The sequence below is a fragment of the Rattus norvegicus genome, chromosome 6 (genome assembly GCF_021556685.1).
Source record: "Rattus norvegicus strain SHRSP/BbbUtx chromosome 6, alternate assembly SHRSP_T2T, whole genome shotgun sequence".
Classification (NCBI taxonomy): domain Eukaryota; kingdom Metazoa; phylum Chordata; class Mammalia; order Rodentia; family Muridae; genus Rattus; species Rattus norvegicus.
The window spans coordinates 37,959,052-38,102,140 of NC_141539.1; the positions used below are offsets into that span (position 1 = coordinate 37,959,052).

The window sequence follows — 143,089 nt, forward strand, 5'->3', positions numbered from 1 at the left end:
GGCCGAAAGCTTTTGTCAGGGGCCTGGGCGAGAGCGAGGCCCACGAGGTTCCCGATGGTGTCCATGACTTTCAAACGGAGCCGCAGCGACCGGTTCTACAGCACCCGGTGCTGCGGCTGTTGCCATGTCCGCACCGGGACGATCATCCTGGGGACCTGGTACATGGTAAGGGCTGGCTGGCAGGGCCGCTCCACAGGCCAGTGCGCCTGCGCGACAAGTGAGCCTGGGGGGCAGGGGGCGGGGACGTGAAAGTTATTGGGGCGCTACTTTTTGGGGTGCTTTTAACTGTGAACTGAGGCCGGGGACTTTACGAGACGGGGCTCACCAGGATTTGGGAGGCGACGGGAATAGGATCATTATTTCGGGTTCGGGAAGTGCACAACCCTCACCCCACCTCCTCCATCGAAACAATGATTGTCCTCAGTTATGCAGCGGGTTCGGATGTTGTTTTGTCCGAATGGAAAGCGAAATCCAGTTCCGATGATTTCTAGAGTTTTTGCTGAGGCGTTTGGTGATGTAGCCAGAGAGGGCTCTGTTTTGAGTCTAGACGTTAGCCAGGATTTACACTGGGTCAGATTTTCCACAATACACCCCTCTCCCTGCCTGTCAGGTGTTTTTTTCATCTCAAGGCCGCCTTGGTTTGGAAGAGATGTTTATTGAAAGCCTACTATGTTCCTATTGACATTTTCTGGGCTCCAGGATCTGTATGATTCTGTCACAGCAGATGGACGGGCTTGTTGGCTCCTGATTCGGTAGAAAGTCTTTTTGAGATTTTTTTTTAAATTAGTTCCCAGTATCTGTTTGTATTGTACTTGATTTGTTGCGATTTCCAAAACCGTGATTTCTTTTAAAGGTAGTTTTAAGCAATTAAACTGTGCCGAAGCTTTGAGGAACTTAGTGTATTGTCTGTGTGACCACTTGGATGACTTTGTGAGATTTCGTCGTGGGGTGGGGTGTGAGGGTAGGAAGTAGCGCTAGAGATACTGTGCAGTTTCTGATACTTACGTGAAGAGCAGAGGAGGAAGAGGTTTACCCCGTCCTCTCTTCCTTCTCTTACTCTTCCCCGCCCAGTGTCTTGAAGTCATTAGCAACTTTGGCAGAACACCAGATGAAAATCTTCCTCCGGCAGATGGTTTCACAGTCCACCCCAGGGGACTATCAGACCTCCGCTGGATTGCTGCTTTTGTCAGTCTTTATCCTTAGTGTACATTAGAAAAGAGCACCGGGACAGCCTGAATGTGGGTTGGTTTGCTTGTGCTGAGGTTATGTTCAGGTTTTGGTACTTTGGTACTCAGAAAGTCACCCTACTGCTTCTGTAGCATTAATTACATCACATTTTCTTTAAGAAACTGCTGTATTCCCGGACCTGGATTAGTTGATGGCAATCAGCTGGGTTGTCTATCTAGCTTTCCCTCACTTGTTTTCCTTTTTGCTAAGAGTGTGGATTTTTCATTTCTTCTTTCCTTCAAGGTCTTCCATTCTCTTAAATGATTAATTCCCGTCTTACCTACACCCTCCCTGCTTTCTCCCAGAAAATGACCTCTCCTTGAACTTAGCTAAGAAAATTTGGATTAGAGTCTGGGATTCTTGCCTGAAAACTTCATCTTCCTGTTTCTTCTTCAATCTCTCCACTTAAAAGGGCTTCAAACCCTTTGAAGAAGAAAACCAAAAAACAAAAACCAAAATACCACCCCTTCAGCCATTCAGATCTATTGGCAGCATTTCTGTACACTCTTTGTTAGGCGGAGTTTTTGATGCTGTAGCTTTTGTTTATAAAAATGAACAGGGAACTCAAAATGCAGAGCGAAAAACTATACCAAGGACTTTTTCCTTTTTTAATTTTTTGTTTATTTTTATTTCACTGTGTGGGTGTTTTGTCTACATGTTTGTCTGTGGTAACTTAATGTTTATGGAGGCCACCAGAGGCTAGATTCTCCTAGGACTGGAGTTCCAGATGGGCGTTAGTGGTGTAGGTGCTGGGAATTGCACTCAGGACAGCAACCAGTGTTCCTAGCTACTAAGTGCACTCCCTCCCCTCCCTCTCCCTTCCTCTCCCCCTCATTCCTATGTCACCCCCTCACCCAAAGGACCGTTTTTGTTTTTTGTTTTTTAACAGAGTAGGGATTGAGGGGTCTAAATCTGTAGCACAACTGAAGCTCTTGGTGTGAAACACCCCCCCACCCTTTGAAAAGATGCTGTTTTGCATCAACTTTCAGGTTAGAATATTGTAAACTGCTTCAGTTGATTTGTTTTAATTCATGTAAGAGATTTATTGCCCGTCTTCAATGTAAAGGTCTCTGAGGAACATACAAAGGGGATAGATCACCCATATTGCATGACTTCTGTATTCCTAGTACTTGCTGTGTGATAGATTCTAGTTCTGCTTACTTTGGTCATGACATCATCCCTTAATGGTGATGGTGCTACAAAGAACATTGTAACACAGCCAGGAAATGGGACTTACAGTCACAAAAGAGAAAGGTACACAGTGATGCAGATTCTAATCAGATTAAGGGGAGGAAAAGAACATTTGTTTTGCTTAGTACATTATTATTGGTGACTTTAAAAAGTGTACAAGCCTTAGTTGTACAGTAGTTTGAAGACATACTTTCTGCTAGTTGGGGTGCACTTAGGAGATGAAAACAATATAATGTATAATGCCTCCAAATGAAGAGGTCTTGTCCAAATTATGCATTCTACCGCCATAGCAGAGACACAAGATGACTACAGCTAGAATGACCTTTCCTCCTTATTTCCGCCTTCCATTGTTCCCTTCCTAAACACTTTGTCATGAGCACTGCTGCTTGGTTCCAGTATGTCTCAATCTGTGGGAGAATAATGATGAGCCCGGTTGTCTGGACCAAGGCCTGCATTTACCATTCTTTCTGTGGTGTTTGAAACTTGGAGGCACAACCCTTCCTTCTGCTGGGCCTGGACACATGACTGATAATGATATCATTGATTTCTTGAATTAACATTGATTTTTTTTTTTTGTTTTTGTTTTTGTATACCATCATGTATGCCAAAGGATTAATTGAGTGGAGAGTATGAGGTGGTAACAGGAGAATCAGTTCAAACTCAGCCTTGGCCACATAGGATGCTAGCTCTAAAGCCAAACCAAACCCTTAAGTGCTAATGGTTGGTACTCAACAATAGTTCTGTGGGACACAAAACCAGAATAGAGTTTGCTGATGGTTTAAATGTGAAAGACGTGCTTAAGGAATATGTGACTTGAGAATGAGTTCAGGCTTCAATTTGTACATTCCTCAAGTTGACTTCATTATCATTTGAAGCCAGATTATTATTATTATTTAACTCTTAGGAGATAGGAACTCATTACGTACTAAATCATGAATATAGCATTAAAAAGCCTGTTTCAGGAAATAGCCTTCATGATACAAATGTCTATTTTTTTTTTTTTTTTTTTTTTTTGGTTCTTTTTTTCGGAGCTGGGGACCGAACCCAGGGCCTTGCGCTTCCTAGGTAAGCGCTCTACCACTGAGCTAAATCCCCAGCCCCCACAAATGTCTATTTTTGTTCTGTACTTTTTTCTTTCTTCCGAGACAAGGTTACTCTGTGTAACCCTGAGATGTCCTGGAGCTTGCTCTGTCGCTCTGTAGACCAGAGGTGGACTTTCTCATGGATGTTTTAGCCTTAAGTAACCTAGTGTTAGGAAGAAGTGAAGTCAGATTGCTCATGCCAGGGGCCGTTCACCCATTAGTCCTGGCTCTTTAAATAACTAGAGCTGACAGTTCGTGTCTTCCCCACATTGTTTTGTGATTTCAGTGCTATGTCTTCCCTCTGTAGTGTTCTTCTGCACTTTGATTCACTTAAAAATTCTTTTTAAAATGTACTATTACTATATGCATTCTTGTATGGTGTGTGCACAGGTGGAGAGGGTAGAGGGCAGGACAGCTTTGTGGAACTTCTTTTCTTCTGCCTCTGTCAGTTCTGAAGGTTGAACTCGGGTCACCTGGCCTGTGTTGCAAGTGTTTTTATCCCCCCTGAGCTAATTTGTGGGCCAATAATTTCACATTTTAAGTTAAATAATCTACTAAGGGAAATCTTCATATTTACAAAAGTAGTGGAACAATGCTAAAAAAATCATTGTTCAGCTATTTACGTTTCGCCAATTCCAGGCAACTCTTTATTGGTTAAGGCATGTGTTTGCATGGTAAGGCGCTCTTTACATCACAGATCATGGATGGCTTTCTTCAGTGTGGGTGTCTGCACTGCGTACTCACTGTACATGGGTGTGGTTATCTTTTTCCTTATTTTTCTTCCATCGCAAATGTCCTTTGGGGCTGAGGATGTAGGTCAGTATAGAGTACTCATCTAGGGGCTGGAGATGTTACAGAGCTCAGTTGATAGAATGTTTTTTAGCATGCATAAAACACCGGGTTTCATTTACCATGCCACATAAACTCGACATGGTGGCATGTAACCTGAAATCCTAGCACTTGGAAGGTGGAAGCAAGAGAATCAGAAGTTCATGGTAATTCTCCACTAAATAGAGTGCTGAGCAGGTATGTACAAGGATCTGACTTTACCTGTGGCACCAAAAAAAAAAAAACAAAAACAAAAACAAAAAACAAAAAACCCTTATGTGTAGGGGTGCTTTTTGATGAGGAGAAGGATGGAGCAGTCTTAGTCAGTAAAATGCATCTAGACGCTAACTTATTACCAACTGGACATTTGAGGTATTCAGTAGACACTTGTGGAATGAATTATCTCTTATGAAATAATAGAGATAAATCAGTTGATAAATTAAACATAGTAAACAACAGTAAAAAAATTCTTTTCTGAAGATGATCATTTGACAATTATGTGCTTAGTTTTGTAGACTGGTTCACCAGGAAGGGACTCTATCCTAAAGCAGACACACAGTTAGTAATAGTCTCAAAAGATACTGGGCTGGGGCAAAATATAAAGAGTTGAAACTAGAGAGGTGACTCAGTGGTTGAGTCCTGGCTGCTTTTTTCAGAAGTCCTGGGTTCTATTTCCTGCATCCACATGGCTACTCATAACCATCAATCACTTGTGTCCCTGGGGATCCAATGCGTTCTGGCCTTTGAGAGCACCAGGTATGCAAATGGTGAACACACATATATGCAGGCCAAACACTCATTCACATAAAATAAAAATTGTTTAGTGTTTTTTTTTTTTTTCCCTCAAGTCTGTCTTTGGGGTAATTGATGTAAGATTTAGGTTTAAGTGTGTATGTCGTGCTGAGTGTGTGGACTAGGTAGAGTTCTTGCCTTCTGTTAATCTTTTCTGCCAGGTTGCCTACTCCAGGATAGCTAGTCTGTGAGCTTAGGGTGATCCTCCATTCTGTATATCCTGTCTCACACAGTAGGAGTGCTAGGATTGCAGATAGGTATCACTGGATAGGCTTGCTTTATTTATTTTTTTCTGGGTGTAGACTATCTGGCTGGTCTGTATTTGACCAGGCTGGCCTCAGCTCTCAGAGATCTACCTCTTTCTGCCCTCTGAGTCTGATACTAAAGGTGTGGACGGCTACATCCAGCTCTATATGGCTTTCATTGTAGGCTCCAGGGCTGGAGTTTCCATTCTAGAGAATAGCTATTCTGTATAGGCTACAAATCAAGTTAGGCAATTTTTTCAGAACTGAAATCATACAGTCACTTTCCTGATCGTATAGTGATGTCAAAACCCGGAAATGAAACTGCAGTTCTCCAATTAATGGACAAAGAAGAGATTAAAAGGACGAATCAAACTTTTTTGAAACAAGCGAAAGTAAAAGCAGTGTTTGAGACCGAGGGACACAGCAAAATCAGTGAGGAAGTTCACAGCCCCAGGGTACCTACGTCAGAAGGAGAGAGGTAGAAACCCAATGATACTTTTTAACTAGGAAAACAAGAATTAAGCCCAAAGTCAATAGGAGGAGAGAAGAGATTAAAAAAATAAGAGCAGAAATAAAGTGTTTAGTTTTTGTTGGTCTTCTGCAGAGCTCACTTTGTAGCCCTGGCTGGCTGCAGACTCCACGCTCCTCCCATCTTGGCCTTCCATGTGCCAGGATATAGGCATGGGCCACATTGCCTGGTGAGAGTCTGAAAACTTTTCAAACCTTTAGCTAGATTAAGATGAAAAAAACAGTCAGCGTTGGAGATGATGAGGTAATGATACAGCCGATAGTACAGTAACAGGAGTTTCAGAGATTAGTACAAAGAACTGCCTGCTGATAAATGGAAACTGTAAGCCTATCAAAGATGGCCCATAAGGAGAATAGAGTAAGTAATGTGATTGGATCAGTAGTAAGACTTTCCCAGCGAGGAAGTCTGGGGTCTGATTATTTCACCAGTGGATTCTACAATATATTCAAAGGGCCACTACTACCTTTCCAAATATTTTCTGTGGAGCAAACAAACAATAATAATAATTTTAACCTCTTAAACAAAATACTTTTGGCCAGTATCTCTGATGAACAGTGCAGAAATTCTCAATAAACAGAACTCAACATCATATTATAAAGTAAGTCCTCAGGATCAAGTGGGTTTCCTCCCAAGGATTTAAGGATGGTTCAACCCATGCAAATCAGTACAGGTAGTATATACATAGAATAGAGAACCAGATCCTTATGACCATTTCAGTAGCTGCAGTTAGTTTTGATACATTTTACCATCCTCTCAACTGAAAAAAATGGCTGAAGAGGTGACCCGGTGGCTAAGAGTTCAATTGCCAACACCCACATGGTGACTCACAACTTCATAACTGCAGTTCCAGGGATCAGGGATCAGATAACATCTAGCTTCTTCCATGCATCGGGTGTGCAAGTGGCACACTAGCAGGCATGCAGGCAAAACATCCACATACATGATAGTTGAAAATACTTACTCTTAAAGTGGATATACAACACAGTAAAAGCCATATAATACTGACAGCTAACACCATACCAAATTACCTCTTCTCTAAGATCAGAAACAGAGTTAACGGTGCTTCCTTTTAACACTTCTGTTCAACATAGTATTGAAAGTCCTAGCCAGAGCAGTTTGGTGAGAGAAACAGATGAAGAGCTTAGAGATAGGAAAAGAGGAAGTCAAGGCTATGTATTTGCAGATGACACAATCAGATGTATAGAAAATCCTGAAAACTGAAAAGAAAACTCAGAATTAATAAATTTAAATGGTAGTAAAACAACTTTAAAAATATGAAAGAGAAATCAGGAAAGCAAATGTGTCATAGTTTAAAAAAGCAAAGCAAGCCAAACAAACACTCCTAAGAGTAACTTTAACCAGGAGGTGAAAGAATCTAATATACAACGAGAATAGAACGTCCACCAAGGTCACAAATAATGGAAAGACCCTGTAGACATGAATTGGAATCTAGTATTGTTAGGTGCTGTTGTATCCAGAGAGATGTGTAAGTGTAATGTAGTACCTGTTTTGTTGTCCTCCACTTACTAGGAGAAAACACTTCCTAAAAGTTGAGTGGAACCACTCACGGCTTGCCAAAGAAGTCTTGAGCAAAAAGACCAAAGCTGGAAGTGTCACTGTCCACTTTTAAAATGTAGAGCTGTCATAACCAACCAGCCTCGGCCTGGTACAAAAATAGAAATGGAGACCAATGGAAAAGAATAGAGAACCCAAAAATAAACCCACACTCCCTACAGCCAAGTGATTCTCAACAGAGGTACCAGAGATTACATCTGGGCAAGCACATTTTCTTTAGTGAATACTGCTAGGAAAATGGCATGAACTAGACCCTGCTGTCATAATGAAAGCCAAAAGTACTTGAGGATAAAATTGAGACTAACCTACTAGGAGAGAATGGAGGGGAGCACTGACATAGGTCTGTGTTCTAAGATTCCTATCGCTGTGAAGCAACTAAAAGCATTAGTCCAAAGCAGGAAGTCTCACTGTCCAGTTTCAAGATGTAAAGCTGTCATAACCAGCACAGCCTACTTCTGGTACAAAAATAGATATGGACTATTTTGCTTACAGTTCCACATAACAAGTTCATAATAAAGGGGAAGTCAGGGCAGGAACCTAGACTGCAGCAGAGGCTGCGGAGAAGCTCTGCTTAATGGTTTGCTCACCTCGCTTTCTTTCTTTTTTTAAAGAATTGTTTATTTTATGTATATGAGTATACTGTTCAGACACACCAGAAGAGGGCATAGGATCCCATTACAGATGGCTGTGAGTCACCATGTCGTTGTTGGGAATTGAACTCAGGATCTCTGGAAGAGCAGTCAGTGCTCTTAAACACCGAACCATCTCCCCAGCCCTCAGCCTGCTTTCTTAAGCCATCTAGGACTAGCTGTCTCGTAACACCATCTCCAGTGAGCTGCCACCCTCCTCTCCCACACCAACTGTTAATCAAGAAAAATGAACTACAAACTTGACAGCATTTTCTCAAGTGAGTGTCCCTCTTCCCAGGTGACTAGCTTGTGCCAAATTGACTAAAAGGGAAAACACACACACACTCGCGCGCGAATAATCTGAAACCTAGAATAATCTGAAATTGTTATTGAATGTAAATGCACAGGCAACAAAAGAAAACACACACATAAAGGATTGCATCAAACTGAAACGCTGTTTTATTGCCGAAGAATCAGAACAGTGAGCAGCAACCTGTAGAAATGGCAGAATGACTTTTCAAACCTTATCATAAGAGATTAATACCTTAAATATATCAAGAACTCAACAGCAAAAGCAAATAGTTAAATTTAAAAGGGGGCAGCTAAGTAGACATTTCTCAAAGAAGAGAAGCTGGACCAACACATGCATTAACAACTCTGAATGTCATGAGAGTGCATCTCATCCAGTGAGTGAGTGCCAGCCAGCCAGACCAAAACATAACATGTTAGAGAATAGCACGGTCTGCGCCGTGTGGGGTGTAGTGTACACACTTGGAAAAACTGTGGAGGCTCCTCAGGGTAGAAGAACTGTCCTAGAACCCAGAAGTCCTACTAGTGGGTATTTACCCACAGAAAACAACATCACTATATCAAAGAGATCTGTTGCAGCCATGTCTAATGCAATACTGTTGACAGTAGACGAGCTAGGGAGTGAGCTGAGGTGTCCATGATAGCAGTGGAAAGGAAGATGAGGTCTGTGCTCACAGCGGGTACCGTTAGTAGTTAGTAATGGACCAAATTGACATTTGCAGCAACAGAACTGAAGATACAACTGAGATAATCAAGCTACAGGAGACAAATACATGATCTTACTTTCAGATTACAAAGTAGTTTAATTTATGTACAGGATAGTGGTCACCACAGACTGAAAGGCAAGAGGAGGGGTGGGTAAGCCTCGGGATAGGAGTACAAGGCGTGTTTTGCACAGAGGGTGATTACAGCTGTCAAAGTTACATTAAAAAGTCTGAAGTACTAAGCAGGGTGAGTCTGTTTTCACCACAGACTGAAATGTTTAAGGTTATGGCAGATATATTTGACCAGTATATGCTGAATACGTGTACTAAAACATAGCACTGTATTCCATAAATATGTACAAATATTGTCATTAAAGAAAAAACAAGGGAGAAATTCCTTGCCTGGGTCTGAATGTTTCCCTGGACTTGAACTTGTTCCTTTCTATCAAATAAGAGAGTCTCCATTGTTTTCTTACTGCTTATTTAATATGATGTGTACAGAAGGCTTTTAAAGTCTTTCTCAAGCAATAGGTCTTTGCCTCTGTTGTTGACACATGCTGTGTTCTACCTGGCCTTGGCACTAGGTTTACAAGCCTTAGTTTCAACTTCCTTTCCTGAATACAGTAGGAAAGAGTCATAAATATTTTGGAATAGTTTGTCTATAGTAGAATATCTTAAAGACTTTAAACTATAGAGTTACAGTTTTAATTTCTTGAAAAATTCAACAGGGAGTCTAGTAGCAGAAATTTATATATGTGCTCAGGGGTAGGTGCTTAGGATCATGAGTACTTTTTTTTTTTAGAACAGTTAGTTATATTCAAAGTACTGACCCACAGTGAAATGAACTTAGAAATGTTACTAATAATACTAGGCAAGGACAGTGGAAAACTCAATGATGTTTCTATAGAAGAAAAAAATGGCTTTTTAAAAACTCATATGTTATAAAAATATTTTAGATCTGTGGACTATGTATAAACTACATATACACATGTGTAAATATATATAAATATATATTTATATGTATAGTATATATTTAACAACCCTCTCCCCAAGTAGTTTTGGTACTTCATTTCCTTCGTTTAGTAGTTGGTTTTGCATGTTTTTCTTAGCATGAATATTTTTCTGTGCCATGCAAGGCTTTTTTACTAGGATGATAATTTACTCTGCAAGAGTTTGCTGAATGGATTTCAAACTTAATTTCCCACTACAAGATAACACGCCTAATTTGAAAATAAAATGTGGCCTGTTTCTCTACTGAGTATTTGGAGTCTTGGCCTGCTATAAGAAAATACCTTTCTTGGTTGTTATCATTTATCCTTCATTTAGGGTGGACAGGAAAGAGTAGTTTCAGTTATTGTTGATAGAACATTGGGAGTGTCAAATGTTTGAACTTCCACAGCAAGGAGGAGGTGAACAGATTTGAGGACCTGAATGTCACTACAGTGTTTGGAAGCTACTTTTGGGTATTAGATGAGTACATTGACTCAAAAGGTAGAATTAAGACCAATGCAGGGAGAGGGAAGGGACTTTTAAACTTGAGCAAAGCGAATGGGGGTGCTTTGAAGGAGTGGCAGGCATCTGCATGTGGGAAGTGAACTGACAGGTGTCTGATGGGTGTGTGAGGAAATATGTGTGTGCCTCTGAACACAAACAGACTGGAATGAGTTCCCGATTTTATTTTCTGCGCATTTCATTCTGGTTTGTTGGCATTAGCACAGGGCTAGGCATCTTTGTACATGCTATGACTTTTCAACTGTTCTCACAGTGATAATACATGTTTTATCTCAGTGTCTCCTCTATTTCATAACCTTGTTACTGCAAGTGAAATAATATTAAATATAACAACATCCCGAGAGTCTGTGAAGATTGTTCTCTGGTAGGAGTTAATGTAAAGTTTTCTTTCTCAGGTGGTCAACCTATTGATGGCAATTTTGCTGACTGTGGAGGTGACTCATCCAAATTCCATGCCAGCTGTCAACATTCAGTATGAAGTCATTGGTAATTACTATTCATCTGAGAGAATGGCTGGTAAGTTTTTACTTTAAAAGATAATCACTGCCAAATTTTTATTGATAAAGCCATTTGTTGTCTATATGTGAATGTTAGAGGACACTTGACAGAATTGAGCTTGAGTTATTCTTCAAATGGTTAAGTACTTTGCATAGTAGGGTACCAAGTTAGCTGTTACTTAAACCGTTTGTTGAGACTGTAAAGTGTTGCGATGACTGTCCCCAGAGGAGGTCAGCAAGAGCTGCAGTAGAGCATTGCTAGACAAGACGTGTAGTGGACAGTTGACAGTAGGCTGTCTTTATGCTTTGACGCTACAGACCAGACAGGGAAAATGGTTCGAGACTTTCAAGAGCCTTGTATGATGTGTAGCCAGGGTCAGAAATTGGTGTGTAGATCAGGTGGATTCTTATAGTAGAGTATAAAATACTTGTTTATGTGGAAAGAAAGAGACTTATCGCTACTATTAAAAATGGAGTAACCCTAGAACATTCATAGAAATTGTCATTTTAAACTGATTTACAGCGCTTGCCTAGGAAGCGCAAGGCCCTGGGTTCGGTCCCCAGCTCCGAAAAAAAAAAAAAAAAAAAAAAGAACAAAAAAAACTGATTTATTCCCTGAAAGCAATTATTTTTTATTACCAGTTTTCTCTTTAAAATGCAGGTATAAAATGATTCCAGTTGAGTTTATATTATTATAATTATATCATAAATTTAATAGTTAAACAGGAAATTATGTCTCAGTTTGGAATACAATTTTTACATGCTTAGTTTTAAATTTTCAGTTTAGAAAAGTGTTCCCAGGTCACAAGTGTGTTTATAGTACTATAGATCTTAATTCCCAGGATTTTAGATTTTACTAGCTTTTAATATGAAGTTTTGAACTTCTTTATATTTGTGGCTACCTGTGATCCAAGGATGAAGATTTGTGTCTTCCTTTTTAAAGATTATTTTGTTTTATGTGTGAGTGCTTTGCCTGAATGTATGTATGTGTGCACTGTATATATGTATATGTGTGTGCAGTGCCTACTGAGGCCGAAGAGGGAGGGCAATGTGAACTGCAGTTTGTCTGTCGCCTGAGGGTGCCTGGAACCAACCCTGGTTTCTCTGCAACAACCATGACCTTAACTGCTACTCTCTCTCCAGCCCTGATTTGTGTCTTTCTTTTTTCTTTCTTTTGCTTTGTTTTCTTTCTTTCCTTTCTGCCTTTCTTTTTGTTAAATAATTTTTTGTCTTTATGGATAACTTAATTTTTCAGGAGCCAGAAAGAATTCTGTGGCTATAATACAGAATATAATGAAAACAACTGATGGGCATTTATAATGTGTTTTGTTGTTGTTTGTAGTGAAAAGTTTTCTGATCCTTTTTAAATGTATCCTCGTGATGTTGACTCTGAGGGGAGTGACAAGGAATAGCCTTTTGGCATATTTTTCATGAATAGTTTCTTTTTATTTGAACCTCCTCCTTCCCAAATAATAATAAACCAAATTTTAGAGTCTTATTAGTACCTTCCTCCATTTTTTGAGAGAGGGTCTTACTTTATATCATAATCCTTAACAATGGAGATACTCTGATATGATACAATAACTAATGTTAAATACTGGTTGTGTTTATAATGCTCAGTGATATGATTATTTGTATAAATATCTGATATCTACATTTTTGGTGCCCTTATTTAAATTTTCAGTTATATGTATGTATAGGATTATGTGGTGTGAGTGCAGGAGCCTGGAAGCCAGAGGCGTGCACTTTTCTGCAACAGGAGTTAAGGCAGTAGTGAGCAGCCTGACATGGGTATGGGGAACCGTGCTCTGCAAGAGCCGTAAGCTGAGCCAGCTGCCCACATCCCCATCTCCTTTTAGTTTATTAATGTCTGTCGGGATCACAGGATCAACTGTAGGTTGTGAAGATACTCACCCAGTCAAGTATGGACTAATACTGTTTGGGATTATTTGGGTGGGTTCTGAAGAGAATGGTGAACATGGGTTGATACACTGAGGAGAAGTTAGAAGAATAGCTGTGTGTTGGGCAGAGAGGGCAAACTGAAGGAAGCCATGGGTTAAAGGTGTGAGACCAGGGTGGGATTAATGGAGAACTGTGAGTTTCAGGTTGTAATCTTTATCAAATCTGTATTTGTGGTTTTCTATGTGTATTTCATCTGTCCTAAGCAAACAGCAACTTCTCTTACCAGTTAAGCCCTCATCTCACAAAACCCAACTTGTGTGAATTCTTTCCTAGTTTTTGATTGGGTCTGTATGTGTTGCAACTTGCCTGTTAGATTTGTCTCTTTGCACATAGACATGTAGAGGCCCAGGGGCCTGTTTCCTGTGTTTGCATGGCTCTGGTTCCGTCCTCACAGAGTCAGTGAGTTGTTGGACACGGAAAGGCATGCGTAAGCTTCTCAGAATTTTTTTTTTTTTTTTTTTTTTTTTTTTTTTTTGGTTCTTTTTTTCGGAGCTGGGGGCCGAACCCAGGGCCTTGCGCTTCCTAGGTAAGCGCTCTACCACTGAGCTAAATCCCCAGCCCCTTCTCAGAATTTCTTACTGTCAGGCTTAGGTGCTTTTCTTGGTCTTAGATCTAACGAGGTCCAATTTTGAAAACAATTACAGTTAATTTACACAGAAACATTTTAAAGCGTCATTTTGTCAAGAATTTAGTTTCTTTCATTGCATATGTTGCTTAATTAGATTTCTGTTTTGTTTTCTTAGATAATGCCTGCGTTCTTTTTGCCGTCTCTGTTCTTATGTTTATAATCAGTTCAATGCTGGTTTATGGAGCCATTTCTGTAAGTCTGCCATGTTTTCCTCTCTCCATTTGACCTGTAGCAAGTAGTGATTTTGTACATATACTGATGTTACTCTCCTTCTACAGTATCAAGTGGGCTGGCTGATTCCTTTCTTCTGCTACCGACTTTTTGACTTCGTTCTCAGTTGTCTGGTAGCCATCAGTTCTCTCACTTACTTGCCAAGAATCAAAGAATATCTGGATCAGTTGGTAAGAGTGTTTGCTATTTAACATTTCCACTTAAGTAAAACATTTTAATTGAAATCTAAAGGTAGCCTTGGTACTATTTTTAACTCTTTGCTTTGTACAGTATCTTAAAATCACACCTATGTTAAGACCTGTAAGATAGAAATAAATGATTGTTGTACCATACCATTTGGACAGCAGAGTACTAAGTCCGTAAAGATAGTGTAGAAGAGATAGTTGAGTTAATTGTGTTTTAATAAAATATTCGACTGTATTTGAGATTCCTAAGGGATTGGTGTTTGATCTTTAACAGAATGCTAGCCTGTATCTGTATACCTGCTGTATACAGGTATAGGCTAGTCCTGTGTCTGTGCCCACTGTACCCTAGCCCTATGTCTGTGCCCACTCTGTTCTAGTCCTACCATGTTGTTGGGGTGCCTACTGTATTCTAGCCCTGTGTAGGAAATGTTAGCTGTTTAGGAAAACTTGCTCTCTTACAGACTCTGGTGGTTTTTTCCCCTCTGTTTGATTGGTGTTCTTTCCATTAGAAGGTATTTCTTCTGCTGGCCAGTTTTAAACACTCCCTTCCCTTCTAATGCCTTTCTCCTGACTTGTCCAGAGTCAGATGAGTGCAGCCGATCTTTTCCAGCACAGTGAGTCTGTGAGCAGTAAATTATGTCCTTCTACCTGGCTTGTAGACAGTGGCATGTGTTCTTTTTAACTATCATCTAATGAAGAGTTGAGATCAACATTTGACTCCTAGAAAAGTTACTTTTCTTTGTGGAAGACTGTGCTCCTAGAGACTTGAGCAATCTCAATTCCTCCTGACTTTCTGAACCAGGACAGGGTTGGGGTGCTGTACAAGTGGTTATATTTTGTCAAAAGCACAAAGATGAAAAATACTAGCCAGCAAAATGAATATTAGCTCTATTCAGACCTTCTAGTTATCTCAGCTATTAAACAAGCAGACGGGAGTGATTAGTCTGTTGATGATAAGGGTCTTGGATGTGCTGCATTCTTTGTGTGAATTTGCAGTAGCCTTTCACTCTTGACTGTTGCCCTTTGTTGTGTTCTTAAAATGCTCCCTAGATTTTCAGAAGCAGAAGGCTGTGGTGTAATTGTCAGTGCTTTTGTGTTTTAACAGCCTGATTTCCCCTACAAAGATGACCTCCTGGCATTGGACTCCAGCTGCCTTCTGTTCATTGTACTTGTGTTCTTTGTGGTATTCATCATTTTTAAGGTAAGGAGTTTCCAATTCACTCTTGGGGCCTGGTGAAACTGCTCAGTCAACCTTTTTCCAGTCTTGTGTCTGTATCCATACACATACACATAGTTGATGGAGGATTTGTAGTGTCGGTGTCACTGCATTTAAGGGGTGGGTCCCCTTTGTGTTTTCAAAAGTGGCTCATGGTTTATAGGGAAATCCATTAAAATTCCTAACATTTGAGCGCAGGATTTCCTCACAGCCTGTTGATTAGCAGACCTGAATCTCCAGCTAGAGTCTCTGTGAGAAACTTGTGATGTTTAAATGAGAGCCAGTCAGGAGTGAGCCTGGCTTGACTAGGTTCCTTTTGTACAGACAGTGCAGAAGAGATGATGGTCCTCTGTTCCCAGAGCAACCTGCTGAACTGTTTCTCCTTTCAGGCTTACCTAATCAATTGTGTTTGGAACTGCTACAAATACATCAACAATAGAAATGTGCCAGAGATTGCCGTGTATCCTGCCTTTGAAGCACCTCCACAGGTTAGCTGCTGTTCACTCACCAAACTGTCACTCCTACTGCTGCCTCCAGAAGTGAATGTGGGGCTTGACTTTCCAGTCGTTGCTATAACTGTGGTTTGGAATTTGAATAGCTTGAACCCACAAATGTATAAGATTTAGCATTTTCCAGGAATCTTGTGCACACAGGTCTAGAGCTCTCTGCACTGTTTGCCCAGATTGACTGTGGTCCCCACAAGTGTTTCTGGACAGATACAAGCTAGGAATATCAATAATTGGCTTGTGAGAATTCTAAGGGATGAGGGCTAATGGGTGTGTGTGTGTGTGCGCGCGTGCCCACTTGTAAGATCCAAAGCCTGGGCCTTGGGGAGATGATTGTGATGGCATCTGAGTGCCGAGCCCTTCTCTTAGAACCCTGTTTGCTGCTTTGCTATCTTCGCAGATTTTCAGCATATAGAGTAAACATGGCCCATGAGCCAGCCTGTCACTTGGAGGATAGGACCTTAGGCTAGAGTGAGCTTTAAAAAGGCTTTCTATTATCCCAAAGAGCAGGATAGGAGGTCATTGTCCTTTCAGTACAAATTATTATGAAACTACAGACACTGGCAGCTTTCTCTAGAGCAGTTAGTGGGGCCTTTCCCCCTAGATCCTCAGTTCTTGAAATATTAGCACTGGAACTTTATTGATTGACTGTCAAGAGAGAAACCCTTTATATTTTTTAAATATATGTGGGTTAGTGTGTTAGTTTATCTTCCAGGTTAGTTCAGAGGAAGAATTCTAATTGTCTTCTATCCATCACACTCATCTATTCATCCATTCCCATCTGTCTACCCATTCCCATCCATCCGTCCATCCATCCATCCGTCCGTCCGTCCATCCGTCCGTCTGTCTGTCCGTCCATCTGTCTATCTGTCCCATCCATCCATCCATCTGTCTGTCCGTCCATCTGTCTGTCCGTCCATCTGTCTATCTGTCCCATCCGTCCGTCCGTCCGTCCGTCCGTCCTCCCACCCACCTAGCCATACAGTTGTGGCGATCTTGATCTTGAGTTAGGGTGTCACTGAGTTGAAGCTGCTCAGTTGTCTGTTGTCTCAGTAACTGTTGATCTAACTTCATCTTTCTTCGGGTTGTGTGCTCCCAAGTTAGGGCATAGAGTCTGAAAGCTGATTATTTTAGAAATGAATTTAAAGTGACATTGTCTGACATGATTCTTTTCTCTCTTCAGTACGTTTTGCCAACCTATGAAATGGCTGTGAAGATTCCTGAGAAAGAGCCACCACCTCCTTACCTGCCTGCCTGAGGACGTTCTACCTTGTCAATAAAGCCTATACCAGCTTCTTGTCTTGTTTATTTTACAGAAAGCTGCAATGCAGGGCTCTCAGACTCGTTTGATGTAAAGTGCACTGTCTTGTCTGAGCATTTATTTTCAAACACTAAGGAGCTTTTGGACATTATTAAAAATTTTGTTAAGAATCACATTGTAGAAACTTTTGAAGACAATCTAGGTTAAGCAAGAGCAAAGTGCCATTGTTAGCCTTTAACTGAGGGTAGGGAGGGGAAGGGTCTCTATGTTTTCTTTTTTAACTTTGCACTTTCTTTGTATAATGGTTTATGTTTTGGATGTCTGATGCCCTGAATAGTTTCCAGAGAGTGAGTTGGTCGAAGATCCGCAGTCTCCAGCTCTGTGAAACAGGAGAGAGAAAGAGCATTTTGACTTGACCTGGAAGATGACGGTTGCATGCTTCTCATTTGTATGTTTTCATCTTTGTGATAAAATGCTTTAATAAAGCTCTTAAATTTTACCATTGTCCTTAAATGTACCTAGTGTTTGTGATCCTGTCCCCGTGACAGGGATGTGTTTGGATGCTGGGTAGTTTCCTCATTTCAGAAATTTTACTTGTTATTTCTTATGTGATTAAAGTCTGTTACTGGTTTCTGCATAGAGGGGTGATGGAGGAATAAACAAGAGAGGAGTTGGGGAGACATGAGGCGGGAGCCCCTCACACAGAGGAAGAGGACATGATTCCACTGTACAGGAGCAGGAGTACAGCCTAGCGTTTCAAGGAGAAGCCAGGACAGAACATTAAGATGCCAGGTAAAGTCCCTTAGAATCCCTCGGTAGGCTCTCGGGTGTTTGTACATGCTGATTTGTTAGTTGCTTTATTGTGTCCTGCCTTTAGCCTCCAAGGATTGATTTGAGGGTAATGAAGCCAGGATTCATTTTTAGACACTTAGATGGCTGGTGCACTGGAAGTGTAGTATGATTTCAGGGGGGTTTTGGAATCCTGGAATAGTGCCATTTTATTAGAGTTTGAGAGAAAAATATTACAGGCAGGCTGTAAATCGTGAGCTGCCCAGAGGAAGAATATGGGAAAGAAGGAAAAAGTCAATTGTATTTGTAAGCAGCCATGCAGTAGGCATGGACTGGGTGAAAGTGAGTAAGCCTGAGTATTGGGCAAAGCGTGCCCAGACTTTGATCATAAAGAAAAGGGCCTAACGAAGAAAACCCAACAAGGTTGCATGGGTGCAGCACCACAGTGCTGCTACACGAAGTCTGCATGTAACTGCACCTTGGTTGGGGGATTTCAATCTCTCTTGTAGCTCAGGCTGAGCTCAACTTCTACAGCCAGGATTAGCCACTGATACTTGGGTGACGTGGCTGCTGCCAGTGCAGCTTTCTAATGAGGAGTGCACTATGAGAGCAGTAAATACAGAGCTAGCGGTTGTTAAGTTTTGTACCATGCATAACTGCTGTATGACAGGTTCCACACCAGCAACACTGCAAAGCTATGAGGATCTGTTGCTCTGTGACGTGGTACTCACTGGCCAGCACTTAAGTGACTTTTCCCCTCAGCTCATTTGAGGTTGATTTTTAAGTTTCACTATGTTGTCCAGACTGGCCTAAACTACCCAACTACTGGGATTTCTGACATATCACTGCACCTGGGTTCCTCAGAGTCTCAGACCTCTACATGTCTTTTGGTTTAAATGGTCTTAATTATTCTGGTTACTGGGACTGAATTTAAGATTATTTGAAATGTGAAGTTGGGTACGGTGACTCATTTCTCTAATTCAGTGGTCAGGATCACCTGGGGTACATGTAAGTATGCAGCCAGGTTGGCTTATGGATGGTGGATGGCAGTGGCGTACGTAGGAGGTGGGATGTGACCCACACGGATGACAAAGTCCTTGTTACTGTTTCTAATTCTATGCTGAAGTCCATGCTTGGCAATATTTAAATACTTGTTGGATTCTTTCCCTGTGTTAGTGCAAAGATTACACCAAGTGTCTGGACACACTGAATATTTGTGGCATTTAACATGCTGTAGCTGCTATAAAAAAGATGAGAGCCCCAAAACATCAGAAATAGTCAATAATCCTACTTCCTGCTATTAATAAAAAAGCAATTGAAAACCGGGTCCCAGAGAAGCAAGCCCTCCTGGTCAGAACACTTCCTAGAAAATCAGTGTGTGGGTTAAAAAAAAATGCAGATGGATGGGAAAAGAATTTTACCAGAATTCACCTTTTAAACAAGAAGGGTTCTAGCAACAGCTAGAAAAGCCAGTCCCAGGAAGACATTTGCATAATCCCACCCGCTGGGACCCCTAAGATCAGCAGACCTGTAGAACCCAGGGGTGAATTCATGGTTTCAAGAGCTGTAGGGAGAGGGCCATAGTCACTAATGGGCATTGAGCTCGAGCAGTGAGGAGTGTAGAGTTAAATGGGCACACAAGGCTGGTGTCAGAGTGAACTGTAAACTACAGTAAAACTACAAACCTTGGCTCTTTTAGCCTAAGCTTTGTCTCTGTTCTGTTTAGTTATCTCTGCCTTCTTGCGTCACCTCAGTTTTCTCTTGCCACTATAAATGTGGCTGTAGGCTCTACAGAAGGGCCCATCCATGTTTTGGGTGGAACACTTCTTCCTCAAACAACCTAAGGATCCTTGGAGTAGTGGATGGGTAGCTCTAGGAGTTATCTAGTGAGCTCCTTAGTTCATACTTGAGTAACCTCGTGCAAAATTTTAAATCCGAGCATAAATACTGCTCAGGTGCGGAAGAAAAGAAAAATTAAAATCTTGGCGGGGTGGGAGGAGACATAGTGATAGAGCTTTGGAAGAAAGCTGGAAATGGGGCATACAGTTCTAAGTACCATTTCAAAAAAAAAAAAAAAAAAAAGGCGTCACTTAGAAAATGGTGTACGTGACCTGAAGATGTGAGAGGATGCACAGACAGGTGGCCTGCAGGAGCATGTTTACGGTGTTCGGAAAAATAACCTGAGGGGAGGATGGGAAACTCAGGGAGGTTTTGGGCTGACTGCACCTATCACTATGACTCTCAGTAGACCAGGAAATTCCTAGGGCATCCTAAACAGGTGAGAGCCATGAACTGGTTTTTCCATGTTGCTTCAAATCCGTTTCACCATCTTGAGTGACAGTCATAAAAACCTCTCAGTTGTAAATACCAATGGCAACAAACAAGAAAAGGTCTGGGGATGTAGCTTACTTGGTGCAGTGCTTACCTACTATGTGCAGCGCTTACCTACTATGTGTAATGCCCTGGGTTTGGTCCCCAGCACCACATAAAGACAGAATAGTGCTACAAGCCTGCAGTTTGGAGGTGGAAGCAGGAGGATCAGAAGTTCAAGGTCAGCCTCACACACGGAGCAGGAGTCAGCTTGGGCTACTTGAGGTCCCATTTCAGCAACAAGAGAGAGCAGGAGAGAAGACATAGCTTGTGTATAGTGCCTTGTCAGTAGCCAGAAACCAGCAGCTACTGTCAGCTTGGCTGTGAAGAGAACTGATTTTAATATAATTTTAAATCTCCATTCTGCCACTGACTTCCTGTCCGAGCCTGGGCAGACTTCTTATCCTCTATGAGCTTTACACACAACAACTCCCAAAGAGGAATACAGGGTGTAAAGCGCTCTGCACAAAGGCAGACCTGGCGAATACACACTGTGGTGTTTTTAGATGAATTATCAAACAGTAGCTATTTTAGCAGGTAAGGTTAAATTCTGTAAAGTGGGTGGTGTTCGGAGCCATTTCCAGTGAGTTAGGTAAACTGTAAACTGGGTGTTACCGTCTGTGTTATGTGTTTTGTTAAATTGACCCACCTGCTTTCTCCCCTTTTAGCACCTGACACCCAACTCTTTGCCTTGGGTCCCTAGTAGCAAACAATTTGCATATGTAGAAGTCTTAAGTTTCTGCCAAGGACATTTACCATAGTCAAAGCTGAGGGTTGGGGGGAGCAGATGATTACTAAATAAAAACAATTGTGTCGGGGGGGGGGGGGGGGGGGCTGGAGAGATGGCTCAGTGGTTAAGAGCACTGACTGCTCTTCCAGAGGTCCTGAGTTTGATCCCCAGCAACCACATGGTGGCTCACAACCATCTATAATGAGATCAGGGGCCCTCTTCTGCTGTGTCTGAAGACAGCTACAGTGTACTCATATACATAAAAAAAAATAAAAAAAATAAGCCCAATTATCTCTGCTGATAATTTTCAGAATACATTGGAAATGAACCTGCACAGAAACTAAACTGATATTTAATGCTCTTGAACTATAAAACCACTGATAGTCAGACATGTGTTTCCCCATTTGTGACTCACATGTTCACAGTCGTCATAGCACATACTTTGTCCTGAGTCATTGTTTCAACGTGCCCTTGCAAGGCCATTTCCACCCTTTTGCTTTAAAACAGTGGTTCTCATCCTTCCTAATGCCGTGACTCTTTACCACAGTTCCTCATGCTGTAGTGACCTATAGCCACAAAATTATTTTCATTGCTACCTTATAGCCATACTCTTGCACTGTTATGAACCATAATGTAAATATCTGATTTGCAGGATGGTCTTAGGTGACCTCTAAAGGCAAACCTGCTCTTTTGTTCCCTGAGGTTGGTCTGTTCTCTAGCAATGTTGTGAATTAGGCTTTGGGAAATTAACTTAGACTCAAGATGAGTGTCACCAAATTCCATGGGATTCTAAGCACACGAGGGATGCAGCTTGGGTATAGAGGGAGGAGCAGAATGTGTGGGAGCACGGGGTGTGGGGTCAGAGGACTAATATCAGTTCCTGTCTTCACTGGGTTATCCTGTCTGACCCTGTGAAGTGTGTTTAGGATGACAGGCTTCTGTTCCCCTGTAAAGCCAGGAAGACGTAAATCCTGACTTATGTACTTCTCTTAGTTGTTCTGAGAATCAATGAAGGTGACGGACAGGAGGGCTGGCTGCTTACAATTCACTCTGCAAATATTATTTGGAGGTGTGTGAGAGAGCAAGCCACAATTGGGGAATGGCCAAGAGGGAGAAGAAAAGTATTTGACCTGGAAACCAAAGAAAGAGTGACTTTGTTTCTTGTCTATTAGAAAGAGGTTTTGGTCTTGGTTGGTGTTGGCAGCCTCAGACACCTTGTTTATATTCACGGCTGGGTCATCAATGGTTCCTATGGCTTTAGTGAGTAACTCAGACTACAAAGTATCATCACAGACTCCTCCCTCCTTTGACCTTATGTGCTTCTTATTTTTGGTTAAATAGTTGTCATTTAAAGAGAAGATTAACCATGAAGATGTAGGTATCCGTTTAATTTAACTTTTGCAGCACTATGCATTCCTTTCCCATCTGGTAGTATTTTTCTTTGCTGGAGAAACTTCCTTTGACATGTTTTTACAGGTGATTCTGATGATGATTTTTTTATTATTATTTTTTTTTTTTGGCTTTTATATGTCTTGCTGTGTCTTTATTCTACCTTTGCTTTCTAAAGCTATTTTTGCAGGGTATAAAAGATGCCACCTCATTGTCTTCCTACATACATTGTTTCTAAAGAGAAATTTACTGACTTTTGTTCTACTCTGTATAGAATATTCCCCCACCCCCACCCTGCCGAGGAATTCAAATATTTTGTAGCACTGATTTTGATCAATTTGTCTATGATGTTCCTTAAGGTTGGCTTTGTGGTTTTAATTTTTGCTGTGCGTAGAGTTCATTGAGGGCTTCAGATCTGTGGGGTTTCATCATGTACGGAAATTCTTTAGCTATTATTTCTTTAAGTGTGTTTTCTGTTCTCCCTGATCCCTCCTTCAGGCATCCTGTCTGGCTGGAAAAATAAAGATATGCTTGCCATGGGGTGATTGGAGATCATTCTTGGGAGTTGGACTATGCAGGAGATGTGGCTAGAAGATTTTTTTGATTTATTTAGTACCAGAGGGGCCAGAGATGTCAAGGTTGGATCATGTCTGTGTGGCCACAGGGATAGTGGAATGAAAGGAAGGAGGAAGATGTAAAGCTCACTCTTGGATGTGTTGAGGAAAGCCCTTTTGTGTTCTTTAAGAAGAGAGTTCCAGGGGTTGGGGATTTAGCTCAGTGGTAGAGCGCTTGCCTAGCAAGCGCAAGGCCCTGGGTTCGGTCCCCAGCTCCGAAAAAAAAAGAAAAGAAAAAAAAAAAAAAAAAAGAGAGTTCCAAACGAAAGGTCCCTTTTCGTGTGTCCCTTGTACTCTACCAGCACAAAAACCTAAATAAGCCTAATCATGGTTTTGATATCAACAGAATTAAGTGTAAATGTAAAAAAGTAACAACAACAACAACAACAAAAGTCCACAGACAGGGAGGGTCCTGACTTATCTCCCAAAGCCAATTTATCATACCAAATTCCTTCTCCAGTTGCATCCACTTTAACCAGTGACAACGTTGTTACCGTGTCCCCTTATGCTGTCACTCACGTCGTGGGACCCTACAACCGTTGGGTCTAAAGGCTTCTCTCCTGTAATGCCTTTGCTAATGTGGTGTAGTTTTTCTGGTGCTGTTCAAAAGAAAGTCATTCTGTTGTTTACTGTTGCTTCATTTCACCCATTTCAACTCTGAGGTAAAAATTTTAAATAAAAGGGTGGGTACTTAACTGTGGTTATATTTTGAGAATTAGTAGAAGGTGAACATTTTCAGTAAAAATAAAAATTTTTTTAGTTTTAAATACTTTAAAAATGAAGAAGAAGAAGAGAGTTCCAAAGGAGAGTTCCAAGTGTAATTTACATATTTAAGAATTAGTCTTAGAGGAGTAGTAGATGAAGTCTACCTGTAGATACGATCTAATATACTTGATACAGTATAAATCAGGGAAGTAGGGAGTGGGCTGGAGAGATAGTTCAGAGTGCACACTTCTCTTGCAGAGGACTAGAGTTCAGCTCTCAGCATCTAGGTGGAGGCTCACAACCATCTGTAACTTCAGTTTAGACGAATCTGTGCTCTCTTACCAGACACTCATGTGGTGTGCATGTGTGTGAGCATGTGTGCACACGTGCACACCCCCCCATAGATACACAGCACTCATATACAATAAAATAAAAACAAACAAATCTTTTTTTTTATTAACTTGAGTATTTCTTATATACATTTCGAGTGTTATTCCCTTTCCTGGTATCCGGGCAAACATCCCCCTCCCCCCTCCCCTTCCTTATGGGTGTTCCCCTCCCAACCCTCCCCCCATTGCCGCCCTCCCCCCCACAGTCTAGTTCACTGGGGGTTCAGTCTTAGCAGGACCCAGGGCTTCCCCTTCCACTGGTGCTCTTACTAGGATATTCATTGCTACCTATGGGGTCAGAGTCCAGGGTCAGTCCATGTATAGTCTTTAGGTAGTGGCTTAGTCCCTGGAAGCTCTGGTTGCTTGGCATTGTTGTACATATGGGGTCTCGAGCCCCTTCAAGCTCTTCCAGTTCTTTCTCTGATTCCTTCAACGGGGGACCTATTCTCAGTTCAGTGGTTTGCTGCTGGCATTCGCCTCTGTATTTGCTGTATTCTGGCTGTGTCTCTCAGGAGCGATCTACATCCGGCTCCTGTCGGTCTGCACTTCTTTGCTTCATCCATCTTGTCTAATTGGGTGGCTGTATATGTATGGGCCACATGTGGGGCAGGCTCTGAATGGGTGTTCCTTCAGTCTCTGTTTTAATCTTTGCCTCTCCCTTCCCTGCCAAGGGTATTCTTTTTCCTCATTTAAAGAAGGAGTGAAGCATTCACATTTTGATCATCCGTCTTGAGTTTCGTTTGTTCTAGGGATCTAGGGTAATTCAAGCATTTGGGCTAATAGCCACTTATCAATGAGTGCATACCATGTATGTCTTTCTGTGATTGGGTTAGCTCACTCAGGATGATATTTTCCAGTTCCAACCATTTGCCTACGAATTTCATAAACTCGTTGTTTTTGATAGCTGAGTAATATTCCATTGTGTAGATGTACCACATTTTCTGTATCATTCCTCTGTTGAAGGGCATCTGGGTTCTTTCCATTTTCTGGCTATTATAAATAAGGCTGCGATGAACATAGTGGAGCACGTGTCTCTTTTATATGTTGAGGCATCTTTTGGGTATATGCCCAAGAGAGGTATAGCTGGATCCTCAGGCAGTTCAATGTCCAATTTTCTGAGGAACCTCCAGACTGATTTCCAGAATGGTTTTACCAGTCTGCAATCCCACCAACAATGGAGGAGTGTTCCTCTTTCTCCACATCCTCGCCAGCATCTGCTGTTACCTGAGTTTTTGATCTTAGCCATTCTCACTGGTGTGAGGTGAAATCTCAGAGTTGTTTTGATTTGCATTTCCCTTATGACTAAAGATAAAACAAACAAATCTTATCCAGGCATGGTGGCACGTGCCTTTTGTCTCAGCACTTGGGAGGCAAAGCCAGGTCCATTTCTGTGAGTTCAAAACCAGCCTGATCTACATAGCTAGTTCTGGGCTAGGTAGAGCCACACAGGCCCTGTCACCCAAAAAACTTCTAAAAGAAGCAAAAATAACAACAACAACAAAGTCAATACAGGCACATTAAAAATGAAATACCTTAAAAAAACTACCCAGAATTTATCCTTTACAGTTGTAATTCTTTTCCTTTACAGTTGCTCACAGGCAACTATAAATCAGATCCTTGTCTTGGTGTTGCTTTACCCCTGTGGGAGCCTGGTGGTGGCTGAGGAACTAACACCTTGCTGAAGAAGGTCAAGGAAGGCTACTGTGGCACTGATGTCCAACACAGAGCAGTCTGTTGTCAGTCCGTGAGACGGAACAGAGCAAAGCCTTTCCTCTGAAAAAAGCAGAGCCCGGCTGTTTCTTCTACAAACACTCTATCACGCCTGATGACCACCCTGCCACAGTAAGGCCAAGCAGCCCTGTTCCAGGAGCTGCCGTCTTCTGGCATCTAGACTTATCTTTGACCAAGAGCCTTCATGTGCCAAGGCTTGCTTTCTGGGAGTTGGGCAGTGAACAGTTCAAACTTTGTCCTTGTGTTCTTGGTGCTCAAGAACTCATCACATGTCGAGGGGCAGCAAGCCGTAGCATCTCTTCATCTGCTGTCCCCTACCCCCCTGTGAGACATCCCGCTGGATTTGAACTTGTTATGTAGTAGAGGATGATATTTAAATTTCGAATTTTCCTGCCTCCATGTATGCCTGGATTCATCAGGTCTGCATGGTTTATATAGTGGTGGAGATCAATCCCAGGGCTTCATGCATACTAGACAAACACTTTACTGAGCTACATCTCCAGACACTTCCTCTTTTTCCCTGTGTGTGTGTGTGTGTGTGTGTGTGTGTGTGTGTGTTCATGTATGTAACTAAGGCATGGGTTTGTTACATCATGTGTATAGAGGTCAAAAGACAACTTGTAGTGTAGTTGACCATTAGCCTTGTTTGAGACAGGCTCTCTTTGTTGTCTGTGGATATGCCCCACTGTAGAAGTGCTGAGATTACAGTTGTGTACAATTACGCCCAGCTCTACGTGAATTCTGGGTTCAGAACTCAGGTGCTCATACTTGTGTGGCAAGAACTTCACCCACCAGAACCATCTCTCCAGAACAACACTTCTTAAAAAGCCACTGATGCCATTGTGGCAATGTCCCCTCATGACTTTTTTTTTAAATTATTTTTTAAAGATTTATTTATTTGCTTTATGTATGTGAGTACACTGTCGCTGTCTTCAGACACACAAGAGGGCATCGGATTCCACTACAGATGGTTGTAAGCCACCATGTGGTTGCTGGGAATTGAACTCAGAACCTCTGAAAGAGCAGTAAGTGCTCTTAACCGCTGAGCTATCTCTCTAGAGCCCTCTCCCCACTCCCTGGGACTTCTTTTAGGCATAATTATTCCCCAAATACTCTACCCTTAAATACTATCAATACAGGACCTTGAGGACTAAGTTCACAACTCTTTTTTTTTTTTGGTTCTTTTTTTCAGAGCTGGGGACTGAACCCAGGGCCTTGCGCTTCCTAGGCAAGCGCTCTACCACTGAGCTAAATCCCCAACCCCAGTTCACAACTCTTGAAGGGTGCACATTCTAACTATAGCAGTGAGCTCATGTTTCTGTGGGATCAGATTTCACAACCTCATTTTGCAGAATTGAAAGCTTATACCCACTAAGCATCTCCAACTGCTTATCTTCCCTGTTTCCCAGGAGCCACCCCTCTACTGTTTCCGTTCAAACAGGTTTCGACTACTTTAGATACTCTTTACAAACGGTATCATTCCAAACATGTCTCCTTGTGAATGGCGTATTTCACCTTGCAACGTGTCCTTGAGGTTCATCCACGTTGCAACCTGTATTAGCATTTTGTTTTGAAGGCTTACTAGCATTCATTTATGCAGTGTGCTGGCTAATTTTGTCAACCTGACAAAATTATCATCAGAGTCATCAGAGGAGAGAATGTCGATTGAGAAAATGCCTCTATAAGATCGGGCTGTAGGCAAGCATATAGGACATTTTCTTAACTAGTGATTGATTTTTTCTATCTTTTTTTTTTTTTTTTTTTGGAGCTGGGGACCGAACCCAGGACCTTGCATTTGCTAGGCAAGCGCTCTACTGCTGAGCTAAATCCCCAACCCCTTAACTAGTGATTGATGTGAGAGAGCCCAACCCATTGTGAATGGAGCCACTCCTGGGCTGCTGGTCCTGGTTCTATAAAAAAGCAACCTAAGCAAGCCAACGAGCAGCACTCCTCCTTGGCTTCTGCATCAGCTCATGTCTTCAGGTTCCTGCCTTATTTCATTTCTGTCCTGACTTCCTTTAATGATGAACAGCAATGTGGAAACGCAAGCCAAATAAACCCGTTTCACTCTTGCCTCTTGCTCTTGCCCTCTTCCCTTCTTCCCCTTTGTCCCCTCTCTCCCCATTCCCCTCCCCCCTTCTCTCCATGAGCTCATGGCCAGCTTCTACTGCTTTCCTCTTCTACTCTTCTTCTCTCATTAAACCTTTCCACGTGGAAACAAAAAAACAAAAACAAACAAACAAAAAACCCAAACCTTTCTCCCCAACACTACTTTGGTCATGGTGTTTCATCGCAGTCATGGTAACCCTAACTAAGGCATGCAGATACCATCTTCTGTGTATCCACTCACACAAAGAGGCGCCAGGTTACTTCTGCCTCTTAACTGTGCTATAATCTGTAGGAGACATGATTGTAGGACGACCACGTGGGTGGATGGTAGAAAGGCAACAGTCAGGGCAGAGAGACCAGTTTCTTGAGACTCATTGATGCTCATTGATGCTCATTTCTGTGGTTGAAAATCCAGCTCAGCTCTCCTCCCCGCTGTCAGAAGTCTTCCTACCCACTCCACTCAGGCCACCTTTCTAACCCATCACTTCCCCTTAACGGTACACTATCCGAGCATCTTCTCACAGGACCCCTGAGCAGTTTCCAGCCTTGTGCTGCTGCCCGTTGGTCATTCTTCCAGAGAGGAAGTGGATGTTCTTCCAGCAAATCGGAGGCTCTCTGGGGGAAGCGTATGTTTGATTTACTATTCCTGGTACTATAAGTTTAAATGTTTATGAATATTTAAAACTGGGCTGAAAGCATCCTATTCATGACGCTAGAATCTGTGAGGCCTATCCTTAAAAAAAAAATTAACAGCAAGTTTTCTTGGTCATGAAAGGTGTGTTGTGTGATGCTCTTATGCTCAGCTTACCTGCAGCTGAGTGAGTGGGTACAGAACTCCAGGTTTGTCAAGTAAAACCCGGGGGTGGGGGTGGGGTTGGCACAGATCTGGGCCGCATGAGAAGGTAGAGCAGGAGTCCCCCTACCCCAGCCTGGTTTTACAAGAAGGCAATCGTCCAGGAGGCACCCAGCCGAGCCCACCGGACTAGGCGGGCAGTGACCACCGTGCCGCTGGCCGCCTAGTCCCAGACATTCCGCTCCTGCCACTGGAATGCACAGACAGGGCTTCTTGTTGGCCTTTGGCGGCTCCTGGTCTCTGGTGGCATGGCCTTCCAGTGGGCGGGGTGGGGCGGAGCCTCAGAAGCGGGACCTTTAAATTGGTCGCGGACGTGCGATCCCACGCCCGCGACCGACCCTTAGTACTCTAGTCACCTCGTGGCTCACAGACCCCGGCAGGTCGTCAAGCCCATCATGTTGTTCTCAGCCCTCTTACGCAACCTCCCGGGACTTCTGCTGCTGCTCTGGCCGCTGTTACTCCTGCCGCCCCCGGCTGCTCCTGGACGTTTGACCCGCGCGAGTGTCCGCCGACTGGGGACAAGAGTCCCCGGGGGCAGCCCTGGGCATTTCTCTGCTCGGGCTACTTCCACCCGCGCGCCATATTCCGGGGTCCGTGGCTCAGGTACAGTGGGGCGGGTGGGGGACTTCTCCGCCAGAGAATGTGCCTCAGCTCTGGCTGGAGGAGGGAAGAGGGGCCGGGGCCCAGGAACGCAGCATGGCTTTATCCCAGTCTCAGGCAGGCAGGGTGCTGGAGAAGCATCCTTTTCCCTGCAGTCCTGCTCAGAAACTGAGGGGCGGACAGCGCAGAGAAGGGAGTAGGGCCAGGGTGTAAGGTCATGAGCATGACATGATAGCATCTGGTATCCGGAACTTGTAATTTGGGGAGGGGGCGTCACACACTTATAGGAGTGCCAGCCAGGGAATGGGGGCTCCCAGCTTTATCTTACCTTGATCTTTTGGTTAAGGAGAACAAACTTTTCCTGGCACTGAGGTTACAGTGAAAGAACATAGTGAAAGAACCCAGAAAGTCAGCATCAGATCCCCTGAGTGAAACTCGGAACCCCCAGAGTCAAGCAAGGGCTCCAGCCACTGTACAGCTTGCCAAACTTTCTGTACTACTTACAGGAGGTCTATTTCGCATTTACCATGTGTGCCTTTTTCTCCTAATAAGAAAGGGTCTAGAGGAGATCCACGATCTGGAAGACAGACTAGGAAGGCAAACCAAGATGTCATTTAGGTTCCCAGGGAGGGTCCTGTTCTATACCTATATCATGCTTTACTCTGTTCTGCCCCAGACCTGATACTCTGCTTATGCAGACGGGGCCCCTACACTCCAAACTATACTCTGTCGATACCCAAAGAATCAGGTAGGTCTGATCTTTGATGAACAACTCCCCCCTGGCTGCTTGAGCAGAACAAATCTACAGAGCCTAGAGAAGCTGATAAGCCCCTGTCATGACCCCTCATGAGACATACAGGGACCCCACTCCCCCGCCCACCAAGGCTTAACATAGTGAAAGAACCCAGAAAGTCAGCATCAGATCCCCTGAGTGAAACTCGGAACCCCCAGAGTCAAGCAAGGGCTCCAGCCACTGTACAGCTTGCCAAACTTTCTGTACTACTTACAGGAGGTTGTCTCTTCCTTACCCTTAGATCCAGCTCCAGTCTGTCTGGTCTTGGTTTGAGAGCGGCTATAGCAAATCATATTTGAGGTGACCAGGCTCATCTGGCCAGCGATGCTGTCTGGCTGATTTGCATGGTCTGTCTCCTCCTGGGATCTGCGGGCCATGCCGAGAATCAGCTCAGGAAACTCTCCATCATACCTGATTTGATTGAAACCCAAGATTTAAAATGACAAGAGCATTGGCACCTAGATGGGAGCAAGCGGGACCCATGCAGGTTAAGTTAACTGCTGGCGTTAGGCCCACAAGCCCACTTTCTCCTGAGAAGCAAACTGCTGATCTTGGGACTGAGATTAGAGAAGAGTGTGCACCTTTGCAGAGGGAGTAGGGATGAGGAAAGAGCTTGCATGGTCATGGAATGGATTCTCGCCACCCCGGCCGAGATTCCTGTATTGCTTTTCTATTCCTTGTAAAACAAATGATGACGGAATTTGGTGGCTTAAATCTATGTAGAGTATTATCTTACGGCTCTGTCGATTGGAGGCTGATGCTATTCTTGCTGGGCTGCTATCAAGGTGTTGGCAGGGCTTCATCGCTGCCCTTTTGGGAGGGAGGCACCAGAGAGAAGTACTGCCAGCCTTTTAGGTTTCTTAGGTGCTACTGTGGTCCTTGACTCCACCTTGTCTTCTCTCTTCAGAAGGAGCAACACCAGTTTGAGCCCATCTCACATCTTGCTCACTTGGACCGTTCTTCTGCTTACCTCTTCCACTTTTAGGGGCCTTGGTCATTCTCTTGAATCCATCTGAAAAAAATCTAGGCCAACTTCCCCGTCAAAAGCCCTCCGTTCACAGCTGCAGTCTTTCGCTAGTTCAGCAGCATTGGTGCAAGGCGGGGGCAGGAATTATTCTGCCTATCCCATCTCAGAGCTTCCTCCCCCAAATAGAGGATGTATTGGGAAAACCAAACAGAGAAGGATAGAATCAGGCATGTCGGGTGGGTAGGGACCTCACTTGGGGGTTAGCGTAAGCGCTGAGTTACAACGCTTACACCGTGATGCTTTTTCTTTCCACTCCAACCATGCTAAAATGCACAGACCTATGTCCAGGTAAGCTTTTCTTTTTTTTTTTTCCTTTTTTTTTTCGGGGCTGGGGATCGAAAAGGACCTTGCGCTTCCTAGGCAAGCGCTCTACCACTGAGCCAAATCCCCAACCCCCCAGGTAAGCTTTTCTACACCAGTCCTTTTCCTCGCTCTTGATCCCTGGAAATCTTGAAGGAAATTGTGGAGTCGTTTTCAAAAGTGATTTGTAATTCCTCTTGACTTAACCAAATACATGACATATACGGCATCTTCTGGGTGGTGGCTCAAAATCAACACACGAACGTTGGCTGGGCACATGAAATAATGTTGTTTTTTTTTTTTTTTTTTTTTTTTGTGGTGGAAAACTTTGCCTCAGTGGGAGCCACTGCTGGGTACTGGAAAAGCCTTGGGGTTTGGAGACAGGAGTCATGGAGGCCAGGCTTACACTACTGCTTTTCAGGGTTTGCTTCTCCTAAACCTCTACTAAGTGCGAATAATTGCCTAGTTTTAGGATCCTGTGTCAGCATGCTGGGATCCCTACAGTGCCTTTCAGAGGAAGGTGGTACTGTATTAATGCAGTCCATCCAGCAGACAAGGTAAAAGAAATTAAATCTCTGCTTTTTGAAAACAAAATTTGAAGGCTGTGTGTGGCGGCACATGCCTTTAACCTTGGGAAGTAGAGATAGGAGGACAGTGAGCTCAAGGACATCCTTGGCTACATATGTGAGTTAGAGGCTAACCTGGGCTACAGGAGGTCCTGTCTCAGAAGAAATAAAAATCAAGCTCATAGATAGACCTATGTATGGATAAATAACTGAAGGGCTGGGATGTACCTCCGTGGTAGAATACTTGCCTAGGGGACACAAGATTCTGGGCTCCATTCAAGCCCTCAGAATGAAACATCAACAGCAAATAACACCAAGCAATGACGGAGGGAAATAATCCTTGTCCCTGACAAAGCCTTTCCTCTCAGAAATGCGTTCACTTGTTTTTCTGAGAGTACTTCACTCTATATCCTAAACTTGTTTCCCTCCTCTGTAGCCTCCTAAGTACTCCTACAGCCAGTGCAACCGTTCTCGGCTAAGAATTTGTTTTGGATCTACCTACCGACCGGGGCCAATAGCATCAGTCTGTCAGTTTACTAGGAAAGAAGGAGTCCTGACAGACACCTCCCAAGGATCCCACTTTTACCTAGGGCTATGGTGTGTGTGTGTGTGTGTGTGTGTGTGTGTGTGTGTGTGTGTGTGTGTGTGTGTGTACTTGCATTCCTGTGTGAAAGCAGAGAATGGCTTGAAAAAAAGAGATGTGGTAACTGGTACCTAGTGCTGACAGTGAACTCAGTCCGGTTGGTTGAGAGAGGGCTGTGCAAATCAGGTTGGAGGAGGCAGTAAAGACAGAGAGAGCAAGAGCGAGAGCGAGAGTGTGTGTGAGAGAGAGAGAGAGGGAGAGGGAGAGAGAGAGAGAGCAAGAGAGAGAGGGAGAGGGAGAGAGAGAGAGCAAGAGAGAGAGAGGGAGAGGGAGAGAGAGAAGGAGAGAAGGAGAGAGGAAGAGGGAGAGACGGAGAGAGAGCAAGAGAGGAGAGAGAGAGAGGGAGAGGGAGAGAGAGAGCAAGAGAGAGAGGAAGAGAGAGAGAGGAAGAGAAAGAGAGGGAGAGAGAGAGAGAATAAATGGCTATGAGCATGTGGAGACGCAAGATGCCTTTATGTAGAAAGAAGAGAGCTTTGAAGCTGATGATTCCTCTTTTCTGCTATTGTGACAGAGATGTAGACAAGTGACAAGGGAAAAAAGGCAAAGAGAAGTGGCCGGGAGAGGTCAGAGGGAATTAGGAGAGGTACCAGGTCATGGACTCTGCTCCTTAAAACAAGATATGCTCCCAAAGACTGACATGTAGTACATGCGTGTTAGATGAAGTATGTTAGGTGACCCCATTATCTCAGCCAAGTGCCAAGGTAGGCCTGGGGTCCCTTCAGTACCAGAACTTGCAAAGACTCTTGGGAACAGATCTTTAAATGGTGGGATAAGTCTTCAAGCAAAATGTTGGGAAGGCTTAAAGCCTGGGTGTGTTTAACAGCAGAGGTAGGATGACCTCCAGGAAGGAAGCAGGCAATGTTACCGCTGGGATCAGGGGATGCTCCTGGGTCTGGGTTCCCAGAATCCCAAAATTCTCTGGGAGTGAGGACTGTCACATTTCTGATCATGATTAGCCTCTTGTGTTCTCTCTACCCTTCTTTGCAGGTGTTTGCAAGAGCAGGCCTTTGGACTTGGTCTTTATCATCGACAGTTCTCGTAGCGTCCGGCCTCTGGAATTCACCAAGGTGAAGACCTTTGTCTCCCGCATCATTGACACTCTGGACATCGGGGCCACAGACACGAGGGTGGCTGTGGTGAACTATGCCAGCACCGTGAAGATAGAGTTCCAGCTCAACACCTATTCAAATAAGCAGGCCCTGAAACAGGCTGTGGCACGGATCACACCCTTGTCAACCGGCACCATGTCAGGGCTAGCTATCCAGACAGCAATGGAAGAAGCCTTCACCGTGGAGGCTGGAGCTCGGGGGCCCACATCTAACATCCCAAAGGTAGCTATTATCGTGACAGATGGGAGGCCCCAGGACCAGGTGAATGAGGTGGCTGCCCGAGCCCGGGCATCTGGCATTGAGCTGTACGCTGTGGGTGTGGACCGGGCAGATATGGAGTCCCTCAAGATGATGGCTAGCAAGCCCCTGGAAGATCACGTCTTCTATGTGGAGACCTATGGGGTCATTGAGAAGCTCTCGGCTAGATTCCAGGAAACCTTTTGTGGTAAGCTGGCAAGTCTTAGCTTCCAACTAGCAAGGAAGTTATAGTTCATATTTTGTGTGACTGGAAACTTTTTTTAAAGATTTATCTTTGATTATGTATATATGTGCACATGAGTGTGGGTACTGGATGAGGTCAGTGACCTTAAATCCTCAATGCAGCTGGAGTTGTATCCAGTCGTGGAGCCACCCCAGATGGGCACTGAGAACCAAAGTTGGGCCTTCTGCAAGAGAAGTATGTGCTCATGAGGCAATGTTCCAGCCCCCTGAAAGAAGAAGTTTATTCATTTTTGGGGGGGTGAGGGTAGAAATTTTCTGGAAGAATGATACACATGCAATGCTTTTCTGGTGCTTTTTTCTAAACCACCAAGCTAAACACATAGTGTTGGTTTAGAAGTACAAGGCTGTACTATATGTAACTTGGTTTGCTCATAAAACCTTCATGTTTGCGTTAGACATAGTAAGTTCTGGAAATAACCAGAATCAACAATCCTGCCGCTCCCCAATGGGGTCAGAAATAAAACCCAAACCCCAAACACCTAAACCCAAAACATGTCCCCTGTCCCTCCCCCTTCTCCACCATTAACAGTCCTCCCCTCTCCTCCAAATGTTTCTTTTAGCTTTACTTTACATCTTCAGACTTAACAGCACCTCACTGTTCCCCTGCAGAAGCTGGAGCGGCATCTGCCCTGCGAGGATCACGGGGCTCTGTCCCAATGCCTCTGGCCATGTGCATTTAATTAATAACACCCATTTTCAGATTCAACTCCTTCCCTGATTATTCTTCTGTGGGATAATTGGATCAGAGACCAGAAGAGTTGGGGTTTCTGATTCACTTAAGAGACACAAGAAACAAATTAAAAAACAAATCATCCTGTTAATCTTCTAATCTTTTCTTTCGGAAGGTGTTTGAATAGGAACATGCTAATTTTATTAGAGTTTTTTTCTTCCATGAATTAATCAGATGCAACAATATGGATCTATTCAGTGTTGGAACACTCCCCCCCCACCCCCCAATCAGGATGCGATCTGGGAGTGGTAGTAATACTTGAGAGAAGTTCAAGGCCGGCCCCAGCTACATCCTGAATTCAAGGCCAGCCTTGGCTACATGAGACCTTGCCATAAAAAAGAAAAAGCAAAAAGAAAGCTATAAAAACTTTAAAAAAGGGGCTGGGGATTTAGCTCAGTGGTAGAGCACTTACCTAGGAAGCGCAAGGCCCTGGGTTCGGTCCCCAGCTCCGAAAAAAAGAACCAAAAAAAAAAAAACTTAAAAAAAAATAGAATTATGGTTTGTGGAAGTCATTTTTTTAAAGAAGTTTGAAAGCCTCTGTAGAATTGTTGAATCCCTAAAAGCCTAGATGGTTCCTGCCACACGCATTCTGTGTCTATTCATATTGACCACCACATACAAAGTAAGGGTAGCTCCTCCCAGCCTCTGGTACCTATGGAGTTGGTGGAGAGGCATGCCAGTGAGCCAGGAACTGCAGTTGTGAATGTCAATGGGACTTTCTATCTAAACTAATGTGGAGCCCAGAATCATCGATTGGTCAGGAAATGGGAGATGAAGCCTTGGCCTCATCTCTGCCTGACCTGGCCAGAATCTCCCTGTCTTCCGTGTCCCGGGACACTAGGCCTTCACAAACACCATTGGCTATGATGGCATCTACTTGGCATTCATTAGGTTCTGGAAAGAAAGTGGCTTTCTTTCTTTTTCCCAGAAAATCCCCTCAAGCTGTGGGTGAGAGCTGTTCCGACAGGACTCTGGTCTGTGGCTAAGTTAGGTCTTAAAGTTAGCAGCTGGGGGTGGGCTCAGAAGCCGTAAAGAAATAGTGGTGAGTGGCGATCTTTTCCCCCTCTTACAAAAGACCTACTTGTTCTGGGGGCGGGGAGGAATGTCTTCTCTGGAAAAAGAAACGACTGAGGGGCAGCTTGTTGTAGTCAACGGCTGGAAAGATCACTCCACAAAAAGGCACTCCTTGGGAAAATATTAGCCTTGTCCTATTGCCAAAGGCACTGGAGGCTGGGTTACCTGCCGCGGGAGCGCTAGCCTCCTCTAACAGGCCTCAATTTTGTCGAAATGACTAAATTCATTGATTCGTCTTTTAAAACACGTCACTGGGTGTGGGAGGGGGGCATTCCAATGAAATATAAATGTGTCCTGGAGCAAAAGGATGGAGACATGATCTGGCTGACATCATCTCACGCTTTTCTTTTTAGCTCTTTGTATTTACGGTTCCGATCCATCATCTCTGAAGCTACTGAGAACCCAAGGAGATAACTGGGCTTTAGACTCATGCTGGGCAATGCACTAGGAGGATGTTAGCGGATGGCCTCACACAATTTGCACGCCCAAGCATGGCTCACTCGTCCAAGTGTGAGTCAGGTCCCACAGCAGCTAGGCATGCTTGTCTTCCAATTCCCTTCAGGCACAGAATGTGGACCTGTTGCCACCAGTTTCAGTTACAGCGGGCCCACTAGCTCACAGAACTCTCGACAGTACAGTATTATTCTCCTTGACTCCTAGGGTCGAGAGGCAAGAATACGGTTTTTCTGGATACACAATTCAACCAAATAAAACATCATGCTGCCTGACCCATGGAAATGTTTGATTCTAGCAGCTCCAAACTCAGAATTACCCTTTGAGAGATGGTACAGCAAGATCTACAGTTCTAAATTTGCAGCATCTCAAGTCAAATATCTAATAAACTTTTAGAAAAAATAGTGAAGTCAAGATGGCATCAGAAAGAAATCTGGAGGGCAGTGTTTTGGAACTAGAGGAAATGTCTAAAATGGCTCTTGGGCATCGATGTCACTACTGTGCTTTTCTTTGCCCAGCTCTGGACCAGTGCATGCTTGGCACACACCAGTGTCAGCACGTGTGCGTCAGCGATGGTGATGGCAGGCATCACTGCGAATGTAGCCAAGGGTATACCTTGAACGCTGATGGGAAAACGTGTTCAGGTGAGGCTTCCTCAGGGGACCGCGGTTGAGTGGGAGTTATTTGATGCCTCTTCTCCAGGAGTAGGGTTTCCCTTAGGCTTCTCCAGGGGTGAGTTTTCTCTTAGGCTCTGACCTCATTTCCCTGGGTGCCTTCTAGCTGGTTTGCCCCAGTTTAGCAGCCTTGATAGAGACCATGAGAAGAAAGTGAGAACCCACGCAGGGTAGCTTAGCATAGACCTTGATACTATTCCTAAAAAAAAAAAAAATTAGAGCCGAGTAGCGTTGGAGCACATCTTTGACTCTAGCACGCAGGGGCAGGGTGCAGGGATCAGGGGGCAGGAGGCAGGGGGCAGGAAGCAGGAGGCAGGAGGCAGGGGCAGAGGCAGGTAGATATCTGTGAGTTCGAGGCTAGTCTGGTCAACAGAGGGAGTTCTGGGGCAGCCAGGCTACAGAGAGACCCTGTCTTGAAAAAACAATAAAATAAAATAAAAATAAATTTAAACTACATGCACACGTCTGTGTGTGGGGCTGTGCACATGAGTGCAGGTGTCTGAGGAGCCTAGAGGTGTCAGAGGTTGCCCTTCAGGTGGAGTTACATGTGCTAAATCACTGCATGTGCTAGGAACAGAAATCAGATGCCCTGCAAAGGTGGTGTGTCCCCATAAACACTGAGCTGTCTCTTCGGCCTCTTCTTAAAATCATTATTTTAGGTTAGTATATAAATAGGTCTTATCATGGCATCTTCGTATGCACGTGTCATTGTCTTTGTTCTCATTTTCTCTCCCTGCTGCCTTCCTCTGGGTCCTCTTCTGCCTTAGTTGGTCCACACCCCCTTCTCCCCTTTGACACCCGTCTGCTTCCCGTGACTTGTATTATCCTCTATTTCTCACCCCCTTACAGTCTTTTCCTTTTCTTTTAGGAACTCCTTTCTGGCTCTGTGATGTACGAACACACATATACAAGCAACACACACATATCCACTTTTAAATCTATGTTCTCATATGAGACAAAACATGCAGCATCTTTATGAGTCTGTTTTTTTCTCTCTTGATTCAAATAGTGATTTCTAGTTGCATCCATTTTCCTGAAAAAAATAATCATGGTTTCAGTTTTCTTTACATTTCCATAAGATGCTGTTGTGTGTCTGTATCCCATTTTCTTCATTCATTCATTTCCTTATTCATTCATTTGCTGGTGGACACTGAGGCTGGTTCCATTTCCTGTCTTCTGTGAGTAGTGTAGCTGAAAACACAGATGTGCAAGGACCTCTGTGCTATGTTGACTTAAGGGCCTTACTAGTGTGCTTTCTTTGTTACTGTTTTTTTTTAATTATTTTAAAAAGGTTATTTATTTATTTTATGTGTATGAATACACTGTAGCTGTCTTCAGACACGCTAGAAGAGGGCCCCAGATCACATTACAGATGGTTGTGAGCCACCATGTGGTTGCTGAGAATTAAACTCAGGACCTCTGGAAGAGCAGTCAGTGTTCTTCACCACCCGGCCATCTCTCCAGACACCTTTGTTATTGTTCTTAAAGGAAAACATTAATAAAAGGGGAGGTAAGAAGGAAGGGCTACAAAGCTCTTTATTTTTAAAATATATGTTAGTTCATAAGTTTATATAAGTGGTACCCACCCACACATATGCACACACATCATGTTCCTGCAGTGTCTGCAGGAACCAGAAGAGGGCCCTGGATCCACTGGTACTGGAGTTACAGTCAGTATGAGCTGCCATGTGGATGCTGGGAATCAACTTGGGTCCTTTGGAAGCACAGCCAGTGTTCTTAACCAGTGAGCAAACGCTCCAGCTCCAGGATCCCGAACTCTCCATCCTTTTCGAATATTTGATATTTTCCTGGACTTTATTTCATTAGATATGAGCATTCCAGTTTATTTGTATGTCCATACACACTCATAGATATACGGAGGGAAATACTCTGTTCACTGGTATTTAAACACCACACAGAGTCAACAAAGAGTAGAGATTAGATTTTTTTTCTTTTTAGATTTTTTTCTCTTTAATCCTAGGAGAGTTTTTGTGAGGGAGAAATCGGGTCATTTAGGTCAAACTGCTAATTTTAAGATAAGGAGGCTGAGATGTCAAGAAGGGAAGAGACATATATATCAATGTTAGGATCCAAAAATCCAAAACCACCCAAGCAGTCGCCAGAGTCCAGCAAAGCAAGATCTTTATTTGCAATGATCAGAAATAACTGACTGTCAGTGACAGCAGCACAGACTCGGGCGTTGACTGCATCCTCAAATGGTCGTCTTAGTAAGTATTTAACCAGATGACAAAAGTTATTGTACTCTAGCTGCTAATGATCGATTGGGGCCGTAGTACAGATTCAGGAGCTGAACTGCCACCTGGAGCCAGAATGTTACAGACTTTTTAAGCCTGAAATCTACAAACATCTATGCCAAGTTATCCCACCAATCAGGATTTAGGGGTAGGGGACTTCCTTAGGAATGTGTCTTCGTGGTTCACTTATTCTGTTCCCATTGGTTGGGTTATTCAGCTGTGGTGGGGCAACTTGCCTAGCAGGAAGCCGGCTACCCACGGAAGTCTTGCTTTATTGACCCCTATTCAAGATGGACGTTCTATTCAAAATGGCTTCAGTTTGGTTCCTTTTTATATCAGTGGGTCTGTTGGTGAAAGAATAAGACCAGAAAGTAGGATCTAAATTCCATCAGTACCCTTTCCTGTCTGTCTGTCTGTCTGTCTGTCTGTCTGTGTGTGTGTGTGTGTGTGTGTATGAGAGAGAGAGGGTGGGAGGGAGGGAGGGAGGGGGAGAGAGAGAGAGAGAGAGAGAGAGAGAGAGAGAGAGAGAGAGAGAGAGAGAGAGAGGGAGAGGGAGGATGTGACTGGTGTGAATTTGTTTACCTCCTTGTGTTCATCTCATGTGCTATGCTCATCTTTTGACAGCCATTGATAAGTGTGCCCTCAACACTCATGGATGTGAACAGATCTGTGTCAACGACAGAAATGGTTCTTACCACTGCGAGTGCTATGAAGGGTACACATTGAATGCAGACAGGAAAACATGTGCAGGTGAGTGGGCTGTGTACTCGTTCAACTGCCAACCTACCCCCGGTTGAAGAGAAGCCTACACCTGGGAATTTGGGGTCCATTTTCTACTTTTGCCACCCTAGGATTTTCTGTTTCTTTCTTTTTTTGTCTTTGTTTGCTTTTTTCTTGTTTTTGTTTGTTTTGTGTGTAGCCCTGGTTGTCCTGGAACTCTCTCTGTAGACCAGGGTAGCCAGGAACTCAGAGATCTGCCTGCCTCTGCCTCCCAAGTGCTGGAATTCAAGGCATGTACCACCTCTGCCCAGCTGGATTTCCTGCGTCTAAGTTCTGTTTGAAAATCAGAAACAGGGATGTGCACCTACTGTGTGTGTAAAGGTGTGGCTCGTTTCTATTTCCTACAGACAGGGTAGTAAGTTAGCATCAAATAACATCCTACAAAATACTTATTGCTCACAAAGGCAAGCAGTGATGGCGCGTGGAGGGAGGCAGATCATAAACTCAAAGTTATCCCAGCTAAATCAGGAGCTCAAGGCCAGCATGGGCAATAGGAAACTTGGACTCAGAAACCTAAGACAACACAGACACAGACACAGACACAGACACAGACACACAGACACACAGACACACACACACACAGGGGAGGGAGGAAAGGAGAGAGAGAGAGAGAAAGAGAGAGAGAGAGAGAGAGAGAGAGAGAGAGAGAGAGAGAGAGAGAGAGAGAGAAAATACAAAAAGTAACTTTGTAGTGGGGAACCTGGTGGACACCTTGGCCATGTAACAAGAGATCAGTGATACCATCACTAGAGACAAACTCACTAACAGTACCACATGAAGTGGCAGCACGCCTGGTCTATTCTTAGGCACTTGGGAGGCAGAGGCAGGAGGGTCACTATAAATTCTAGGTCGTCCTGGGCTATAGATGAGACTCAATCTCAATCTTCCCTCACCCAAATAGTTTAAAATATGTCAGTTCAAATCTTTCCCCTTCTTTCTGGGTGTGGTGATACATGCCTGTAATCCCAGCATTCACGGCTGAGGAGGACTTCATGCCAGTCTTGGCCACATAGTAAGACCTTGTCTCAAAACAACCCCAAACATACACCTCTACTGTATATCTGTATGTATGCATGTACATATGTATGTATGAATGTACATATGTATGCATGTATGTATGCATGCATGTATATATGCATGTACATACATATGTATGTATATAGATCTACTCATCTGCCTACCTAGCTCTCCTCTACTCTTCTGTCTCTCACAGGGAAGTGCATTGAAGAAAGAGTTGGGTCTCAGGTGCTCCCTAAATTAGTTGGTCTCCTTGGGGCTCTTGTACCTCATTTATGAAATGTAAGAGTGTTAAAATAGAAATTCTCTGAGATCTAATTCCCTTGTTTCCCTGGATCTAGTGTAGTTAGCTGCATAATTAGCTGGTTTATTTCTGGGTTGTAATAAGTGCTGTAAACCTAAGAGGAATGCATTAAGTATTTATGAGATGCTTAGGTTATAAAAAACTCAACAGTGATGATCTGGAAAGAAGAACCAAGTATAACGGCCACGAATAATTACCATGTGTGAAGGATTTTATTAAGTCTGCTAACTTCTAGTTAGAGCAAATAATGCTGACAGCTCTGTCTAGCCTCCGGCCAGTTTCCCCTCATCTATTTCTGCTCCTGAGCATGTTTCTATCTACGGGTAATAAAAGACTCTTTGACTTCTAATTTTAAATTTTCACTCTCGGACCTTCGTCTGTCAGCTCAGGACAAATGCGCCTTGGGTACACACGGTTGCCAGCACATCTGTGTGAATGACGGAGCCGGGTCCCATCACTGTGAATGCTTTGAAGGCTACACTCTGAATGCAGATAAGAAGACATGTTCAGGTAAAGTCCATTCAACAAATCCTCTCCTACCTGACTTTTTCCACGGTGGTGAAATCAACCTGCTGATTTGGTGTGGAGGTGGGAGGGGGGGACTTAAAGATTCAGGCTCAGACATTGGTCCAGCTTACTCGTCGAAGGCACTCCCTGCTTAGTGAGCTCACTGGCTTTTACATACATAGATCACTTCAGAAAATTACTGGGAAATAGGTAAGGAATGGGGACCATGAGAAGAGCTGACTATCTGTGGAGGTCCCTATCCAGGAAAATTTTTATAGCTGTGAATACTGGGGACTTTATAGGCACATAGAGGAAGTCAGCTGTGTAGTAACCATTTGGTGTGATAGGTTGAACGGATCTGTCTCCAGTTAAAACTTGGCCTGGGGCCTTTTCTGTAGTGTTGATCTTCAAGCTGGGCTCCTCAGCAAAGGAGACTTTGTGAAGGCTTCACTTAGACCCACACAGACCTTCCAGGGTGTTGGAAGCGGCACATTCTTGACCGTTCCTAGCTGATCAGTCTTCAGTGACTCAGAGCCTTGTGACTTGGTTAATGAGCCCCTGCCAAGACCATTAATCCTCATTAATTTGATTTAAGCTCACTGGCAGAACAGGGCGGCATTTATACACATGGACGCTTTCCCTTTGGACAGGCGTTCCTTGCTCTCGGGTGCTGCTTGGTTTGGCATGCCAGCATCTTCGGGTTCTCTCCATCCTCTCTTCTTCCTTGGGGAACTAGACATGGTGGGATCGTGTCAAGATAAATGGAGGGAAATGGGGGAAATGGCACATTATTGGATCCTTTTTTTTTTTTTTTTTTTTTGGAGACAGAGTCTCCTGCAGCCTAGGCTGGCTAGGAACTCGCTGTGTTTCAGTTAGCCTCAGCATGCAGTAACTGCAAGTGCTGGGGTTGCAGGCATGTACCACCAAGCCTGGCTTTCTCCCTCGTTAAGGAATGAGATCATGCTTCTAACCCCAGCCAGTCCAGAGACTGAGGCAGCAGACCGGTGATCACTGAAAGACCTTGAACGTGTTCAGCACTTCCCCTCTTCTAAGGACAGTCTGGGTCTCCCAAGAGCCTTTCTGAATTCACTAAGGTTTTTTTTCACTTGTCCTAGGCCATTCGGACATAGGACTGGTGGGGTGCTCTCCTCTGTTTGCTTGGGCAGACTGTCTACATCTCTGAATGCTATTTATGGGATAAAATTACTCTACTATTTAATTGAATATATCGCCATTAATCTTACTATTATTTCTTTCTCTGAGAAAGAGAGAGAGAGAGAGAGAGAGAGAGAGAGAGAGAGAGAGAGAGAGAGCATGAGTGTCATCAATGCTTTCTGTCCCCCATTATAATTATCAGTGATTGGCTTTTGAGCAATATAGTCCGTGTGTGTGTGTGTGTGTGTGTGTGTGTGTGTGTGTGTGTGTGTGTGTGTGTGTAGCCACACCGAACTTAGTTCCACACACAGTGATGTTACTCTGTTACAAAATGCCTCACCAAAAGAAGGAAGGAAGGAAGGAAGGAAGGAAGGAAGGAAGGAAGGCTTTATTCTGTTCACAGTTGGAGGGTTAGAGTCCATAATAACAAGGGAGTCAGAGCAGTGGGAAACTGAGGCAGCTGTTCTCATTAGAAACATAGTCAGGAAGCAGAGACAAGTACCGGTGCTCAGTGAGCATTCTTTTCAATTCAGTTCTGAAGCCCAGTGCCTGGAATGGTGTCATCAACAATATAGTGACCTAGGTGATTGTCTAGGTTCTGTCAAGATGGCTATCAAGGTTAACCACCACAGACTTCCTAATCGATTATTCGTGGTGATTGGCACTTTCAAAAGTGCCTGTGGTAAGCTCTGTACTGCCAAGCCTCAGTACCATGGGAAGTTCCCTCAGACAGCTGCAGGAACACCATGGGGGAAGAACCAATCAGGCAACAGACCAGGAAAGGAAGCCACACTTTGCCCTGGAACCCAGGGCTCTGGGTGACTACTGAAGGCTTCGTTCTCAGTGCTGGCTGGGTCCAGCAAAGCTTGGTATTCCAGACATGTGTGTTTAGTGTTCTATTGAACTAATGGGTAAATATTTTCTTTCCTGCATGGTGTGGGTCAGTCCGAGACAAGTGTGCTCTGGGGACTCATGGCTGCCAGCACATCTGTGTGAGCGATGGAGCAGTGTCCTACCACTGTGACTGTTTCCCTGGCTATACCTTGAATGATGACAAGAAGACATGTTCAGGTGACAACTGACCCTTTAAGCAGATTTTTTTTCCAATGGGAAAATCTAGGAGGAAGCTGCTTTTTTTTTAAAATTTATATTGAGTTATTGTCTTGCTCTGCTACATGGTCTGCTTTCTGTAATTTGATCTGATTCTCTTCTCTCATTTTTTATTTCTAATTAATGTCTCTAAGTCTGGTTTATTTTTGCTATTATGATAAGATATGCATAGCATTCAATCTATTTTTTTCCTGTTTTCAAAGGTACAGTTCTGTGGCAACAGTTACCACTGTCCTCTCTGGGATATTTTCACCCTTCCCTTCTAAAGTTCTGAACTCATGGGACAGTGACTGATGTTTTCCACTCCCCCCTGGGACATGTCAGTTTCCCACAAAATGGCTATTGGGGCTTAGATCAATTTAGGGAGTACTGCCACTTTAACAGTCTTCAGTGTACCCAATACTATTGGGTGGGTGCTTTCCCATTTGTTTAAGTCTTCTTTAATTTTTCCAATGATGTTTTGTAATTTTCAGTGTACAAGTTATATACTTAAAATATTCCTAAGTGTTTTATTCCTTTATTAATATTATTGTGAATGGCTCTCTCTCCCTTTCTCTCTCTCAACATTCTTTTTTGTTATACCCCTGCTCTATAACTTCCTAAGGGGTGTTTTAATAAGAATATCCGATTGAGCACATGGCTTAGTGTTTATTAAGCAAGAGCACAGGACTAGTTACCTGTTTTACACTCTGTACAGAGATGGTCGGCAAGTGGCTAATGTTTGGTCACCAGTGTCTAGCCAGGATCAGTAGTTTAAGGCTAGCTTGGTCACTCTGCTTCAAAAACTGAACAGGGCCTGGGAGGATGGCTGTAGGTAAAGTGAGGAGGATTCAGATCCCCAGCACCCACTACAGAGTCAGGAGTGTGGAGGAGCATGTCTGCAATCCCTGGGCTGGGAGACTGAGATAAATTTCTGTGAGCTTGATGGCCAATCAGTGAGCTCCAGGTTTAGTCAGAGCATCTCTCTCAAAATATAAAGTGACAGCAACATAAGAAGATAACCGATGACTGTGTATGCATGGGTACACACACACACACACACACACACACACACAGACACACACACAGACATACATACATACACAAACAAATACACACACAAATACACATATACATACATATACACACATACATACACATACGTACACAAATACATACACAGACATATACACACATGCACATACATGTACACACATACACACAGACACACATAGACACATATACACACATGCACATACATATATACACATAGTGGGTTATCTAGATTAGCTATCAATATAGTTCTGAATTTTTAGCTTCAAAGTATGTAAGGGTAAAAGTTATACTTCTTGATTCAAATCATTCAATAGAATAACAATCATTTGTAGGAAATCACCAGGAGCATAGGAAGAACTGTCACTGTCTTCTCTTTGTCTGTGGCTTGTGCCTACACCAGTGGCTTCCAACTTTCCTAATGCTGAGACCCTTTAATATAGTTCCTTATGTTGTGGTGACCCCCCAACTATAAAATTATTTCATCGCTATGTCATGATTGTAACTTTATTACTGTTATGAATTGTGATGTAATTATCTGATCCCCAAGGGGTCAGAAACCACAGTTTGAGAACCCCTGCCCTATAGAGGCCACCTTTAAAAGTTTTATGTAGTAGCTGGTTTCTGTCAATGACAAAAGCACAGAGAAAGACAATGGGCTCTCAAATAACTGCCACCCAGTTTTGACAAAAACATTTCCCCAGTGTTTCCTAATCAAGTTTTCTGGAAAATCAACATTAATTAGCATTATTTCCTATTTGCTTTATGTGTTTTTTACCTCCTGAAAAGAATGTATTTTCATAAGTGGCAATGTTGAAGTGAATTGTAGATTTCATGGTTTGCTGTCATTCCTTTGTTTTTGCCTCTTATGCTGGGCGGGAGTTTTACACCCCAGCCCCCAACTTTGCTGTAATCCCTTGTAGCTGTAACATCTTGTGTATTGTCGTTGTCTTCAGACATTGAAGAAGTCCGAAGCCTCATTTCTATAGAAGATGCCTGCAGCTGTGGGGCCACACTGGCATTCCAGGAGAAGGTCAGCTCCCATCTCCAGAAGCTGAACACTAAACATATCCTTTCCAGAGGGTTTTCTTCCTCCTTTCATTCCTCAACTCACCCCCTCCTATCTTCCTCCCTCCCCTTTCTCCTTCACCCCCCTCCCCTTCTCCCTCCCTCCCCCTTTCTCCTTTGCCTCCCCCTTCCCTTCCTCCTCTTCTTTTGTTTTTTGAGATAGGGTCTCATGTAGTCAAGGCTAGCCTCAAACTTGCTAAGCAGATGAGAATGACCTGGAACTTCTGGTCCACCTATCTCCCTCTCTCTATGGCTGGGATTACGGGTGTGTGCACCCATGCTGGGTTTTATGAGGTCCTGGGGATGAAACCGAGGGCTTCATGCTGACTAAGCAGGCACTCCACCAACTATGCTACAACCCAGACCCTGTTGTCTCTTAAAAATTTATTTGTAAGTTTCAATTTCTGATTGATATACTAATTGAACAGCAATAAACAAAATGCCATGGCCGTGGCTTCTAGAAGTCAACCTAGATACTACAACTGGGGCAAACATTTCAGGATATTCTACTAGCAAGAATCTCATTCCTTGCTGGACGTTCAGCAAGGCGATGCATTTGAAAAGAATTCAGAGTTCTTTCTCAATGGCATGATAGACCATTTTTACTCACACAACGTTTAAATGTAAAATCTATATATTTCTTTCCCTAGTGCTTTTTAGTGTCAATTTATGTGCCCAACCGAGCTCTTGCATAACAGAGCAATTAAACTATCATTCCTTAGAGCATTTTTCTTTTTCTTTTTAAATTTAAATTTTATTTCATGTGCATTGGTGTCTTGCCTGCGTGTACATCTGCATGAGGGTACCAGATCTCCTGGAACTCGAGTTAGAGTAAGTTGTGAGCCACCATATGAGTGCTGGGCATTGAACCAGACTCTTCTGGAAGAGCAGCCAGTACTCTTAACTGCTGAGCCATTTTTCCAACCCATTTAAGAGTAACTCTCAGCTCAAAAATCTTCCTATGTCCAGAATTAAAAAAAATCAGCAGGTCTATGGGATGTTGTACCTCAGACGACACATGGTTATACAATTTATCAAGCCAAGATATCAAGAAAGGGCTTCAAAATGGAGCATGACACTCTCAGATAGGTTCAAAGTCAGCGTTCGGAGAACTAGCTGTGGACAAAGGCTTTGCCTCAGCATAGCTCAGGTTAACAACTCTGTTCCTATATACCTCAGAGGAATGGAATTCAGGCTGGGGCCAGTGTGACCTAGGAGTGTTCAGACTTTGAAGGCGGGTGCAGGCAGCCTGAAGGAATCTGCTTCCAGAACTTTCACATGCCCAGCATGGGGTTAGCTGGCATTCGCTTTTCCTGTGTAGTACAGCCCTTCTCACCACATGAGGAAGAAATACTTTCTTCCTTCACCTACTGAAGTCTATTTCCTCCAAAACTAAAATCTCCAGAGGGGTCAAACCAAGGGAGAGTTCTATAATTCCTTTAATCAAGACTTCATAAGCATTGCTCCCTATGGAGAGATGTTGTTCCAATTAAATTTTTGATGAGGGAAAAAGAAAAGAAAAAAGAAAAAGGAAAGACCTCTGCAGGAGTGTAATTTCATGATTAATTTTTGAATTTTGAGTAGGCTTTGGATGAGAAAATAGTTTTGTTCACTTATAGTGGGATACAGTTTTCTTTTGTGTTGAAGCTTTTGAGGGTGCACTTTTGTTTTTCAATGTGTGAGATGGAATCACTTTGGCCTTAACATCTAGCCACTTGACAACATTTTGAAGAAGTTGCAAGTAACTGAATATGGACAACTACATCGTTAAACTGTGCAAAATTCTCGCCTGGAAGGTGGAGTGCTTGACACGCACGATTCTCATTCTCTTGTATACATTATCTGATGCTCCTGCTAATAATTTGCCATTATAAATGCTTGACATTATTTGGTCAATATAAGGGTTTTCTGGAGAACTAGTATCATTTCCTAAGGAGATAAATGTGCAGACCCTTACTGAAAAGCAAGCTTTAATGTCTCATAGTTATGACTGTGAAATCATTAATAAGATGAAAAGTGAAAAGTTTAATGTTTTCTTATCTACTCATTGAGCCATCTAAGTTTTAATTGTTTATATTAGTGAGATAATCTTATTCATAAAACTTTAGGTCTATTTTCTCTTTTATAATATGAACCAGCCTTATTATCAAGAGTGCAAATTTTATGAAAAATTCACACATACGAAGATAAAATAATTAAACAGAGAATTTAGAATTGTTTAAATTCTTTTGTTGGAATATTATTAAAGCTACAATCAAGGAATTATAACACATGTACCTAAAAATAATTTACACAGACTAAGTGGATGTTACGTGATACTTTTAATTCATCAACGACATAGAAACAAACAACTAAAGAGTACTGGCTATGAACTTATGGTGCTAAGATTTTTGCCAATGGAAAAAAAATTTGAATTCTATCATTTTGTTTTAGCATGTAATGTAATTGGTGAAATTACATAATTATAAAATTAGTACAAGCAACAAGGTATAATATTATCTTTTAAAGAATGTCTGTAATAAGACTAATTTTTTCACTCAAAATATAATGAATACATGTATTTTTTAAGTGCAGCTGAGAACTTTTGGAATGGAACAATTCTTTAAATTTTGTGCTACTTGATCTGTGTATGTTTGTATTGTTTTTAACATAATAAAAGTTCCTATCTTTCTACATTAATGCCATGGCTAATGTATTGATGAGTCTTGTTATTTTTTCTATTAAGCATATTATGCTGAACGGAATTAATAACTTTTGGATATGTAACAGTTGGAAAACTGAATGAACTAAATGGTGATACTCTTTCAGTAATTTAATCTCACGCTGTTGAGGCTTAAAATCTTGGTCAGTTCCAGGTAAATGGAAAGGAAGTTCCTAAATAAAACCAGTGGGGGGTAAAACGTAATTACAGATGTGCGTGTGTGCCTGAGCATGAGTGTTTGTGCACGTGTGTGTTTAGGGCTGTATGGGTGCATGTGTGCTACAGCACATATGGATGTGTGAGGACGGTTTGTTGGAGGTGGTTCTTTCCCTCCACCGTCTGTGCTCCAGTGATCCAGCTTGGTCATCGGGCTTGGAGGCCGATGCCTTTGCCTGCTGAGCCGACTTGCCAGTCCCTCTCTGCGACATTTGGAGAGATATGTATAATGTTCATATAACTTTGATCATGTCTACCTCTACTTCCTGTTTCAACTCCTGGTTTTGCCTTCTGCCCTTCTCTTCCTCTCCTCTAAACCTCACCTACCTTTGTGCTCCTCAGTTCTGCAAATGAGAGAAAACATGTTACTTGTCTGATTTATTTCACTGAGCATGAATTTCAGCTCCATCTGGATATTATCTTCTGTTTCTTCTTGATGGCTGAATAATAATCCAGTGTGTATACATGCCACCTTCTAAAAATTATTTATTTGTATTTCATGTGTTTTGGTGTTTTGCCTGCATGTATGTCTGTGTGAGGGTGTCAGATCCTCTGGAATTGTAGTTGCAGACCATTGTGAGCCACCATGTGGTTCTGGGAATTGAACTCAGGACCTCTGGAAGAGCAGTCAGTGCTTTTAACCGCTGAGCCATCTCTCCAGTCCCACATGCCGATTTTTTATTCATTTATGGACTGGACTGTGCCCCTTGGCTATTGTAAATGGTGCTGTGTTACACACATCTCTATTGTATGTTCTTCGGATTCTTTGGGTATGTACGGATAGTGACAGGGTTGGATAATATGGTAGAACTGCCTTTAGGTTTTAGTTGTTGTCGTTCGTTTTTTGGGGAACCTCCATACTGAAATAAAAAACACCCTGGACTATTAACTTCTAGATGTGGTGAGACAATAGCTTGAAGTCAAAGGATTCAAAGGTTGTGAGCTTGCAGTAGGGAGAGTCTGCAGTGGGGAAATGAACACTTCTGTCTGAAGCACGTGCTAGAATATACAAGCCAATATTGATGGCTGCAGATTATGTTAAAAAGGAAAGCCATGAATAATAAACAAGGGTGAGACCAAATGACTCCACAGGAGTGGCTCTACCTGAACTTCTAGATGTGGGAACTCTGTTAACATTAGGATACCCCAAAAAGGACAATGGGGGCATGGGGAAATGGCTCAGTGGGTGAAGGGCTTGCTGTAAACATGAGGGCCAGTGTGGACCCCCAGGACCCCTAGAAGCCTGGTTAGCTGTGCTGCTCCCGTAACCCCAGGGTTGAGGGTGGGATCAAGTGATGCTGGAGTTCACTGGCTGGGCAGTCTTGCCCACACTGTAAGTTCCAATGTTACTCAGAGATCCTGCCTCAGAAAATGAGCTGGCCGAGTTCGAGAAGATGGTACATGATGTGGAGCTCTGGTCTGCACGTGTGCTTCCATGTATGTGTACACGTGATGATGGAAGATGTATAAAAATTAAGAGAAATATGGAAAAATTGCTCTCAGGACAGAAATGGCCTAACACCTCAAATAATTTTAAATGGGAGGGTATGCCACAAGGCAGTTGTAGCTTTCATGACCCAAAGGTCACACATACTCCTTTTATAAGGACTCTTGACATAATTCTTAAGGTGTTTTAAGGATTCTGGGCTGGCTAGTCCTATGTCAACTTGATACACAAACTAGAGGGATCCTTGAGAAAAATGTTGTAAGACATTTAAAAAACTAGTTATTGTTGAGGAGGGCTCAGCCCATTGTGGGTGGTGCCTAGGCAGGTGGTCCTGGGTCCTATAAGAAGGCAGGCTGAGCAAGCCATTGAGAGCAAGCCAGTAAGCAGCTCTCCCCTATGGCTTCTGCATCAGCTCCGGCCTCCAGGTTATTGCCCTGTTTGAGTTCCTGTCCTGACTTTCTTAGATAATAAACACCAATATGGAGGTGTAAGCCAAATAAACCCTTTCCTTCTCAACTTGCTTTTAGGTCCTAGTGTTTTGTCACAGCCATAGGAACCCTAAGAAGACATTCAAACGCAAAATGATCGTGCCGACTCCTAAATTGCTTCATAGAGTTCTGTAGTTCCTTTAAAGAATGCAGTCCTCAAAAGGCACATCTGCACTGCGTTTTTATTTGTCCGATGGTGCCAGCCTACCAAATGCAACAAGCGACTTTTCCTTTCAAGCCTGGGTCGGGTGGAGCGATTAGAGGGAAAACACAGAATTCTTGAGACCGTTTTTTTTTTTTTTTTTTTTGGAAGGGGCTTCATACTTTAGCTCATACTGACACCTGATGCATGCTGGTAGCGTGGTGTTGTAGCACAGCGGCGGGGATGAAGGGAGAGCGCTGGGGGTGACAAGGATGGCAGGTCGCTAACCTGAAAGCAGAAAGGCTCGAAGTCGAGATACAGGCCCAGTGGCAGTGAAGAGCCAATCGACCTCAACTTACATCAACTACACAGCAACCCCATCGCCCGCGCAGGCGCACGACAACCAGCACCAGGCCGGAGGCCACACCGGAAGTCCTCTAAGCGCCCCGGATGCGACTGGGCGGCGCTGGTTGCCAGGCGACGGGAGCTTCTCCGAGACACCGGTGCTCGCAAATGGAGGTGTAGAACGCGTTATGTATAGCGGGCCTTGGCCGCTGCCGGTCATCTTCTCCGAGTTCCCACGATGTTCTTCTACCTGAGCAAGAAAGTGAGTTTCTCTTGGGGACCGCCATCGCGCCCGCCTCCATTCCTGTATCCTGGCGGTACCTGCATTCTCCCAGGACTGCGGGCGGCTGTCCCAGCCCCCTTTCCGTCTTTCCGTCACCTACCTCCTCCAGCGGGTAGTTCTTGGCCGATCCAGCAGTTTTTTCTCAGGATTCTTCCACATTCCAGTCACGCCAAGTTTCTTTTTAGTGATAAACAGTGATCACTGAACGCTGCTGGGTCTTTTCCTCTGCTACTTGTTGATCCAGATGATAGATTATCACAGGCTCCCCTAAGAGAGGAAAAAATAAGTGTGGTGTGGGAAAGGAAGTGAGAGCAGCGATACGCATTTATGTCTTAGTTCCCTCCTTTAAAGAATCCATGAGGTGATTTCCCCCACCCCCCCATGGCTTCCTTGGCAATCATCTTCCTTTATGTGCACTTTTTTTTTGGTTCTTTTTTTCGGAGCTGGGGACCGAACCCAGGGCCTTGCGCTTCCTAGGCAAGTGCTCTGCCACTGAGTCAAATCCCCAACCCCATGTGCACTTCTTTACAGAATGCTAGAGCTTGGAACATTTAAGGGGACCACAGCCGTTTTCATAATAGCTAATTTTTCTGTGGTGATCTTTCAACTCCTTTGTGAAAAGCTAGCATCACTGTGATTCCTGTTACAGATCGCTGTTCCCAATAATGTGAAGCTGAAATGTATATCCTGGAACAAGGACCAAGGGTTCATAGCATGTGGCGGTGAGGACGGATTACTGAAAGTTTTGAGATTAGAGACACAGACAGGTAAGTGATCATCACCAGTGAGGATGTAGAAAATTGGTAGGAAAAAGTGGCTGGTGTACAGTGAGACCTGCTTATGGTATTTGTCATTACAAAGTTTTAATGTTTTAAAAGGGATTTGTTTGTATGTGTATGTGTGTTTTGCCTGAATGTATTTTTGTATCACATGCATGTAGAACCTGTGGAAGCCTGAAGAGGGTGTTGGATCCTTCCCTTTGCAACTAGTTACAGATAGTTTGTAGGTGCTGAGAGCTGACCACTGGTTCTCTTCAAGAACAGGATGTGTTCTTAACCACAGACCCATCTATCAAGCCCCTACTGCCACTGTTTCTGAGACAAGGGTCTCCTCCCATTAGCCTGAGAAGTTGCCATGTAGGCCAGTTCATTGGCCTAGAAACTTCCAGGGACCTATCTTGTCTCTGCCTCCTGTCTTGTCTCTGAGATTACAAGTGCATGCTCCAAAACCAGTGCTATGTATGAGTTCTGGGGATCTGAGGTCATGTCTTCACACTTGTACAGCAAGTACTTTGCTGACTGTGCCCTCTCTACAGGAGATGCTTTATTTAATGGTACATTCTTTTATCAAGCCTGTTAGATCCAGTGGTTACTGGTAAAGTGTTTTTTTTGTAAGATCAGTTTTGTCAGAATTTTGTTCTCACGCCAGCTAGATTTTATTTCCACTTGATCTTTTAAAAAGTCTCTCTCTCTCTCTCTCTCTCTCTCTCTCTCTCTCTCTCTCCTTACACACACACACACACACACACACACACACACACACACACACACACATTTGAGAACTGTGTGTAGGGGCGATTTTCAAGATAAGGTTTCTCTGTGTAGCCCTGACTGTTCTGGAACTCACTCAGGCTGGCCTAGAACTCAGAGATCTGTTTGCCTCTGCTTCCTGAGTGCTGGCATTAAAGGTATGTTCCACTACACCAGGGTTAACATTTATTCTTTCTTAATCAGTGCAGTGTTAGACTGTGTATTTATATTGTCTATAAATAGTGTTTAGAGAACACTTGAATTTTTCTCTGCTTTGAGAATAAATATTCTTTTTACAGTGTCTTTTAAAAAATGCTTTCTGTCTGTTTTATGAGCATTGGTGTTTTGCCTGCATATATGTCTGTGTGAAGGTTTCAGATTTCCTGGAACTGGAGCTACAGACAGTTCTGAGTTGCCATGTTGGTGCTGGGAATTGAGCCTGGGTCTCTGGAAGAGCAGCCAATGTTCTTAACTACAGAGCCATCTTTTCGCCCACTCATAGTATCTGAGAGGGTAGATTTCTTAAGGATTGAGTTTTATAGTCCCCATCTTCACAAATCCCCAAGATTATCATAACATTTGTATATTTAAAATAAATGTTTTTAAGTGCTCTGTTTTATGTCTAACACATTTTCTAGGTGATTATAAACTGTAAAATTCTAGTAATTTCCTTCAAAGGTGTCTTGACTTTCCTTGTGGCTGTCACTGCAGCTCCATGTGTGGTCACTTCCCTCTGTTGCCTGCAAGGCCCTCTCTTGGTTCCTGAAAGGTGTAGAGCCTTTACAGTTGCTGTTTGCTCTCCTGGGAGACTGCCCGCTCCCTGCATCTCTTTGCCATACATGTTGTGTCTCAGCTAAGATATTATTTCTTTAGAAAGCTTCCCTGGTGCCCACCTTACTCTAAATTAACCAGTTTTCTTACTGTTTCTGATTTTGCCTCCACTTTCCCAAATTATAATACCTGCTTATGGTATTTGTCATTACAAAGTTTTAATGTTTTAAAAGGGATTTGTATGTATGTATTGTCTGACCCTCTCCCTCCCATGGAATGCAAGCTTTCTGAAAGGGGAAAGGGCTGTTTTGCTTATTTTATAGCCAGAATCTCCCATAGTGCCTAGACACGGTGTACATATCACTGGTTTTTGATGGATGGATGAAAGGATGACTGAATGCATGCATGACCATGACATTCTGGGAAACAGTAAAAACTAGATTCTAAAATCTCCACTATTTAATCCCTTATAAGTTTTATAGATCTTAATTTATGTCCTATACATTTCTACTTACGATCTTTTGGGAGAATATTATGTAATGGTGATTGAATATTTAATACATTGAGCTAATGTTGCTCTTTGCTTCATTTTGATAGAACAATGTCTTGCAAGATAGCTGTGTACTATTGCTCACAGTTGTATCAGGAGGAAGTCAGGGCAGGAGAAAGAGCTTAAAAAGTCTTATAGCATCTCACAGACACACACCCTTCTCATGAATATATCAGAATCTTGTAATCTTTTACCTTTATATATTTAATCACAGGCTTCTTTTTGATTGTTTTAGATGACTCAAAACTGAGGGGTCTAGCCGCTCCTAGTAACCTTTCCATGAACCAGAATCTTGAAGGCCATAGCGGTGAGTCATTTAACATTTTGTTTGTTTGTTTGTTTGTTTGTTTGTTGTTTTCCCAGACAGGGTTTCTTTGTGTAGCCCTGACTATCCTGGAATTGGCTTTGTAGATCAGGCTGGCCTCAAGCTCAGAGACATCCCCATGCCTCCACCTCCCAAGTGCTGGATATAAAGGCATATGCTACCATCACCACTTGGCTTCGTATAGCTTTTTAATTCCATTTAGACGTTTAGGTCATCATCTACTTAGTGTAGAAATATCAAACAAATATGTTAAATACTGTTATTTAAATAACAATAGCATTGAATGTAATCATTTTTATTGAGCTATAATTTGTATGCCCAATATGATAGTGGGGATATTATCCAACACTTTTGCAGAAATTAAATATCATCTCTGATAAATCTGAAAAAATCCTGGCTATTAATTTGTACATTATAAAATTTTGTTATCTATAAAAAATTTGTTTTTTTTATTTTTAAATAAATATATTACCCTCTTAAAGGATCTGGTCTGTGAGTCCAAGTTAAAGGATACTAAAAGGACAGAACTGAAGGAGCTTAGGTGGGGTCCTAGAGTGAGAAAAACAAGGGTCTGTTTAGGACACTTCTTGACAGTTGATGGTATTTGAATGGACTGTATTAGATGATATTTCTTCAGTGTTAATTTCTGATTTGGAGTATGGATTATAAAGAGACTATCATTAGGGAATACACACTAAAGTATTTAGGGAGAAGAAAATGAAATTAGTCATTCCTAGAACCTAGAGGCTTAAGATGTACTCGAGAGTGTGGAACGGCGTGGGAAACTGGCATGGGAGGGAAGGAGAAAATAAATTATGGGACATACCGATGGAGAGCAAATGGAATACCCCAAGGATGTGTGAAGTCCTCCTTTGATCTGCTCCACATCAGCTCCATGGCACTGTTATTGGCTGCTTGTGAGAGGGCCTTTGAAGGTGGGAGACAGAGGTATATATGACAGTATTTTGCATTGTTGCAGACAATTAGTAACATTAGTAATAGCATCCCATTAAGTTTTTATATTCATATTTAAGTTTTAACATTTGAGACTGACTGTACAAACTATATTGATTTTAACATCCTGTGCTGATTTACACAAAGATACAACTCTGAAACAAATTATAGTCAACTTAGAGTTTCTGATTTTTTTGAATGTTCTAGGTGCTGTTCAAGTTGTAACATGGAATGAACAGTATCAGAAGTTGACTACCAGTGATCAAAATGGGCTTATTATTGTCTGGATGCTGTATAAAGGTATATTAGGACAGCTGCTTAAAAACGATCTGTCTCTGTGTGTCTGTCTCTGTGTGTCTGTCTCTGTGTGTCTGTCTCTGTGTGTCTGTCTCTGTGTCTCTGCCTGTGTCTCTGTGTCTCTGTCTCTGCCTCTCTCTCTGTATAACTGTGAATGGTCTTGTGGGGGTGCTGAGACCTGAACTCTGGTCCATTGCAAGAGCAGACAAGTCCTTTTATTTACTGAATCATCTCTCTAGCCTGTGAGAGCCATGCTAAAATTTTAAAACATTTATCGTTTGTGTATATATGTATTCGCCACACATGTGGGGGCCAGAGGTCGATTTGCAGGACTTGGTTCTCTTCATCATGTGAGACCCTAGGCTTAGACTAAGGTTGTCAGGCTTGACAGCAAGCACCTTTGACCCCTGAGCCATCTCTCTGGCTGAGGAGAGCTGCTTTGATCTTGCACAGTCCAGAGTCTGAGCACAGTATTTGGATGGGGAAATAGCATCTCTGCGAAAGACCTGTGGCCAGCAAGAGGGCTCCATCCTGCTCTTTGATCTGTTACCCCACGTTAGGAAAGTGAGTTAGGTAACTGTAGACATTGCTACAATGAACTGAGACACGTAGAATAGTTTCCATATAAAATAATCCCCCCCCCCAGATTTCCAATAAGAAACAATTCCTGTGTGGTCAGCTGGAGTTAATATTAGATAAAAATATTTATGAGGAAATCAAAGGCAAGACTTCCTTTATAGTATTTCCTGTATTGGACCTCTTAGCTTCCTTTGCTGTTGTGGATTCAATTTATCTCATGTCTGCTGAATGACTCACAGCTTGTGCCTCTTGTCTCTGAGAGAGTTGGAGAAGGGAAGGGTTGGGGAGGGGAGAGGAAGAGAAAGATTAACTGAGATGCATCTCTATTATTGGTAAAACAACTCAGAGCACCTATTTTCTTAAGGTTTGGAAAGGCGTAGTTACAAATGTACACTTGTAAAAAGATTCTGGACACCCTAGTTAACAAATTGTTTTTTAAAGATTTACTTTTAATTATGTGTACGTGTGTGCCATCTGGTGGGAGCATGTGCGGGTGAGTAGAGATGGCTGTGAAGCCAGAGGTGTTTGTGTGCCTCTGCATGTGTACTGTGTGTGCCTAACATGTCACAGTGCATGTGCAGAGGTCAAGGACAATGTTTGAAAGTCATTTCTCTCCTGTCATGTGAGTTCCAGGGATGGAGCACTGGTCCTCAGCCTCGGGGGCAAGCACCCTTCCCTGCTGAGTTATCTCTCTGAAGTCATCTTTAAAAATTCCAAAATCAGGTTCTTTTATCTAATAATATGCTTGTATTTCTAATCATAATTAATGTAATAGTTAATCATCACAGGAGCTTATGCACACATGTAAAGCTGTTATTGTTCTTTTTCCTCACTGTCTGAATAGATCACCCAGTAGGAAAAGTTGAACTTTTAGAAGAATCATCTGTTTCCAGCCTGAAAAAGCAAACACAATTTCATTTCATTAATTGACAAGAAGAGAGAAATATAAAATAAGAGAGGGATATTGTCATATGTTCTAAGATAATCTTGAAGCAATTACAGATAATACAGTGTCAAGCCTGTTTGTGGTGATTTGAAGGCTTTGAAGTTAAATGTTTTAGGTTATAGAACACTTTACAATAATTTATCCAAGAGTGTGTTTTCAGAAGTTAGCAACATTTCCCTACATTCCCCCTCCTCTCTCCTTCCTTCCTTCCTTCCTTCCTTCTTCCTTCCTTCCTTGACAGGGTCTTGGAATATGTAGCCCAGCCTGGCCACAAACTTATGATCCTCCTGCCTCAGTCTTCCAAGTGCTAGGATTGGTGCTGTGCATGACAGTGCCCAGAAAATATTATCAGTCTTTAAGCACTGGCTGATAAATGTGAAAGGTTTGTTTTTTCCTTTTTTTCCTTTTTCAAGACAGGGTTTCTCTGTATAACCCTAGCTGTCCTGGAACTTAATCTGTGCCCAGGCTGGCCTTGAACTCAGAGATTTGCCTGCCTCTGCCTCCTGAGTGCAGGGATTAAAGGTGTGGGTCACCGACTCCTGGCCTGATGAAGGTGAAGGTTTTGACTGGTTTTTAACTTGTGAACACAGGTTCTTGGTACGAGGAGATGATCAACAATCGCAATAAGTCGGTGGTTCGAAGCATGAGCTGGAACGCTGATGGGCAGAAGATCTGCATTGTGTACGAAGACGGAGCTGTGATTGTCGGCTCGGTAGACGGTAATGCATTCACTGGACATTGGCCAGAGACCGGGATTTGCCCAGTTCCTTTCAAGATTTAAGTTAATTATCATTCTGATTGAAAAATTGATGCTAAGGAAAAAACATCTGTTATGTGACTGCCATATGATTTGATGACATTAGGAACCACCTTCTGGTTTTACCTCTGACCTGGAAGTATTTTCAAGACAAGTCTACTGTTTCACTTCCCTACAGTGGTACTGAAAACAGCTGAATTAATTTCTCAGTATCATTTTAAATATGGCTTTTGTATAATTGATCTTCATATTGATTATTTGTATAGAAATATACAATTTCATGTTGTATTGCATCATATTGTATAGAAATATAGATTTTAGTTTCAAAAGTATAAAATTAGAAAAATCTGTATTTCTAGTTGAGCAGAACATGCCGTTGTCATATTTTATAGCCTAAAATACCCCTTCTTTCAAATTATAGTCTCCAGTGAGGCTGCGCCTGCTGTGAGTCTGCATCTCAGCCTGACAGAAACGGTTTGAAGTCTCTGTCATAGATTCAGTGGTGTGTTCATTGTATTACCTGATGTAGCAGAGAGCCTTGAAAGCAGCAGCTGTAGCTTAGGCGCTCATGGCTCAACAGTGGGAACCTTCTTGACCTGTGTCAGAAGTGACCCTGGGTCATAGGTCGTCACTGATCGGCAGCCAATGGTAATGACATGAGCGCTATAACAGGGAACATACAGGAACATGTAGAAACAGTGGAAGGCAGATGGGGAGAGATCAGGGAGGACTCCCTAGAGGAGGAGATGCATGTACTGAGGCATTAACCACAGGTGTCTCAGGGCTAAGGAATAGCTTTGGAGGAGAAAAAAGCATTTCAGAAAAGACACTGAAAGTAAAAGTCTTGGAGACAAAGAACTCCCTAAACCTCGTGGGAGAAAAGAGTATCAAGAAGGAGAGCATGGCCCAAAAAGACAGGAAAAGAGTAGGAGGAGGCCCGTTGTCAGTTGGCCTCAGCATCAGGCTGTCCCAGCCTCACACAGGACGTTTTAGGGGAGCTGTGTGGCAGCAGGCAGACTGGAGAACTGAGGGGACCTTAAGGAAGGGAGACCTGCTACACCTGTAATTAAGTAAAAAATGTGGCTGGGAGGGACTGTAGAAATAGGGCAGTGCCAGCCGCAGGGAGGGGGTTTGCTTTGTTTGTTTGTATTCAAGGTGCTTAGGGGTCTGATGTCTATCTAAACATGCATGAGCCGGGCTTGGAGAGAAGAGTTTAAGAAGAGAAATGGGGATAATCTCGAGGGTGAGCTTTGTGGAAGGGGCTGATCACAGGCCTGGATGGAGGCCGGCTCATACAGGAGCTCCTCGGGGGCTGCCTTCCCCACTGCAGAGGGCCCAGCCTGGGTTCCTTATGCTCTGGATGTTGGAGGGTGCGAGCGGACGAAGAGCTGCTTTTGAGAGAGCTGTGTTTTCTCTAGAGTAGATGACTCACTCACCTGACTGGGAGTGAGGCCCTCCCCACCTTGAGTGTGGAAGGGACAGGAGGCAGTGTGAAACAGCCGCTGCTGGAAGGCCTCAGTGTGATAGAGCTTATATGAACGCTAACAAATATTGACCAAGTTAGTGGAGGGACTGCATGCATACTGTGAGAAGTGTGAGAGCGCATTAGGGAATCAGTGTTCAAAAGCAGTTGTTGGAGGACCACGGCTCTGAGCTCGTAATAAATAGCCCTGCTTTGTTTCAGGGAATCGGATTTGGGGTAAAGACCTGAAGGGAATTCAGCTGTGCCATGTGACCTGGTCTGCAGATAGTAAGATCCTACTTTTTGGAATGGCAAATGGAGAAATACACATTTATGATAATCAAGGAAATTTTATAGTAAGTGTATATATTCATTATTGTATTAGAACTTTCTGTGTTTGTATATTGTATGCATAATTTTCGATGATTATTTTAGATGTCATTTATATATGTTTGCCTTCATTATGATAGTGACAATAATTTATAGAATTGGTCTTCAATTCAGTTTTAATTTTCTAATCATCTAAACAGTTTTAAAAGTTAAAAGACAAATCTTAGTTTTTTTGGGGGTGTGTGGTGTGATGCTTTGAATGGGAATGGCTCCCATGACTTATCTAGTTGAATGCTCCCATTGGTGGTGCTGTTTGGGAAGGATTAGGAGGTGTGGCCTTGTTGGAGGAGGTATGTTACTGGGGGTGGGCTTTGAGATTTCAAAAACCCATATGAGGCCTAGTCTCTGTCTATGTCTCTGTCTCTGTCTCTGTTTCAGTCTCTCTTCTCTCTTTCTCTGATGCCTGGGATCAGGATTTAAAGCTCTCAGCTACTGCTCCAGTGCCATGCCTGTTTGCTTCCTTCCATGATGATTGATCATTGGCTAAACCTTTAAAGCTATAAAAAGCTTCCAATCAAATCCTTTTTTTTTTTTTTTTAAATAAGAATTGCCTTGGAGTTGGGCATTGGCGGTGCATACCTTTAATCCCAGCACTCAGGAGGTAAAGGCAGAGGCGGAGAGAGAGGCAGAGAGGTGGAGAGGTGGAGAGGTGGAGAGGCAGCAGAGACAGCAGACAGAGGGAGAGAGAGAGAGAGAGAGAGAGAGAGAGAGAGAGAGAGAGAGAGAGAGACACAGAGAGGCGCACAGGTATAGGCACAGGCACACACAAGGCACAGGCAGGCAGATATCTGAATTCAAGGCCAGCCTGGTCTATAGAGCTAGTTCCAGGACAGCCATGGCTACATAGAGAAACCCTGACTTGAAAAACCAAAAGAAAAACAATTGCTTTGGTCATGGTGTCTCTTTACAGCAATAAACCAAAGCAGGGGTGGGGGCTAGTTGTTGTTTTGAGACAGGGTCTTATGTAGACCAGGCTGGAAGTTGCTGCACATCTGAATTTTGGCTTCTCCTGTCTCCACCCCCAGAGTTCTAGGGTTTGAAGGAGCACCTGCACCATGCTCAGTCTTGCAGGCACTGGGTCTAATGGAAAGCTCCTTGACTGCCAGGCAAGCGTTTCTACTAGCCCAGGTTTAGTTCCTTTAGGGCGAATTAATGTAGCAGAGTGCAGCTTTAGTCCTGATTTCCCGTTGCTGGAGACAAGATGACAGAGCATTGAAGCTGAAGGGTAATGAGAAGGGTCATAGGCTGTGTACGTTTCTTTTTAAGTCTGCAGGTGCCTGGATCAGAGATTTTATGCAGGGTACCCAAGATAGTTTTTGTAGCAACTGGAGCTTGTTTGTGAAAAGAATCGTAACCGATTTAATATATGAGGGAGAAAATTCAGTCAAATCGAGCAGGTATGGTGGTTAGTGTTGCTTGTCAACCTGGTCAGCTATCACCTAGGAGACAAACTTCAGGGCACTCCTGAGAAGGAGTGTAGAGATTAGGTTAGCCCCAAGAGTGTCTCTGATTGATTGAGTGAAGACCGTTCCCTGGGCTAGTGTCCATCACACACACACACACACACACACACACACACACACACACACACACACACACACACACACACACACCTCTGGCTGCTTCCTGACTGGAAGGGCTTAGAGTTCCTGTTGCTTTTACCTTCCTGCCGTGCTGGACTGCAGCACCCTTGACCTATGAGCTAACATGTGCCCCTTCCCATCAAATTGCTTTTGTATTTTATCACCACAGCTGGAAAGGAAGCAGTCAGTTTGGGCAGAATGATCTGGAGAAAGTTCTGGCTTTGAGAAGTGGAGCCATGATAGATTTCTTATCTATTGGTAGGTCAGACTTGTTTGTAAGAAGAATTTCACTCCCTGGTAAAACTCCCTGTAAAACTGTCCTCTCCTCTCCTCTCCTCTCCTCTCCTCTCCTCTCCTCTCCTCTCCTCTCCTCTCCTCTCCTCTCCTCTCCTCTCCTCTCCTCTCCTCTCCTCTCCTCTCCTCTTTTCTCCTCTCCTCTCCTCTTTTCTTCTCTCCTCTCCTCTCCTCTCCTCTCCTCTCCTCTCCTCTCCTCTCCTCTCCTCTCCTCTCCTCCCCTCCCCTCCCCTCTCCTCTCCTCTCTTCTCCTCTCTTCTCCTCTCTTCTCCTCTCTTCTCCTCTCCTCCCCTCCCCTCTCTTCTCCTCTCCTCCCCTCCCCTCTTCTCTCCTCTCTTCCCCTTCCTTCCCCTCTCCTCTCCCCCTTTCCCTTCCCCTCCCCTACCTTTTCCCTTCCCCATCGTCCCTCCCTTCTTCCCCTCCCCTCTCCCCTCCCCTTTCCCCTCCCCTCTCCTGTCCTCTCCTCTTCTTCCCTTCCTTCCCTTCCCTTCCCTCTCCTCACCCCTGTCTTACCTTTCTTTCTTTTTCTTGAGACATGATCTCACTCCATAGCCCAGGCTATGAATAGCAAGGCTGGCCTTGAATGCATGATCTCCTACTGTCATTTGAGTCTCATTAAAAACTCTGAGCGTGAGTGTAGGATTTTTTTTTTAATTTATATTTTGAGATTAGGTCTCCTATATTCTTGAGACTGACCTTGTACATGCTATGTAGCCCAAGCTTACCTCAAACTTGAAATCTTCCTGTCTGGAGTGCTGGGATAACAAGCTTACCTCACCTGACTTATCTCTCTGTGTTTTTGTCCTTATTTTATACTCGGGGAAAGACGAAAGTCAGAGAAGTAATTTATCTGGGTTCTATAACCAGTAAGTCCTGAAGATTTCGTCTCTGGGAAGATTTCAAGTCTGTTCATATTGATCTTCCTTCAATACTTGTGCAGATTAAATTGACCATTTTAGAATGCACTTATTAAACCTCAGCTAACCACTTGTACCTAGATGAAAATGAAACTGAACTGCTTGGTGAACGTCACCGGAGCGATCAGTATTGCTGGGATCCATTGGTACCATGGCACCGAAGGCTACGTGGAGCCCGATTGCCCATGCCTGGCAATTTGTTTTGACAACGGGAGATGCCAAATAATGAGACATGAGAATGACCAAAGTAAGGAATTTTTTGTTTTTTAAGTTGGAGAAGTTTAAAAGTATTTTAAAAATTATTTTTCAGACTGTCAAGTTCTCTAGGTTAAGTTGTGACTCAGCTGCCACATTGGTTCTCTCCCTCTCGACCAGACCCGGTGCTGATCGACACGGGCATGTATGTGGTCGGCATCCAGTGGAACCACATTGGCAGTGTGTTAGCTGTGGCAGGCTCCCAGAAAGTAGTCACCCAGGACAAGGACGTCAACATCGTGCAGTTTTACACACCGTTTGGCGAGGTAAACACACTCAGGACCTGTCTCCCCACTGAGAGCAGGCTAGGCTGTGAGCAGGGAAATGAGCAGGAAGTCCGGCTTGCCACACTTTCTCTGAGGGACATTTGTGCAGCAGTCTCAGATATTAAGCATGTGCCTAAAGAGTGTTTTTAAAGTTTCTATTATAGTCACCACTTTATAATCTGTGAGTTTAGAAATCTAAACATTTGACATAGGAAACTGCTGGGAAATAGCTACTTAGGATATTTTCTCTATGACCCAAATAAATGTCTCCTTTAAATCACTAACTTGATTAGTATTTTATATAATGTTTTTACTTTATGTTCATATTTCTGGGTTTTAAGATGATTCTTTAAATGTCTTTGGATATTAAACAGATATCTGCCTGTCCTAAATTTCTCAGTTATAATTTATTGTGAAGTGATCTATTTGTTTTCCCTTTGAGACAGGGTCTTACTATGTAGCCCTAGCTGTCCTGGAACTCGGGTGTAGACCAGGTTGGTCTCACACAGAAATCCACCTGCCTCTGAAGGGTGTTCACTGCCATATTTGGCATGATTATTTATTTGTAGAAAACCTATTTCAATGAGTCACAAATGGTAGATACTAGTATGTAAGCACTATTCTCATAAATAAACATTGTCCTTCTCAGTGGTACTATTAATAAATTTAATTTTTAGAATTTTCTGGAGTAGTATTGGCACATTCAAACCTTATATGTTCATTATAGTAATTTACATTTCCCCACAGCATCTAGGCACCCTGAAAGTTCCAGGAAAGCAGATGTGCTCTCTGTCCTGGGAAGGAGGCGGACTGAAGATTGCTCTAGCTGTTGACTCCTTTATATATTTTGCAAATATCCGACCTGATTATAAGGTATTAAGAGCAGTTATAAAACAGTGTGGTTTTTTTGTTTTTTTTTTAAACTAAACCTGTTGTAGCTTTTTAAGCAAGAAACTAGTAGATGTGTATGAAGCTCTTAAAAGTAGCAGCTTTTACTTGAATCGGTTAAAATGACGTTAAGAGTCCAGACCTCTCTGGAAACAGATGGCACACTCACAGGAGTAACAGAAGGCCTCATTCCAGGGTGTGGCTGAGATGAAAGGAAGAGCAAAGGAGGTAAAGCAGGCACCAGGGCTTAGCAGATCCCAGATGCCATTAGCAGCCCTGGGTTCAGAGAGCAAGGCAGGGTTAGCAGATCCCAGATGCCATCAGTAGCCCTGGGCTCACAGAACAAGGCAGGGTTAGCAGATCCCAGATGCCATCAGCAGCCCTGGGCTCAGAGAGCAAGGCAGGGGAATACTTTCCTGGAACCCATGGGCACAGGCCATGGCTGCCAGGCGGGGGGATCAGGGAATAAACATCCCTTTTCTTCCTCTTCCTTGTACCTTCTCATGGACAAACCCCAACAGAACCACATAGCAGAGCAGTCCACAGGACAGGGCTCACAGAAATCACCCCTTCCTCCCAAGGGATGGGGAAGGGTGGAGAAGGGCAGAGTGGCTCCGAAGAGGAAAATGAGATAAACAATACATGATCTAAAACAAGCTTGGGGTAATTTTTATGAAAATTGCTATGCAATCGGCGTAGTAGCTCATGCTCATATTACTGTCTGTTGGGAGATGAGGCAGAGGGGTTGTGAGTTTGAGGGTGACCTGTGACATGTAGTGAGGGGCTGTGGAGCCTCAGACGGTCAGAGGCGCTGAGACTGTGGCTCAGAGGCAGAGCGCATGCATGAGGTGCACGGCACACACGGCACACGGCACACACGGCGCACACAGCACACACAGAACACAGCACACAGAGCACACAGAGCACACACAGCACACACAGCACACACAGCACACACGGAACACACAGCACAACAGCACACACAGAACACAGCACACACAGAACACACAGCACACACACACACAGCACACACAGCACACAGCTCACACAGCACACACAGCACACACAGCACACACAGAACACACAGCACACACACACACAGCACACACAGCACACACAGCACAACAGCACACACAGCACAACAGCACACACAGAACACACGGCACACACAGCACACACAGCACAACAGCAAACACAGAACACACAGCACAATAGCACACACAGCACACACAGCACACACAGCACACACAGCACAACAGCACACACAGCACACAGCTCACACAGCACACACAGCACACACAGCACACACAGCACACACAGCACACATAGCACACATAGCACACACGGAACACAGCACACAGCACACATGGAACACACAGCACACACGGAACACACAGCACACACAGCACACACAGCACAACAGCACACACAGCACACACGGCACACAGCACACAGCACACATGGAATACACAGCACACACAGCACACACAGCACACATAGCACACACAGCACACACGGAACACAGCACACAGCACACATGGAACACACAGCACACACGGAACACACAGCACACACAGCACACACAGCACAACAGCACACACAGCACACACGGCACACAGCACACAGCACACATGGAATACACAGCACACACAGCACACAGAGCACACACAGCACACACAGAACACAGCACACAGCACACATGGAACACACAGCACACACAGCACATACAGCACAACAGCACACACAGCACATAGCACACACAGTGCATATGGCACACACAGCACACACAACAGACACAGCTCAGCATAGCAGAGCAGGAGAGCAGAGGGGGAAGAGGGCCTGCTCTTATGTATTTAATGTTTAAAGGTCAAAACGCCTTGGAGGAATGACTGGTTCTAGAACTAGGGTAGAGAAAATGTAAGATATGCATGGAGCATCTTATAGTGCTAGGCAACCAGGAAGTGTTCTGATGTAAAAGGATGACATGATAGATAGCCCGCTATAGCTTACAGTAGCCAGAATTGGACTGTGATCTGTGTGTGTGATAAATAAAAAGGAACAATGTAGCTTTCATTTATAGCTTGTTATGAAAGGAGAGCTTCTGAGTTGATAGGGATGTATATGTTATTTGAGTAAAAAAATAAATGGAAGAAAAGAAGCAGATTTTTCTTACAGAGGTATTCTAAGTTACATACTGCCTCTCTAGAAGGAGGAGTCTCCCATCCTTCTAGCTTGGAAAGAGAAAAAGAAGGGGGCTTTTCAGTGGCAAAGCTAGCAAACTGCACTCTGGCTAAGCGAAGGAGGGTTAACCGCCTCCATGATGTCACGTGGAGGTCATAGATCTTTATATGACATGAGGGGACATGTCATGACAGTTCAGTGGTGGTCTCTCTACACACCAGTAATATGTAAGCACAGGAAAAAGACCACACAGATCCAAACTGAAGGACCCTGACTTAAAATTCTGTCCTCTGCTGAGAAACCATGAGACTGAGAAACCGTGAGAGCCCAAAGGAGCCCAGGGAGATATGACAGAAGGTAACGTAGCCACCGGGAGATTCTAGGATCTCAGAGGACGTTAGGGCAAAGCTACTGACGAGTGTGCAGTCTAGTTCTTAGTTGTGACAAATGTGTCCTAGTCATGTATGATGCCAATGACAGGGAAACGGAGGAAGGATGTTTGGGAAAATTGTATCTTTATAACGTTGTTTTTGTAAACTGAAGTCTTTGAAAGCCAAAGTTGATGTTAGTAAGTGGTATGAGAGCTGGACATGAACACGACTGACCTTTTAGTGATAGCATAAGTATAGTGCTGGCTGTGAGTACAGATGATTAAGACTCCATGAGTGTCCTGGCACACTAGACAGAGGGAGACTGAGAGTGTATATGCTCTGTTCCCAATGGACTCTGTGATGTAGATGTTCAGTGAGCAGTTGTAGCCAAAAGACCTGAACATGATTATTCCTCAGCAAGTTGTGTGTGTGTGTGTGTGTGTGTGTGTGTGTGTGTGTGTGTGTGTGTGAGAGAGAGAGAGAGAGAGAGAGAGAGAGAGAGAGAGAGAGAGAGAGACTTCTGTATTTTGTTTTGGATGAAATGTAGAAAGATAAAAATATTCTGAAAAAAAAAAACCATGAACAGGAAAAAGACAAAGTATCTATTTTGAATTTTGTCTTGGAGATCCAGAATTTGCCCTTAATAGAAGTTGATCTTTCTGGACCATCCCCAAAGCAGGGATTAACTACTGAAAATTTTTACCCCTGGAACTTAACCTTTACAAATAACGAAAGTTAGACAAGCTAAGTTTATTTTTGTAGAACATGCTTTTAAAAATGTGTTTTATTGTGACTTTTAGAAATTTTTCTGTAGGATCTATTTTTTTTAGCCTTGATAACAGCAACTGTTAGACTATTTCGAAAATAAAAATAATGTGATTTTTCTTTCCCAAGCTAAATAGTCTATCTTCCTTCTTTCCTCCCCACTTCTGTTCCTCCCCTTTCTGTTCCTCCCCTTTCTCCATCCCTAGTGGGGCTATTGTTCCAACACTGTGGTTTATGCATACACCAGACCCGATCGTCCAGAGTACTGTGTTGTTTTCTGGGACACAAAAAACAATGAGAAATATGTTAAATATGTGAAGAGTCTCATTTCTATCACCACGTGTGGCGATTTCTGCATTTTGGCCACAAAAGCTGATGAAAATCACCCTCAGGTAAGGACCCTTTGGTATCTTAAGTTACTGATGTGTTGTTAGCAGTGGGCAGAGCTGGGGCTCTAGTTACCAGCCTTCTCAAGCATGGGCACTGCAGAGGGTAGAACACTGGCTCTCCTGGACGTCTGTCAGAACCTCTTTCCGATTCTCTTTTCCTACCAGCCAGACATTGGCAATTCATGCTAACTGCTTCCATACCGAAACTGTTTGCCTCTGAGATATGTCACAGGTGGAAAAATGGTTATCTGACTTCTAGCAGAAATACTGATGGAGTTACATGAGTTTTGGTAGCTTTTGACTTGGATAAATTTATTTTCATTTTGAGATATAGTGCCTTAAAAATTAATCTCATAGCACAAAATAAAAAATATTACCCAAATAATTTTTTTAAAAAAGCATGCTAACAATTTGAGAAATTGCAAAAGTATGTATTTGAAAAGAAGATGAGCTGGGTTTTGAACAGAGATTTTGTTAAAGGTGGTTGTTTGAACAGCCCCACTTGGCTTTGTTTTCCTGGAACAAACTAAAGCAGCAGTACAAGTATTTTCAGTCACAGGCCCATAGGGGAAAGAGAGGTAAGGACAACAGCATGTGGAGCTTGGAGAGCAAGTGAGCCAGGGGGATCACATCAGCAGGCCTAAGAAGGGCGTTCATGGACTGTGGCTAGAGGCAACTGTTACAGAATGCTGGAGCAGAAGAGGGTGGCATGCTTGGTCGAGGAAAGACAGTTTGGGAGTACCAGATGTGATGCAGGCAAGAAAACATACAGAAACCACAGAAGAGACATAGGAACAAGCAAGTACCCAGGTGTCCCTCTAGACAGAGACCCAGTCTTGTTGCCATCTGCCAAGACCGAAGCTTGGTCACCAAGTAAGACTAAAAATAAGGGCTGGAGAAAAGGCTCAGAGGTTCAGAGCACTGGCTGCTGTTCCAGAGGACCTGCCTTGACTCTCAACACCTACATGGTGTCTAACGACGGCCTATAACTACATTTTTAGGGGATCTAGTACCCTCCTGTGGGTTCTATGGGCACTGTACGTATGTGAAGCTCAGATATACATGTAGACAAAACATCATACATGTAAAATAAATATATGTATATACACAAATCTTTGTGTATGTGACTCCCCAAATGTATGTAACATAAGGACTGAGGAAAATAGAGGCTAGAAATTTGAAAGCAAGCAAGGAGGGGGTATATGGGACGGTTTGGAGGGGAGGGAGAAATGATGTCATTATAATCATCTCAAAAATGAATAATAAAAACATTAAACCTAAGAACCAAAACTAGAATTATAGAAAAATCCTTTTACATTTATTTATTTAAAGTGCATGTGTGCTCTCATGATACATCACACCTGTACTCCCCACATTGGGGAGCTCAGAGAGGAAGTTCCTGGGGCAAATTGGCCAGCCAGAGCAGCCAAATCAGCCAGTCTTGGGCTCAGCAAGAGATCGTGCTTTGGTAGTAAAGTGTGCCATAATGAGGAGGTCAACCTCTGTCCTCCTCATGCATGTGCACAAATATACACCCCATGTGTGAGCACACATACATATACATACTCCAGATATGGAGGAGAGGGAGGGAGAACAAAAAAAGCAAAATTCCCTTGAGGTTTTCCATGAGAAGAAACCTCGCTCAGTGACTAAAACCATTTCCACATCAAGGAATGTCATTGTACATTTTCAGAACACTGGGGATCAGACTGATACAACTCAACAAAACAAACCCACAAACCCACGGTGCCCCCCACCCCAGCCCTGCTTTTCAAGAGAAAGCAGATTTTACAAGATGAGACCTTAGGGTGGCATTCAACTAGTCATCAGCAAAAGCTTGGAGAATTGCCCTCAAAATTCTGAGGGAAGATACTTCCTGTCTAGGATTTCTCATTGTAAGCAAACTACTAATGTGAGAGTGGAATTCTGACTTTTTTTATATGTGCAAGGTCAACAACATTTTTCCTTCCAAACGTACCTATTTTAAGGAGTTATTTCAGGGTAAAAGCCACCAAATAGGAATAAACTAAGAGAGAGGAGAGAGCCCAGAAGCCCCAGTCCCCATGGTAAAGAGGATCAGCTGCCCACTTAGAGGCGTATCTGAGACTCCAGTGAGAGGACAGGCTCCAGGAGAAAGCAGGTGCATCTAGTCAGCCCATTGCCTCATGCTGGACTCCCTGAGGAAGATATGCTTAACTGGGCATAGTTGGAGGTTCACGTTAGTAATAAAGACATAGGATGAGAGGCCAGGGAAAAATCCCGAACCATAACCCTAAAACCTGCTTATGTTAACAGTCTTCCTAAAACAGAAGTCAGGGATCACTGAGAGTCTTTGTGTCTTCAAAGTGATGTAATCACTGAGGCTTCACACTTCAGAAGCTCCTACCAAAGTTATGTTCAAAGCAGAAAGAAGTGGTCACTGAAGTGTGGGACAGGGCACTGGGAAAGTGGATGGAGAGAGCCAAGCACCTTTGATTCACAGTGGGAAAGCACTGAGTACCATAGTAGACTGAACAAAGCAAGAGGAAGCACTGGGAACATGCTACCTAGAAGCTGTGTACTGTGGCTCCTGCCTGTAATTCTACTTTAGGAGGCTGTGGCAGCTGCAGCAGATTGCCCGGGTTCAAGGCCAGCATGAGTTACAAAATAAAATCTTGTCTCAAAAAACACCAAAAGGAAGACTCAACCATCATTCAGTAAACAAAAAGCATGCTGCTTAGAGTTGGGACATAAGTAACAAGCATTAGAGCGGTGGCTCTCAACCTGTGGGTCCCTACCCCTTGGGGGTAACACAACCCTTTCACAGGGGTTGAATGTCAGATACCCTGCATATCAGATACTTAAATTACAATTCATAATGGTAGCAACATTTCAGTTCTGAAGTAGCACTGAAAATAGTTGTTTGGTTGAGGGTTACCACAACCACCTCACTACAGCATGAGGAACTGTGTTAAAGGGTCAAAGTCTTAGACGCCTTGAGAATCACTGCATTGCCGAGTAGGAAGTGGGGAGAGTGCCAGTTTTCCTAAGAAATCCTGTGCAGTATTTGATTCTGGAAACTTATAAACTGACATGATTGTTAAGCAGGAATGTTAAAGCACATTTTTGTGTTATGCTAAGGCAACAGACAAACCTATTTTAAGTAGTAGATGGAAAGAATTTAGTCTGTTATCGCTACGATTACTTTTATAGTTAAACAGTGTTTGAGACATTGTTAGGAAAATATGTAAACAACACACAGAATTAATATGAAATTATTGAGCTTGTTAGGAAAACATTTAAGTAAAACAGTATCGTTAGTACATGATTCAACAACTAATAGTTAAGGTGAAATTTCCAACTTAGAACAGCATAACATAAAGTGTACATTGTGTTTTTCCTAAAATCACTCGTGATTGTTTGGATATAAGCCACTGTTCTTGAATTAATTGCGCCTTTCTGAATTTCTCATACTGTCCATATACTGCTTCAAAGGAGGAGAATGAAATGGAGACGTTTGGTGCAACGGTAACCAATTACTTTGGCTTGCTTCTGCGTGGCTGGATAGATGGGGAAGTGAGGGTGTGTGACGGTGCTAGAGCATCGGGACTTTAGAAGAGTAAATGATGGGAGAAGCAGCTGGACCACTCGCCTTGTGCTCTCCTAAAACCACCGTGTTTGCTATGTGAGAAATCGGCCTCCATTGCAACTCATGGCTTGTGATGTCGGTGCTGTAGATGATCTTTCCTTTGGCCTGCTTTTCTTTGTACTGAAGTTTTATCAGTTATTTGCAGGTTACTGATGCTTGGGAAAGATAAGCATGATATGTGACGCACACGTCCTGTATTGTTCACAAGCAAGAGCTCTGATATTCTTACAAGAATTCTGATATGCTTTTTTTCTTTTATCTGGTTACAGTTTGTGCTTGTTCTTTGCAATTCTATTGGCACACCCTTGGACCCTAAATACATTGATCTTGGTAAGAAAATGTTATTTATTTCCTTTCTCATGGGGTTTTGTTTGTAACACTAACTAAGAAAAAAATCCCAAAGGGCTGGAGATATGACCCATTGGGTCGGAATGTTTGCTGTTAAATCAAGAAGCCCTGAGTTCAAGTCCATGACTACCCACACAAAATCTGGGCATGACCATGCATGCCTGTAACCCCAACATTGTGGGTTCGAGATGTGTGGATCTCAGGAACTCTCTGGTCAGACGGCCTAGCTGAGCTTAAGGCTCAGTGAAAGGCCTGTCTCAGTAAAGCGGGTAATGATAGGAGATACCCACCATTCTTCTTTGGCCTCTGTATGAGCGTGCATGAGTGTGCACACCCACACACAGATATGTGCCTGGATCACATATTTTTCCACCTCTACTAGTGGTATTCATTAGAATGATATTTTCTAAATATCTTCTGGTTGTCTCGAGTAGTACCAGTTGATACCTGTTTTTGTTTTTGTTTTGTTTTGTTTTGTTTTGATACCTGTTTTTATGAAAGACTTGTCAATGCTCTCTTTCACTCTGAAAGCATCCTGGTTAAAACAATAACCTGTAAGGGAGGCTGTGTGTCTAAAATCCACAGCAATTCCATAATTGCCACATTGCTACCACTTGTCTCCCGAACTGTATAGAAATTGGCATGCACTGCAGGATTAGTATGCAATAAACAGGGTGTAGGAAGAATTTTGCTCTTAAACCACTTTTATTATTAATAAACTGCTTGTAAATACTTCTCCACCATAAAACCACTTCAGCTGCTTATAAAGCAGGCGTGCTTTTCCTAGAGCTAATGAAACCAATCTATTAATAGGGAAAGTGTTAAAAAAATTCCCCACTTGTGTTTTCCGAGGACATTTGTTATCTAGTTGCTCCCTTCCCTCTACCTAATAGAGATGAAGGTAACTCTCTGGGTAGTTTAAGTCTTACTCTAAGAGACTTGGTTAAGACCATTAAAGTATTTTCTGCCATTGCAGCTTCCAGAATTAATGTTTCTCTTATAGAATGTACTGGCATATATTAGAAATGGTGACAGAATAATTCAATCCAAAACAATTGAAAATCCATTGTATTTTTGACTCTAATAAACTGCGTTTTTATTATTAGATTAGACATTGATCTTAAAATCATGCTAGTGGGAATGGAGAGATATCTAAATGGCTAAGAGCATTTGTTGCTCTTGGAGAGGACCCTGGTTCGATTCCCAGTACTTACCTGGTTGCTCACAATGGTTTGTAACTCCAGTTATAGGGAACTCAGCAACTTCTTCTGACTTTTCCTGGATACCAGGCATGCATGTGGCATACATATATTCATTCAGGCAAAACATTTATACACATAAAATAAGATAATTTGAAAAACAAAATGGTATGCCTCTTAAATGCATTTTGCTGAGGTCTTTGGTTAAAACAAGTGAATGTGAAAGATGTATTGGCTTCGTGTTTAGGTTTAAGTAACTCACTGGGATAGAATGAAATATTAACCTCTTTTCTATATGCATTGTTGCATACGTATGTCTATATACATGTGTGCATATTTATATGTATAGCTACACAATAAGCATATATATGTTAAGTTCCCTGTCAATAAAATACATAGCTTATAATTATTATAGATGTGTCATGTGAATATATTTGTTTTTTTTTTTTATTAACTTGAGTATTTCTTATATACATTTCAAGTGTTATTCCCTTTCCCGGTTTCCGGGCAAACATCCCCCTCCCCCCTCCCCTTCCTTATGGGTGTCCCCCTCCCAACCCTCCCCCCATTGCCGCCCTCCCCCATAGTCTAGTTCACTGGGGGTTCAGTCTTAGCAGGACCCAGGGCTTCCCCTTCCACTGGTGCTCTTACTAGGATATTCATTGCTACCTATGGGGTCAGAGTCCAGGGTCAGTCCATGTATAGTATTTAGGTAGTGGCTTAGTCCCTGGAAGCTCTGGTTGCTTGACATTGTTGTACTTTTGGGGTCTCGAGCCCCTTCAAGCTCTTCCAGTTCTTTCTCTGATTCCTTCAACGGGGGACCTATTCTCAGTTCAGTGGTTTGCTGCTGGCATTCGCCTCTGTATTTGCTGTATTCTGGCTGTGTCTCTCAGGAGCGATCTACATCCGGCTCCTGTCGGTCTGCACTTCTTTGCTTCATCCATCTTGTCCAATTGGGTGGCTGTATATGTATGGGCCACCTGTGGGGCAAGCTCTGAATGGGTGTTCCTTCAGTCTCTGTTTTAATCTTTGCCTCTCCCTTCCCAGCCAAGGGTATTCTTTTTCCTCATTTAAAGAAGGAGTGAAGCATTCACATTTTGATCATCCGTCTTGAGTTTCGTTTGTTCTAGGGATCTAGGGTAATTCAAGCATTTGGGCTAATAGCCACTTATCAATGAGTGCATACCATGTATGTCTTTCTGTGATTGGGTTAGCTCACTCAGGATGATATTTTCCAGTTCCAACCATTTGCCTACGAATTTCATAAACTCGTTGTTTTTGATAGCTGAGTAATATTCCATTGTGTAGATGTACCACATTTTCTGTATCCATTCCTCTGTTGAAGGGCATCTGGGTTCTTTCCATTTTCTGGCTATTATAAATAAGGCTGCGATGAACATAGTGGAGCACGTGTCTCTTTTATATGTTGAGGCATCTTTTGGGTATATGCCCAAGAGAGGTATAGCTGGATCCTCAGGCAGTTCAATGTCCAATTTTCTGAGGAACCTCCAGACTGATTTCCAGAATGGTTTTACCAGTCTGCAATCCCACCAACAATGGAGGAGTGTTCCTCTTTCTCCACATCCTCGCCAGCATCTGCTGTCACCTGAGTTTTTGATCTTAGCCATTCTCACTGGTGTGAGGTGAAATCTCAGGGTTGTTTTGATTTGCATTTCCCTTATGACTAAAGATGTTGAACATTTCTTTAGGTGTTTCTCAGCCATTCGGCATTCCTCAGCTGTGAATTCTTTGTTTAGCTCTGAACCCCATTTTTTAATAGGGTTATTTGTTTCCCTGCGGTCTAACTTCTTGAGTTCTTTGTATATTTTGGATATAAGGCCTCTATCTGTTGTAGGATTGGTAAAGATCTTTTCCCAATCTGTTGGTTGCCGTTTTGTCCTAACCACAGTGTCCTTTGCCTTACAGAAGCTTTGCAGTTTTATGAGATCCCATTTGTCGATTCTTGATCTTAGAGCATAAGCCATTGGTGTTTTGTTCAGGAAATTTTTTCCAGTGCCCATGTGTTCCAGATGCTTCCCTAGTTTTTCTTCTATTAGTTTGAGTGTGTCTGGTTTGATGTGGAGGTCCTTGATCCACTTGGACTTAAGCTTTGTACAGGGTGATAAGCATGGATCGATCTGCATTCTTCTACATGTTGCCCTCCAGTTGAACCAGCACCATTTGCTGAAAATGCTATCTTTTTTCCATTGGATGGTTTTGGCTCCTTTGTCAAAAATCAAGTGACCATAGGTGTGTGGGTTCATTTCTGGGTCTTCAATTCTATTCCATTGGTCTATCTGTCTGTCTCTGTACCAATACCATGCAGTTTTTATCACTATTGCTCTGTAATACTGCTTGAGTTCAGGGATAGTGATTCCCCCTGAAGTCCTTTTATTGTTGAGGATAGCTTTAGCTATCCTGGGTTTTTTGTTATTCCAGATGAATTTGCAAATTGTTCTGTCTAACTCTTTGAAGAATTGGATTGGTATTTTGATGGGGATTGCATTGAATCTGTAGATTGCTTTTGGTAAAATGGCCATTTTTACTAAATTAATCCTGCCAATCCATGAGCATGGGAGATCTTTCCATCTTCTGAGGTCTTCTTCAATTTCTTTCCTCAGTGTCTTGAAGTTCTTATTGTACAGATCTTTTACTTGCTTGGTTAAAGTCACACCGAGGTACTTTATATTATTTGGGTCTATTATGAAGGGTGTCGTTTCCCTAATTTCTTTCTCGGCTTGTTTCTCTTTTGTATAGAGGAAGGCAACTGATTTATTTGAGTTAATTTTATACCCAGCCACTTTGCTGAAGTTGTTTATCAGCTTTAGTAGTTCTCTGGTGGAACTTTTGGGATCACTTAAATATACTATCATGTCATCTGCAAATAGTGATATTTTGACCTCTTCTTTTCCGATCTGTATCCCCTTGATCTCCTTTTGTTGTCTGATTGCTCTGGCTAGAACTTCAAGAACTATATTGAATAAGTAGGGAGAGAGTGGGCAGCCTTGTCTAGTCCCTGATTTTAGTGGGATTGCTTCAAGTTTCTCTCCATTTAGTTTAATGTTAGCAACTGGTTTGCTGTATATGGCTTTTACTATGTTTAGGTATGGGCCTTGAATTCCTATTCTTTCCAGGACTTTTATCATGAAGGGGTGTTGAATTTTGTCAAATGCTTTCTCAGCATCTAATGAAATGATCATGTGGTTCTGTTCTTTCAGTTTGTTTATATAATGGATCACGTTGATGGTTTTCCGTATATTAAACCATCCTTGCATGCCTGGGATGAAGCCTACTTGATCATGGTGGATGATTGTTTTGATGTGCTCTTGAATTCGGTTTGCCAGAATTTTATTGAGTATTTTTGCGTCGATATTCATAAGGGAAATTGGTCTGAAGTTCTCTTTCTTTGTTGTGTCTTTGTGTGGTTTAGGTATAAGAGTAATTGTGGCTTCGTAGAAGGAATTTGGTAGTGCTCCATCTGTTTCAATTTTGTGGAATAGTTTGGATAATATTGGTATGAGGTCTTCTATGAAGGTTTGATAGAATTCTGCACTAAACCCGTCTGGACCTGGGCTCTTTTTGGTTGGGAGACCTTTAATGACTGCTTCTATTTCCTTAGGCGTTATGGGGTTGTTTAACTGGTTTATCTGTTCCTGATTTAACTTCGATACCTGGTATCTGTCTAGGAAATTGTCCATTTCCTGAAGATTTTCAAGTTTTGTTGAATATAGGTTTTTATAGTAAGATCTGATGATTTTTTGAATTTCCTCTGAATCTGTAGTTATGTCTCCCTTTTCATTTCTGATTTTGTTAATTTGGACGCACTCTCTGTGTCCTCTCGTTAGTCTGGCTAAGGGTTTATCTATCTTGTTGATTTTCTCAAAGAACCAACTTTTGGTTCTGTTGATTCTTTCTATGGTCCTTTTTGTTTCTACTTGGTTGATTTCAGCTCTGAGTTTGATTATTTCCTGCCTTCTACTCCTCCTGGGTGTATTTGCTTCTTTTTGTTCTAGAGCTTTTAGGTGTGCTGTCAAGCTGCTGACATATGCTCTTTCCTGTTTCTTTCTGCAGGCACTCAGCGCTATGAGTTTTCCTCTTAGCACAGCTTTCATTGTGTCCCATAAGTTTGGGTATGTTGTATCTTCATTTTCATTAAATTCTAAAAAGTTTTTAATTTCTTTCTTTATTTCTTCCTTGACCAGGTTATCATTGAGTAGAGCATTGTTCAATTTCCACGTATATGTGGGCATTCTTCCCTTATTGTTATTGAAGACCAGTTTTAGGCCGTGGTGGTCCGATAGCACGCATGGGATTATTTCTATCTTTCTGTACCTGTTGAGGCCCTTTTTTTGACCAATTGTATGGTCAATTTTGGAGAAAGTACCATGAGGAGCTGAGAAGAAGGTATATCCTTTTGCTTTAGGATAGAATGTTCTATAAATATCCGTTAAGTCCATTTGGCTCATGACTTCTCTTAGTCTGTCGACATCACTGTTTAATTTCTGTTTCCATGATCTGTCCATTGATGAGAGTGGTGTGTTGAAATCTCCCACTATTATTGTGTGAGGTGCAATGTGTGCTTTGAGCTTTAGTAAGGTTTCTTTTACGTATGTAGGTGCCCTTGTATTTGGGGCATAGATATTTAGGATTGAGAGTTCATCTTGGTGGATTTTTCCTTTGATGAATATGAAGTGTCCTTCCTTATCTTTTTTGATGACTTTTAGTTGGAAATTAATTTTATTTGATATTAGAATGGCTACTCCAGCTTGCTTCTTCTGACCATTTGCTTGGAAAGTTGTTTTCCAGCCTTTCACTCTGAGGTAGTGTCTGTCTTTGTCTCTGAGGTGTGTTTCCTGTAGGCAGCAGAATGCAGGGTCCTCGTTGTGTATCCAGTTTGTTAATCTATGTCTTTTTATTGGGGAGTTGAGGCCATTGATATTGAGAGATATTAAGGAATAGTGATTATTGCTTCCCGTTATATTCATATTTGGATGTGAGGTTATGTTTGTGTGCTTTCATTCCCTTTGTTTTGTTGCCAAGACGATTAGTTTCTTGCTTCTTCTAGGGTATAGCTTGCCTCCTTATGTTGGGCTTTACCATTTATTATCCTTTGTAGTGCTGGATTTGTGGAAAGATATTGTGTAAATTTGGTTTTGTCATGGAATATCTTGGTTTCTCCATCAATGTTAATTGAGAGTTTTGCTGGATACAGTAACCTGGGCTGGCATTTGTGTTCTCTTAGGGTCTGTATAACATCAGTCCAGGATCTTCTGGCCTTCATAGTTTCTGGCGAGAAGTCTGGTGTGATTCTGATAGGTCTCCCTTTATATGTTACTTGACCTTTTTCCCTTACTGCTTTTAATATTCTTTCTTTATTTTGTGCGTTTGGTGTTTTGACAATTATGTGACGGGAGGTGTTTCTTTTCTGGTCCAATCTATTTGGAGTTCTGTAGGCTTCTTGTATGTCTATGGGTATCTCTTTTTTTAGGTTAGGGAAGTTTTCTTCTATGATTTTGTTGAAGATATTTACTGGTCCTTTGAGGTGGGAGTCTTCACTCTCTTCTATACCTATTATCCTTAGGTTTGATCTTCTCATTGAGTCCTGGATTTCCTGTATGTTTTGGACCAGTAGCTTTTTCCGCTTTACATTATCTTTGACAGTTGAGTCAATGATTTCTATGGAATCTTCTGCTCCTGAGATTCTCTCTTCCATCTCTTGTATTCTGTTGGTGAAGCTCGTATCTACAGCTCCTTGTCTCTTCTTTTGGTTTTCTATATCCAGGGTTGTTTCCATGTGTTCTTTCTTGATTGCTTCTATTTCCATTTTTAATTCCTTCAACTGTTTGATTGTGTTTTCCTGGAATTCTTTCAGGGATTTTTGTGTCTCCTCTCTATTGGCTTCTACTTGTTTATTTATGTTTTCCTGGAATTCTTTCAGGGATTTTTGCGATTCTTTCAGGCATTTTTGCGATTCCTCTCTGTAGGCTTCTACTTGTTCTCTAAGGGAGTTCTTCACGTCTTTCTTGAAGTCCTCCAGCGTCATGATCAAAAATGATTTTGGAACTAGATCTTGCTTTTCTGGTGTGTTTGGATATTCCATGTTTGTTTTGATGGGAGAATTGGGCTCCGATGGTGCCACGTAGTCTTGGTTTCTGTTGCTTGGGTTCCTGCGCTTGCCTCTCGCCATCAGATTATCTCTAGTGTTACTTTGTTCTGCTATTTCTGACAGTGGCTAGACTGTCCTATAAGCCTGTGTGTCAGGAGTGCTGTAGACCTGTTTTCCTCTCTTTCAGTCAGTTATGGGGACAGAGTGTTCTGCTTTCCGGCGTGTGGTTTTTCCTCTCTACAGGTCTTCAGCTGTTCCTGTGGGCATGTGTCTTGAGTTCACTAGGCAGCTTTCTTGCAGCAGAAAAGTTGGTCTTACCTGTGGTCCCAAGGCTCAAGTTCGCTTGTGGGGTGCTACCCACGGGCTCTCTGCAGCGGCAGCAACCAGGAAGACCTGTGCCGCCGTTTCCGGGAGCTTCAGTTCACCAGGGTTCCAGATGGTCTTTGGCTTTTTCCTCTGGCGTCCGAGATGTGTGTGCAGAGAGCAGTCTCTTCTGGTTTCCCAGGCTTGTCTGTCTCTCTGAAGGTTCAGCTCTCCCTCCCACGGGATTTGGGTGCAGAGAACTGTTTATCCGGTCTGTTTCCTTCTGGTTCTGGTGGTGTCTCAGGCACAGGGGTCCTGCCACTCCTGGGCCCTCCCCCACGGGAGCCCAGAGGCCTTATACAGTTTCCTCTTGGGCCAGGGATGTGGGCAGGGGTGAGCAGTGTTGGTGGTCTCTTCCGCTCTGCAGTCTCAGGAGTGCCCACCTGACCAGGCGGTTGGGTCTCTCTCTCACAGGGTCTGGGGGCAGAGAGCTGCTGCGGGCCGGGATCCGCGGGTCGAATATATTTGTTATTGTTAGAAGTATTACATTATTGTGTGTGTGTGTGTGTGTGTGTGTGTGTTTGTGTGTGTGTGTGTGTACCCGTGTGTGCATGGGTACATGTAGAGGTCAGAGGACAACTTTCAGGAGTCATTTTTTTCCAACTACTATATGGGATCCAACTCAGCCCTGCCCTCCTCGAACTCAGTTTTTTAAGTTTGATAGCAAGAGTCCTTACCTACTGAGCCATTTCCCTGAACCAAAGTATTATGTCTTTAAGGTGTGCCAATCTTTAGATTGTTACATTTTTTTCTCTCAATATCCAAAGTTTTAATGTAGGATCATTGGTTATAACATGTGGTTAAACTCAAAGTAATTTTCATGCCAGGTAGATTGTTTTTAAAAATAAAATTAAATGTAAATCCTTCTTCATAAAACGATAAGGACCTGAGAAAATAATCTCTTTGTATTTTTGAGTCTTAAAACTTTCTGACTTACAGTTTCACTGGATGAAATTTTAACCAACAATTCATCCATTGGCCCACAGCAGACAGATGCAGACTCAACATTGTGTTTCATATATATATATCCCAGATAATTCCCCTTTCAAGCCTTGGAAAACTGAAACAGTAGCAATGTGTCTGACAGACACTAATGTAGATTGTCCGATTTTGGTTTTGCTCTTCATCTTTCTTCTCGACAGTTTCTGTAAAACCCCACAGAAGCTTACACAGAGCAGGGTTGGCAGGAGCACGCCGTGCTCTCTTTAGGTGCTCTTCTGTGGAGCCAGGACATCACATCCTTTATCGGTTGTGAGCCACCATGTGGCTGGTTGGGAACTGAACTAAGGAAGCGCAACCTATGTGCTTAACCACTGAGCAGCCTCACCAGCTCCCTGATCACTTTAGTATACTTCTTCCCAAGTGCTTCTCACTCTGCCTTCTGACTGCTACTTTCCTGACTGGGATTGTCTGACTTCTTAAAGATCTGTCTGTCTAACTTTCATACCCCCAATCCCTAACAGTGTGCTTGGGTCTGACAAATATTTCTTGAGTGCATGGACAGTATTTATGTCATCTAAATTGAAAGTGATTCTTTCGCAAACCAAAAATATACTATTTCAGACTCTATAACAGTCCCTAGGGGAGATAAAGAGATCACGATTTTCCTCATGGGATGTATAAATAAATAAGATTTGGTCAATCAGTTGAGCAGCACTTAACTGCTTCTGAGCTGGGTGCTATGTGCCCCAGGTATTGTGCTGGTGTCTGGGATAAATGGATGTGGGTGTGTAAGGATGTCTTATAAGAAATAACTGAATGTGCCAGGCAGTGGTGGGGCACACCTTTAATCCCAGCACTTGGGAGGCGGAGGCAGGTAGAACTCTCTGAGTTCAAGACCAGCCTGGTCTACAGTTGAGTTACAGGACAGCCAGGACTACACAGAGAAACCCTGTTTCAAAAAATGAGAACAAAGGAAGTTCCTCCACAGATTTCCTCTGGTGGCATTTAAGGAGAGGATTGCATTGAGAGAGGGACCAAGGCACAGAGCGACCCGAAGACCAGCCTGCCTGTGCAGTGGTCATTTTGGTGGGTTTCTAATGATGGGTTCCACGTGTTCCAGAGAAGGCTGATCTGATGACAACATGCCAATTTACAGCTCTTTAAAGGGCTAAGAAGTGAATAAGTAGCAAAGTGGGGAACCATTATGGATGCAGGAATTTATCCAGCCCTCAGCATTAAAATATTACAAGCAGGTTTTTCCTAAACGTGAATTCCTAAATTGTTTTAAATTATTTTACATCCTGACTTGGCTATTAATGACTGCCTATTAGTGTTAAGGCTCATTTGAGGGAAGCGTAGTTTCTTACATTTTCTCCCCAGTAATCTTTCTGCATAGTTTGAAATTCATTGCATGTGGATATAAATGTTGTGTGTGCCTGTGTATATGCATGTTCATGTGTGTTGGCACACACATGTTTTATGAACGTTGAAGTCTGCAGTTGAAGTTGGAGGTCTTCCTTGATGTTGCTCTGCTTTAATTTATGGAGGCTGACCTTCTGCTAAACTTGGAGTTCTGTCTCCTAAAACTTGATCTTTGGGGCTGGAGAGATGGCTCAGCAGTTAAGAACCCAGGATGCTCTTCTAGGGAGCTTGGGTTTAATTCCATCGCCTACACGACAGTTCATAACTATCTGTAATTCCAGTTCCAGGGGATCTGGTGCCCCCTTTTGGTCTCCAGGGGCACCAATCTTGTAAATGGTGACAGACATACATGCAGGCAAAACACCCATACACATAAAAAGAAGTAAATCTTTAACAAAGTTGATTTTCACTTTCAATATATTTTAATTAACTGAGAATTTAATATTTTGATCATATTTAGTTTCCCACCTTGCCCTAATAACTTCTAGTTCTCACTTCCTCCTAACTTTATCCTTCTGTTTTGCTTTGTTTTAATAACTCATGAAGTCCCACTTGTGCTGTCTGTATACCCATGGGTGTGAAGGTGTCCACTTTAGAGTAGTTGACCTACTGTACGAAGACACCTGACTCTCCTTCCTACAGAAGCCATCAACCATCAGTAGTTCCTTACTTAGGAATGCAGGGTCCTGAGCCCCTCCCCGTCCACACTAGAGTATTGATTGGCTTGGCCTTGAGTAGGTCTTATGCAGGTAAGCACAGCTACTTGTAAGGTCATGCGTGCAATGGGCCTGAAGACACTGTTGTACTTTGGTCCTTTTCTGACCTCTTGCTTTTACCATCTTTCTGCCTCCTTCTCTGATGGTCCCTGAGTTTGGGGCTGAGGTTATATTGATGTTGCATTTATGGTTGGGGTTGGGGATGATATTGGTGCCCCTTTGTGGACACTTATTCTTTGTATTTTGATTCGTTGTGAGTTTCTGTTCACTGCACAGAGAAACTGATGATGGAGAACTGTTATGCGTATGAAGATAAGTGCTCTATGGCTATGGATTTAGAGAGCCATTTGTTATTATGTCCATTTAGCAGGTTAATAGCATTAGGCCTGTCCCTAGGCTTGCACACTTCCTAACCAGATCTTCAGTGCCAGGCATGTGCTTCCGCTGTGGATCAGGCATGCGGTCGAATCAGACAGCAGTTTTTTAACCTCCTAACATTTGTGTCACTATTGCATCATGGGTATATGTCGCCGTGCCAGTCATTAGCGTAGCTCACAGGGTTCACAGCTGGGTGAGGCGGATGACGACTTTCCCTCAGCAGCAACTAGACAGTATACAGCACCTTCTAGTCCTGTGAAAGCTTGCAGGAGCAAGGCTTCCTGGTCATCACCAGTGGTTTCTTCCATGCCCTGTGGTCAAACCGTGTGTTGCCTTTGCTAATAGCGTACTCCTATTAAACTGTGGCAGGAAACCTCACCTTTTTTTTCTTGTAAATTTATTTGGACTTCAGTCTTTTAATAAAAACCCGTCAGAAGTTTTACAGATCGCATTATGTTCCCTTGTGAATTTATTGAGAGTGCTACTATATTAATTGAAAATATTTTCTGATATTTTTACATTTATTCTGATTAATGACTGGAGTGCTTAGTTACAGTATAATAATTCATGTAGAAAACGAAAATAAAAACAATAACTACCATGCCTAATGGATCCTAATGTTTATTGAGGAGCATTCTGCTTCAGTGACTCAGGGCACAGATTCCAGAGTGGTAGAGTACCTGAGTTTAAGTCCTACTTGCCCACTGTCTAGCTGTATAACAAGTTATACCTGCTCCATACCTGGGTGCTTTTTTTAATCTGCTAACTAATGATAGCACTGTCGGCCTTATACAGTGGTTGCAAGTTAATACACATAACGTGTTTAGAAGAGTGCTTGCATGCATTTAAAATTATTAACCATTTACTCTGTTCTAGGTACTGTGCTATCCTTTATTTTCTCGTTTAATCTTTACAACAGCGCTAGAGGGCTGATATTGTTATTTTCAATTGAGAGGTAAACTGAGGTTCAGAGAGAGAAACACAGTTGTTAACATCATAATTAGGAAGTGTTTGCAATTGGAATGCAGAAGCCTGACTTGACTTTTGAACCAGTAACATTTTAATTTTGAATTAATCAGGATAGTAATCAATTCTTGTATTCATAAAGTATTAAGAGTAAAGATCATAGGGGAGTGGAAAGTGTGATCAGAATAAATTGTGTGGAAAAAAGAATAAAAGAACATGACTGTAACTCATAATTGTAATTAAACACTGGTTGGGAAAATGCTTTTATATGCTTTGGAAATTTTATATTTTACCAGGAAGCAGTAAAGGTTTGTGAAGTCAAATCAATAAGAACATAATTACCAGAATTGAAATATTCATGGTGAATTTACTGAATATTTATTAGATTTAGTAAAAAGTCAGCGAGAAGACAGCCTGGCTGGCTTTAGCGCCCACTGGAGGTTTGGCTGCTGTTCGCTAGGCTTTGATTTTGTGCAAGGCAATGAGGACTTTGTGCGCCCTCTAGAGGTCATTAATAGTATATGATTTGTTTTGAATAGAAAAACCTTGAAAATCTGAATTGAAAAAAATCCGACTCAACTCTATTGAAATATTTAGTATATAAAAATCCTCGAATTTGAGTTCCTGAGCTGTCAGTCTACTCAGTTAACACCACGCTGCCAGAGGCAGTTTCTACTCTTCAGTTTCTAAGCGTCCTGCTGCCAGAATTTGCCCCTGGCTAGGACAGTGACAAGAGCTCCATAAGCCACTGCTCTGACTGACCCTGGCCTCATGGCTTTGTGTATAAACAGAAACAGTTCACAGTGTTCAGCTATTCATGAGCTCAGAAAACGGAGCGGTGCCCTTACGGAGGACTGCTTGCCTTTTATATAGTTTGTTTGAAAGTGCATAATTAATTTTATCTTGCTTAGTATTCTATGATCTTAACGTGATTGTTTCACTGCTTAGTCTCCACAGTTGGAGTTATGAAACTCTCTACTTCACAAAAGCATGCACGATAGGCGGTCAGTTAAACGTCTGCCTAGAAGCATGAAACCCAGCAGAATTTTTTTCTTTTTAACTAAGTGAAGTGGAAATACAAGACAAATGAGATCAAGAAAAAAGGATAAAAGTTTAGACTGAGATGTAATTGGTACTGGGGAGGGGAGAAAGAGATCGGCTTCATCAGCCGGTGGCCATCTGAGTTGTTTCTGTGTTGGCCATGATGTGGAACTCTGTTTTGTACCCGAGTGTAAATTTGTGTGCGTGTTTGCTTCTCTTAGACATATACCTAGGAGCATAGTTGCTAGGGAATGTGTAATCTACAGTCAACATTTTGGGAAATTTTGGAATGTTTTTTTTAAGAGTATTTTACATTTTCAGTTTTTCTCTATACCTTTACCAATTCTTGTCTTACTTTCTAAAATTCTAGCTGTCCTAGTGAGGGTCATGTGATACGCCAGTTGTAGTTTAGATTTTCAGCTTTTGGTGGTTAATGATGTTGGTTATCTTTTCATGGTTATTTGTGTATCTTATTGGAGAAACATTTACTTAGATTCTTTGCCTTATTAAAAGTTTTTTTGTTAATTATTTTTGGACATTCTCATATGTATGTTTATAACCACTAATTCCTTTATGATTTATGAATATTTTTGGTGTCATGCCTAAGGCACCAACTGTTGCCTAACCCTGGCTCACAAAGATTTATTTCTGGGGCTGGAGAGATGGCTTAATGGTTAAGTGCACTGGCTGCTCTTTCAGAGGACTTGGGTTCAATTCCCAGCAATTATGTAGTTGTAACTCCAGAGGATCTGACACTTCTCACACAGACATACACTCAGGAAAAAAAATCAGTGCACATAAAATAATAAATTATTGACAAGGTTGCTCCTCCTCCTTTCTGTGGTGCTGAGTCCGTGGCTTCTCACCTGCTGAGCCAATGCTCTTCCACTGACCCCGTACTCCAAAGTACTCTGTAAAAAGTCCTGAGGTTTTAGCGCAGATCCATTGACATTGCAGGTCCATTTTACTTAGTATCTTTTGTATGATCATAATGACTTTAGATTCTTGTCTGATTTGAGCGAGCGTGCGTATTTCAAGACTGGCTTTATTATTTCTAAGGTGAAGAGGAGTTGGGCTCAGTGGTGCTGAAGTTCTGTGAAGCACTTTCCGTGTGTGCGCCAGCTTACTGCCTTCCTGCTCTTTCCGTGTGCACCAGCTTACTGCCTTCCTGTTCTTTCCGTGTGCACCAGCTTACTGCCTTCCTGCTCTTTCCATGTGCGCCAGCTTACTGCCTTCCTGTTCTTTCCGTGTGCGCCAGCTTACTGCCTTCCTGTTCTTTCCGTGTGTGCCAGCTTACTGCCTTCCTGTTCTTTCCGTGTGCGGCAGCTTACTGCCTTCCTGCTCTTTCTAACAGTGCCACTGTTTGTTGCAATGACCAAGACCCATGTGATAGCAGCTTCAAAGGAAGCGCTTTATACCTGGCAATATCGTGTGGCAAAGAAGCTCACAGCGTTGGAAATTAATCAGATCACACGGTCTCGAAAAGAAGGAAGAGAAAGGTATGTTTTTTGATACACCTTTTTAATAACACAACCATACCACATTGAATTCAGATGTAGTTAATTATCTATCACCATTCTTGAGAAATATACATTGCCTTGATTGACAGAAATACTTTTATTTAACTTGAATATCTTTAATTGAATCTTTTTAAATTTACCAAAATAAAAGAAAGTTGGCATGATGTAAACAAAACAGAACAAGACAAAACAAAACCTCCATATTGATGAAGGCTGGACGTCTGTGGGGATTTGGTTAGGAAATGACTGTGTGACCCACTCCCCATATTAGCGGTACACTGATACTGCCGTCGTTCACTTAAGAAGCGAGCATCTAACTGAAGCCTCACTCCCATAGGCTAGTGGTACAGGAGTCTTTCTAGGGGGTGATCCTAGCATCAGTCACCAGGGGAGATGCAGGTCCTTACACACGGGTATGGAGGAGGGCTTTAGGTCCGGGTAAACTGGTCACGTGGCTTCTTTCCAAGGCCCTGGCTTCTGGAAGTGTGAGTTGGAGTAGTTTCTGCTAAGTGGGGATAAAGAGGGCTCTGCCACTCAGACAAGACAGAGGGACTCCTGAAGGAAGCTTCGACATGTAGTTATGTAACTGTGTTAAGTGAACAACAGGAAGTTCTGTATAAAGTTATGACTTCACAAGCCTGAAGTTGCAGCGGACAGGAGGATGAGGCAGGAGGATTCTGAGTTCGTGATATACCCAGGCTACATAGAGACTCTTGCAAGCACGCAAGCAAGCAAGCAAACTAATAGGCAAACAGTTACTTTTGACCAACAGTCAGGCAAAAATCCGACAGCTTAATGGACTTTATTGGGAATATGTAACTTGGTTGGTCATAATGGGGCATGATTTTGGTGAACAGATGACTTTTATAACTTTAAATATTTGGTGGATAATTTCTGCTTTTATGAGATTCAGCTGTATCAAGAACTCTTTTAAAAAAAAAATCAGGGTTTTCCTGGTAGAAAAGAATGCTTACTGTAGTCATTCAATCCATAGCTGTAGAGATTATGAAGTAATATAATCCCCTCTTTCTTCAAGCTTCTGTTTTTTCTTTTATTAACAGAATTTATCATGTTGACGATGTTCCTTCTGGATCTGTGGATGGGGTGTTTGATTATAGTAAAGCCATTCAAGTAGGTGGTTTGATTTCCGTCAGTGTTAGTGTCTGCAGATAAGGAAACATTGTAATTTTATTACAGACTTGAACAAGAATTTGGTTCTAGTAAATAGGGCATCATTTTAACAGTTCCTTAAACACTATCACATCTGCTTTTTCTATGGTGGCTAGGGACCCAAACTCAGGTCCTGTGGCTTGTGCAGCAAGCTCTTTACCCACTGAGCCGTCTTTGCAGCCCTGATTAAGAACGCTTTAACTGAGTTTATGACTTTGTGACTTTTGGGCTGAGTTTGAGCTATCGTGGGCCACGCTTACCTGTGAGTGGTGTTGACTGAACTGTTGACAATTTTATCACTTATAGGACCTTTCTCCATGCTCTTTCCTTTTCTCATGTTCCCCAGCTGAGAGAACAGTCAGTCCTGGCAGTTCTCCAGAGAGAGCAGTCTGACTTCTGGCTGATTGGTTTGTCAGACAGTGTATATACATATACATACACACTAGCTATGGTGACTGGCTCTTTTTGCTAAACACAATGCCCTTACTTAGACCCAGGTGGTTGCAGGGCTCTCCCATTTTACCCTTCTGGTGGCCTATGCTCACCTCCCTGTTCCCAGCTGTAAGAGCTACGTTTAGGTGTTTTCCCATCTACTTCTGCCTACGTGCTTGTTTAACCCACTTGTATCTCTTTTAAAAGACTATCTACAATTAGATGCTTGCTCCATAGTCTTTGCAAGTTGGTTTTTAAGTAGTCCCCTAGGGATCAAGATTTCATTGAAGTAGCATAGTACTTACTTCAGTGACTGACACATAGTAGGTACTCAGTAAATAAAATTGTTACATTGACAAATGTATTATTATTAGATTTTAATAAATTGCATGTGGGTTTTGGACCACCTTTGTTTTTCAATAAATATTACATAAAATGATTGATTAATTTTAGGGTACGAGGGATCCAATTTGTGCCATAACTGCATCTGATAAGACATTGATTGTGGTAAGTTGAAATAAACTCATTTTATGAATTGTTATTGTTTGGGTTACAGAGCAAGGGTAAGCAAGCATTTTTGATGTAGACTGCCATCTTGTGGGTGTCTTGTGTTTCTCTAAATCTGATAGAAGAAATGAGGAAGTTCTGAGGTTCGTGCACATCTTATTAGTCATTTGCAAAATGTTAACTACTTATAAAATCAGCAGGGCAGTGGTCAGCTGAGAAGGGACACATGTGGAGTTGACCCTGGGTCGAAAGCCCTACACAGTTGGTCGATGCAGAGGCTGTATGGGAAGCATTGACCTTAGAGGATTTTTGCTCCTGTGTGTAGCCCAGGAACCTATACTGGCTCGGCTGAACTACATTCATAAACCTTAGGATGAAGTGATGTATTCTCCAGCTAGTAGAGTTGAGGAATTTATGGCAGTAGTTTGCTAAAATCTAAAAACAGAAGCAATGGTATACTGTTCTTTCTTGAGCGCTGACATTTGAAAACACGAACTTCAGAAGTAACTGAGTCAGCAGTGAGTTTGAGTTGCTCCAGCCGAGGCTTCCCTGTCCCCGCTGAGTTCTCTAGCCGTCAGCTCACTTGGTGAACCACTCTTTAAGGACCTTGTATCCTATGGCTTCCCCACTTTTCTGATAGATCCTGCTTGAGCATCATACCGAGGAATCCTTGCTCTTTGGCTAAAGAGGGGAGGTAAAGATGAGCTATGTAGGCCTTCCTCTCTTACCCAGTGCTGCCCATGGCTCAAGGCAGGAGAGTTGAAAGCTAGTCATGGCCCCACTTCACTGCTGCATTTGCTGTGATCCGTGCAGTCAGGCCTGCCCAGGAAATGGATATATATCCTGTGACAAGTTTTAAATAACACTCAAGTGTTGCTGCTTCTAGGTGACCTTTCTTCTTGCCAGAGGCTGATGCTCTAGGTCAAAGCTGTAGGAGGAGGGCTAGACTCCAGGATCAGCTGTTCCATACGGTGACCTTCCATTTCATATCTGTGGGATATAAATGAGCAGCTACTTTGTAGCCTTTAGTCTACCCTGAATATTAACCTAAATGATAAGCAGCCTTAGATGTTTCTTTTTTGACAGTAAGAGTCAGTGTATTACAAAGTCTTTGTCCTGACCTCCTTCTTGAATATTCTATGAGGAAAAATTAGACTGCCTACAGCTGTTGTTAAAAGACTCAAGTTAGGAGTCAAACAGCAGAATTGGGCACTTGCTAGGTTACTGTCACTCTGGTTTTAAAAACATGGGCATAAAGAGGCCTGCATTGAGAGCTTGATACTCATGGTCAATATGCTATAGTAACCAAAGGTCATTTCCATAGGGCCGTGAATCTGGCGTCATCCAGAGGTACAGCTTTCCCAATGTTGCTTTGATTCAAAAGTATTCTCTGGATTGCCGAGCCTGCCAGTTATCTCTGAACTGCAACTCCAGGTACCAAAGACTTCTCCTGGGCATTAGACTTTACGTTGGGATGGCTAGATTTGTGTGGTAGTGTGCTGACGGGTGAACTTGTTGAGTACAGTTAAAAGTTTTTGTTTAAATGGAAATCCTGGCACTTTTTAAAATTTAAAAAAATTTTTTTAAAGATTTATTTATTTATTATATATAAGTGCACTGTCGCTGTCTTCAGACACACCAGAAGAAGGCATTGGATCTCTTTACAGATGGTTGTGAGCCACCATGTGGTTGCTGGGAATTGAACTCAGGACCTCTGGAAGAGCAGTCAGTGCTCTAACCGCTGAGCCATCTCTCCAGCCCTTTTTAAAATTTTTATTCTTGAAACTTAACATTAACTATTTTATATTTTGATACTGTCTGCTTTTGGATACATTTTTCTTATAAAGTAGCAAAATGAAGAATAGTTTCTGTCTTCTGAAGTTAAATTCCTTTAAAGAGTTTTAAAGTGATTTCCACCATATTCCAGGTTTTTGATAAAGGGTCCTGAAGAAGGGCTGTAGGCAGTTTGACTTCATGATCACTGAATGTATCTTACAACCTCCCCTCCCTCCCATGACTTCTAGTCGCCTTGCCATCATTGACATCGCGGGAGTCTTGACATTCTTTGACTTGGACACTCGGGTGACAGACAGTACAGGGCAGCAAGTTGTTGGCGAGTTGCTAAAACTGGAGCGCAAAGATGTCTGGGATATGAAATGGGCCAAGGACAATCCCGATTTGTTTGCAATGATGGAGAAGACAAGAATGTATGTCTTCAGAAACTTGGATCCTGAGGTACGGCCAAGGAATACATGTTGACAGTATAAATAATGAACCAAACTCAAAATCCGGATATTCCTCCCTTTTCCTTTGAGAAATGTATCAGCATTGCGGCATACATCTGTGAAAATACATTTAAAAATTGCTGTAGGGTTTAAAAATATTTTGTTCAAAGTGGGAATAATCCCTCTAAAATATCTTTGCTTTCTCTAAAAAGCACTTCCTAGGCATTTACTTAGTCTGTTAAAAGATGGACTCAGCTGGGCAGGGAGACATACGCTTGTAATCCTCGTATAGGAGAGTCTGAAGAGGAGAACCATGCTCTTTGAGGCCAGCCTGGGCTATCGAGGACCACGGTTCAGACCTTAACTGAAACCGAAACTGAGGCCACCAACACGGAACTGTGACAATCATTCAATAGCCCTGGTTTCTTTTTCTCTTATCAAAATTCAAGGAAAAGTCAAGAAAGTCACCAGGTTTATTTGCTGTGTTTTTGAAATGGCCTTGTCTCTTCATTCTCCATGCTTGTGTGTCTAGAGACACTTACCTCACCTTTGTTATTCTGCAGCCCACTCACCCGTCTGCACCTTTCTGTTCTCAGGTCCCCTCACACACACTGTGACTGCCTTTTCTTCTGTCCATTATATTTTCTCATTAATTTTCAGGTCTTTTCTATTTATAGCTGCATCAGCTGATGTTTTTGAAAGAGTTGGTTGTTTTTATTAAAACATTTTAATAACACATTTTTAATAAAGAGCTTAAGTATGAGAGTTAAGAGAGCAAGAGATGTACTGAGAAAGAAAGACATCCCAAGGAGCATGGCACAGGTTTCTCTAGAGGGAACTGCACCCGTTAGCTTTTCTGTTTTGGATTCTTCTGTCCCTCAGTCCTCTCTGAACCAATGCTTATTATCATGTGCTTAGGCAGTATAAAATAAATTAATATGTAACTCAATCAAAAAGATAATTTTTAGAAACAATTTTGATCACTGATGATTTTCAATGTAGAATATTCTGTTTCCCTCACTAGTGTAAATCACAGGAGATGAGCTAATGTCTCACTTATCCATATTGATTTGTTTGTTCTTCGGAAGAAATTGCATACTCAGGGCTTCGAGCTGTCAGAGGTTTTCTGCAGCCATTGGTTTAGTGTTGAGCTGTTGCTCCTCTAAAACACCGGGCGTTTCTGTCTTTTCTCTTTGGAGGTCCGTTGGCTCTTTGGTAATGACATCATCGTCAGTTACTCTTAGAGGCTCTGTTAAGGCATTTAGGAGCCTCATGTTTTTGTCATTCTTAGACCCCGAGAAGTGGTTCAAAGACAAGACATCCTGGACTACTACCTTTGCCTGGCTTCTTGCAAGGACCTAAGGGCATTTTGTCCCTTGCCACAAAACAAGTGTGGATATTTGACAGGTGTCCACAGGGTAACCTTGAAATGGAAGAATGGTTTCCGAATGCTAGAGTCCTTCTGTTCTTCGCCCTCCTCCTTGTTAGCCAGTTGTTAGATGCCCAGCGAGTGGGCTCTTACTACGCTTGTGCAGGGTGTGCAGTGTCAATTTAGCACCAAGTCAAACCTTTAAACCTTTGTCTGGAGGAGACTGTTAAGTAGTTCTAACAGACTAGCCTTTATTTAAAAAAATCATTATTTTCTTTACTTGAGTTTGTTTTCTAGCTTGACGAATAACTCAATTTCTGTTACATTTAGAGCTAGATCAACTTTGAAAATGACTTGAGCATGGTGAGGAATCTATACACTGTGCTGCTCTGTTCTCTGTTTTCCCGAGGCTGCAGCCCTCTGTGCTCCATGCTAGCTCAGCTGCTCTGCGGGTCCTTCCTCCAGCTGCTCAGAGGCTGTGAGGGTGCCTGGACACAGCTACACAGTACCCTCTTCCTCCACATTAGCACTCGGGAGATGAGCTGTGGTCTGACAGTTGGGAGCTGGATAGGTTTTTTTTTCGTGAGAGGATAGATAAACGATCTCCGTTTCCCTGTTGTGAGAGAGGGAGGGGCTAGCTTTACCATTCCACAGTTGCTTGTGTTATCAGTGATCCCTGGAGCTGGCAGATTCGTTTTCAAAACCTCTTAAGCCTCTTGTCTAATTTATGAAGTGAGGGTAAAATTTGGTAACATAATCTCTCAATCTAATTAATTAGGCATGTTCAAGCCTCAGTGAGTCACTGTGTGCTGATGATGAGCTCAGTCAGGACACTTCAGGAAGCCTGCGGTGTTACACAGCTGTGAGGCCTCTGAGTGCTGAGTGAGAGAGACCCCGGGGTGTCTTGATACAGCATAGTGTACCAAGGCTTGGATGCCTGTTTTTGATAAAAATATAGACCTTGCATACTGCTTATTGCGTGTACCCTGCTTTGTAGCTTATTAATATGACACACTGTGTTTAGTTGAGGTATGGATGAATTACTGCTGTATTTTGAAAAACAGTGTTAGTTGATATAAATTGGCCTAGTTAGCTCTGTCAACTTGACACAGTCTAGCATTACCCATGATGAGAATCTCAATGGAAGGATTGTCCAGATCACATTGCCCTGTGACCGTATCTGTGGGGTATCATGTTAATTGTTAATCCATATAGGTGGGCCAGCCCACTCTGACTGGCACAATTCCCTGGGGAGTTGATTCAGGGCTCTATTAAGAATGCTGGCTGAGGGCTGGAGAGATGGCTCACAGGTTAAGGTCTACTCTTCCAGAGGTCTTGGGTTCAATTCCAGCAACCACATGTGGCTCACGACCATCTGTAGTGGGATGGATCTGGTGCTCTCTTCTCAAGCGCAGGTGTACATGAAGCTAGAACATGCGTATACAGAAACATTTACTTTAAAGAACTCCGGCTGAGTGAGCCAGTGAGCAGCGTTACTCCATGGCTTCTGCTTTAAGCTGCTGTTGAGTTCCTGCTCTGACCTCCCTCAGTGGTGGACTGTGAGTCAGAGGTGCAAGCTTCCTTCCCTCGGTCGCTTTGCTCACAATGATTATTACAGCCACAGAAAAGAGACCATTGTAATTCAAGCAGATGCAGAGTTTCCAGGAGGACGAATGACCCAACACCATTTGCACATCACTTGTAGACCAGCGTTTATAAACCACTTTGAAATTCTTCACTCTGCTCTTCCTTCTCCTTTCCCACTCTCCCTTCTCTGTTTCCCCATCATTTAAAGACTCTTTTATTAAAGCAGTAATCTTATAATCCAAATTATATGCTTTTTGCATAGTTATCAGTTCTGTTACATAGAACAGAGACCCTAAGGTATCCCGCAGCGAAGAATTACAAAATTAAAAGGAACGATTCACATTTTTGAACTTTTTTTTTCAGGATGGTGGTATATTTTTTAATCCACAGGTTATCTTTTGTGACTTCATCTTTTAACCATTTTTCTTTGTTATAGTATTTAATTAAAATGATTTTTATGATAAACATGTTTATACAAATATATTTGGTTTATTCGATAGTTTCAAATTAATTAAAACACACAAAAGACTCTATGAGAAACATCTCGATACATATTCTTTTCATTAAATTTTGTTGTGATTCCGTGTATGCATCTATGTGGCTTGTTTTTCCAAGACAGGGCCATGCTATATAACAAAGGCTCGCCTCTAATTTGTAATTTCCTGCTTCCATCTGCCGTGTGCTGGGATTACAGGGTGAACTGCCAGGCCTGGCTGTTTATGTGTGTTTGTTACCCGTAAAAATGTATTATCTGCCTTATGCAATACAATCACATTTTTAAAGATAATTAAAAGATCTTATATAAACTTTTCTCATATAATTTGATTTTTAACTGACAACTTGTGATTTTTCAAAGAAAAAAATACTTAAAATCCAATTAGACATGTCTACTGTGTGTCATAATGAGCCTCAATCTTAGGCATATTGAATTTTTACTTTTTATTTTCACCATTTTGGTGTCTTTCTTTTATCACAATTTTATAATAGCATAGTATAATTATGCATACTTATAAATAATGAAAATTTGATGATTTCCATTTTTAGACACTATTATTCCTTTTTCTTCTGTACCATTCTTGGAGGTACGAAGTAGTTGGCAGAGTACTTATTTTGGCTTATAGAACATCTTTTTCTTTCTTTCTTTTTTTTTTTTTTTTTTGCTAAGGATGTAGGGCAGCTACTTTATAATTATAATATATAATTATAATATGCAGGTCCTACATAGTTTTTTTTGCAACCATCTGTAGAATAAGAGACATACGTGTAACATACATGTATTTATATGTTAGCAAATAAAGTCTTATGTAGGCAGCATGTCAGGTACATAGGGGGCAGACTTCAGTAGCTGTGGGATTTGTGTGGTAGATGTCCTAATCGAATCCAAATACAATGCATATCATAATGTGGTCAGGCAAGAGCTGTATGAAAGTGTAGAGTTGAAATATGACTCCAGCAGAGATGAGTGGCATGTGTGGCAGTGTGGTAATTATTTAGGTGATGGGCATATGGCATTAGTGACATTCTGGGTCTTTTGTCTGATTGCAAGTCTTGACAATGTTGTTTAAAATGAGGACTCCTTGAGGGGGCATGTTTTGTATGATGAGTCATAACCCCCTTTTTTTTATGTCTTTAAAGGAACCCATTCAGACCTCTGGCTATATTTGCAACTTTGAGGATTTGGAAATTAAATCTGTGCTCTTGGATGAGATACTTAAGGTAACTAACAACCACACCCTCCATTTCTGCTGCAGCCCTCGACTGAGCCGCCTGTGTGACAGGCAGCACGGTGGCCCAGCTGGGAGTAGACTACAGGGTGAACTGGTAATTAAGGCCGCAGGTCCAGCCTTACTCATTGCTTACTGTGCGTGGCTTCTGGGGTCGGGGCTGATGGTCTGTGGAAGTCTGGGTTCCCATAAGGTCTTTGAAAGCACCTGGGCTTTCTAATCAGTCTGCTGCATGTGGGGCGGACGCAGGGAGAAGGGTGGAGCTTAAAAGCTGTCAGCAAATACTAGAATGGAGTTATAGGGTGTTGCACCTGAGGATTGCCACATTTGACTGGTGGGCTTTTCTGTATGGATAGCAAGGTATCCATAGTTCTGCAAGGTAAAGAGAGAGATCATTCCCGTGTTTAGGTACATGGTCTGTGAAACAGTGAGCCTGTTTCTTGTCTTTCACCCGCACACAGGAACATCAGAGAGTAGCCCTTCCCTGTTATCCTTGCATATGCAAGAAAAGCATCTTTTTAAATGTGCTGTTTGCTCGGTTCAAGTCTTAGGTGTTGGGACCTTTTTAGAAGGTATGTTTTTCCAATGCCCTTTTATAAACAGAGTCAGAGGTGGGTAGACTCCATTAAAGTGGCTGATGTCATGCTTTGACAGAGTCAGCTTCTGGAGTCCTCATCATCTAGCAGGGGTGTGCTGTATCAGTGACTTTCAGCCAGTGTATTTATGTCTAATTGAAAAAAAGTGTGGTTGCTATGTAGAATTAAATCAATATAGAAAAAAATGAAAACAAAGTTTCAAAAACTAGTAGAAATTCTACCGGCCAGCAATTTCAATCAATATTGCCTGAACATCGTAGAATCTGTCCTCCCAGCTGTCACTGGGAAGTGTGAAGACAGACTCGGGTGGGAAGAGTGAGCAGAAATCACGTAATCATATCAGCACCATTGTACAAAACGCTTTTCCGTCTTAACTTTAATTTTAATCAACAATCTGAAAAGAAAAGATTCTGAAAACAAGGAATTCTAGACTCTTAGGTAATCTTAAAAAGACAAACAGTAGCATTTCCAGGGTTAGGAAGAATTGTTAGCATTTTTATCCTCCATTTTCACTAATAATTTTTTTTTAATAGTAAATTGAGTTTCCATTATTCCAACTTTAGACTGCATATTCTTAATGTTATGGTATATAAATTATATTATTGGCTAATTTATTGAAATTGAAAGTATTTAAATTAAGTTTTTAAAGGCTTTACATCTATACATCCCAATAATTAAAACCTTACTTTCTTATATGTTTCTTATGCTTTTCAGCTCCACGATTTATCATATGTTAAATCACTGTCAGGAGATATACCATATATGTTACATAATTGTCTTTTATGTTTTACATATGATAACTAAAAGTAGAAATCAAACATTTATAAAATTAGCAAAATATTCATTTTATAGTCAAATAGTACAATTGAGTCTGTAGATGCTAATCTAATAATAAGGACCAGGCTTCGCTCCATGAACAATATTCTACGAAACAAAATTTTACTGTCGAGAACTTAACTTTGGAAGCAAGGTATACAAATAGTGCTCAGAGTATTCTTTTGGGGAATAAATACAAAAAGAATTCCCAGAACTGGATAAAAGAAATAAAAAGATTCCCAAGAGACTATCAGCCAATAAAGGGCAATAAATCTTGTGAGCAAACAAAGCAACGGACTTAACTTATGGTTCCCTCCACTTACTGCTGTCACTGTACGGGAATGAGGGGAGCCTGGAAAGAGCTGGGAAATCCTCTACATTAATAAGTATCTTGGATGAGAAAACATAGCTAAAATTCTAGGGACAGAGTATCAGAGACAGGAGCACAGAGCAAGAATTTTGTAACTATGCAGGGGCTCCCTGTTGAGTAATTAACTGAGGCCTAGTAAGGCATTCTTGTAAGGAAATTGCCTGTGGCCAAGGAAAAAATTCACAAGGAAAGAAAAGGAGAGGGATAATAAGTGTGAGACAGAGAAGGGTACCTGCTGTTATCAGACGTCCCTGAAAACTCATGAGATGTGGCACCAGGCAGCCTGGGTAATTGGGGGAGGATGGGGAGGGGAACACCCAGATATTAGGGGAGGGGGAGGGGCTAGGAGGATGTTGGCCCGGAAACTGGGAAGGGGAATAACAATCGAAATGTAAATAAGAAATACTCAATTTAATAAAGATGGAAAAAAAAAGAGTTAGGTCAGATGAAGTCCTGTGATCAGTCTGAAAAAATTTAAACCTGAAAAGATTAAAATGATATGAACAGAATATTATAACTAAGCCCAAGAGTACACGTATGTATATTAAATTAACTAGCAGTCACCAAAGGAAACTTTATTTTTTTTTGAACATAATAAAAATGTATTTTATGACAGCATGCTATAGGGGGTGTATTACATGGCAATAGATAACTGGAATAGGACCAGTCCATGCTTTCAGGTGAGGAAGAATTGTTAGCATTTTTATCCTCCATTTTCACTAATAATTTTTTAATTACACATATTCATGTGTATGTGCATGTGTGCCAGTTGGCGTGTGTTGCAGTGCACACGTGAAGATCCAAGGACAACTTTCGGGAGTCAGTTCTCTCCTTTAACTGCCCACGTTCCAGGGATGGTCAGCAGCACCTTCATCCCCCGAACCATCTTCCTGGCCCAGGCGTCCCGTGCTAAACTGCATTTAACAGTTAATAGGCTTTCCAGTCTAGACTGACATCCCTAGGTTTCTTCACCTTTCTTTCCTTTTTTGGTAGTTCTATCTAATTCATTTAATGTCAAGATTTAGAACATGTTATTTTGTTTTCTTACTCTAATTTTAAGCTGTTTAATGTTATGCATAAATAATTACAAAATTATTGATAACTTTGCTCTATTTTTTCTGAGCAGTTCATAAGAATCTTTCAGTCGGCTGGGCTTTGCCACTCACAGGAGGGCAGCGGAGGTAGCAGGGCTGCAGCACTGAGAGACCTGGCTCTCCTTTACTTGCAATAGTACTTATGTATGGAAGTGTAAAAGGCTGAACACTTTTCAAAAGTCACTGTTGGTTGTTTATTGCATTAAGTTCCAGAACGTCGTGCCATTGGTTTTGTAGCTGATTATCATATTGACTTGGATGATGTATTTTAGAAACTATAATTTACCTTGGTTAGATGTGCTCTGAGATCGTCACACACTGGGCAGGTTTGTATGGATCAAGTATTAGAGAAAGGAGTACCTGGTATCGATCGGTGCCTTGGGCTGAGAAGGGTTAAACTTGAGGTGGAGAGTTGAACTCTGTGTTACCTACTTGGCTGACTACACGCAGAACTTACTAAATGAAAAAAGATGGGAGGTTCCACTTCTCTTTGGGGCATCATGGGCAATGTGGGCTCCTTTAAGCATTTATGTTCAAAGAAGACCATGAGAAGTTGTTGGTGACTAAAGAAGAAACACAAGTCAAACTGAAATTAGCATTCACCTTTACCTGAGGTGTTGGGTTGGCCTGTGGCCTTGTGCACACGTCCTCTGTAGATGAGGAGGCTCTGTCACATGGGGAGCAATAACGTTACAGTGGTGTGTTTGAACCCAAACCTCATACTCCTTCCTCGCTAATTCCTGCTTGGTCCTCCAGAGTCTCCTAAGGATTTCAGACGTTGTCACAGTGCTTAGTTAGGTGTAAGGAGGAGCTGGTTTGCTCTGTTTGCACTTTAGGACTCACCTGTTACTGCTCTTCACAGGGGATCTAATTGTCATGAGTGCTCCTTTCCTTCATTGCATGGCTGTGTGGACACTGGTGAATTACTGTGCCTACTTGTTTCTTTTCTTTGGCCCTGTGGCTCTCCCTGGAGATGGACCTTGAGTTTTGTTGTTTTGGTGAGCATGCTGAGTTAGGGTAGGAAGAGGTGATGACACTCTCCTTTCTCTCATCTCTCTTGCTCCGTAGCCCTGAAGCCACAGCACCATCTCCTGTGGTAAGAGTGGATGGAAGGACGAGGGAGGAGAAGTGGCTGAATGTGGGTTTTGTGCTCTAGTGAAGGCAGGGTAGGAGTGTGAAGAAAAGAATTACACCTGGGGGAAGTGGAGTTGAGAGAAACCCGAGGGACCCTTTCTGCTGTCGTCAGCACCTCTGTGTAGGAAGCCTGATTGCTCATGGGAGACTCCATCTCTGTGTTTTCCAAATAACTCTTCAGACCCAAATGTGGGAATTTCTTTTTCTTCATTCTAATCACAGTGTGATAGAGTAGTTTGTTTTATTTTATTTTATCTGTATAGACAGTGAAGACATCCTTCTGAATTCCCTATCTCACCTTCACTTTCAGAACCCAGAGCACCCTAGCAAGGATTACATAATGAATTTTGAGATCCGGTCCCTTCGAGATAGCCGAGCGTTGATCGAGAAAGTTGGAATTGAAGATGCGTCTCAATTCATAGAGGACAATCCACATCCTCGACTTTGGTATTTTAAAGAACCCCATCATCCCCCAGGTCAGGTGTATGCTTTCAAAGTCCCAACTCTGTCACTCTTTGTTCACACATTAGCATCCTAATTGCAACTGGTGTCTCCTTTTGCTTTTCTTCTTAAACTATAGAAACCTGCTTTTCATATGTCATGCTCAGTGTAAGCATGTTACATGAAAAAGCATTTGCATGTGCTAAAATAGTCATTTTCACCAGAATCCACCAGAATATGTTTTACCATGCTGTGTTGATTGAATCCTGTACAAGACTTGTTATTAGTCATATGTAATGGTTTCTCTGTGTTCTTTATACAACGAAGGCGCCTGTTGGCTGAAGCTGCCCTGCAGAAGCTGGACTTGTACACCGCGCAGCAAGCATTTGTACGCTGTAAGGATTATCAAGGCATCAAATTTGTGAAGCGCCTGGGCAACCTGCAGAGTGAGTCCATGAAGCAGGCTGAAGTTATTGCCTACTTTGGCAGGTTCGAAGAGGCCGAAAGAATGTATCTAGACATGGACAGAAGGTAACTGATAACAGCAGCCACCCCTGAGCATTTTCAGTTCATGTGTTCACCATGGAGACTCTAAAGTAGACTAATTTCTTTTAGAAAGTAATTTTCATTTTGGATTACAACCTGGGCATTTCCCATGCCTCATTAATTTATATTTTATAAATTGGGAGCAGTTTTCTTCTCTGCTTTTATTTTATTTATTATTTTAAAGTGTGTGTGTGTGTGTGTGTGTGTGTGTGTGTGTGTGTGTGTGTTTGCACATGTGCATGATTGTGGAGGTCAGAGGTCAGTGGTGGGTGTTTCCACCTTCGTGAGACATGGTCTCTCATTGCACTGGAGTTTGGAGTTTTGGCTGGACTTGCTGGCCAGCACGTGCCCAGGGGCTGGCTGGCTGTCCAGTGCCGGGTCACAGACGCAGCAGCCATGCCAGGCTTTCAGGCTGGTGCTGAGCATGGCCCACTGTTCTTCTTTATGTGTTAATCCATACATGGTGACTGAGATTTTGTTCATTTGGTAAAGAGAAAGGTTGCTAGGTCTGTGGAGACTGGAGGCTTTTATTAGTTATTGTATAGCCATAATTTGGATTTTAGTTACTAAGACCATTATTTAACTTTCGTCTCTCAGGAATCATAAAATAAAAATCAAGAGAGATAAAATCAAAAGAGAATTAATTATTCAGCAGATAATTAGTTTCTTTAACAAGTAGGAAATCTAGGAAAAGAAGACTTGAATCAGCTTTTTTTGTTGTTTGTTTCTTGAGACAAAGTTTCTCTGTGTTGCCCTGCTTGTCCTGGAACATGCTCTGTAGACCAGGCTAGCCTCAAACTCACATTTGCCTGCCTCTGTCTCCCGAGTGCTGGTATTAAAGGCATGCACCACTGCCTACCAGCTCAGAAACAGCTTTTTACTCTGGTGTTTCTTATTTGTTTGTTGTTGTTTTGTTTTGTTTTATTGCTGTGACAAAAGTGCCTCAGTCTGGGTAATTTATAAAGGACAGAGGTGGTTTCTCACAGTTCTGGAGACTAGGAAGCCCAAGGCTGAGGGTCCAGCAGATTTGATGTCCAGTAGGAGCCCATCTGTGCTTCCAGGATGGTGCCTTGAATTTTCACGGGCAGAAGGACAGAAGGACGGCAGTTTTCTCTGGCGCCCTTCTCATTAAGCTGTTATTCATCTCACAATTGGGACCTAATCACTTCCCCAAGTGCACCACGTCTTGATGCTACCACAATAGGGATTAAGTTTCAACATGACATTCTGAGAGGACACACCTTCAGCCTGTAACTTCTGCCCTGCCCCAGCTTCCTCTTATTGGGCAGGCTGTTTCCAGAGTGCTTAGACATACTCAAAGCACCCAGAACTGTGTCTAGCACAGAGCAGGCAACTGACAAGTTTTATAGAGTGGATCAATGATGAACGAATACTTTTTTTTCTTTTGGTAGAGACCTTGCTATTGGTCTGAGGCTGAAATTGGGGGACTGGTTCAGAGTACTGCAACTCCTGAAAACTGGATCTGGTGACGCAGACGACAGTCTCCTGGAACAAGCCCACAATGCCATTGGAGACTACTTTGCTGATCGACAGAAGTGGTGTGTGAGCTACCTGGGTGCCTGATGCATTCTTGCATGCTTAGAGTTATTGCTACCCAGAGTGCTTCTCCAGGAAATAGTGCTGTCAGAGCGAAGGCCCTTCTACATCCTAAAATTCAAATGTTTCTGTAATGCACTTGCTCTCTGGATGTAGGACATCCTTGACCTGAGGGATGAGCACAGTATAAGTCTGCCATCTGCACACGTGAATCGTGTAGCTAGCTTGAGAAAGCGTTCTGCTGCTTTTGAGATCACACCTAGGATGTGATATGTAGCCATGAGCTATTCCACCTGTGCCCCAGTTCCCGAATAATGATTCAGAAGCTTATTGCTTATTAATAATGCTTATGGCCTTAAATGAGGGCTTGTTTTCTGTCTGCTTATAACTTACATAGCCTGTTTATTCTACTCTGTGTCTGCCACATGGCTGATTACCTCTCTTCAGTTTCATAATCTGTCTACTTGGAGTCTGGTGTGAATGTTCTCACACTTATTTCCCAGAGTTCCTCTCTCTCTGCCAGAACTCCCACCTTCTATTTCCTGCCTTTTGCTAACAGGCCTACAGTGTTTTATTGAGAGGGGATGCTCCCACACAGTACACAAGAGATTCTCTGTACAGTTATCTATGATTTAGCTCTGACCATAGTAAATTATTTTATATTGTCTTGTTATAGATTGTTTTCAGAAAGCATTGTTTTATTGTTAAGTTCTCACTGGGATCAATATGCTTATTTATGTCAGCAATACAAGTACTTCTATGCTACTGTTTATGTGAGAGCATTCAAAGAATATTACAGGCAGAATATACCCCATTTTCCTCAGATCTTAAAACATTGTATGTGTTAAAGTATTGTATAACTCAACATGATAAAGGAACACAAATACACCCTTATGAAAGGATATTTTTATGGAAGTTCTTGTTTACCTGGAGACTCACATACTGATTGTGAGGGTTTATTTTCACCCACAGGATGAATGCTGTACAATATTATGTGAAAGGCAGGAACCAGGAGCGCCTAGCCGAATGCTATTATATGCTAGAAGATTACGAGGGGTTAGAGAATCTTGCCAATTCACTTCCAGAAAACCACAAGTTACTTCCAGTAAGTATTCCAAATTTTAGTTTTTGGTGTTGGGTTATTTATAAAATATTATCTTTAGTCAGGAAATATCCTTTGCAGCAACAAAAACTGGACGTTAATCTCTAATCTCATCATTTCTTAGACATGAGGTGATGCTTGTCTTTTGAAATCAGTCTGCCAGTGTTAGAGGACGCCTGAGCTGCAGGGAGAAGTCACTGGGGTGCTCAGTGCCTCGCCAGAGCATGTCCTTGTGTAGGCCTTCGGTTATTAAAGTTTCAGGGACAGACACAGAGGCTGCAGAACAGTGCCAGAGTATTAAGAGGGGATTTTTATAGGTCACAAATTTTGAAGAATTCTATTTTTTGTGCTTCATAAATTTTATTTTTTAATTAGAACATATTACTTTATAAGAAAAGTATAGGCGTTACTTTTAAAAATGTTGTTGGGCACAAAATATGTATTTATATACCCAAATTTATTTATTTATTATTTATTATTTATTTATTTGATACATGTGTGGGTGTTTTGCCTGCACGTGATGTCTGTGTCCCACATGCATGCAGTGTTCTCAGAGGCCAGAAGAGGGCGGATCCCCTGAGGCTGGAGGTAAAGGTGGTTGTGAGCCTCTGAGGATGTTGGGAATCAGAGCAGCCACTTAACCATTGAGAATCTAACCACTGAGCCATTTCACTAGCACACCCACTCCCAGTATTTTTGAGGGAGAGAAAACTCCAATTAGTAACGTTTCAAGAGACAAAAAGATGGCAGTAAGGTTGGCGTGGGAGTTGCCTGGGCCTCAGCTACCTCTGAGGAAGCTGTTTTGGGTTTAGCTTCTGAAACTGATGAAGGCAGTGTTTCTGGTTTCCTTCTTGACTTTTGCCTTGCTAGGATTCAAACCTGCTACTTGACCATTAAACTGTCCCCCACCCCAGCATGCATCTCTCTGTCTGACTGTCTGTCTGCCCGCCCGCCTGTCCGCCCATCCATCCATCCATCCATCCATCCATCCATCCATCCATCCATCCATCCATCCATCCATCTGTTTGTTGTTTGTGGTTAGAGACATGGACCATGAGGCATTTCCTAGATTTGTTTTGTATCCCAGGCTGCCTTGAACTCACTATTCGACGTGGGTGACCTTGAACTTTTAGTGCTTCTGTCTCGGGTGCTGGGAATGTACCATATTGCTAGTTTACACAGAGCTGGGAACCAAACTCAGGGCTCTGTGCTTGCCAGGAAACAGTCTACCAATTGAGCCTCACTCATCCAAGTCCTGGGGTATTTCTTAATAAGATTGGGAGCGTGAATATAACAACTCTTTGGTACACATCATCATCGTCATCATCACCATCACTTTCTTTAATACTATCCATCAGAATTCATGGTTTCGTTTTTCCCTGTTTTTTCTTTTCTAAGACAGTCTCACTGTGTAGCACAGGCAGGTTTTGAAATTACAGCAAAGCTCCTCGCCTCAGGCTGCTAATCTGAAGAAAGAAGATAGGGCAGTGTCTTCAGGGCCTGAGCCACTGTGGACACTGTGATGCCTGCCCATCCTGACCTGTAGCCTCCTGGAGGAAAGAAGAATCACTCTAAGTACCGATGTAGTTATCAGGTGTCCCTGTGGAGTTTTAGTAAGTTAAAATCTAAGTGATGTCCTGGGTCTGTGAAATCTGCTGACCGTGTTTGGTGCTTACAGGAAATAGCCCAGATGTTTGTGAGAGTTGGAATGTGTGAGCAAGCAGTCAGCGCGTTCCTGAAGTGTAACCAGCCAAAGGCAGCGGTGGACACCTGCGTACACCTGAATCAGGTGAGCAGCGGACGGCTGCTGGCCGCACCATGCCCTCGTACAGTGCTCTCCAGTGCCGGGCTGGGAGGGGAAAGAGCCACTCAAAGCTATTGTAAGTGGAGGACGGAAAGGCTGGCCTTGGCACTTAACCTCTTATGCTACCACAAGCAGTGGCAGCTCTCACAGCTTAGCCAACAGGGAACACGGAACAGACCTGCATGTTCAAGTTTTTATCTGGAAGTAATTTCATAATTTTCTGCATTTTATTAGGGTTAGGTTTTGTTTCTCAGAAAGGACCAGGTTAATGGTCATTCATTGCCTGAGGAAAGAATTGAGTTACTTGATCAATATTTACTTTGGCAAATCTATTTCCTTTCTCTTTTATAGAAAACATGTATTTAATATTTAAAAAAACCCTGAAATTTAACTAAAATCAAAGTGCAGGATTATTACAGAAACTGTTGGTATCAGTATATTCTTGTACACATTTTCTTTGAAGTGTTTTAAGAGATCTTATAAAGATAATTTATAATGTTATATCTGATGGGTATTTTCTTAAAGGGAGTTGTTTTGTTTTATGATAAAAACTAAAAAACACGGATTCTTTTTCTAGCTTACAATATATGCAGCAAGAGAACTGTAAGATTAATGTGATTATAAATCTTGAGACTTTCATTTTTAAATGTACTTATCCAAGAAATGCCTATTAGATGATCCAGTCATTTTGAAATGCTTGCCTGTGAATTGGTTGACTGCTCTGATCTCACAGACACTTGGAACAGCGATGGCTTTGCTGTATCTGAAGCAGCGTCATCATTTATCACACTCAGGCTGCATTGTGGGGATCTTAGAATGTAAGTCTTCTAAATATTCAGTGGCTGAATGGTATATTGTCCCCTAGTGGAACAAGGCTGTTGAACTGGCTAAAAGTCACAGCATGAAGGAAATCGGGTCTCTGTTAGCTCGCTACGCGTCACATCTGCTGGAGAAGAACAAGACGCTCGATGCCATTGAACTCTATAGGAAAGCCAGCTACTTTTTCGATGCCGCTAAACTGATGTATAAGGTAATGCAGGGTCTGCTGAAGGTGGGCCTTGCTCTAGTCATCACCTTTTTAACTTACAGCCTTATCGTTAAAAAACTTGCAAATAAAATAAACATCACAAGCCAAAATTCAGTAGACCCGAAGTCTATACATCTCCGTGAACTTCTATCCAGTGAGAAGAGCCATTTGGGTATATTTTTATGCACATAATCACTACCAAACCAGAGAAATTCGTGACGAAATTAGAACTACAACATTAGTTTTCTGTCTTCTTCTACAGCTTTTAAAAAGCATTCTGGTTTTTGGTAAACAAGTGTCTGTCACAGCAAAGCCCTTCTCACTGCAGCTTTGTGCATTGCTGCCGTCTGTGAACAAGGGGGTTATGGATGCCAGAAGCTTGCTACTTCCTAAACAATTTTGAGTTTGGTTTAGAAGCTAACCAAGAGTTTCACAATTTCTGGGGGCTGTGAAGAACAAATGCTTTTAACTGGAATTAAATCCTTGTAAAATGCACACATTTTAAAACAATATACTCCTTTAATGTCCATAATACAGTATTAATACACATAATTTTTATACTCTGTTCTCTTTTCTTGTTTGACTTAATAAAATAAATTTCCTCAAAATCACTTAAATTCCAACTTCTAAAGGACAGACTACTTTCTCCAGTATGATTTAGTTATTTTTTTCAATAGATGTTACTTTTAAGACTGCTAGTTTCTGTTCAAGTGACTACATTCTGAAGAAAAGACCATCCATGGCTTTTAAAATCTGAAACATAATTACATTTATATTACATTCTATCCCTCTCCCTCCTCCTTTAAAGAATCAAATTTCAGTTAATTTTGGAAATGATTTTATTTGTCCAAATATACATCAAGAAGTATCTTGCCAACTGTTTGAAATGTTTAAAGATTGCAGATGAAGAGGCGAAGAAGAGGACGAAGCCTTTGCGTGTGAAGAAGCTGTACGTGCTGTCAGCCCTGCTCATTGAGCAGTATCATGAGCAGATGAAAAACGCCCAGCGCGGGAAAGTTAAAGGCAAGAACTCAGAGGTGACTAGGACTCACACACAGCTGTAGTAGCAGACAATGCCAGGCCATCATAACTGTCTTCCTGGAGAAGCTCTCTTATTTGTAGGCCTGCATTTATTTCTTTTAGGGGGCTTAACACATAGCAGTGCCTCATTCAGATGAGTATGCAGAGTTAGAACTTTGTTTAGAAATATGGAGAACTGTATTTCTTTAAGGCCAGTTTCTTGGATGCTTTATTTTTTTATTATAGTGTTTATTTGCCTAGTAAGTTCTCCATTCTTAATCAGAGAATTTAAAAAACTTTCTTAGAATATATATCTGTTTTACTGTAAATTTCACATTGACTTAAAGTTTAATCAGTTCTATTTTAAACTTTGATCTTACCAATTTAGAAAACTGAGCTATCGTGGAAAACTTAACTCTGCGTGGACAGGAGTGATGGTAAACTGTGCAGCTGTGTGGCTGTCTCAGTCAGACCTAACCTTCCTAGTGTTAGCACTGTTAGGCTTCGTGTGGTGAGGCTGTGTGTGTGTGGGCTGACAGAGTGCACTGGCTTTTCTCCCAGGCCACTTCTGCTTTGGCTGGCTTGCTAGAAGAGGAGGTTCTCTCTACAACTAGTCGGTTCACTGATAATGCTTGGAGAGGAGCAGAGGCCTACCATTTCTTTATACTCGCTCAGCGGCAGCTCTACGAGGGATACGTCGACACCGCGCTGAAGACAGGTAGGCATGTCATGGAATGTTTGCAGGACATCTGAAAATGGCCCAGTGACTAGGAAGAGCTAGCTTCTTCATTTGTCTTTGTATTAATTTTAATATCTCCCCTATGCTTTTACCTATGTGTGTCACGATTAGGAATATAGTTTATTTTGAAGTTTTCCCCCACTTTTTAAAAAAACATAATACATGGTAGTTGACAGAATGCCAGATACTGTAGATAATAAACAGCTTATATTTGTTATTTGATTTTATATGCTTCCTAGTCAAAGCCAAGCACTCAAAGGTTAGACAGGGGTGAGGAGAGGAAAGGGAAGGGAAGGAAGGGAAGAAGAGGAGAGGAGAGGAGAGGAGAGGAGGAGGGGAGGAGGATAGGCAGGGAGGAGAGGAGAGGGGAGGGGAGGGGAGGGGAGGGGAGGGGAGAGGAGACAGTGTTTCATTATGTATCCTAGGCTGGCCTCCAAGTTGCAGCCTTCTGTCTCTGACTGCCAAATGCTGTAAATTAGAGGCCTGATGACTACCATGCTTCATGCAGATGTATTAATTCCTCCTAGGCTATTATCTTCTGTTCCTGAATTTCTGTGCCAGTACTGTCCTTTTCTTACTTACAGTCTGTTTTTATTACTAATGTGTCTGTGTGAGTGTATGGCACTTGAGTGTAAGTATCAACAGACACCAGAAGAGTGTGTCAGATGCTCCGAAGCCACAGGTACCGGTGGTTATGAACATTTACAATGGGTGCTAGGAACCAAGCACAGGATCTCTGGAACAGGCTTCAAATGTTTCTAAACCTCTGAGTTACGTCTCCAGTCCCCACGCACGTTTTATTTCATATTTAAGTTTTCCACTGTCCTCTTTCTAATATGACTTTTAGGTATCCTATCCTTTTGTATTTGTCCAGCCAGATGAGCTCATAATCTTTTTGAGGATGAGGGAATTTCAATGAGGTCTCATTGGACTTTTGATTAGAACTACATTAATTTACCAAGATGGGATCACTAATACGTCAATAATGAATTTTCCCATCTAGAATATCAACTTTTTAAAATTGCTGTATCTGTTGGGGTTTTTTTTTTTGGTGTGTGTGTGTGTGTGTGTGTGTGTGTGTGTGTGTGTGTGTGAATGTGTGTGTGTGAATGTGTGTGTGTGTGAATGTGTGTGAGTGTGTGTGTGTGTGTTTTCCATAAAGAGCTTTAGTTCACTTCTGGTCTGTCCCGACTGTTTCTTTTGGAGCTTATTCTTACTTTTATTGTACTTGGTAATAGGACTGTAAAAAGGTTTTCCAATAGCTATCAGTTTTATAAAGAAAATAATTTTGATTTCTTATTTTATAATGAATTATTTAATTTAATGTGGCATATTGGAGCTTAAATATTTCACACAGTCACGTGCCACTTCTAGACTTAGGTTAAAAGAAAACACACTTCTGAGATTCTCCCCATTGGGTGAAGAGGTCCATATATTTACTCTTTCAGTATCTTAGTATAAAATAAGAAATAGTATTTACCTTGCACCTATTGCCTGTGAAACTGCTATGCTCCAAAGGTACAACTAGAGAGTCTTGTTTATTATAACTGAATGTCTTTTAATTTTAAAATAAAATTATTCCATTCAACTTCTTGTCAACACTGACCTCAGAACTAACTGGTGGAAGTCTACCGAGAAGATGCAACAGATGTGTTGTTCCATTTGTTCTGTTAAATTATACTGTCCGATGGATTTTCAAAAGACAAATCTGATGCTAGCTCTGCAGTTCATTAAGGAAAAGATGCTATCTCTGGTGCAGAAGGATTACAGACAGGACATGGCAGCTGTCAAAATTAATGGTCTGGGCTGGGAGTGGGAAGCTCATTTGTACTCACTTGTCCTGTCCCTCAGTGGACACAGAGCACAGAGAACCTCATGCTACATAAGTGCCCCATCTTTTCTAGCTCTTCACCTGAGAGACTATGAAGACATCATCCCCTCAGTTGAGATCTACTCTCTGTTAGCTCTCTGTGCTTGTGCAAGCAGAGCTTTCGGGACCTGTTCAAAAGCTTTTATTAAACTGGAGTCTTTAGAGACGCTCAGTGCTGAACAGAAGCAGCAATATGAAGACCTGGCTCTGGAAATTTTCACCAAACACACGCCAAAAGACAACAGGAAGTCTGAGTTGAACAGCCTTCTTGAAGGGTAGGTGCATCGTAACTAGATGCCATTTAGCTGATTAGAAGCTTTGATAGAATGAAGCACTAAATTTTTGAGGAGTTTATGTTAATATTAAAACTGAATTTATTATCCTACAAGGGTGTAGTAAAGCTATATTTTCATTCAAAGAAAAGTTTTTATTAAAATTTCGAGATGAAAGTATTTTTTTTTTTGAGATTTGTCTTGGAAATTTTCATTCTTCAGTATTTAAAGTATAGTAGACAGTTAGACTAATCACATATTTTAAAGTCTAATTGTTTTCTCTCTTATTTTTACAGTGGGGAAGGCAAACTGCCAACATGTATTGCCACTGGAAGCCCGATCATTGAGTACCAGTTCTGGGTGTGCAAAGTGTGCAAGCACTATGTTCTTGCTCAGGAAATCAGTAACTATAACTTTTGCCCTCTGTGCCACAGTTCGGTAGAATAAAGGAAAGAAGGGTCTCAACTGTAAAGTACACAGAGCATATATCCTTTCTGCACCTGAATATACCATAGTGCTTAATTTCCTTAGGTTTCCTATGAAAATCAGCTTCATCATCTGCTAGTTGTATTTTTGTATAAAATATATATCACGAAGGAATAAAAATAAAAGGGGGGCTGGATTGTGCTCAGTGGTAGAGTGCTTTCCAAGCATGCACAACGTCCTGGGTCCACTGTCAGTATCGGAAACAGATAGTTCATACATCACGGTGCAACTATGAAATAACTTGATTATTTTCACATAAGTCTTACAGATGTGAACTTATATTTTTTGTAGTTCCTGTCTGTCCATTTTCTATTTATATAAATTATAGTTTGTGTAAGTTACCACAGAAATACTCTCAACCAGAAATAGTTCTCTCTTGTTAAGGTTAGAGAACTCACTTAGTTCTTAGAGTACTACTTAGAGAACCCTGGGGAGGTAGACGGGAGTGGAGGAGGGTCGGGGTGGGGGCAGACTTGAAGCAGAGAGTTCATATAGCTTGTATTTCAGGGAGGTGAAGCAACTAGCGCATGACATGAGCTCTATTTCTACTTAAGGATTAAATTTTATATTTTATTTTCGTAATTGAGGACATGGTATTTAAAGACTTTTTATTATTTGAAGTTTTAAAGAATATCCTCATTCAAGAGGAAGCACTTGGCCCCCTTTGCTTATAATAAACATGAATTAACTGATTTTAAGTAATGCTGTTGTTACTTATCATCAGACTTATCCCCAGCTATGCCATGGCTCAGAGTACGCTGGTGGCCTAAATGTGGCTTCAGCAGGCACAGCGCGCTGGTAAGCAGTGCACCTGCCCAAGCCCTGCCGACCTCTCTCATCCATCACAGACAGCTCATTCTAGTTCGCTAACTGTATTTTAAGATTCCCAGAGCTCAGATCATAGGCTTTTCTTAGATATTATTTTAAATAAACATGAAAACGATTAAATTCTGAAGGAAAAAAATGACGTTTATCCCATGTTTCCTTCCTCTATAATGTATAGAAATGTGGCATTTGCATTGTCTTTAGACATTTTGGTGGGAGACAGAAACACACAGATGCATGCACTCGCGCGCGTACACACACACACACACACACACACACACACAGAGAAAGAGAGAGGGGGAGGGGGAGGTAGGAGGGGGAGGGGGAGTGAGGGAGAGGGGGAGAGAGGGAGAGGGGGAGAGAGGGAGAGAGAGAGAGAGAGAGAGAGAGAGAGAGAGAGAGAGAGAGAGAGAGAGAGAGAATGAATGAATATATCTCATATGGTAGAAAAACCCAAAACCCAACAGTCCTTTGTAGGCAGAGGATTGTGAGAATTGTCCCCTCAGAGACTACAGAAAATTCACATTCAGAAACAAGGAAAACCTTGTTTCAAAGTAACAGAGAACTAACTCTGTTGACATAGCTCTAGACTTATTTTGGGTACCTAAAGTGATAACAGCAATATTATGGTGCCCTCTGTTGTCTACAATTATTTTCCCATTAAATTATTTATTTATTATGTATATAGCATTCTGCCTGCATGTACGCCTACACAGCCAATCTCACTACAGATGGCTGTGAGGCACCATGTGGTTGCTGGGAATTGAACTCAGGACCTCTGGACGAATAGCCAGTGCTTAACCTATAAGCCATCTCTCCCGCCCCTTTCTCAATGTTAGAAATTATTTTAACTATAAAAGTTAGATGTTTATAGTATTAATGTTCAGAAATGTTAAAACATAGATGAGAATGTAAAAGTAGTCTTAATCTTTAAAAAACAGAGTTCATTTCTATTTTAGTTGAAGTTCAGACAACAGGTGAAACTGAAGAAATGTGTAAATTACAAACAAGTGTTTCACAAGAACTGGTTGCTCTTAAGATAGTTCTCTAACTAAAAACACATCAGAAGACTAAGGCTTATTTAAGTACTTTCTTATATGGCACAGATTAAATTTCTGGTTCGTAAAATTTAGAGAAATCTGGCCCTGGGAAGGTGGCTGAGCAGGTAAGGTGCTTGCCATGCAGGAATGAGCACTGGGATGTGGGTTCTCAACACCCACATCAAGACAGGCGTCAGTAACCTGCCTGTCACCCAGCAGTTGAGAGCTACAGATGGGATCTCACATGGGGATCCTGGGATGACCTGGGCAAGCTGGTTAGCTGGACTAGCAGGATTGTTAGCAAGCATGGGTTCAGCATGAGACCCTGTCTCAATAACAATATTTACCAACCTCTGGTCTGATACTCACGAGCGTGTGCATACACATGTGAACACCTACACCCATAGACACGCACTAAAAAAGTAGAAGTTAAAAGGGTGAGAAAGATGGGCCATATGAATGTAAGGGCAAGAAAGCACACATGCTCTCACTAATAAAAGGCTTTAATTTTTTCAAATGCATTTATATGTGAATTGAGAAGACCACACAGTTTCCTTTCCCCCTTCTTATTTCACTAATGTGGTATGTTACACTGGTTAATTTTCAAGAATTGAGTTGTCCTTGCATTTCAGGAGTAATTCTCATTTGGTTACAGTGCATAATTCTTTTAATATGCTGATATTGATATGGTGGTCTCTTGTTACATTTTCTGTTGGTGCAGGCTGATCAAGGTGGTGCAGCCATTTTAAAGGCTAGGCTCACAACCAAAATGTCAAGTTTTGCATTGATGTCAGTCATAATGGATACTGTCAAACATTGGTGTATCGGCAGGATTGGCTTTACAAAAGAATGTTAAAGTGTTCTTTGCTGGTTAAATTTTAGAAAGAGTTTAAGGACTGGTGTTGATTTTCCCGTAAATGTTTGTAGTCATTGATGTAGCCATCAGATCTAGGGCTTTTCTTTGTCAGTGTTAGGGCTGGAGAGATGACTCTGCAGTTGAGAACACTGGCTGATCTTCCAGAGGTCCTGAGTTCAATTCCCATCTACCACACGGTGGCTCACAACCCTCTATAATGACATCTGATGCCCTCTTCTGTCATGCACGTGTACATACAGATAAAGCACTCATATACAAAAGCAGCGTCTTTACTAATAGTATCTTAGAGGTTTTTTAGGGTTTTCTATTTCCTCACAGTTCAGCATTAGTGGGTTCTGTTTCTATTTACTTCCCCACCCGTCCTTTACAGAATAACATGTTCTTCTCCTCCATACTGACCATTACCTGACTTAAAAAGACTTTGTCTTCTTGCTAGGCTGCAAGGTGCTGAGGACAGAAGCTTTGCTCAGTATATTAATCCCAGTTTTGAAAACTGTGTTCCTCACACCATAGACTTAATATTCTTTCAGGAGGAAGTTCTATGTTAAAGATCACAATCACTTTCCAAGTACTTTTCTTCTCTGACCTTTATTTCTATAAGTCAATTCTACCAAATGCCGTATAACATTTATTGTGTGTCATGGCACTAACAGTAGTCTGGGTCATTTCTAAATAAATTGATTCGGTTCAGTTTTGGGGGCTGGGCTGTCTTCCCTTACCATAGCATGGCAAAAGGCATACAAAGACACGGTAGTCTCTTTGCCTTTGAAATGACTGACACTAGTCCGTTCTTGAGAGTGGAGCCCACATATACTGGGCTCCACATCAGCACACTGTTGCATTAAGATTCCCACTCATGAGCTTGAGGCGGGGGCTACGACATTCAAACCATAGCACTCATTTTTAATGCATTGTAAAGTGCTCTACTTAGATAATTACGTTCTGCTCTTTATTTTTGAAACCTGGCTTTTTCAACCAGAATCAGTATATGTGCACTTTATCTTATGTGCTTTCTTAAAGACAAACGACCCTTTCTAAAACGAAAGAAACTGACACCTATCTAATCTAATTTATATATGTATATACATATCACACAGATTTAAATTCTCTTAATTTCCCGCGAACTTCGCCAGGCGCTACCAGTTATCTCGCGATATTACGGGTCCTCAAACAGGACAAACGTCCTCATTCTGTGGTGGCACGCTTCCTTTAGCCAATGAAGTCCCGTGAGCGGTAGCTGTGGTTTCCGCTTCCACCCGGGTGAGGCGGTCATGGCTGTGCCGCGGGGCCGAGAGCGGGGAGAGAGCCCAGCCGCCCTGGCGATGGCGCAGGCTCGCTTCGCCAGGGGCGATTTTACCGAGGCCCGGGAGCTGTACTCCGCATTCATTGGCCAGTGCGCGAGTCACAGGAGGTAACTATCGCGAGAGCCGGGTGGCCCCAGGCGCGTGGGTGGTCCCCGAGTGGACGCGCGAACTGCGGAGTCCTGGGGCGGCGCTGCTGACTGCACCAGCTCCTTCGGGAAGGGGGACACCTTGGTCTCCCCAAAGGCCCAGGCGGCTGGAAGCCGCTTCCCTGGGCTGGGAAGGTGGCGGGGCTGCGCCGCCGTCCTCGGGACCACAGCGACACGTTTGCGTACGGGACGCGAAGGTTCCGGTTCAGCACCCCCTTAAAGCAGGGTCACTGCACCCAGCCGCCCCGTTAGTGTTCACAAAAATGTCACAGCACACTCCCCGAAGCTAAGGATTGTTACTATGACATCGCTATAACACCACAAGATTCCTTTCTGTAGAGTGTCCAGCCAGCGATGAAACTTTTACTGCCCAATAAAGCTCTTTGTTATTTGGATGTTTGGGTTCGAGCTGTTTATCACTATGTGCACATCTGACCCCTCTTTATTCCCACTCCGCTTTAAGTCTTGAGAAAACGGGGTTGTTTGTCGAACCAAATGTCCGATACTTAGTCTACTAAAATTTGGACATCTAGGAGCCTTGATTGGGTTGTTTTCTGACAGTTAAGGAATTAAAAGGCAGTAATCTCAAGCTAGGTAGGCAGTGGGGTGGGGAAGGGAGGGGGTGCGACAACTAAGTACCTCTAATGAGTGAAAAGACAGCTAACCTAACGACAGACAGAATCAGCTAATGAGGAAAGGTTTACAAGGGATGAGAAAAGGAGAGGGCACACAGAAAAAAAATCATCCGCAAAGCGAAGGATTTCAGGAACCCTCAAATCCATTCCCCTGAGGTTTAAGGGACTGAGGGTTGGTCAGTTTGAACACAAGGTGCCTAATATAAGTCCTCAACTTTGCCCTAAGCATGTCCTGATCCAGCTTTGAACTTGTGTAGTAGCACAGCAGATCCATCAGCCAGGGTTGGGGGTGGGAGATATTGGTGGAAGAAAAGTAGAAAAAAGCCTTTGTAGGCTGCCAGATTGTTGTTTCAGGTCAGCCGGGTAAGGAAGAAGCAGACCAGATTCACTATCTTTATTTTCTAGTCCTGGCTCCTCTCCTGTCCCATCTACTTATCAGGGAACTTAACTCCCAATCCCTCTGTATTGTTTGTCCCAGTGTTTCTGTATTAGTTGTGAACTGGTCGTTAATCCTGGGGACTCGATCCAACTCAAATGTGAGAACTTTTCTGTCTGCAGGTTCACATTTCCGCTGTAATCAATTGAAGTCTTCTTTTACTCTTCGTGATGTTCGCAGCCTCATCTTCTGTGCTGATGCCTGGATGTGTAGCATTAGTTACTGCAAGCTTTGCCATTGTTGGGTTTATGGAATGTGTGGAGTGAACACAGAGAAACTGTTTGGACAATTCTTTTTTTAGTGTGTGTGTGTGTGTGTGTGTGTATGTGTGTGTGTGTGTGTGCAGCCCCAGCTGTCCTGAAATTCCCTCTACACACCGGGCTGGCCTTGAATTGAGAGAGCCACCTGCCTCTGCCTCCCACATGCTGAGATTACAGTACTAGTCCTGGAAGATCTTTATACTAGAATGCAAACTTGTCTTTGCATGAGATCTACTACTGAAGACTGCATTCTTATTTGTTTGCAAGACTTAAATAGAATTAAGCCAGAAAGGCATAATTGCTTTCTCACTTTTGTACTATGTTATTGTGACAGCAGAAATTTCTCTTTACTAATATAGCGTTTTTATTAATTCTTAGAAAATCTCATACAGTGCACTTTGATAATCCTCATCCTCACTAATCACCTTAATTCCTTCAGCTCTACCCCCCTTCCCTTCCCCCTCTTTTTTAAAAGTTACCAAGTCCCATTTTGTGCTGCCCCATTTATTCACAGATGTGTGGCCATCCAGGAGATTGGTTGACCAACCAGGGCCATACCCTTAAGAAAGCTAACCCTCTCTCCCTTCCTCAGAAGCTCCTCTGGGGCAAGAGCCGCACCCCATGCTCGAGTGTGGACTGACTTGATCTTGTAAGGGTCTTGTGCAGCCAACCACAGCCGTGACTTTATGAGTGCAGTGCCCCCGAAATGCCTAGAAGGCACTGTCTCTCGTTTCTGTGCCAACCCCAGGTTCTTCCCATTTTCTGAGCCTTGAGGGTCTTGATGTAGGCGCCCTATTTGTGGCTGAGCACTCCGCTGACATTTGCTAATAGAAAATTCTGCATATATGGTAGAATGAAGTTACCCCCCCTCGTATCCCCCACCACTCCTGATAAAAAGGCTCGAAAACACAGGAGATTTCATTTCTATTCTCAGTTAAGGCTTCTTTGGGAAGTTCCGGAAACAGTCAGCAGCAACGGGTATGCGGCTGCTACCTGAGCTTCTTATTCTTGCTCATTTGCACGCGTCAGCCCAAGAACCGTGTCCACCACAGCAAGGCAGTCTCTGCTCTTTATGGCTAGAAGGCTTGCCTCCTCCGCTGAAAGCTCGGCACGTTCACGTTCTAGTCTCAGCATCACTGTATCCCTCGAACCTTTCTCTGGCCAGTTTCTCATCTGTAAAATGGGTTTTCAGTTTCCATAGCAGTCAAAACATGAAATCTACCAGTTCCACTTTCTCCTTATACGTATCTTTGGAAGTTTAATTTTTTTGTTTTACATATTGGGTCCTTTAATAATTCTGAATAGTACTGACTGCTTTCAAGGGGCCCAATGGGTAAAGATGTTTGCCAGACAAACCGAGGACCTCAGCTCAATCCCTGGGATGCATTTAAAGCTGAAGGAGAAAACCATTCTCTAGAGCTGTTCTCTGCCATCTACATGCACGTGGGAGCACCTCACACACATAAATTAATAAAATTTCAAGGAAGAAATATTATGTTTAAAAATAGTAGTACTGTAACAATGAAAGTCAATGGTAAGTATGAGTCTGTTTTAAAAAAGATTTACTCTAAATATATATGGGTGTTTACACACACGTTTATCTGTGGACCAGATGCATGCCATGCCCATAGAGGTCAGGAGAGGGCCTTAAACTCTCTGAAACTGGAGTTGTGAACCTCAGTGTGGATGCTAGGAATTGCACCTGGGCCCTCTGGAAGAGCAACAAGTGTGCTTAACTGTTGAGCCATCTCTCTAGCTCTTGCTCGTGTCTTTAAGATTGCAAACAAAATGTCTGCCTTTATGGAAAGTATTATTTTAGAATTTGTCTTAATGAAATCTAAATTTCTAGATTATCCGAGGATAAGAATTTATAACAAAGCTTTGAAACCTCAAATGAATAATGAAAGTTTTGTGGAGTCCCGAGGTGGTGTTTTCTTCAGTCTAGGGTAGCATTCACCTGGTTACAGCCAGTTAAAGCCTCCTGGTCATAAACCTTTAACAGTGGTGTTGGTGGCCATCAGAAGTATCCTTTGTCCAGCTTTCTCAGAGCTGACAAAACAACATTTCTAAGTTACAACAGTTCCTCCCTACCACTGTGGAGTCTACACTGCAGGACCATGTGGGTGTGTTGGTACACGCTTTGATCCCAGCACTCGGGAGGCAGAGGCCAGCCTGCCTACCACCGTGAGTTCTAGGCCAGCCAATGTTACATAGTGAGACCCTGCCCCAAAAACCGGAACAATCAAATAAATGCCCCTCCCCCAAAATAAACTGCAGGGGCCTCCGTGTGCTACTGTGGTCATGGTCCTTGCCTGAGTTCTCAAGGATTAATATATCAAGAAAAACAGCGGATGGGCCAGGGACATGGCTTAGCAGTTGCAGGCACTTGCTGCACCAACCTGGCAAGTGGGTTCGATTCCTGGAGCCCATGTAATAGTGAAGACAGAACTGACTCAGAGTTTAACTGAACTCCATCCACCCGCCGTGGCATCTGTGCTCACACACACATACAATAATACAGTTCTTTTAAAAAAATAAATTACCGCCATTACCAATATTTTCTTTGTACTGTGGGGCATAGCAAAAGAGAGGCTGAGTATGTAGTTACTCTGTTTGACTTTGGGGAAAAAGGGGAGAGAAGAAGGAAGATGGTAATACCCCTGGCTCGGAGCAGTGAAGATAATTTGCCATAGGTAGGGAGGGGGAGGCTTTGACCTGATGGTGGCTCCTGGCTGCTGGGTGTCAGACTCTCCCAGGAAGGGCAGAACCGTGGAATATTATACCTACGGTTAACCACTGCTTAACCAGTGTTTCTTTACCAGTGGGAAATGACTTCAGATCTTATTGTTTGAAGACCACCTACGTTTCAGAGTAAATTAGCGTCTGTGACACTTGTGTAGCACACTGGGACCTGGGAGGGCTTTCCTTGCTCCGCATGCATTTCTTCCCTTCAGAGTCGGCTCTGAAAACAGTCAACAATCATTTTAATATTCAGCAAAACATGCTGGCAACGAGCAAGGCTTTGAGGACGCTAATAACATTCCATGTACCTTAAAACACGCGCTGTGTTGTAGCCCCATGAAAGACGCCGGTTGGCGTTCACAGAACTTGATTTCTGTTTCCACACGCACCGTTTCTTCAGCTTGGCGTTTCAGCTTCCACACAGCGTGTTGTGGCTACGGAGTTTGATGGTGCCCCAAAGAGCATGGAAGTGGAAGTGAGGGGGGTTTAACAATGTGCTTTTAATGTGAACTTTTTGTTTAAAGCAAATGTAGCCCGGAGGATTTGGCCACCGCATATAACAACAGGGGGCAAACCAAGTACTTCAGCGTTGATTTTTATGAAGCCATGGACGACTACACATCTGCCATAGAAATCCTGCCCAACTTTGAAGTCCCCTATTATAACAGAGGCTTGATACGCTACAGGCTGGGTAAGGTGGTTTGGTTTTTTTTTCTTCACTTTTCTGTTTTTTGTTTTGCTTTAGAGCGATCAGCTGCTGTGAGGGAATCAAGTTTGACAATTAAGTGACATTTAGGTTTACAGCTGAGGAACAAGGGAGCGTTCCTGAGTGTTTTCAGGCACTTGCTAGGCCTTTCAGACCACAGCGAGCACTGCAGTGGGAATGGGACCTGGACGCAGGGGCAAGGGTGACCCTGCACCTGCGCAGTCCCAGCCTCACAAACGAGGGAATGCTGATGGGCGCCAGTGACACTTTCTGGTTGAAAAGGCAGGAGGTAGCCGGAAGTGACATTTTTAGACGCTTGGATTAAAGAGACTGTGGATACTGTTTCTCATTTAAAATGAAAATAAAAGCCCCTTTTTCAGTTTTACTGCAGCTATGTAAACGAAATGATATAATTTTGTTGAATTTTGGTGATGATTTATATACTGCCCGCCTGAAGATCTGATTAAAAAAACCCATCAGTAATTTCATTTGTTTTAGTTTTTGTTTTGTCGGAGATTGAGCGCAGGGCCTCATGCATGTTGGATGAGAGCTAATGCGGCCGAGCACCACTGTTGTCCGTCAGTGATTCAGATCCACTTACTCCGTCAGGGCACACGTTACGGCGATAGGCCATCTTAGATCCCGGAGAGGCAGCTTCCTTTGCAGAGCTCATAGATGAAGCCGTGTATTCAGACCCCACTGTGCAGTTAGAGAAACCCTCAACGTTTCCTCTTCCTTTCTCTCCCTGTCTCTGGGATTCTCTGCTACAGGGTATTTTGACGAAGCAGTGGAAGATTTCAAGAAGGCATTAGACCGAAATCCTGCATTTCAAGATGCTGTTTTGAGCTTAAAACAGACCATTTTAGACAAAGAAGAAAAGCAAAGACGAAATGCGCAGAAAAGTTACTGAAACCTTTACAGCTTATTGAGATTTTTAACTCGAGATCCTTAAGCCTGCATTTGAATGGCTCTGAGATAGGCATGGGACTGTTTTAATTATATGTAAGAGACTGAATTTTAGAAGTGAAAGTAAAATGATGTGCTTATTAATTTCAGGGAAGATTGTGTTTGATAGAGTAAATAAATAATACCGATGTATAAATGTATACTATATAGCAAAGTATTTAAATCAATATGGACTATTTTCAGTAAAGGTTTTATTTTTACCCTATATATTTCTATTCCCGACTTTGTGTTTTTTTCCCCACCCGTAGAAAAGTTGCTGGTAAGTACAGTCAAGCCATAAGCCCTTTACCTACTTAAATGACCACATTTGCTGCATCTTTATACTTAAAACCGAAACTTTCCACTCTAAAGTCTGAGGCAGGAGGATCGCTGTGATTGCTCCAAGCCTAGGCTATAGAGACCCTCAAACAAAGCCCAACAAAAGAAAACAAAAGCCAGACGAAGTTTTTTTTGTTGTTGTTGACCAACTTGAAGATGAGATACTGACGTCATGCTTGACTCCACAAACAGTTCCGCCTGCGGCTTCCTAAAGACGCTCTCGTCCACCGCCACTCGCTGCTGTGACACCTAATAAAAATAACACCGTAACATGCTCCATATCCAGTCCACGTTCACATTTCCCCTGTGACTTCGGATAATTGCATCACGTTCTCATGTCTCAGTATTCTTTCCCTCTGGGGTCATCTCCTGCTCATTCTCTCCGCACTGCACGCAGAGAACTCGCTTACTTTACATACAGTAATGGGCTGAGAGACCGGACCCTTGGGCTTAAACATAAGCGCCCATCCTATGGGAGAGCAGTTGGAAAGAATTCATCCTACATTTGATTTTTTTTTCTAAAAATCATTAAAGGGCTGAGTTTTAAGTATTGAATATAATTTCTTGTCTCTGGATGGCCACTCTAATGATCGACACCATCAGTGTTTCCCAGATACTTAGTGTAAGCCGAATGCTGCTCTCAGTTGTTATGAATTGATGCAGTGTAGATGCACCGACAAAAGCGTGTTAATGGAAAGCTTAACAAGTCTGTTTTGAGTTCTGCCAGTGAACAGCAGGGCTCTCATGAGCTGGGAATAACTCTGGGGAAGCAAGTCAAAGCCAGGGCGTCCCATCTACAGTTTTAAGTTTTTATTGTCGTGGTTTGGCATTCTAAGATACAGACCCCTCATCTTTAGGTCTTCCAAACTGGTTTATTGCTGCCATGGGAACGCTGTTCTGGGTAGAAATCACCCCCACTGGAGAGAGACACAGCGCGTTTGCCTGGTATCCAAAGACAACAGAACTATGTGGCTTCTGATGCGTTACCGTCACCACCCTTAACTAATTTCTTTCTTTCTTTTCTTTCCTTTCCTTTCTTCCTTTTCTGTCTGTCTATCTGTCTGCCTGTCTGCCTGTCTTTTTTGTTTTGGTTTTTTAAAGTGATCTCATGAAGCAGAGAAAAGTAATTGCCCTGTTTGTAATTTGTAAATACCTGGCAAAATTCGTGGAGAATTCGTGCTGCAGGTGAGTGGATAGGAAATTTCGTTTGGTGCCAGAAATGAAAAGTCGCTCTATTTTCATAATCACTCACATTTTCCAATATGATTTATCTCTGCTGGGAAGAGCGTTAAAAGGATTTATAATGTTGCATGAAAACAGAAAGTTTCCTTTTTATACAGCCTTTTGTAAAAAGAAAGCAAGCTGTCTTGACCTTGGGAGAGCTAAACACCATTCCACCCAGAGAATCAAGTAATACTTAAACAATTTTATTTTCTCTTGGCTCATGGTCTCTCTGTTTTACTCACGACTGGAATCAGATATAGTATGAAAAAGAAAACTTGTTAAAAAGTTTTCATTTGCTTTGCTAGATTTTATTACTCAAAAGTTCCTTAATTTCTCAGAAAAACAAAATCTCCGATGCTTACGTTCAACCCCGACTCCACTTACAGTCGCCTTTGTCTTTTACTGGTTATAGCTAACTAGCACCAAATTTTATCTTCTTCCAACCTACACTTTGCACATCGAGGTCCATTTCTCATTGGCCGAGTGATACCTTGGGTATTTAAATGCTGTTTATCTGCATACGGCTATTCCCATTCCCCACATGTAGACGACACTAGCCAAGTGCCCGAACTCTGTTATCCAGCATCCCCCTCTGCAAAAACAGAGAGGACGTGCAGTTTATTACACAAATTGTTTCACAAAGGATTGTGAAGTGGAATAAGTGGATTTAGATTACTTTCGAGTTTGGAAGATTATTCTTCATACTGCTTGAGTAACATGGAGCTCTTTTTCTCTTCCAAGTCTGGAACTGAATGAAGTCCACAGACTGACTTGACAGCAGCAGACCACAGTGACCGAGCAAGTTAGATTTCCCGTCAGCTCCCAGGCACGATCCGATTGTTCTTTTTCTGGGTTCTCTGAATTTGCTGGCGTCCCTACCCTACCCTGGTGAGCGGCATACCATTTTTGGAGGTTGTAACTCTCAGTGGGCATGATATATTTTATCCCTGCCATTGATGGGGGAGGAGACCCGCTCACTATTTAGAGTTAGTACTGCTCTAAGATTCAAAGCCTCCTTAAGACATAAACTTGAAGTTTCACATAGTCAAATCTTTCTTTTACTTAAGGACTTTAGTTTGTCAACCAAAATACTTCTAAATGAAAACTGTTAACAAGGAAAAAAAAGTTTCTGTTACTTTTAATTTGTCCTAGGGTTTCTACACCTCTATACCTTCCTTTCTTTCTTTCCTTCCTTCTTTCTTTCTTCCTTCCTTCCTTCTCTCCTTGCTTCCTCCCTTCCTTCCTTCCCCCCTTCCTTCCTTCCTTCCTTCCTTCTCTCCTTCCTTCCTTCCTTCCTTCCTTCCTTCCTTCCTTCCCTCCCTTCCTTCCCTCTTTCCTTCCTTCCTTCCTTCCTCCCTTCCTTCCTTCCTTCCCCCCTTCCTTCCTTCCTTCCCTCCCTTCCTTCCCTCCTTCCTTCCTTCCTTCCTTCCTTCCCCCCTTCCTTCCTTCCTTCCTTCCTTCCCCCTTCCTTCCTTCCTTCTCTCCTTCCTTCCTTCTTTCCTTCCCTCCTTCCTTCCTTCCTTCCCTCCTTCCTTCCTTCCTTTCTTTCTAACTGTGGCCATCCCGGAACTCACTCTGCAGAACTCTGAATACATCCCCTTCACTCACTTTCACAAGTAGAAAAATAAATCAGTGGAAACAAGTGTTTATAATAATGTAAACAATCAGTTTGCATATAGACTTCTAGAATCAATGTTTACCTTTTTTTCCTGAAGCATTATGAAACAGCTTTATTGACATGTAATTTATATACTCAGCCAGTCCATTTGAAGTGTATAATTAGGTGGTTTTGATTATATTCAGAGTTTCTGCACTATTTTTTTAAAAAGCTATTTTCAGGCTTTGGGGCAGGGAGAGGTGTGCTTCATGGTCATGTGTGTGCTTCAAAAATAGCACGTACATAAGACAGATCAAAGGTGCTGCCTCTCCTTGATCTCTCTCTAAAGGCACCACATGGTTCAAGTCTTTATAACAGTCTCTGGCTAGAAACTTGTCTCAAGGAAATGGCTTATATTTGCCTGGAACAATAATATTAGATACACTTGGGAAGTTTGAGCTAACAGATGATTGTTTTGAAAGATTAATTGTTGGTGCTGGAGAGATATCTTAGACATTATGAGCACTGGCTGCTTTTCCTGAGGACCCTGCTTTAATACCTAGCATCCACATGGTGGCTCATAATCATCTATAACTTCAGTTCTAGGGGATCCAATGCCATCTTCTAGCCTCTTCTGACACTTCATGCATGTAGAGCCCAGACATACACACAGGCAAGACACCTACACGCATAAAATAATAAAATCAAATCATCGAGGTGTGTGATAGGAGAACGCAGGGAATAGCACTTTGAACTGCTAATGTGTGGACCTTGGACAATCTTAACATCTATATAAGTTTAGATTTTAGTGTTTTCTATATTCCTTAAAAAATGTGCCAATGTGTCCAATTAAGGGGAATGGCATTCCAGTTTGAAATAGCAGAGCAGAGAGAGGAGAGAGGTTTGCCACATTTCCCAGCCAGGGTTAGGGGGCTTCAAAAGACTCTTCCCACAGTGAAGAGGAAAGGAAGATGATAAATACAGTTGTTTATTTATCTTTTTCTATGTAAGATTCTCCTTAGTAAGATTGAAAAACAGCTCACGCTTTTGAAACTGACAGGAGAGTTAAAAACACAGAATGAAGGGCAAAGGCGAATGATGGAGACTTATAAGTGAAGGACCACAGGATAGGGCCTGGGAGAATGCAAGAGAACAGTTGTGTGGTGTAGCCTGTGTCAGTGATGTGTGCGTTCACATACAGCCAAGGGGCTAAGACCATCTTGTTTTCACGGAGAAGAAAACCTAGGCCAAGACAGCCAGAGACGTCTCAAGTCCATCTGTAAGCTCAGTATCAATCAGTTTTTGTTCCTGAACTGGCATCAATTCAAAGTAGATATGTAAATTTTTTTGGTCCCACTTAAAAAAATTGCTTGTAAATGTTTAGGGCCTATCAAGGTGAGTGTCCACAAAACATGAAGTTTTTCTTTTTATAACAGAGCATTATTGCAATGTTAGACTTGCTTGTGGGACATTTTTACCCCTGATTGAAAACAGACACAGGAGATGGTGAAAAGCAGATTAATATTAAGAGCAAACTCCACTTGGAAACTTGAAAGCCACAGCTGCCAATATGTAAATTTGTGTCTTATGCTAAGAAAAGGCATCCAACACTTAGAAAGAGTGAAGCAGACGAGTGTGTGCTATTTCAGCATCATAGGCGGCCCAGTCTAAGAGACCCACCCAAGGACTGTTGCATTCTGTTGCTTGAGATGCAGGCTAAGGTTACATGAACTTGTCTGGTTTTGTCCAGAGGACATGCAAATGAATTGTCTGGTAGGCAAGATAACCCCCAAAGTTCTAGTTTTATTGCCCACCGGAGCACCAACCAGTTTTTCATGTGGGCAATGTGAGTTTCCCCTGTATTCTCTCCGCATTGCCTGCAAACCCTTCCTCTCAGCACCTCAGGGTTCTTTCCTAGATGTCAGGATTTCACTTGGACGTATAGGAGTCATATTAACGGTGACTAAGGTTTCTAATGTTTGACAGTGCTATTAAAAAGTTAACATCCTAGCTAGAACTTCTCATGATGCACTCCTGTAATTTCTAGTGGGGACAAGGGGAAGAGGGACCCGAAGTGTCTCCTTTCCTGTTGTCATGTGTGCAGACGTTTGCTTGCCCTGGCTGAAGCAGTGTACTGGGAAGCCCTTCACCTAAGACACCTAGAAAAGTTACCTCAACTGCAGGGGGATGTCTGCAAAATACAAAGGCTCCCCCACGGCTCCCATTCTCCCTTTCCTATAGTAGCTACCGTTCAGTTCCTGTCTTTTGGGATCATTTCCTTCGAACAGATACATGGTCTCTCTCACACATCTGCAATCGAAGAATTATATCATACATATCACTCAACAGCTTGAATTATTTTAGTATCACGGTCATGTTTACATAGAGAAACCTCTAAGTTTTCAGGTTGTGACCCCTTTGGGGCTCCAATGCACAGGGTCATTGCAGATCAGATATTTACATTACAATTCATAACTAGCAAAACTACAGTTAGGAAGTAGCAACAAAAATGATTTTATGGTTCGGGGTCACCACAACCTGAGGAAGTGTATTAAAGGGTCACAGCGTTAGGAAGGTTGAGAACACTGTCATTGATGACTACAAACCACCTTAAGATGATTGCCACTATTTTGTTAGGAAGTCAGTGCAGGATAATAATAATCGGACCCTGCAGGAGTTGTATATGAAAACTAAGATGTCATACAGGCCCTTCTTGAGACAACGACTTCTAATCAGTATAACCTGAAACCAAGGCTTCAAAGAACCTGCATTCCTGCTGAATGCATCTTCTGCAAATGTCTTTAGTTCTAGTAGGCTGAGGCACATCTGTGACCCCAGCATTGAGGAGATGGACTGGGAGTTTAAGGTCATCCTTGGGTACATAGTGAGTTCAAGGCTAGCCTGGACTACACAAGACCTTCTCTCAAAAACAAGAGTAGCCTTTGGTTCTGGCAGCATCTCAGTGGCTATTCTTTCTAGGCAATTTTGGCTGGTTAGCACTGAGAGTGTTTCTGTACAGATTCTCCTCGGTACATCTCCACTTGGTGGAAAAGCTCTTTGGAGGATTACAGTGTTGACAAGGCACACTCTTCTGTTGGCCCAAACTGGGGCCTGAGTCCTGCTCCATGGCTGATGGAATCCTGCTGTGGGTTTTCAGACCTGACTTCCACCCTGCTAACCTTCATAAACCCACGTCTCAGCAGTATTCATTTCAGCTGCTACCCCTGCGTGCCAAAATTCAACCCCTGCCTGCACGGTACAAGTGGCCTGCTTTGCCCTCACCCAAAGTTGTGGCCACACAGCTGTAGAGCGGGACCCTCCATGTGTGATGGTTTCACCACTGGACAAGAAGCAGATGTCACAGAAGCCTGTGCTGCCGAGCCTTGCCTCACTGGCAGGTGAATTATGTGGGCTGTGACCTGTGCCTTTTTTAACGGCTACATCCATAGCACCGAGAACTGCCGTGGGTTTCAACTGTGTGGAGTGGATTAAAAAGCCAGTTTTCATAATCTGCACCTGCTGTTTAGATTTATAGGTTCATCACTGGCTACTAGGGATGGGGGAGTGGAGCAGTGTTTAGCTCCTTGTCAGTGATCTTGGGGGTTGGGCCCAATCTATAGTGAAGTTTTCATTTTACTTCAAGCAACTGACTCTTGCATTTAATTTAGAAAAAGAAAGCCCTCGGCGACAGTTAATTTTAGCAGAGTACAACTTTACAACATGTGTCTGTGATGGGTTGAGTTGTTGTATTGTGAAAGATAGGATGGATCTTATCCACAGATTCCTTGTATGTGGCCGTATTTGCAAATGCAGACAGTACACATCTGATTAGTTAGACAATATAGATGGAGAAAATGAGTCCTTTAGCCAATGGCTGATGTAAATCACCCCTTATGACCGGTATCTTTAGAATAAAAAAGGCATTTGGACAAAGACACAAGAAAGGACACCTGTGAGACTTCGGTGCGCTATGTTCTACAAGCTACGGGATGTCGGGGCCTGACAGAAACTGAAAGAGGCAAGGAGGTTCCTTTCCCGGAAGGTTTGGAAGAATCAGAGCCCAGCCTACTCTTGGGCTTTGTATTTCTAATCTCCAAGTTTTCAGAGTATACAAGGTAGTGGTACTTTGTTACCGCAAATGTCGGGGAAATATGACTGCATCTAAGTATGAGTCCAGTTTTCAAGGGACAAGGATTGGGCACAAGTGTGCTTTTGTGTTCTTGTACCCACAGACATAGCTCTGTTGAAGAAAAGGTGTGCCTTTTGTTGGAGCGATCTTATAAACAAAATACTTCCAAGATAGGGGAGGAGAGAAAGAGGCCTTGTCTCTTTCTTTGATCGTGACCTTGACTGAGGAACGTATGACTAAGCATTGAACAAAACATGCTAGTTTTCTCTGGCTGCTCGCTGGGAAACTCATAACCACCTTGTGTGGTTTTGAGACACTCCACTCTTGGAGCGCTGAGGGCCCCTTGACTTGACATTGGAAAAGCGAGAGTCACTTCAGACTGCCAGAAACAAACCATTACTAGCAAGCCAGGTGAAAAAATATCCAAGTTGGCTGACAGGCAGGATTGGGAGCTGTCAGTCTGGGGCTCACAGAATAACAATTATTTCCATCACAAAAACCGGCTGCCAGTAGACTCCTTGGAACTGGACCAGCCTCTTGAAGTGAGGGGTGCCTGCGTGTGGTGCCCCAACTTCGGTCTGTCTCTTCAGCGTGTGTCAGTTACCAGTGGCCACTTCTCTGCTCTTGGTCTTCTCAACCCCACTTCCTGGTTTTTTTTTTTCAATGTTCTCTCCAAAGAATACCCTCTTTCTCTTTTACTTAAATCTTGCTTATCCTTCAAGAATCAGCCCAGCCACTATCATTAAGCCTTTTTCTATCAGCTCCCTCTTCATTTTTTCAGTTCCCAGGGCACTAATGGTCTAACTAGAGTTCTTCAGCTACTGACTGTACTGGATGTGTCCATCCAGAGTGGCCTGGCCATCACCCGGGCCTTGCTAGAAATGTGAGAGGGGATATGCATAATCCTGCAGAGTCTTGAAGCACCAGGGGAGGGGGATACTCAAGGTGCAGGGGGGGGATACCCAGGGTGGTTCCCCATCCTCTCAGATGGGAAGGGGAGGAGGATGGGGGAGACTTTGTGAGAGGGAACCGGGAGAGAGGGAGGGTCAATGTTTGGGATGTAAATAAATAAATAAACAAGTAAATAGAAAAGCAGATTCTTGGAGCTGGAGGGGGAGCATAGTGGTAGAGTCTGTGTTTAGCATGTGTGGGCCTCTGAAGATGTTGAGGATGAAGGGAGGAAGGGTAGGGAGGGTCGAAGGCAGCAAGGAGGAAAGCGCAGGGAATGCAGAGTCTCAACAGGTTGTAGGTTACTATAATTTGCATTGGATATACTTGATCCAGCAGGCTGTTCTGATAGGTGACAAAAGGCTAGGAGTTCTGCTCTGCAGCCCTGCTGCTCGGTGCCTGGTGTCCAGACCAGCAGTCCCAACAGCATCCTGGACCTTTGGAGCGATGAAGATCTAGACCCCGCCTCAAAGCAGCCGAATGTGATTTCCTTGCATGTGAGGTCCATCGAGGAAAACAAGCTCCAAGGAAATTCATCTGTGCTCAAGTGTGAGAACCATGAAATCAATTAGCGTCTAATTAGCATCTGATTATGCCTTTTCATTCTGCTGTAGGGTATTTCTCTCTCCCAGAGGAGGTCCGGAGAACAGTTGGTTGTGGCTGGGTGCTGACTCTCTTCTAAGCACCTGGGATAGATGTCCTAGGATCACGGGTGAGCTTCTTATCCCCTCCCCCATTCTGAACAAGCACGTGGGCGCTGGGGAGGAGGGGAAGGGAGCGGGAAGAGGGCTCTTTTCCCTGGGTCTTAGGTTGAGTCTTGCGGGGTGGTGTGCGCCCACTCTTGAGTCCCAAGTCATCCTTACCATGTAATTTTGTTATCTTGTCCCACCAGCCTGACTTGATCCAGAACTCTGTCTCCACAGTTTTTTTTTTTTTTTTTTTTTTTTTTTTTTACTTTTTTCTTTTGGTGGGTTTCCTCCCTGGAAAAAAAGGTCACATTTTTATTTTGCTCTTAAACCAAAGCAAGGCTGGCTCACTTGCTTTTTCTGGATCAATAGGTCTTTCATCTGGGCAGTGGCCATGCTGGCTCCTGGGCCCACATTATCACTGAGGAGGAATCTCAGACATGACTAATGTATAGCCTCCTCGGCTTCCTACCCACGAGCTCTCATAAATCGCTGTGTTCCTTCAGCCTCAATTCCTCGGCACAGCAGTCTCAGGCTGGGGAGCAGCCTGTCCCTGCCCAGGAGTTCGTCCTTCCCCGGCTGTCTGCTGGCCTTCTGATTGCCAGACCTCATTCTTTTTGAATTGCTTAATGGGTGCGCAGTTTCCATCGGGAGTCTCGGGACGCTGGAGCTGGAGGCAGCTGAAGGAATCGAGCTTCTTTATTGTGCAGGTAGACAGATCAGAGAGGAAGTTCCTGGTTAAAGGTTATGCAGTTGGTTAACCTATGCAGACTGAGGAATGGACTGGACCCTTTAGTAATAATGGCTTCCATTTAGTGAAGCTTCTCTGTTTACACCAGTCCCATGAATCTTGACATTAGTCCAGCCTGTGATCCAGTTCTTCTATCGGGTCCGTTCTCCAGGGAAACGGCTCATGGCAGATATGCTGGCATTTTTTCCCCCCATTACTTCGACCAAATTATTCAACAGAGACAACTAGAGGGAGCGAAGGTTTCTTCTGGCTTACAGTTCAGGGGGTCCAGTCCGTCCTTGGTTGGCTCCACACGCCTGGGCTGAATTTCTTGGTAGCAGGAGCGCATGGAGGGGACAGATGTTCATGTCACAGGGAGACAGGAAGCAGAGCTGGAAAGGAAGTGCCAAGGATGAGGTACTCAAGGACCCATCCCTAGTGACTCACTTCCTTGAGCTAGGACACACCACCCGAGGTCCCTAGAACCTCCTAAGATAGCGCCCCCTAGCTGAGGACCAAACACGTGGGGACATTTCAGAATCTAACTTGGGGGAAAGACCACAGGCACTGAAATCAAGCTCTGAAGGCAGGCACAGGGCCCTCAGGGCAGCGCTGAGTTGTGGGGTCCATGTTCCAAGCTGAAGGCTACAGGGAGGGATGCTGGCATAAAGAACGTTGGGAGGTGAGGCATGTAGACTGTATTTCCCCGTACTAAAAAGCCTTTTACGATCTGATTTATAAGTATGGTAATTTGGTATAAAACCTGAAATGAGGAGTAGGGGTGGGGAGCAAGAGTGGAGACTAGAGAACCATCCAGTAAGAAGATGCCCAGAACTTTCTATGTGTTCTCATTGACGCTGTGTAACAGCCTTACGAGACCAATGCTGTTTCCATTTTGGGAAGACATTCGATCAGTTTGCTTAGGTTGTAGTTAACGTTAGGAGACAGTCAGGTTTCCTCCCTCCCTCCCTCCCTCCCTCCCTCCCTCCCTCCCTCCCTCCCTTCCTTCCTTCCTTCCTTCCTTCCTTCCTTCCTTCCTTCCTTCCTTCCTTCCTTCGATTCTTTCCTCCTCCCCTTCTCCCTCCCGCTGTAATTCCTTCAAAGGTGGCCGGCCAGCTTGTTGTGGTTGGCCCATCACCTTTTTATTCCAGAGCCAGTCTTACTCTTCTCCTTTGGCCACACAGGCGACAAGAGTTCCTGCCAGGAGCCACATTGGCTTCATGGGTCCAGGCTGAGTCTCTGATGGGCGGCTGGCACCTGGGTAGACTGCTGCCTCTGCAGCCTGGCAGTGGAGGGGCCCTGGGGCTGGCTGCGCCCTGGCCAGCTGCTGTCACATTCAATTTTACTGTGGAGTACTGGTCACCAACAGGAGCACATGCCCACTTTGTTCTACTCCATTTCACACCTTCAAGAGGGAAGAAAACAGGAAGCTAAGCAAGTCAGCCATGGGCGGAGCCAACTCTTGCTACTTCTGCCTTGGGATAAATTTAGAGGTCAGGTTCAAAAACTCAGAATTAACTCAAGGCAAAAGGAAGGTGCACTACAGGGAAATGAACTGAACACGGGCAGGCTTAGGTCACAGGCTTAGAGAACAGGGTGTCTGTCTGTGCAGTCTGCTAGGCACAGCAGTGCTGGGTTCTGAGGGCTTTTGAAGCACGTTGACAGGCAGATCTAGAGAGGACGCTTGGCTTCTCAGGAAGAAGGACTGGATAGGAGAGTGAATCTTAGAGAGATGGGGCTACTTGTTCAAAAACAGAGCTTCAGAGCTCTGGGACAGGGGTGGGGGAGAGATGGGGCGATGCAGGCATGGCCACAGTGTGAAGTTGGTGAGATGGTACCACCACCCAGGTTAAGAGGTGCAGTGAGGAAGCAGGAAGCCTCCAGGAGCACAAGGGGAGAGTGGAAGGGTTGAACTGTGAGGATACCCTTCTCCCATTATTTCCGCAGAGAGAGTAAGAGCTACTAGCTAAAGGCTCTGTACAACTTTCAGATAAATGACATGCAAACCTTGTCTCATCAGACCTCTTACTGACCACCTCTTTGCATGTAAACGGTTCAGCATCCTGCTTGACAATATTATATTTTTTTCCCCAAAACCAGATACTGAGCTGGGTCCTCGGTAAGGGAGAATCCAGCATCTTGAAGCTTTTAGGGCTCAGTAGAGATCTGGGCAGCCAGGGTTCCTCACTCCCAAAGCAAGTAGGCCCCCCACTCCCTTACAGCTAGCCAATACCTGATGTTCAGCTGGGTTAACGAGATGGACCACCCGTTTTTACAGGGAGAAACATGGCTCTTCTGAGACATTGCATGGGCCAGGAAAAGAGTGTGGGCTGAGCTGAGGGCTCCGTCCATTACAGCATGATCAGGAACGGAGGCCAGCTTGGTAACTGGGCTCCAGGGGAACATTCTTACAACCTCCTTCAAGGCTTGCTTCAAGACTTGGCCAACAAGGGCTCCAAACGAGAGACTACATTTAAGCTATTAGCTCTCTTAAGTCATATGGTGTTCTATGGGCTCGCAGAGTTGAGATAAACACTGACCCCGGGAGTTAAGATGGATGTCACTGGAAAACAGTCATGGGGAAGCTTTACAAGCAATATGAAGCAGGGCAGAACTGTGTTCCCAAGAAGGTTGGCAGGCCTGAGAGAATCAAACTACGGAATGAGGCTAAGAGCTCACAAAGAGCAGAGTTCCCTCACAGCCCACAGGACTGGACTGGCACCCTTAGGGCTGCTCTGTTCTGCTCTGGCCTCTTCTGATCTCTTCTGAGGCTGGGCTGAAGCTCTCAGGGCTGTGCTGGTTCTTCGATTATAGAAGATTCTCTGTGGTGTGAGCTCCTCTTCTCAGGGCTCTGATGATTCCCTTTAGGGATGTTATGGTCCTCTCAGAGTAGGACTGGTCCCCTCAGGTCCTGTTGATACCCCAAGGCCTGAGAAAATTCCATTAGGCTTGAGTCTATCCTCTGGGGATGGGGCCTCCAGGCTGTCTTCTCTACTTAATGACTCCAGGTGGAATTACAGTGTGGCCAATGTTTCTTTCTTGCTAGTAGGTCAGTTAGGACCTTAAATAGTTACACAGTGTCCCTGAGTCAATCACTTCATTTTACTAAACCAATTCTGTGCCAGTAGAGCTCAAGGACCTGTGTGGAGCTGGATAGAGTTTTCCAAACTGGGGAAGGCCCAGGGCTGTGAAGCAGAACTCTGCTGATAAGAAAATGTGAGTGGTTATGTGCTTGACTAGATGTGTTTATTACACGTGGGAGCTTTTGTATCTTCATGGGGTGGCTTATAAGAACTTCATCATGGATGGATTTCATAAAGGCTACCATTGTGATCAGGGAGATGGCTAGCTGAGACTACAGTTAGGATCTTCTGGTATTTTTGTCCAGGGGGGAAAATGAGTTTCCAGGTAGTGGGGAGCTCCAGCAACAGGCTTGCTCCAGAGCTCCTATTAAGGACCTGGACTTAGGGTTTGTGAGCACATAACCCCCATTGCCCTTGGAACCCAGGCTGGAAGATTTAGAAAAACATCTCCCTGGCTTGAGTTCAAGGCGAGCCCAGGGCAGAGGCATTGTAGAGATGAGGAGACTAAGGGCATCTGCACAAATCTAGAAGTTCTTCCAGGACTTCTAGAAGGCTAATCAGACGTGTTAAATGTTCATAAAACGCCTGGATATTAGCATAGCCAGACACTAGACACGTTCAATGGGTAAAGGCCAGGCATTTTTGGCCAAAGAGGCTTCAGAGCTCACCCAGCTCTGCGTGCTAGGTCTTGAGTGAGAGAACAGACTGGGCCAGGCGAGACACAGCTGATCCCCAGAGAGCTGCTGAAGGCTCTTGGCAGGAAGGACAGGGTGTCATCTGGTCAGCACTCAGGGTTGCTTTTAGTGTTGCCAGGTGGGGGAGGGGACACCTCTTAACTCTTGTTTTCTCAAAGGAAGGAGACCTACAGTTTGAACAGGAGTTAATTTAGGCAAACAAGCATTCTAAAGAGAGACTGAGTGGGCTTCCCCAAGGCCAGCCATAACCTACTGGGCTCTGCTTGTAGAGAGTTCTTATCAATACTGGAGGTAGGTGGAATATATAAGGGGTAAGGCCTCCCTCCTTTCTGTCCCAAATTTCGATGGATTTGATCTCCCTTTAAGGTTATTTCTTTCCATGATTTCCTGCCTAAGGGGAAAGGTACTAAGACCCCAATTACTATAATGGTGTTGGGTCTTCCGAGGATGCAAACCTGTCCTTAGTGTTAATGTGTAAGAGAATGCCGTGGTGCCTTACTGATATATTGTACTTTCAAGGATGTTTAGCCACAAGAGGCTTCTGACCCTCAGGAGCCCGTTCCAGGACAGTTGGACCACAGGTAGCCAAGGAGTGTTCTGTCTTCATGGCTCAGGCTTGCAGCCTTCAGGAATCATGACAGGCTTCGTGCATGGATACTTGTTAACATGTATGAATAATTACTACAGGTGTGTGTGTGTGGGGGGGGGCGCGCGCGCGTGCGCGCGTGAGTTTTTGTCCTTTTCCCCCTCATTTACCCCACAGGCTTAGAGGGGGTATTTTAGCCCCTGCTTCAGGTCACCTTCACAGCAGGGGACTTAAGACCAAGTCCATCAGAGTCCGTACCAGGCTGCTTACATCAGCTGGGACAGAAACTGTGCCTTGGTATTGGGACTTAGATTCCCCTGAGACAGGCTGGTCACTGGCTTTGACACCATGAGTTTCAGGGCCCAAGGAAACAGGAGTGAATGACCTGGCAGAGAGTGGCTGTGAGGTGTGTCACCTTAAATATCTTCCCTACCTCCCTGGGCCATTCTAGTCAAACCTTGCTTCTAGGAAGGCCTGGTTCGTGGATAATAAGCATGGATGGACGTTCTCTGTGTAAACATCATATCTGGCCAATCTTTAGAGAACATATGCAAGAATTTCCGTCCCAGAGACCCAGCCTTCTGGCTGTGGTTATGTATGCTCTATCCAGGATGGTGTTCATCCTCATGGAGCACTCTTTGAGGAATTCACTCTTGAGTGCCAACGAGGTGGGGACCGAGCACAGTCCAGCAGTGGAGATTCTTCTCCAGGACCCGTGAACCCAGACACTGAGGGAAAGCAGTTTGGCATCCTAGTAGACAGGTAGGGTAGCGCGACCTCCCCAGGGAAGATTTACCAAGAGCCAAAAAATAGGGTTTGATGGAAGTCCTCCTGGCTTGATGGGACTTTGCTGTCAGGAGGCAGGGACAGGAGCAGAGTGGAGTAGAGCAGTGGGATTCGAAGCCATGCAGCTCACATGTCATCTCACCTGGGTTGGGTACAATAGCCCCCAGGAGTTCCTTACGTCCTCAGACCTCCTGTCTTTCTGCCTCAGCCATGCTGCGCTCCAGCATGGCTCCTGCTGCTGCAGCACTGACTCCCTGGCAACACCCAGTCTTGTCTTTCTACCTTAGTTCTCCCCGCCCCCTCAGTACCTGTACTCCCTCCCCCTGGTGCTGCCACTGCTCAGACATCAACCTTAATACTGTGGCTCCCTAAGCCTCTTGGCAACTGAAGGAGCTTGTAGGCTCCCTCACTGTGCCCTTAGATGCTTATTTAGCCAAGGCACTCAGGGAAGAAAAGCCAGCGACTCTGATTCTTCTTGTAGCACGCCTCCTGCGTAAGTGTGATGCAGCCTGCTGCTCTGTGTCCATCTGTTAAGGCTTGAGAGTCAATCCTGGGAGGCAAAGATGGCGGAACAGAGGTCTCTGCTGCTGTGTGGAACACAAGTCAAAGAGGAAAGTGCTGGCTCCCAAAAGTTCTCAGTTCTGAAGATGGCTCTGTTTCCTTTTTCTTTTGCCCTCCCCCCCTGCCCCTGGGATTTTGCATTGCCTTGGTCATTGCTTGGGCTTTGGAAGCCTGTTTCTTGGGGCATATTAGAACCTACCTCACCTGGTGTAGAGCCAGGCAGGTCTCCCAAGCTCCCCGACCAACCAGCGCCTCCGTATGGGTGAGTTCCAGGATCAGTGGGTGAGTGTATTAAAAGACAAGGTGCAGTGTAATGGAGGACTGACGTGTGCTTCATACACACATACAAAACATGCCTCTCCATGCACACATCCTGTGTACATGGACATGCATGCAGGTAGGGGCCACACGCACACTTGTGATTCGGTTACTAGAAATCGCTGAAGTGTGTTGGGAACAACAGACTCACATTTAAAGTTTGCGCATTGGCAGCTGCAGGGATTGTGCGATCTCAATCAAGTATCTCTGATGAAAGCGTCATGTTCAAATGGCGACACGCTGCAAGTGTTAAATAAATACCAGATTGTGAAGGTTCTGTTCAAAAAGAAGAATGCTAACCATTGCTAACATTTTTATATTGATTATGTGTTGAAATGATAATATTTTGGATACATCGGATCAAATAAAATCATATTAAACTTAATGTCACTGGCTCCCGTCGCTTTTAAGATCTGTGGTTTGGGCAGTTTTCCCCCAAACTCTCTAGGCTTCAGTTTCATCTTATCTGCAGTTACTGCCTGCAAAACCCCTCCGGGCTCATCAAAATGCTGATGGCTGAAGAAGGTTTCCAGCCACTCAGTGAGGCTGGCCTTGGAAGGGTCAGAGCTCCTGTGCCAGACAGGAGGCATCACCCAGGAAGGACCTGTAAGATGTTTCCCAGGCCCCAGGATTAGCACTCGCCTGACACCTACCCATTGTGGATGACTCTCCCTAACAAACATATCTTTGCACTTCCTGGAAACTCTCCCTCCGGCTGAGTACTCCTGGCCTGCATAGCTCCCAGTTCCCTGTACCTGAGTTTCAGGCTCAGGGAGGAGAGAGCAGATGTGAGCCTCCCTATCTTCTCTGGGTGGTTCCAGTGTTTTCTAGGTAGCTGTATGGGAAGAAGGGTACAGTGGACAGGAGCTTCTAGGAGCAGCCCAAGAAGCCAAGGAAACTGACCAGATTCAATAATTCAAAAAGTTACAAAATTCACAAGCACGCCTGCTCCAATTCCTACCTATCCCATAAGCCCTAACAGTTGCTGGCAGAGGAGACTCTCTTCGGTGGAACTGCCTTCAAGTTGGGCAGGAGGTTCCAGAAATGCTGCTCTTCTGGGTCTGTCACTCATAGTCAGGTGGACCTTTTGGTGATACCTCGGTCTGTGAGTCACCATGCACTTGGATGTAACCCCCACCCATTCCCTAATAAACTCACTGAGTCACCAAGTCAATATTGGGTGGAATTATTTCTTTGACTGATTTTGTTACCCTTAATAGACTCGTGTTATGTTTCCCTGGGAAAGACAACACCATTTTTTCCCCTCCTGTAATTCAGGGCTGGGGAGCATGAATCCAGGCTAGGGTAATGTTTGTTTTAGGGTTCTGAGTTCAAGCCCTAGGCTAAGGCTCTGCTGGGCACCAAGTTCTTGTTCCTTCCCTTCTGGAGGAGTCTGGAGGCATGAAGTATGTGAATCCAAGAGGAAGAAAGCTTGTTGCAGGATTAGCCAGTTGCACTCTCTCACACAAGCGGTGTGTGTAGGTTTTAAAAATGACTTCTGTGTATAGGTGATTTGCTTTCCTGTATGTTTGGGCACTAAACCCTAGCAGTGTCCACAAAGACCAGAAGAGGGTTCAGATTCCTTCAGAACAGGAGTTTCAGACCGCTGTGAGTCACCATGTGGGTGCTGGGTATTGAGTCTGGGTCCTTTGCTGGGTCATCTCTCCAGCCCTGCAAGATGTGCTCTTGAAATAGCTGTGCATGTGACTGGAGATCTCTAAAGGGAGGAGACCTTGCTGTCTTCCTAGGGTCTGGAGAGAGCACAGGATGTGGTACTTAGCATCTAGCATAGCTGTGGACACATGAGTGAAGAAGGCTGCTGTTTCATAGACCTGCCTGTTGCTTTAGGCATGCCATTTGCCATATGACCACTAGGTGTCATCATCACACCATGAGTGGGCCTTTTAGTCCCGTCTAAGAGACACATAGGCAGGGCCTGGGACAGGTGTGTGCTCTGAAGGCAGTGCGTCCGCCTTAATGGGTTACTGTGCTGCTGATGCTTATAACTTGAACTTTCAATAGTATATTTTTCCATGGACATCCTCAAGGCTTACCACTTTCTTGTGTCCCGAAATGCCCAGGCTCAGCCCCCCTAGGAACCAGAGGGCCAGTAACCACGATCTTACTCGTTATGTAAATCTCTGAGGCTCTGAGATCTTGATATGTCCGACACCTTTGGAAAAATGAGCTGCCTGACCCTATATGGGTCTGGCCTCTAGATCTGCCAGTGCATAGGGAGGCAAGTACAAAAGAGCCCTTACCCGCTACACCCCATTCCAACCATCTACCGGTAGGTTGGGATGATATGGGAGTGATATATTTGTTTTGTTTTTGAAATTATAATATAATCACAACATTTCTCTTTCCCCTTCCCTCCCTCCAAGCCCTGAGGTATCTCCTCTGCCCCTAACTCTCTTCATTCAAATTCATGGCCTTTCCCCTCAATGTAGTAACGTATACATTGTAACATAAACAGTGTATGTTTAACATATATGCTTATAAATATATATTTCTAAATACAATCTGCTTGGTCCATATACCACTACTTGTATGGCTGCTTTCAGGGCTGACTGTTTGGCAGTGGACGGCCGTTTGGTGTGCTCTTTCCTGAAGAAAACTACCTCCGTGACTGCTATTTTAAAAGCGGCTCATCTGGTCGGGGCTGAGATCTGTTGTGCTCAATTCATCTGGCGTAGCACCCTTCGCAGAAGGCAGAACCACCTCCTTCTCGGTTCATATGTATTGAGTTCTGACCCCGTCCCCCAAATGAAATCTTATTTAGAAACAAAAATCATTTCATATAAAGGGAAGAGGAAATCATATTGCTCAGTGCAGGCCCCTGACCTAGTGGCAGGTGTCCCTATCCCATGGGACATTTACAGACAGCTTAATCCCAGGGGATGCCTAGTGAAGACTAAGCCTGATAGGTGATCCCAGAGAGGGATCTGGGCCACCAGCAGCCAGAGAGGCTGGGTCAGAGGGAAGCATCTGGAGACACCTCGAAAGAAGCCTTCTAGGTCCCAGGCTGAGACTGCAGTCTGTGCTGTCTAGTGCACTTGGCTAATGGCTCTCTATGTGTCAGTCTGGCGAGCAAGGCCAGTGGCCAGTTCTGAGGTCCTCCCTCCCTTCTGGACCTCAGATGTGATCAGCCAGTTCTTCTTGGTCTCCTTATTTGGCCCTCTGGCTGAACAATTCCTCTTTATTTCCCCTTCTTCTGAGCCTCGTACTATACTCTCTGCCCTACCCTGCATCCGATTCAAACAGAATCCACTCTTTCAGAAATCTGAATTCTACCAGCCGGTAGTCAAGCCGATTAAACCGATTAAACCGTTTTACCACGAAGGGTGAGCAACTAATACCCAGGAGTCATGACCGTAGGGAAGATCCCCTGTGACTCTCCCACAGGGCACGTACCTGTTCCAAAGGAGTTTATTAGTGCCAACCTTTCGTTGAAGGAGGAAGAGTTTTGTAGTGTGAACGTTTATCTCCTAAGTAATCTGTTAGGCATCTCAACTGATTCTCCAAACGAGGGCTAGGGCCCTGGAGTCCTGTGTCTGGACTGGACGAGAGGCACAGACTAGGTCAGGCTTCTTTCTAGGTGAGGGCCCTCTGTAAGGCCTACCCTGCCTCCAAACCAGCAGAGTCTAGGCCAGGCTCCCACTGCTCCTCTCAGGGAGCCCTGGCCAGTTCCCAGTCTCTTCCCTGGCTCCACACGGCTCCACACTGGCCTTGTAAAAGGGTGACTGCTGGCTCCGATTGGCTTCCTTTCAGCCTCTCTGACCAGACAGGTTGCCCCCAGGGATGGATGGTGCTGGCTGCACGGCCCAGTTGGCCTCCTGGGAGCAGTGCTGGCTGGAAGTGACGGTGCCCAGAAAGAGTTGGCCCAGGGCAGGGCTCACGTCTGGTTCTAATGAGCCATGACCTGTGACCTTAAGTTGTGGAGGGCTGCTAAGGGGGCTCCAGAGGGACTTGGGCAGGGTTGTCATCTAAACAAGATGCCTGGACTTTATCCAGGGCTGGCATCTGGAGCTCCCACACCAATCCTGTACGGAGGCCTGTTTGGCTGTGAAATGGGTAAAGGGTGGATTGGGCATAGGGTAGACTGGTTGGGCTGTCCCTCTCCATAGCCTGTCCCCATGAGGTCCAGGAGGTCTCTCTGCAGGTCCTGAAATGCCTGAGCCTGGGTGAAACTCACAGAGGAATGCCTGGTTCTGCTTCCAGTGTCCCTCTGGCACTCGACTGAATCATGAGGCTGTGCCTCTGTCCAAGTGGCCCCCAGCCAACCTGGCCAGGTAGGAGCAGCAGAGACTGCGCAGTGGATAGTGGAGGAAGTCTGCTATGGTAACCCTGTGGTGCTTCCTAGAGGACGTGAAGTTTGAGTAGGCTGGATAGGGTATCCTGGAGCAGCTCCAGGTGGAGGAAAGCTGCTCTAACAGCAGTGGGATATACCACAACCAGCCTTTCTCTTTTCATTGGAGCTATGCGTGGACTTCTCACTTCGAAAGCTTCAAGACTTCTCTTGGCTTTGTTCATGGCTGGTGGGAGGTCTCCACACCTGCTATTCTTCCTGCCAGTGCTGGCCCAGGTATCTGAAATTCCACCATCACCTCAGGGTGCTCTCTCTACCTGCCCTTTGAAATGCAGAGTTTCCATCTGTGTCTCTTAAACTACCAGCCCTAAAACTCCTCTCCTCACCTATCAACAGACTGGCTGAGCCTCCAGCTTGCTGGAGAATCGCACCTCAGTCAGCAAGGAGTCTGGGACAGGCAAGGTTCAGAATGAGACCTATGCTAGCCACTCGAGAAGCCTGAGTGTCCTTGGCTCAGGGTCTCCAAGGTGACCTTCTTGCCAGGATGGGCAGGGACAGGATGCCTGTTTCCTAAGAGTAATGGGTACATCTGTCTTGTGGTGGCTCTCTCACGCCTGTTGCTCCTTGAGGCAATAGCTACTCAGGCTGTTCTTAAGGACCTTATTTGGAGAGCCTGGCTTCCTGCTATGAAGCTTCGGTTGAAGCGGTCAGGCCCACCGGTTCAGGGACAACAGCACCACCAGAAACAAATCCTCATCCTGTTTCACCACAAGCGCTGGGAATTGAAGTATGCACGGAAATACGATTCATAAATTGACGGACGCTGTTTTCGCTGTCCCCAGGCATTCATTTCCAGAAACAAAATGTCAGTGTTATGGCTGAAGTCCTCTTAGTTTTAGAAACACATCATAACCCAGAGCTGTTTATGCATAGTTCATATATTATATGACAAGAGTGGTCATATAATATGAGAGAGTAATGAAGGGTCACAGCACTGTGGTTACATCGAAACAGGAAGATCTGAGTGTGGGATCCATCCCTTCTATTGTTTATATTGCAAGCCATGCCCTTATGCTCCCTTCTGGAAAAACACAGGGGGTAATGTTTCTTCTGGAAGCTGGGGCTGTGGGCAACCAGCTGCCAGGGTACGCAAGGGGTTGCCATGCAGGCAGACTCCTCCCCCTCTGTGTGTGTGTGTGTGTGTGTGTGTACATGTGTACATGTGTCTGCAGAGAGTAAGTGCATGTGTGTGTGTGTGTGTCATCTTTGTGGTCAATGAGAGGTAAAACCATCAGAGGTGGAAGAGGAAATGGGCTCAACTTCTATCTGCCTCTTACACCCCGTGAAAATTCCTGCCATAGACTCCTCATCTGTGACGAGTGTATACTAAGCCCTCATCAAAGGTCACTTGGGCACTTCCTGGTCTTTGTGGAGTAAAGAAGACCCAACCCTAGGGCATTCTGGGACTTCAGGTGGGCTAGATGTTGAACTTGTTTCAAACGGTGTGTGGGTTCTGTGGTCACCCAGGTCCTGGTGGCTCTCTTTCCCTTTTCCTTCTTCTAGGTTGTGGAGACACTGCTTGTGTGCCTGGCAGCTGGGTGGGAAGGTACCCGCTCCTGGCCAGAGATGTTGGAGAATAACTCCTACAGGGCTTTTACAATCCTGTTTATGAGAGAACAGGAGTTTGATCCCATCTCTTGATGTGATGCTCCAACATTAATAGTAAACCTCCCCTTATTTCCTTTAATACTGTATACAGCTTCGCTGGATGTACTCTGCAAGGAGGAGAAAAAGCAATTTATCTGAAATGCCCCATCAGGCTCTTCTGGCCTGAGGTGGGGGTGGAGGTGGGCCCAGACCTGGGCGTGGTTCCAGCATGCTTTGCTAGGGAATGAGGCTGAGCAGGTCTCCCTGGGGATGGAGCTCACCTCTCCCAGATACTGGACCCTTATTACTCCTGTTCACACTAGGATCTGCTCTTAAACCTTGAGGAGACTTCTCAGAGAAGAGTTACATTTGGAAATGGTCAAGGGCAACCTACAGATCATGTGATGGCTTTGCTCGCACTTAGCAGAACCTGGAGGCTGC

The 143,089-nt window shown here is 43.3% G+C and overlaps 4 protein-coding genes across 5 annotated transcripts in view; all 4 read left to right on the forward strand.

The window, feature by feature from the left end:
* Laptm4a (lysosomal protein transmembrane 4 alpha) overlaps window positions 1-17,622 on the forward strand; it is a 17,737-nt gene extending 115 nt beyond the window's left edge. Inside the window, exons 1-7 of the mRNA NM_199384.3 lie at window positions 1-165; window positions 11,019-11,139; window positions 13,826-13,902; window positions 13,989-14,111; window positions 15,232-15,327; window positions 15,732-15,830; window positions 17,032-17,622. The exon at window positions 1-165 is cut by the window's left edge and continues 115 nt beyond it. Of these exons, the coding sequence (NP_955416.1) occupies window positions 55-165; window positions 11,019-11,139; window positions 13,826-13,902; window positions 13,989-14,111; window positions 15,232-15,327; window positions 15,732-15,830; window positions 17,032-17,106 (702 nt within the window). The 5' untranslated portion in view covers window positions 1-54 and the 3' untranslated portion in view covers window positions 17,107-17,622. The remainder of the gene's footprint in view (window positions 166-11,018; window positions 11,140-13,825; window positions 13,903-13,988; window positions 14,112-15,231; window positions 15,328-15,731; window positions 15,831-17,031) is intronic.
* An 11,491-nt stretch (window positions 17,623-29,113) lies between these two features.
* Window positions 29,114-49,165, forward strand: Matn3 (matrilin 3). The gene is made up of 8 exons (NM_001395570.1): window positions 29,114-29,391; window positions 33,705-34,271; window positions 37,103-37,228; window positions 40,138-40,263; window positions 41,999-42,124; window positions 44,222-44,347; window positions 46,375-46,485; window positions 48,202-49,165. The coding sequence occupies exons 1-8, from the start codon at window positions 29,184-29,186 to the stop codon at window positions 48,255-48,257; spliced, it is 1,446 nt and encodes a 481-aa protein (NP_001382499.1). The 5' UTR covers window positions 29,114-29,183; the 3' UTR covers window positions 48,258-49,165.
* A 2,773-nt stretch (window positions 49,166-51,938) lies between these two features.
* Window positions 51,939-111,792, forward strand: Wdr35 (WD repeat domain 35). Of its 2 annotated transcripts, XM_087554386.1 has the most exons (28): window positions 51,939-52,087; window positions 52,758-52,875; window positions 55,194-55,265; window positions 56,445-56,537; window positions 58,650-58,778; window positions 60,501-60,634; window positions 63,544-63,709; window positions 63,838-63,983; window positions 64,731-64,856; window positions 68,395-68,580; window positions 72,052-72,084; window positions 72,475-72,535; window positions 87,041-87,185; window positions 88,268-88,337; window positions 89,262-89,315; window positions 90,640-90,749; window positions 91,340-91,550; window positions 96,132-96,212; window positions 100,541-100,677; window positions 100,999-101,202; window positions 102,630-102,776; window positions 103,747-103,879; window positions 105,555-105,665; window positions 106,546-106,710; window positions 107,604-107,744; window positions 108,289-108,445; window positions 110,371-110,611; window positions 110,905-111,792. In XM_087554386.1, exons 1-28 carry the CDS (start codon window positions 52,064-52,066, stop codon window positions 111,053-111,055), a joined length of 3,546 nt encoding a protein of 1,181 aa, XP_087410512.1. In that variant the 5' UTR covers window positions 51,939-52,063; the 3' UTR covers window positions 111,056-111,792. The 2 variants fall into 2 exon arrangements, with proteins under 2 accessions (XP_087410512.1, NP_001092810.1); NM_001099340.1 differs by lacking the exon at window positions 72,052-72,084 and having other exon boundaries at window positions 51,960-52,087; window positions 110,905-111,632.
* A 3,238-nt stretch (window positions 111,793-115,030) lies between these two features.
* Window positions 115,031-121,630, forward strand: Ttc32 (tetratricopeptide repeat domain 32). The gene is made up of 3 exons (NM_001398690.1): window positions 115,031-115,247; window positions 119,884-120,050; window positions 120,836-121,630. The coding sequence occupies exons 1-3, from the start codon at window positions 115,108-115,110 to the stop codon at window positions 120,973-120,975; spliced, it is 447 nt and encodes a 148-aa protein (NP_001385619.1). The 5' UTR covers window positions 115,031-115,107; the 3' UTR covers window positions 120,976-121,630.
* Window positions 121,631-143,089: the final 21,459 nt, after the last annotated feature.

Excerpts from the sequence above, each read along its gene's own strand:
- Matn3 (NM_001395570.1), top strand. The coding sequence starts at position 29,184 with ATGTTGTTCTCAGCCCTCTTACGCAACCTCCCGGGACTTCTGCTGCTG. Across the intron at positions 34,272-37,102 it reads ATTCCAGGAAACCTTTTGTG|CTCTGGACCAGTGCATGCTT; the intron begins GTAAGCTGGCAA and ends TTCTTTGCCCAG. Across the intron at positions 42,125-44,221 it reads AGATAAGAAGACATGTTCAG|TCCGAGACAAGTGTGCTCTG; the intron begins GTAAAGTCCATT and ends GGTGTGGGTCAG.
- Wdr35 (XM_087554386.1), top strand. The coding sequence starts at position 52,064 with ATGTTCTTCTACCTGAGCAAGAAA. Across the intron at positions 58,779-60,500 it reads GATTGTCGGCTCGGTAGACG|GGAATCGGATTTGGGGTAAA; the intron begins GTAATGCATTCA and ends GCTTTGTTTCAG. Across the intron at positions 96,213-100,540 it reads TCTTGGATGAGATACTTAAG|AACCCAGAGCACCCTAGCAA; the intron begins GTAACTAACAAC and ends CTTCACTTTCAG.
- Ttc32 (NM_001398690.1), top strand. The coding sequence starts at position 115,108 with ATGGCTGTGCCGCGGGGCCGAGAGCGGGGAGAGAGCCCAGCCGCCCTG. Across the intron at positions 115,248-119,883 it reads CAGTGCGCGAGTCACAGGAG|CAAATGTAGCCCGGAGGATT; the intron begins GTAACTATCGCG and ends TTTTGTTTAAAG. Across the intron at positions 120,051-120,835 it reads CTTGATACGCTACAGGCTGG|GGTATTTTGACGAAGCAGTG; the intron begins GTAAGGTGGTTT and ends TCTCTGCTACAG.